We start from the raw sequence: 144,179 nt of genomic DNA, 5'->3' as shown, positions 1-144,179 counted from the left end.
CCCGAGCATTACCCCCCCAGCGACGCTCCCTTTCACCCTTAGAACTAATACACACTCAAATATGGCTTGGGTTTCCGCCACTAACAAGGCCACTTAAGTGCCCTTTCACCCACCTGGCAACTTAAGGCCCTTGTTCCCCCACTGCGGCCTAAACTTGCAACTGCAACCTCAGACCTTCTTCCAAGGCATTATTGTACAAGTCCATGCCGATGTCAGACAGGTGAACCCCATCACCCAAGAAATACCCGTCCAAAATATCCCAGGACCACTCATGGCGGATCCAAAACCCGCCTTCCCGCACCAACCACTTACCAATCTGGCGATTTAATTTCTTAACACCATGGCGCCACATGGGCTCCGCCCGGTGCCGAAGACGAATGATAATGTTGGACCACCCCAATTTGGTAGACGGCAAGCGATTCAAAAGGAAAGCCAGATCTTTCCGTATGATTTTTATGAATTCGCGACACGTGAGTTTGCCAACATCATTCCCACCCAAATGAAGGACAAGAAACCGGGGGAGGCCAAAAGACTCAACTTGTCCTTGCAAGAAGTCGCAGAGGTCGCCCCATTTCATACCCCCCCGGCCCATCCAACGCACGGCGCCCTCCTGTGCAGCAACGGTCAGGTGCTCCCCATACGGCCGCTTCCGAGCGCGTCGTTGCGCCCGATGAACAAAAGAGTGGCCCACGATCCAAGCACAGTCTCTAGGCGGCCGGACCCCCAGGAAATCTGAAAGACAAAACACAGGCATTACCCACCAAACGCACCCCCTTACCACGAGGCCCCGCCTACCGCCGCACGTAACCCCTGTAGACGTTCGACTTCCACCTGCCCAAGGCACGAATTCTATCCCCCGCCCACCCCAATTCAGCCGCCGCAGTGGCGGCACCAATCCGAAAGGAATGGGAAGTGTAGCACCCCCCGTCCCAGCCTAAGGCAGCCACGATGCGGCGCAGCACAGCTGCAAACTGAAACCGGGTTAACGGGGTCCCGTCCTCATGCACGAGGAAATGCCGTCCGGCAGGCGGCCGCACCGCTGCGTAGCACAAGGCCGTTTGAACCGGACACGCTAAAACATGGGGCGCACGCCGGAGCGTGACCCACGCTCCCACACCGGACTGATCCGTCTTGGAATGGCGAAGACAAATCGTAACGCAATGGGGATATAAACAGACGTCGCTAGCCAGGAGGCCGTCCGCCCCCACGTCCCCTTTGGAGCGGGCCACGAGTTCCCCCACCCGCAGCGTGCCAAAGAACGCCCAGACGAAAGCCACGCGGAACAGCGCCGACTCGTAGGCTGACAGACAAATGCGCGGCAAACCGTCGGAAAGCCGAAGGAGGTCGGGGAAACGGATAGGCCGGCGGCGATCGGGCCGACGACCCACACTCCTGCCCCATCCCCTAATAGCTTCCGTACCAAGAAGCTGCGCAGCGGGCTATCGAATCCGTCCAATTTTTGGAAGAAAGCGAAACCTGCCAACTGACCACGAACGGAGGCCATGGAAGAACCCCCCCGTCGAGCCCACAGTATAAAACTAGCAACGTCACCATCCCGCACGGCCCCCCCTTTCCAACCCAGAGAGAATAAAAAACGAGCCACGTAACGTCTGCCGGAGAGGTATGACTTCCAGGTGGCCGGAGCGACCGAGCGCCGGATCAGGTCCCACTTCGTGCCATGCCAAGCTTCCAGAGGCAGACAGGCACCTGGTCCCCTTGCAGGTTCGCGCCCGGAGCCGCGGCACGGAAGGCCTCCCACTTAAAACGAGAGAGAGCGTCAGCAATTAAGTTCAAAGACCCAGGAACATGGCGCGCACGTACGGTCACATTCCATTTAAGGCATAACATCACCAATTCCCGAACTAACGCCGATACCCTCGGGCACTTCGCCGCCAACTTGTTGACCACCTGAACGACCCCCAAATTGTCACACCACCACACCACGCGCTTGTTCGCTAAATCCGCGCCCCACAGCGTAAGGGCGACCAGGATGGGGAAAAGTTCCAAGAAGGTAATGTTCCGTACCATGCCTGCCTCTACCCAACTGGCCGGCCAACGCTCGGCGCACCATCGGCCCCTAAAATACAGTCCCAGACCCGTCGCCCCCGCCGCATCCGAATACAAGTCGAGGTCCAAGTTGGACACCTCAGCCTCTTGCATAAGGCACACTCCATTAAAGGAGACCAGGAAGGCATCCCACACCGCCAACTCGGCCCGCACCGCCGCCGTATTTCGGATAAAATGATGAGCCGCCCGTACTCCAGCCATTCTGGCGGACAGCCGACGGATAAACGCCCGGCCAATGGGAATGACCCTGCACGCGAAATTAAGGGAACCAATCAAGGCTTGCATCTGCCGCAACGTAACCTTAACCGACCCCCGAATCACCGCAACTAACCCTTGAAGCCGCACTATCTTTTCTGCCGGCAACTGGCAGGACATGGTCCCGGAATCCAACTCGATGCCGAGGAAGGTCAAGATGGTCGTCGGGCCCTCCGTTTTGTCGTGCGCTATCGGAACACCAAGGCGCTCGGCCGTCCGCAAAAACCCATCTAACTGACGGCGACACGTGTCCGCAAAGCGAGGCCCCACAAACAGAAAATCATCTAAATAATGTACCGACGCCGCGCAGGCCGTGTGCTCCATGGTCGCCCAATGGACGAACGTGCTAAACGTCTCGAACAAGGCACAGGATACCGCGCAACCCATCGGTAGACAACGATCGATGAAATAATGTCCGTCAAAATAAAAGCCGAGCAACGGAAAGGAGTCCGGGTGAATGGGCAGCAAGCGAAAAGCAGATTCGATGTCCGCCTTAGCCATGAGGGCCCCTGGTCCCGCCGCACGCACAAGGGCCACCGCGTCATCAAAAGAGGCGTAAGAGACGGCACAGGCCTCCGGAGGGATGAAATCGTTCACGGAAGAACCATCCGGAGAAGAGAGATTAAGGATAAGGCGGAATTTGCCCGGCACCTTTTTAGGAATGACGGCTAATGGTGACAGATGCATCGCCACAAAGGGGGGGCCGCGAAGGGGCCGGCTATTCTCCCCAACGCGAGCTCATCAGCCAACTTGTCCCGGACAACAGGGGCCAACCGGGAGACCGATCGAGAATTTCGTGCGCGCCCCCCGTAACCGGGGCCAACATAAGGAATACGAAAACCAAAACGAAAACCGTCGGACAACAACCGGGCAGCCCGACGATCCGGATAACGCCTTAAACTCCCCTCCAGCTCCGCCAGGATCACCGGCGAGTCAGCCTTCCCGAGAACCGACTCATCATTTGGCTCCCTTACCGGCTCCCACCCCAGCTCCCTGGGTGCATCGGAGGGCCGAATGGGATCCCCCGCAGGTAGAGCACGCATGCCGAAATTTGCATTCGGGAAAAAGGCAGGTGAGTTTATTAAAACGCCAGCAAATATCGGTCCCGGCCCCCAAACTTTTGACCCCCGGGTCGCTCTTGCGCCCCGCGCCGGTCCGAAAGGACTGCACCGCAGGGGCGCCTACGGAATCCTGATGCGAGGGGGCCCCCACTCCCCCTGCGCGCAAACCAGCTCGATGAGCCGCCGACCCTTTGTTGGTCATTTGCGTAAGCCACAGGTGAATATCCTGGGATCCCCAGGACATGAACCTGTTCCCGGCCATCTTATCCCGGAACTTCTCATCGTAGTTGAGCCAAGCCCAACCCTCGTAGTCCCAGAACGCCCCAAGAATACTATCGGCATAGGATAACAAGGAGCCATACTGTGTCGGGTCGAAATGACTAACAACGCTGGCTAGCCTCAGGAAACCGCGCACCCAGTTCACCACATTCTTGGCAATTCGGGGCCCCGTACTACTGCGTTTGCTGCGTTTTTTGGCTTTTTTGGACCCTCTCCTGCCCCCTCGACGCCCCTCCAGTAATTTAAAAATGTTGACGAATTTGGGTTTTCGTATGCGCTTGCCTACACGCCGCGGCACCTCCTCCCACAATTCGGTCAAGGGCGCCAAGGCGGGATGGCCGGCATCGCATTTGGGACCCTCGGCGAGGACCGCACGCGGACGCGCCGAACCGTCGCCGGAGTCAGAAGACGAAGAGGAAGACGTCGAGCTGGAGTCGGTCCCAGACCGCTTGCCCCCCGCCTTACGCGCGGAACCCTCAGCAACCTTGCTGTCCTTACCTGCCACCGGCTCCTCACGGACGACTCGACCCTCAAGCGAACCAGGAACCGCACCACACACACCAGCGCCACTGGCCTGCAGCCGCCCACTCCCCGTGGGCACCAGGAGGTTCGCCGAGTCAAAGGCCCGCCACGCCTCTCTGCTGGACGGACCAGGGAGGTCATCATCAGGTAGCGGGAGAAGAGAGGCATCCGGATCCAGGGAACCGAGCCTGCCAGGCGGGCGACTGCCGGCAACTGGGCCTATTATCTCGCAGAAGGACGATCGGTCACGCGCTGAGGGTGGACCGGATACATGCGCTCCGAATGGAAAAACCTGACCGCCCGAGGGGGGTGGGGCCGGCCCGGACTGCCATGCTCTTAAACCCAGGTTGTTTAATGCCTGGGCCTCAGCAGCCACAGGGAGAAATGCGTAACCCGCCTGCGCCATGCGCTCTAGGAAGGCAGAGACCACAGCCTCCTCATGTGGCGCGCGCAGGGTGACAGGGGGGGGAGGGGGGCACGGGGAGCCGGGCGCTAAGGTGCCCGGGGGCCGGGTGGTAGTCTGGCCATCGCGGGGCCTGCGGGATTTTGAAACACGTGGCTGTGTGCCGCGTGGCTGTGTGCTGCCCTGCTTCCGGCGGGCTGAGCCCTTAGAGGGTGCCAGACTGCGCCATGGTGGGGTTACAGGAGGACTATGCGGGCGCCTACCCCTAGCAGCGTGAGGGCCGGAGGTGCAGCGGCCACGCAAGCCGGCAGGTCTCGGGGGCCCCGGCGGCTGTAGGGGGCTGAATGGACGGAAGTTCCGGCCAGCGCGGAGGGGGAGGTCGTCCCCAGGCGAGGCCATGGCCTGTGGCGCCGACGTGGACTCCACGCGCGCAGCACGAGGGCTGGGAACATCTGTCAACGGACGTCCCATAAAGGTAAAAACGGGGACGGTCCCAGCAGGCTCGACGGAGGCAGGGGGGGTCCAGGCAGGCCCAGCGAGGGCGGTCACAGAAGACCCGAGGGGGGGAGGGGGAAGGGCGCACGCTGTAGGCCTGGAGGGCGGGAGAGGAGGGGAACACGCCGCTGCCTCGGGGCCGCTCTCCCCCGAATCCGAGAGGTAAGGAATCAAAGAGGCAATCGGGAGAGCGGAGGTCAGGGGGGGGGGGGGTAAGGGCTACCCCGCTGGCGGCCGAACTTACCGGAATTGGGGCCGGCTCCTCCCTCGCGATCGGCAATCGGCCCGCCCTGGATCTCGCCGATGGGCGAGGACGCGATCCCGCCATCGACCTGGCCTCAGTTTTTGCTTTAGAGCGCCGCATGACAATAATGTGGTCTGCTGCGCCTAGTCTGGGGTCACCGCGAGGGATTCAGCACGGAGCAAGCAAACACCTCTGCCTGCTTCGCTGCCGGATCCCTTACTGGCTACTCCCAGCTAGCACTGCGCTCCTCCTTTCCGCGCCCCAATGACAGTGCAGCCTTTCGAAAAATGCTGCCCTGCCATTGGCCCCCTTCGCTCCTCTCTCTCTCTCTCTCCCCCCCTTTACCCGGCTCCCCCTCCCCCAGCTTCCGCCCGCCCTGCCTCCGCCCGATCCCGTGTTACCTTCAGCGAACACGGGACGGGCCCGGTTCGCCTTCATATATCAGACAGCATTGACCTGCAGGAGGATCCGGGGGGGGGGGTCCCTCTGGCTTGGAGGGGAAGTTGGGAGGGATGGTAAGCAGACATAACATTAGCTCATACAGCATAGCTGAGCAGTGAACATGCTTTTGCCTGCTGCGTGACTATGATTATATGTGTACTGGGTCGCGTGTTTGTGCAGATAGCATCGACCAGAGGGGCTACAGGTCCAGATCCAAGTCTGGTTGGAGAGGAAGCTATCCTCTTGGGGCCCCTGACATGGTCACTCATTACTGAAGATAAGGGCTCTCACTCCAGCTGGATAATCCCCACTGCGTGCATGAGTGTCCAATATATAAGAGCAAGGAAGCCAAAATCAGAAAAAACTGGATAGAAAGGAAAAATGAAACCAATGTCCATCCATTCAACCAGTGTACTGGGCAAAGGAGGAAAAAACAAACAAGAGTCCAGAGTGGTATTCAAAATAACCAGTTTACTTTAACTTAAATAGAATCCAGGCCAAAATCACAAAGATAAAATGTAACATAAAAAATATTAACACAATAAAATCAATGGTTTCCTGGTCCATTTTTGATGTTTTCAACTCTCTCCCTTCTCTTGCACCACCATCCATTCCAAAAATATCCTCTCCTTGTAGGGTAGGATAACTAGAGTGAATATCCAGCATGAGCAGGGGAGAAAGATGGACAATATCTTAAAAAATCTTAAACAGGCTACCAACAAGTGCAATAAAAATCCAAACTGTGATCCAGCTGTCAGAAGTCACCTCAAGTCTCTTGAGTTATCTTCTCAATCAATGATCAATCCTTCTTACTCTCACTGTGGCAGGTTTCTTGGGCAAAACCACTCTTTGATGCAGCCTTTTGGGACAGCGGGGGATGCCCTTCCCTTAGGACTGATCAAGCTCTTTCCAAAATTCTTCTCAAATGCAATATCACTCCATCTGCTACCTAGTCCTCCAGGGATGAGGCCGGGCCATCTCCCACTCAAGACTGAACATGCTCATGGGGATTTTGTATTTCCCGGAAGTCTTTCCTCCAAAATGGTGGGGTTACAGCAAGGGGAGGAAACCTGAATATCAAACCCCCTCCCACTGACTATTGCTGGAAAAAGTACGTGGGAGCAGTTAATTATTAGCCCCACCACACATATGTGTGATGATTTGCAGGTAGGAATTCACATGCCTGTTTCTGAGAAAGGCTCATGTATCAGCAGAGTTGCCGTGTCTGATTTGTGCATGTTAGTCTAGCTGAATGCTCATACACAATGTTGGCACATTATGGTGCATTGATTTGCTGCCTGTGCTGTATGCAGCATACGGGCCGATACAGTACAGTGCACTCCAGTGCAGCGCACTGTTAGCCCGCGTTTGGAAGCGCTAGCTTTACGCGCGCCCAACCCCCCAAAACTAATAGCGCCTGCAACATGCAAATGCATGTTGATGGCCCTATTAGTTATTCCCGCGCAATCCAGAAAGCAAAATGTGCAGCGAAGCCGCACATTTTACTTTGAAAAATTAACACCTGCCCAAAGGCTGGCATTAATTTCTGCCGGCGCCAGGGAAGTGTACAGAAAAGCAGAAAAAACTGCTTTTCTGTACACCCTTCGACTTAATATCATAGCGATATTAAGTTGGAGGCCCCAAAAATAAAAAATTTAAAAAAAAAATTTAAAATCGGCCTGCGGCCTGCAGGTCGGAAGACGGACGCTCAATTATGCCGGCGTCCATTTTCTGAACCCAGGGCTGTCAGCGGGTTTGAGAACCAACGCCGGCAAAATTGAGCGTCGGCTGTCAAACTTGCTGGCAGCCGCCGCTCCTGTCAAAAAAGAGGCGCTAGGGACGCGCTAGTGTCCCTAGTGCCTCTTTTTACCACAGACCCTCATTTGCATACTAAATCGCGCACACAGGAGAGCGGGTGCTCGCCTCTGAGCGCCGGCTCTCCTGTGGGTTTTACTGTATTGGCCTAATAGTGAAGGTGATTTTCAAAGCTGTAAAACAGTGCTTCACCTGTGAAAATAGCATGTTATAAAATCACCCACCCGAGATATGAGTAAACTTATCTGTGTAGGATATAGCACTGTGGATTTATGTGCATATGTCCACTCTGAAATTTGGTGTATCTTACCCACATATTTGCTGCCTAATTTAGATGAGGTGTTATAAAATTACTTCTACAATGGCCATCTGTGGTTGTTAATTGCTTTCTATCAGGCCGGTGCAATATCAGGTGCGCATAAAACGGGCGCTCATTATTGAGCGCCCACTCTCCTAAAGCACATCAATCCACCTCTCTCAGGCACCCGATTTAGTATTTAAATTAGCTGCTGCAGTAAAAAGGAGGGGAAATTGTGTGTCTCTAGTGCCTCCTCAGCATCGGGCGCCCAGGAAAGGTGGCTGTCAGTGCGGGTTAGAAAATAGATGCTCAATACGAACATTAGTTTTCTCCCGCTACCAGCACAAAATACATGGCCTGGACCATGTATATTGTGGATGTATACTGGGCGTCCAGAAATTTTATTTTTTTGCAAATACTTTTTTAAACTGATTCCATTTTCTGTGGTCCCTCCTACTTAGTATCGTGATGATACTAGTAGCAGGGATCACAGAAAACAGGAATTTGGGGTTTATACAACGAGCCCTTGAGTGGCTGCTGAACATAACCGGATATTCAGTGGCCCGCTGAATGCGCTTTGAATATTGGGCCCGGAGAATAAGACTAAATGGTCAGTTTTCTTAATATAGAAGGCTGAACAGTAGAGTACCTCATGGATCTGTATTGGGACTGGTGCTATTTAATATATTTGTAAATGTTCTGGAAAGGGGAACAGTGAGTGAGGTTATCAATTCTGCAGATGACACAAAAATTATTCCAAGTTGTTAAATCACAAGCAGATTGTGAGAAATTGCAGGGGGTCCTTGTAAGACTGGGCATTTAAATGGTGGATGAAATTTAATGTGAAGAGTGATGCACATGGGGAAAAGTAACCTGCACTGTAGTTACTTGATGTTAGGTTCCATATTAGGAGCTACCAACCAGGAAAATGACCTGCATGTCATAGGGGAGAATACTTTGAAATCTTAATTCAGTGTGTGATGGCAATCAAAAAATCAAACACAATGTTAGGAATTATTAGGAAAGTAATGGAGACTAAAATGGAGAATGTCATAATGCCTGCTCTTTGCTGAGGCCACACCTGAAATACTGTGCAATTCTGGTCGCCGCATCTCCAAAAAGATATAGTTGCATTGGGAAAGGTACAGAGAAGGGCAACTAAAATGATAAAGGGGATGGAGCCGCTCCCCTATGAAGAAAGGCTAAAGAGGTTATGGCTGTTTAGTTTGTAGAAGAGACGGCTGAGGAGGGATATGATAGAGGTCTACAAAATCATGAGTGGAATAGAATGGGTAAATGTAAATTGGTTATTTACTCTTTCATACAAAGACTAGGGGGCTTTTTTATCACCAAAATATCTAAAAATGCTATCTGGGATGTATCGTATGTAATGAAAAATTTCAAATTTGGATTTATCTGGTTAAGCCATTGTGCGCGGTAGTCGTGTGGGGGTATGTTTTATATTATATCATAGAATACTACACACACAATCTGGTAAAGCAAAACTTAGTTTACTGAATGTTGTAAATATATGGATAATAAATCCATTGAACATTGAATGCAGTATCACAGTAAACTGTACAAAAATCAATACAGGTAAATAGGAGACAAAAATCAATACAGGTAAATAGGAGACAAACAAATAAAGATAGAATATTAACAAAGAACACCTCCCTTATACATCCTCCTCATATAAGCCAGTGTTCATAGAAATCTGGAAGACTCGCGGGTCTGGGGATTCAGTTGTTCACTGTCTGTTCCTTTCAGCTCATCCAACTAAAATAAGCAAATGCTATGCTTTACATATCACTCTGCATTTCAATTTGAACTTTACCCAGGAAGGCATTTCAGTGCTCGTCTTTTGATCTCCCATTTGGTAAAAGTCACCAACTGTTTAACTTATTATCAGCTCATTGGTATGGGTACTAGTCTTTAGCATTTGATCTACCCAGGTGAGAAGAAATACCAAATGTCTAGTCTTTGATGTCCCCAGAGATACCAGATGTTCCTTGGAGCCATCCCAGCTCTTTATCAACTCATTGTTGCCAGAATGTCTTAGGAATGCAGGGAACAAATGGTGATAGTGTCACGCTTTTATACAATCTTTGTACTTAAATTATATGCAATATATTGATTCATACTTATCAACCATTGGCATCTGTTCTGATCCATAGCTGTCTATTCACGGTACAAAGTCTTCCGGAGATCTAGCTAGCTTGCCTAAAATTATCTTCCCACAGCCATTATTGAAATTGTAGTAATTCTTCTTCTGTGTGATCCCAAATCACACAAGGAATCACATTAGATAGTTAAAGACCTATGATTACAAATTCAAATGGACATTCTGAACACAGATACTTGTGTCAGTCCCACACCCGTATGAAGGTCATATTTTAAGATCTTATGTGTTCCATTCTCTCTAACAATCGTATGAAGTGAGATTATATTTTCATTGATAATATTCTATAGCTCAGATGTATAACACAGCAAGGCTAATAATGATTTGTGGACTCTTCTTCCAGGAATTTGTCCTAACCCCTTTTAAACCTAGCTGTGTTAGATGGCTTGACCATGTTCTTTAGCAAAAAATTTCACAGCTTGATAGTATGTTGAGTTAAAAAACAATTTCTCCAATTTTTTTTTAGATCTGCTACATGTTAGTTTCATATTGTGTCCCTTAGTCTTAGTGCTATTTGAAAGAATATATGATTGACCCCTATTTATCTATTCCATTCCACTCATGATTTTATGAATCTCTATCATATCCCCTCCCAGTCACCTTTTCTTCAAGCTGCAGAACTCTAACCTGTTTAACCTTTCTTCATAAAGATGCTCTTCCACCCATTTTATTATTTATATTGCCCAACTCTGTAGCTTTTCTAGTTCTGCTTTATCTTTTTTAAGATGGGACGATCAGAACTGCACACAACACCCAAGCTGCAGTTGCACCAGAGATCTATTCAGAAGCATTATGATATTCTCAGTTTTATTTTCCATTCCTTTCCAAATCATCCCATTAGGTATATGTATTCAGATGATAAAAATATTAAATTTGATCTGAATGAGTTGATTTTCAGTTTCGCCCAGGCAATCTGAACTGATTGGGAAAAGTGCCCCTGAAAAATCCAAATTTCTTTTTTCTCATTTAGATCTAGATTCATCATTTTTTAAAATAATTTTTGCATGAATAGCACCTGAAATTTAAAAAAAGGAGGGGGGGGGGCATGGTTAGGGTAATTTTTCAGTTAATGCAATGCACACTATTTTAGTGCTTTGCATAGGTATTTTACTGCACCTGTGATATTTTCTTGTTTTGGGCTACACTGATAGAGAGAAAGCGAGAGAGAGAGAGAGAGAGAGGCATTCACTACCTAGGTGCTATCAAGCTAGGGCGAGAGTACATTGTAGAAATCTAATCTTTGTGTATCTTTCCTCATTCCAAATTACATCAAATCTTCACAGATGTATACTGTGCTGTTCGTACCTCTGACTGTGCATGTAAAACACTGCCCCCCCCAAACCCTAGAGCACCACCAACTTGAATTACTGGTTCACCCTCCTATAGTGGTATAAATGATGACTAATATGAGTGCCTCCTCAGAGGTGCCCTCTCCCTCTCTCTCTGCCCTCCTCCCCCAAAACAGGATTCATGATAAATATCACGAATCCTGGTTTGGACTAATGCCAGGAAAAAAGGTGTAGTTATTTCTGACATAACATACATTATACTATCACATTGTTGGAATCGTGGACCCTTGAGCTGGCTAGGACAGATGGTGGCTCACTATGGAAGATATCCAGTGGGTGTCGAAGCCAGGATGTGGCATGGACAGGAGACCAAGAAGATCTTCACCACTGGAGACCCGAGATCCCCCGAGGAGGAGCCTGTGAGAACCCAGGCCGTTTGGACTTACGAGTGGTCTTCTGTGAGGCGGTATCCAGAGGATGGAGATAAAGAGCTGGAGCCAGGAGGCCAACTGGAACTTCACCACTGGAAGCCCGCGGTCCCCCCGAGAGGAGCTCCTGAGGACCCGGACCTCCTGGATGAAAGCCAGAGTCGGAAGCCAGTGGACGAGCCGGTCAGAAGTCTGCCTTGATGCAAGCCAGAGTCAGAAGCCAGTGAACGAGCCGAAGTCAGAAGTCTGCCTTGATGCAAGCCAGAGTCAGAAGCCAGTTGTCGGAAGCCAGTAGTCCGATGCAACAACTAGTAACTCTCAACGTTGCAAGGCAAGGTAAGTGCCTAGCTGCAGGGTTTAAATAGCTCTGCAGTGTCTGACGTCATCTGGAGGCTGTCCTGCATCTTCCCACACTGGCCCCTTTAAATCTCAAGCCCCTGCTGCGCCGCCTAGGGGGCGGGGCCAGACGCGGCGGATCGCCGGCATCTCCCTCGACGAGGGAGTGCCGCAGCAGAGGCCAGGACGGGCCTAGCAGGACAGAGAGGAGTTTCAGCAGCCCGGGCCAGCCCTGAGGTAGGTGGAGGGACCGGGGCACGCCCTGGGACTGTAACAGTACCCCCCCTCCTACACCCCCTTCCCAGGGGCTTGGGCTTTGCTGGATGATACAAGTGGAACTGGCAGAGAAGACTCTTGTCCAGGATGTTAGCGGCCGGTTCCCACATATTCTCTTCAGGACCGTAGCTCTCCCATGAGAGGAGGTACTCCCATCTATGATGGTGGAACTGTACATCCAAGACCTCCTTTACTTGGTAGACCATGTCCTCCTGGGCCGTGGGAGTGGAAGACTCAGGGATCTTGGTATGGAAGACGGACAAGACCAACGGCTTGAGCAACAAGACATGAAAAACATTATGAACTCTGAGCATAGAGGGAAGGCGGAGCTGGTAGGAGACAGCCCCCACCCGTTCCGTGATTGGGAATGGGCCAATGTACCTCGGAGCCAAGCGCATCGAAGGAATCCGCAGGCTTAGGTGTTTGGTACTCAGCCATACCTTGTCCCTGGGAAGGAATGCTGGAGAGGAACGTCGCAGACGGTCCATGTACCTCTTCACTGTGACTGCTGTGCATTGAAGCTTCTCCCAAGTAGAGCCCCAGAGATTGTGTAGCTGTTGGGCTGTGAGTTGCACGGCTGGTGATGGGACTGAGGCAAAGGAGGTCAGAGACGTCTACCGTAGACTACCTGGAAAGGAGGTCTACTGGCAGCCGAATGCCTATGGTGGTTGTAGGAGAATTCTGCCCATGGGAGTAAAGCCATCCAATCATCTTGTAGGTCTCCCACAAAAGCTCGGAGGAAGGCTTTCAAGGTCCGGTTTGTGCGCTCCATTTGGCCATTGCCTTGGGGATGAAAGAATGTTGTGAAGTCCAACTGGACCCCAAATTTCTTGCAGAGTGCTCTCCAATACTTAGCCATGAACTATGAGCCCCGGTCAGAGGCAATATGGAGAGGAAGTCCGTGTAGGCGAAAGATGTGCTGTGCAAAAAGACTAGCGAGCTCAGATGCCGTTGGTAACTTAGCGAGGGGGACGAAGTGGGCCATCTTCAAAAATCTGTCGACTGTGACCCATATCACTGTTTTCCCTTCTGAAGGTGGCAAGTCCACGATGAAGACAGTGGACAAATGGGTCCATGGCTCGGTGGAGATAGGCAATGGTTGAAGGAGCCCCCACAGGCCAGTTGGCGTCTTTTGTCGAGCACAGGTCGGGCAGGAGCTGACGTAAAGACGAACATCTCTCCTTACCTGAGGCCACCAGTAATATTCGGTCAGCAGATCCAAAGTCCGAGCGACCCCTGAATGCCCTGCGGTCAAGGAGTCATGAGCCCATGACAACACCTTCTTGCACAGGCGAATGGGTACGACCGTCTTACCCATAGGAACCACCTCTGAAGCTGCAAGAAGGACTTTGGCTGGATCGAGGGTATAACGGGGCAGATCCGGGTTATCCTCTGTTGCAGCCATGTGTGAGAGGGTGTCCGCTCTAATGTTCTTGGAGGCTGGCCTGTACTGGAGGAGGAAATTGAACCAGCTAAAGAAGAGCAACCATCGGGCTTGTCGGGAATTAAGATGTTGGGCTCGGCAAAAGGAGTCCAGGTTCTTGTGATCCGTATAGACGATCACGGGGTATTGGGCCCTCTCCAGCCATTGCCGCCATTCCTCCAGCGCGAGCTTGATGGCCAGGAGCTCCTTATCACCGATACTATAATTTCTCTCCACCGGAGAGTATTTTCAGGAATAATAGGAACATGGTAGGGGGTTTGCCTTTTGTGGATAACTGGCTCAAGACAGCCCCTACCGCAAAGTCAGATGCGTCTACCTCCACGATGAACTGACACAGCGGATTATTTATTTATTTATTATTTTTATATACCGACATTTGATCTCAATCGAGATATCACATCGGTTTACATTCAGGTACTGTAGGTATTTCTCTATCCCCAGAGGGCTTACAATCTAAGTTTTTGTACCTGAGGCAATGGAGGGTAAAGTGACTTGCCCAAGGTCACAAGGAGCGACAGCAGGACTCAAACCCTGGTCTCCTGGTTCATAGTCCACTGCTCTAACCACTAGGCTATTTCTCCTCCAAATTAGGATTAGGATGGTGGAGACAGACATCAAGGAGAAAGGCTTCCTTCAGGCTTGGCAAAGAGACGATTGTCCCGGAGTTTCTGTAGTACCTGCCACACTTGTACACGGTGCGTGGATAAATCTTTAGAATAGATCAAGACATCATCGAGGTACACTATGACAGAGGTATGCAACATATCCCTCAAGACCTCATTCATAAGGTTCTGAAAGACCGCAGGGGCGTTGCATTAGCCAAAGGGCATGACCAAATATTCGTAGTTCCGTCTCTAGTATTGAATGCGGTCTTCCATTCGTCGCCGGGTCATATCCAGTTTGGTAAAGACCTTAGCTCCTTGAAGCCGGTCTAGTAACTCAGGAATCAGAGGCAAAGGATACCTGTCCCACCGTGTGATGGCGTTGAGGCTGCGGTAATCGATGCAGGGTCAGAGAGACCCATCCTTTTTGGCCACAAAGAAGAACCCGGCCCGGCGGGGGAGTTAGAGGGCCGGATGAAGCCTCTGTCCAAATTCTCCTGAATGTATGAAGAAATGGCTTCAGTCTCCTGAAGCGACAAAGGGTAGACCCGCCCCCTAGGAGGCATAGTACCAGGGATCAGATTTATGGCACAGTCAAAGGGCCGGTGTTCCAGGAGAAGTTCAGCTTTCTCCTTAGAGAAGACATCCTCATAATCTTGGTACTGTGGTGGGAGTGCCATGGGCGCGGTCAAGAGAGGCACACTGGGATGAGGAATATTAGTCAGGCAGGAGTCAAAACAAGACGGGCCCCAAGATGCAATCTGAAGAGGGTCCCAGTGTATAACTGGGGAATGCTTCTGTAGCCAGGGCAAGCCCAAGATGATGGGGTGAATGGACCTCTCCAGTATACCTTTGCCCTCACTATGTCATACGGGCGACAGTCATACGGGTGACGGTCGCCCGTATGACATAGTGAGGGCAAAGGTAGCGCAGGCGCCATTTTGAAGATTGGCAATACGGCCCACGTGCAGGAGGTCGCTCCCGGACCCCCGCTGGACTTTTGGCAAGTCTTGTGGGGGTCAGGAGGCCCCCCCCAAGCTGGCCAAAAGTCCCTGGGGGTCCAGCGGGGGTCCGGGGGCAATCTCCAGCAGGCGTGACGTCGGGAGCCAGGAAACAAAATGGCGCCGGCGCTACCTTTGCCCTGTCACATGATAAGGGCAAAGGGCCACTGGCGCCATTTCTCAACGCAGCTGTGGCCAGAGAGAGAGAGGGAGATCGCGTCGGGAACCCCCAATGGACCCCAGGTAATTTAAAACATTTTGGGGGGGTTTGGGAGGGTGGGGGATTTCTTTTAAAGGTTCGGGGTGGGTTTTAGGGTTTTTTTGGTGTGCCGGTTTTCCCGCCCTCCCCCGATTTACGATTTTTAATGATTTTTTAAAACAAAAAAACCCGACGATAAGATTTCCCTCCCCCCCAGCCAAAATCGATCGTTAAGACGATCGATCACACGATTCACACCTCTATTCACTATACCACTTTGAACTTTTTTCCTTTCTCTGATGTATCTGAAAAATGTTTTGTCATCTCTCTTTACCTCTTTGGCAATCCTTTCTTCCACTTGACATTTTACCATCTTGATTACTTTCTTCGTCTCCCTCAGTTCCACCAGATATTTTTCATTGTGCTCCTCCCTTTGGGATCCTTTATATTTCTTGAACGTTGTTCTTTTAGCTTTTATTTTGTCAGCCACTTCCTTTGGTACCAGATAGGTTTCATTTTTCTCTTGCTTTTCTAACATATAGATTAGTTGCCTTGGTTATTGCTCCTTTTAGTTTGGCTCACTGTTGTTCCACATCTCTCATGTTTTCCCAGCCTTCTAGTTCTTCCTCCAGGTACTTCCCCATTTCATCAAAGTCTGTGTTTTTGAACTGCAAAACTCTGGTCTTCATGCTTTTCCGTATCCTGTTTGTGATATTAAACCATACCGTTTGATGATCACTGGTGCTGAGGTGGGCACCCACCTGGACATTAGAGTCATTAGCTCCATTAGTGAGCACTAAATCTAGTATAGCTCCCTCCCTCATGGATTCTATTACCAATTGTTTGAACAGAGACCCTTGTAGGGCATCCACTATCTCTCTACTACTGTTACATTTTGCAGAAGGGATTCTCCAGTCTACATCCGGCAGATTAAAATCTCCAACAATCACCACTTCTCCCTTCTTTCCCAACTTTTGGATGTCTTCAACCAGATCTCTGTCAAGCTCTTCCATTTGATTTGGAGGCCTGTAAACCACTCCAATAAAAATGGATGCCCCATCATCTTTTTTTAGGTCGGCCCATAGTGCTTCTTCTTTGCCCTATCTTCCTTGCAGCTCAGATGCTTGGATATTGTTTCTGACATAATGAGCCACTCCTCCCCCTTTCCTGTCCTCTCTGTCCTTCCTTAACAAGTTATAGCCCAGTATTGCTGTATCCCAATCATGAGTTCTGTGAACCACGTCTCCGTGACAGCAACAACGTCCAAGTCCGCCTCCACCATTAGGGCTTGCAGATTTGGGATTTTATTGCCCAAACTATGAGCATTTGTGCTCATAGCTTTCCAGCTTTTCTCATTCAGGTTACTGCTTTTCTTGGACTCCTTTTGTGCCTTATTTAGTTGAGTTTTGTTATCCACTTCACCCTTTTCCATTGCATTTGTATTTGGGGGGTGACATTCTAATTTCTTTCTGCCACCCCCGGCATCTAGTTTAAATGCCTTATGACATAGGATTTGAATTTATCTCTTAGGATCCTTTTTCCTGCCACAGACAGATGTAAGCCATCTTTGACAAAGAGCTTTTTACTGTTCCATACACTGCTCCAGTCCCCAATAAATCCAAAACCTTGTTACTTACACCAGGATTTGAGCCATGCATTGAAGTTATTAATATGGCTTAGCCTCTCCTTTCTAATAAAATTAAACAAAAACTAAAACAGGAGGGGATGGTCTAAGGAAGTTGCAGGACCAATCATATTTCAGCACCATTTCAATGAACATATCTCAGCAGGCTTGATTGACTTCATCATTTTATTTTAGGTGAAATTAAAACTTAGAGAACTTCAAGCAGCCAGTGACCATTTTATATTTAGTTACTCCTCTATTGAATATGAGAGAGAGATAAGGCACAAATTTTGAAGTTCCTTGCTTTAAAGTTCCAGAGTTAAAGATTACACAAAAAGCTTTAGATTTAGAGGAGAAGCAAGGTGTCCTTTTACAGTCACTAACACTGTGTCCTAGCTGTGCTGTAAGTAGCAGGATAAAGTGTAATCTCTCTGTCAGAGGATTGCAGTGTAACTGAACTTCTCTTTTAAAGCCAGCAGGCAGCATGTGTTAGTGTCTGTAAGAAACATACAGAGAGTGAGAGAGACTGATTTTATCTTGCATCTTGGGGTGTGCAGTCAGTTTCAGTTTGTTTTTTGTTTTTGGATTTTTTTTTGGAGTGATTTGTTTTGTTTAATGTTTATTTAAGTTTAGTTTGTTTACCATATTGAAATAAACATTATAAATATTCCTCAAAAAAACAAACCCCACCCCCTGAAACAGAGCCTTCTCAAGGCCATATGGTGCCATTGATAAAGGGATGCCAGATTGGCAGGAGGTGAATGGGCATCCCTCCTTCCCCTTTCACAATCCAGGGCCTCCGCGAAAGGCATAAGTGGGGGCAGGAGGTTCCTGGCCCCAACAACTTTTTCAGGGAGCTGGAAAGGAGGTTGGAGGGGCCAGGAAGATCCCCTGGAACCTCCTAGAGTCCCCGGAGGCCTTGGGAAGCCTCAGAAAGTTCCAGACCAGCCTTTTTTCTTTCTTTTCCTTTTGAAAATAAAATGAAACAAAAAAGGAAATGTCAACATTTCCTATTTTGTTTCAAATGAATGCACATGCCTAACTGCAGCATGTGCAGCGTGGCCAGTGACTGCACCGGGAAAGGTGGTCACTGTCTCTAATGAACAGCAGGCCGGGAGGCAGATGTTCAGGCAGGAGGTAGATGCTCTTCACCCTGGAAGCTGGTACTCCCCTGGGAGGAGCCCGTAGGAGCCCAACCACTGGGACTTAGGTGGCTTCACCCTTGGAAGCTGAAGCCCCCCCGGGAGGAGCCCGTAGGGGCCCGGCCGCTGGGACTTAGGCGGGTTGTGGATCAGGACAGGTAACTGGAACCAGACTAGGACAGTAGCAATACTGTAAGTGGGCTCGGGTTCTGGAACCAGGCAGGAACTGTAGCAAGACTTGGATACTGGAACCAGGCAAGAACTGTAGCAGGATCCGGGTACTGGAACCAGGCAAGAACTGTAGCAGGATCCGGGTACTAGAACCAGGCAGGAACTGTAGCAGGCAGGCTGGAACCAAGCAGGTACTGTAGCAGGCAGGCAGGAACCAGGCAGGTATTGTAGCAGGAACGGAGCGACGAAGCAAAGCGAGTCACTCCGGGGCACAGCGCAACAGGAAACCGGGAGGCTAACCCGTTGCAAGGCCAAGACTGGATGGCCACGGTCGGCTTATCAAGGCAGCGGCATCTGACGTCAGGAGTTGGGCGGAGTCACCACTGGCGGGAAACAGCCTAGAAAAGCACCCAAATGGCGCGCGCGTGCGCCTAGGAGCCAGGCGTCCATGAGAGACCTCGCAGCGGCGCAGCCCCAGCGGGGATGCCGCCAAACAGGCCGCAAACCAGGCCTCTGGAAGCGGGAGCAGGTCCGGGAGTCCGGAGGTAAGGGCCTGGCCACGGTGCCCGTGGCCAGAACCGCAACAGCATTGTTCTGGATCATTTGCAATGGGCGTAAGGCTGTTGCTGGAAGTCCAAGGTAAAGTGAATAACAATAGTCTGGCTGATTTAAGATTAGGAACTGAAGTTCTAAACGGAAATCCTGTTGTTCAAGAATAGGTTTCAACTTCTTTAATAAGTGCAGTTTGTAAAAGGAGGAGGAAACTACTTTTGAGATGTGTTGATGCACTGAGAGATTATAGTTGAGCAAGATTCCTTGCTGTGTGTGCAACTGGAATAGAAATGCCTTGAAAGGCTATGGTTATTATAAGACCCGAAAATACAAATCAGTCAAACAACAACTGGCCCAACTTTGAGACAGCATCTTCACTCGAAATCCAAAAATCATCAAAAAAATGAACCCAGCTAAACACCCTATCGATTGCATACCCATACCGATGATCAAAGTCATCGAACCATCAATAACCAAAACGTTAGGGGTGTGCATTTGTTTACAACATATTGGCAATCCGCAATGTATATGCCATATTCGGTGAATTTGTGGGGGTCACGAAATATATGGGGAACCCCCACGAATACAACGTATCACTAACGAATAAACCCCCACCCTCCTGACCCCCCCAAGACTTGAGAAAAGTCCCTGGTGGTCCAGCGGGGGTCCTGGAGCGATCTCCTGCACTCGGGCCGTCGGCTGCCGGTATTAAAAATGGCGCCGATAGCCTTTGCCCTTACTATGTCACAAGGGCTACCAGTGCCATTGGCCGGCCCCTGTCACATGGTAGGAGCACAAGATGGCGCCGGCCGTCCATTGCTCCTACCATGTGACAGAGGCCAACCAATGGCACCGGTAGCCCCTGTGACATAGTAAGGGCAAAGGCTATCAGCGCCATTTTGAATACTGGCAGCCGACAGCCTGAGTGCAGGAGATCACTCCAGGACCCCCGCTGGACCACCAGGGACTTTTGGCAAGTCTTGGGGGGTCAGGAGGGTGGGAGTTGTAGTTAATTAAATTTAAAGGGTTGGGATGGGGTTTTTTTTGGGAAACGAATACATATGTAACTAATGAATGGATCGGGGTCCCCTGAGAATGGATGCAATGGATTTGGGTCCCGATGAATATGAATACCGAATGGGATGAATCCGTCCCTGATGCACATCCCTACAAAATGTTAATCGACATTGCAAACCTATCCCTCACAGAAGGAAACTACCCCAACTGCCTAAATCAGCAATTATCAAACCCATCCTGAAAAAACCCAACCTTGATTCAGAAAACCCACTAAACTACCGACCTATATCAAACCTACCATTCTCCAGGGCTCATACTCATACCTGCTTCCCAAACACTAACCCAGACTCGCCAGCATGCAATTAACCTCGACAGCAATCAACCAGCCTCACCTGCACTCATCCAGCCTCACCAGCAAGCATCCAGCCTCACCAGCAAGCATCCAGCCTTGACAGCAAGCAAGCATCCAGCCTCACCAGCAAGTATCCAGCCTTGACAGCAGTCATACAGCCTCACCAGCAAGCATCCAGCCTCACCAGCAAGCAAGCATCCAGCCTCACCAGCAAGCATCCAGCCTTGACAGCAAGCAAGCATCCAGCCTTGACAGCAAGCAAGCATCCAGCCTCACCAGCAAGTATCCAGCCTTGACAGCAGTCATACAGCCTCACCAGCAAGCATCCAGACTCACCAGCAAGCAAGCATCCAGCCTCACCAGCAAGTATCCAGCCTTGACAGCAGTCATACAGCCTCACCAGCAAGCATCCAGCCTCACCAGCAAGCAAGCATCCAGCCTCACCAGCAAGCAAGCATCCAGCCTCACCAGCAAGCATCCAGCCTCACCAGCAAGCATCCAGCCTTGACAGCAGTCATACAGCCAATCCAGCAAGCATCCAGCCTCACCAGCAATCATCTAGATTGTCCAATACTTAATACACCATTTTCAATATTACACCACGGTTCCCAACCAATTGAGCCACAATTATGCACCTCTATACCATACCTATAATCTGGCACAATATCAGAAAACACACAAAACCTGCAATTCATCACATCGCACGACAACAAAGACTATTACCAATAATGATCTCGCCGATAACACAACTCCTAGGACTTTCTCTATTTACATTAACACTATTCAACGCTCAGTCTCTCTCCAAAAAAATGGACATCCTCAGTGACTACCTCATAGAAGTCAACCCAGATATCTGTGCAATTACAGAGACATGGCTAAAACACACAGATTCTGTACTCATAAATCAACTGCCCATACAATCGTACGATTTATTCTCAGTCCCAAGACCCAAAAAAAGAGGAGGAGGTCTCCTTCTTGCAGCAAAAAAAGGTCTTAATATTACCTTACAACTTACCAACTCCTCCAACAAACTAGAATTCTCCCTCTTCAAATCTGATCAAATCCAAATAGCTTTAGTCTACGCACCACCAGGAACCTTAGAACTGGATCCCTCTCTTCTGATAGAACTTATAGCCAAACACATAAACGCCGACAAACCTGCTATAATCCTCGGAGACTTTAATTTACACGTAGATGCTTCTCCACAATCCATCAACTGCCAAACAGTACTTTCTTCTCTCAACCATTTGGGCTTTACCCAAATTATCAACAGTTCTACCCACAAGGCAGGCCACACTCTGGACCTCATCTTTATTAACGAACCCTTTAACATCCATACCAACCCCACTTGCTCACCAGTTCCATGGTCAGACCACAGAGTTATCCACACAACTCTCAGGATCAACAACCCACCACCTCAAACCACTAACAAATCCACCATCCACTTCAGGAAACCATGCTCTCCAGACATACTCAGTGAAAAGATATCGGAAGCATTAAAGAAACTAGACCTCACAGACGCAACAACTGCAACTACCTCTTGGATCAATATTAACAATAAAATAGCAGATCAAATCTGCCCAACTACAACCAAAACCATACAACCAACATTAGACAATAGGAAACCTTGGTTTACTACCGAACTTAAATCCCTTAAACAATCTCTTAGAAAAAAAGCTGGAGAAAAAAGCTGGAGAAAAAGCTGGAGAAAAAGCTGGAGAAAAAAGCTGGAGAAAAAACCCAACCACTTCAACACATGCCATCTATAAATCCCTCCTCAACACTTACAGGAATACTATCCTTAGAACAAAGAAAGAATTCTACGGAAAAAAAATACACCACTTTATATTCGACTCAAAGGCTCTCTTTTCTTACGTCTCCTCTTTAACCAAACCATCTCCTCCTACTATCCCAGACCACCAAGCTCTCAACAAAGCAAACAAACTAGCCAACTACTTCAAAACAAAAATCACCAACCTTACCCAATCAATCACATCCAACAACCTTACCCTAACACACCATCTCACACCCTTGCCCCAACAAAACTCAAGCCTGGATTCATTCGAGCTCACTTCTTCATTGGAGATTGAAAACACACTCAAAAAATTCAAACCTTCCTCCCACCCATCAGACCCAATACCAACAAATCTCCTCATCGCCATACCAAACACCATCTCAAAATCAATTGCAGAAATTATCAATACATCCCTTTCTCAAGGCTTAGTTCCTAACCAGTTAAAATTGGCAATATTGAAACCATTGCTAAAGAAACCAAACGCATGCCCATCAGACCCAGCTAACTTTAGACCTATCGCAAACTTACCACTCATCGCCAAACTGATGGAAAAAATTGTCAACAAGCAACTGTCAGATTATTTGGAAGAACACAACATTCTATCCCCAGCTCAATATGGATTCCGAAAACGCCTAAACACCGAATCTCTCTTACTATCTCTCACTGACACAATCCTCGTTATTCTGGAGAAAAAACAATCTTACCTGCTCATTCTTCTGGATCTTTCCGCTGCATTCGATACAGTAAAACACTCTACTCTTATAGACCAACTAGCCAACATAGGGATCAAAGGTACAGCCCTCAGATGGTTCCATTCCTTCTTAAGCAACAGATTCTACAAAGTAAGGATAAATAACAAAGAATCACATCCAATCCTTACAGAGCAAGGAGTCCCGCAAGGATCCTCACTTTCACCCACCCTCTTCAATATCTACCTCCTCCCTCTCTGCCATCTACTCTCAAACCTTAAGCTTACCCATTACCTATATGCAGACGACATACAAATCCTCCTTCCGATTACAGAATCCCTTCAAAAAACCATCACGTACTGGAACGAATGCCTACAGCCTATCAAAAACCTACTTTCAAGCCTCAACTTAGTATTGAATGCTAATAAAACCGAAATGCTCATTGTCTCCCAGGATCCACTCACAATCTCTTCCAGCCTCTCTCTACCAAACGCAAACAACACGTTCTCATCTGACGTCAGAGACCTTGGAGCATGGCTTGATAATCATCTAAACCTAAAAAAGTTCGTAAACAACACCACAAAGGACTGCTTTTACAAACTGCAAGTCCTCAAAAAACTTAAACCCCTCCTTTACTTCTCCGACTTCAGGCTAGTACTACAATCTATCATTCTTTCTAAGCTCGACTATTGCAACTCCCTGCTACTAGGTATACCCGCCAACACTATCAAACCACTACAGATGGTTCAGAATTCAGCGGCTAGAATTCTAACTAGCACGAACAAAAAAGATCACATCACCCCAATCCTTCGGAACTTACATTGGCTTCCGATTAAACAAAGGATACTCTATAAGGTACTCACTATCATCCACAAAGTGACAAACAAACTAGCTCCCATCACATTAAGCACTCAACTCCAAACACACACTTCTTCCAGACCAATCAGAAGCGCATACAGAGGAACACTACATGCTCCGCAAATAAAATCATCATTGAGCAAACGAGCGCTATCTTCAGCAGGCCCACACCAGTGGAACATACTTCCCCCAGATCTTAGACTAGAACCCAGTCACCAAGAATTCAAAAAAAGACTGAAGACTTTTCTCTTCCAACAAGCTTTCCCAGACGCTTAATTTACAGAGACGGATAGACTTCCTAATTACTAGGTATCCTTTATTTATGGACACTGTACTAAGTAACTGGACACTGTACTAAGTAACTGGACAACTATCTTTGAGTTCAAAAATTCACTTTATTTCTTATATATATTTAGCATTGTTAATATTTATTTCTACTTTAAACAGTTATACTGCTTATAGTAAATAATATAATTCTTTATTTATTACCAGTTAAACTATTATTTTTATTTATTTTTCACTATGTTTAATTGTCATCCATTTATACTGTTCCATATGTTCTACGGTTCCATGTAAAGCTCCACTCTCTGTTGAGCAGTTCTTTGTTTTATGTAAACCGGAGTGATTTGTAGTCCCTACAAGAACTTCGGTATATAAAAATTAAAAATAAATAAATAAATAAATAATAAATTCATTGCCAAAATTATTGAAAAGATCATCCACTCCCAACTTAGCGACCACCTGGAAGAAAACAACATCCTACTCCCCACGCAATTTGGCTTCAGGAAACACCTGAACACTGAGTCACTACTCCTATCTTTAAATGACACCATGCTCAAAGACTTTGAAAAAGGACACAGCTACCTTTTAGTCCTACTTGACCTATCAGCAGCCTTTGACACAGTAAACCACTCAATCATGATTGACCGTCTCTCCGAAACTGATGCAAAAGAAAAAACCCTACAATGGTTCTCATCCTATCTATCACAAAAAACCTACCAAGTGTCAATCAATGACACCCTTTCAAAGAAAATAAACCTTGACACCGGAGTTCCCCAAGGCTCCACCCTATCTGCGACACTCTTCAACATTTATCTGCTACCGATATGCCACTTCCTTAAACTGACCCACTTCATATATGCAGATGATATCCAAATATTGATCCCAATACACAACACTCTGGAAGACACCTACAAAAAAACAGCCACTTACCTCACTAAAATAAAACAGCTACTAACCAACATGAAACTCATCCTAAACTTCCATAAGACAGAAATAATCATACTGGACAGAAAGAACAATGCTCCTCAACTACCACCTCTCAACTTAATGAACCAAAAAGCTACAATCTCACCTGTCACTCATGTCCGCAACCTAGGAGTCATAATTGACAGTGAACTATCCTTCAAGAACCACATCACTTCTAAAATCAAAGATGGATATCACAAACTCCTAACACTACGCTGTCTAAAACCTTTCCTATCCCCCAACGACTTCAGATCAGTCCTTCAACTACTCATCTTCTCCAACCTAGACTACTGCAACTCCCTGCTATTCAACTTACCTCTCACCACCATCCGACCACTCCAAATCCTCCAAAATACAGCCACCATAATACTCACTGGAACTAAAAAACAAGATCACATTACTCCTACACTTATTTCACTACACTGGCTCCCAATAAAATTTAGGATAGAATACAAAATACTATCCATATTACACAAAATAATATACGAAAAACAAACAAACTGGCTAAGTACATCTATAAAAGTACACTCCCCAAACAGAAACCTCCGCTCAGCTAACAAAGGTCTATTAAAGATTCCACCTACTCATTCCAAACAACTTACCTCAACTCGGAAGAGAGCCATTTCCCTAGGAAGTCCCAAACTCTGGAACACCCTCTCAACCAAACTTAGAACACAGCAAAATTTAAAAACCTTCAAAAAAGAACTAAAAACCTGGATGCTTACCAAAGCCTACCAAAACACCCAATGACTCTCAGATACTATCTAACTCCTGCTAGCCCTATGCAAACTATGTGGAACCAATACAAGCACGTAATACAAACATAACTGAAACTGCATAGTTTGAAATATGATCTACGTTTATAAAGCCTACAATATTTATGTTGACAATCACATGAATCTTTGGAAACTATGTTAGACATCAAAACTTTGTAAACCGTTGTGATGGCGAAACCGAACGACGGTATATAAAACTCGATAAATAAATAAATAAATACATAGAGGGAGATTTCGTTCCAGACAATAACAACAAAATTTCAATTTTATTAATGTTAAGTTTGAGGCAATTGTGTGCAAGTCAATGATTAACTGAATTTATACATAGTGAAATGAGACCGATAGTATCTGGTATTATGAGGAATGAAAAATTGTGTATTGTCTGTGTATAGTTTGTAATTTATCCCAGACATACTAAAAATTTGCAAAGTATATATTAAAGAGAACTGATGAAAGAGCGAACCCCTGTGGCACACCAGATGAGATTTCTGCCCATTCAGAATTATTGGAACCAATCCTGATTTGTTGAGTTTGTTCTGATAAATAGGAAGAGAACCATTGTAATACTACACCTTGTATGCCTAGATAATATAATTGAATGATCCAAGGTGTCAAATACTGCCAAACATCAAGTAATATCATAATATAATTGATATTGGCATCAAAACCACAAATTATGGTTATCGAATGAAGAAATGAGAAGAGTCTCAGTGCTAAATCTGTTTTTTTGAAACCATGTTGATGGTGGTCAATGATTGAGTTATCATCCAAAAATTCATATAGCTGTGCAAGACTATTGATCCTATTATTTTAGTTAGCGTTGGAAGTGATATCGGTCTAAGGTTTGAAAAATCAGAAGTATCAGAATTAGTTTTTTTATGTATTAGCCAAATTGATGCCTGTTTGAGTGTAATAGGCAGAGCTCCAGTTGAAAGAAAGATTGGTAATTTTAGCAATATGTGGTGACAGTTCTTGTTTTAAAACTTTTAATAATACAGTTGGGCATGGATTGAGAGGAGAGGATGAGTTATTTATTTTAGTTATGTTTTGTTCAATGGTTCCTGCTGAGACTTGAGTGAAGTTGGGATTTTGTATTTTAATGGAGTTGGTAAGTGTGAGAGAATTATTGATTTTTGCAATCTTGTCTGAAAAATAAGTAGCTACTTGATTACAGTACTCAGTTGAGACTGTAGAAGTGTTACATATTTTATTAGTAGTTAAGGATTTGACAATGTGGAACATCCTAGCAGGATTGTTTCCAGCAGCTGAAATTTGTGAGGAGTAGTACTGCTTTTTTGTCATATCTACCTGCTTTCTAAACTTGTGAAGGGAGGACAGAAAAGCATTTTTCTTTCAATGGTAGATTTTTTCGCCAATGACGTTCTAAGCGCTGCAAATTTTGTTTCATTTCTCGCAATTGTGAGTTATGCTAACGAGCATTATGTATAAAGAAGACCTGTAAGTAAGCTTACATGTACATCCCTTCCAGAAAAGGCAGGTGGAAATGTTTAATATCTATGTGTAATAATTGATCTTTTACTACTGTCAAAAGCTGTTAAAAGACTTGTCAACTTGCTGTTTAAGCACCATATGCCTCATGCAAGTTACTCACCATGTGTCTTTCTTGTGCTTTAAGGGGATTCATATCTAGAATAACTAAATAGAAAAATCATTTAAAGCAACTGTCTCATGAGTCATATATTTAAAGGAACAGGCAGAGGAGGCTCATTATGCACCCAGATAAGAACATAAGAACATAAGAAATTGCCATGCTGGGTCAGACCAAGGGTCCATCAAGCCCAGCATCCTGTTTCCAACAGAGGCCAAACCAGGCCACAAGAACCTGGCAATTACCCAAACACTAAGAAGATCCCATGCTACTGATGCGATTTATAGCAGTGGCTATTCCCTAAGTAAACTTGATTAATAGCCATTAATGGACTTCTGCTCCAAGAACTTATCCAAACCTTTTATGAACCCAGCTACATTAACTGCACTAACCACATCCTCTGGCAACAAATTCCAGAGCTTTATTGTGCATTGAGTGAAAAAGAATTTTCTCCAATTACTTTTAAATGTGCTACTTGATAACTTCATGGAATGCCCCCTAGTCCTTCTATTATTCGAAAGTGTAAATAACCGAGTCACATCTACTTGTTCAAGACCTCGCATGATCTTAAAGACCTCTATCATATCCCCCCTCAGCCGTCTCTTCTCCGTCTCTTCTCCAAGCTGAACAGCCCTAACCTCTTAAGTCTTTCCTCATAGGGGAGCTGTTCCATTCCCCTTATCATTTTGGTAGCCCTTCTCTGTACCTTCTCCATCGCAATTATATCTTTTTTGAGATGCGGTGACCAGAATTGTACACAGTATTCAAGGTACGGTCTCACCATGGAGCGATATAGAGGCATTATGACATTTTCCGTTCTATTAACCATTCCCTTCCTAATAATTCCTAACATTCTATTATAAGCAAATATGTTTAAAAATGTTTCGAGTGACTGTATCAGACAATATTGAGCTTTTGATGGGAATATTCATGCTTCATCTACATCCCTATTGTTATCTCTAAATATGATTCAATTATACTTGTAAGTTGACCTGATTATTATTGTCATTTTACTATACTACATTTGTAAGTTTGATTTAAATTTAATTGTAATTCACCTTGAGTCCATTCTTAGAAAAGAGGCAGTATATCAAATATTCATAAATAAATAAATAGGAGGCAGTGAATTGCTGGAAAGCTGGTAAGGAACAGATTAAAGTGCAGGGCCTGAGTTCTAAAGAGTGAAGAATTAGACTAGCCTTGAATTGCCTTTGCCTGCCTTTAAATGCCCTTCTGTGTTAAGCTGTGAATGGGATCTGTAGCTGGCAAGCAAAGACTCTAACTAGAAGCAAGTTGTGAAATATGTGCTATTGACAGGAAATAAAGCATATAACATGGTACTAAAGGATCCTGCCTTATTTTTGGGAAAGGTAGCAAGTCCCAGTTTTGAATCTTATCCTGGGAGACTGCTCTATGATAGATAACACCAGAGAAGTATGGGAGGAACAGCTTGATCCAAGTAGGAATTTGATAGACCACTTAAGTAAAGTAGAATAGGCTGTCAATTCACCACAGTAGCCCCAGTCTTTCAGGAGGGAAATGAAATTGTAATCTAACTTCCTTTCTCAGATAGCGAACTGTTGGCTAAATGGGAAGATTTACAAGATAATATAAAAATGATCCTGTTGAACTATACAATATTAGGGGGTCATTTTTCAAAATGCGATAAGGCATTTTCGCATGCGAAAACATGTTTACCGCATGCGATCACACCATATTGTATAGTGCGATGCAAATTCAGAAAATAGGAGGAGTGTGGGCTAGCCTGTCTGTGAAGAGCTATTGCACAGCTGTAATGCTGATTTTAACTACACCTCTTTGGATTGTGTGATAACTGCTGTGACGTAAGGTTTCATTGCCATTTGTGATGTCTCCCGTAAGTCCTATTTCAGCTGAATTGAGAGAGAGAGTCCTATTTCAGCTGAATTGAGAGAGAGAGAGAGAGAGAGAGAGAGAGAGAGAGAGAGAGAGAGAGAGAGAGACTGTCCATAATGTCATGGCCCATAGGTAGGTATTTGTATCCCTATGGTTGGCCCACCTAGTAACTCAAGGTGGGGATTAGGTAAGAGTGTAGGGGGTTAGGGGCCACTTTGACATTCTACGTGACACCTACGAACAGAACAGTTCTCTGGAGAACATTGCCCAAATCTCATCTTGGAGTGAGTTTCCTCACTCCGAAGGCCAGCAAATCTTCACAAGAAGGATTTCTGAATCCATGTAAGAGACCATTTCACAAGTAGAAAAAATGCTGCAGATACTGATGATAGAAGACTTTGAAAGCAACTGGTGATCCCACATTGTTCTAGTCTTGAAACAGGATGATTTTAAGAAAGTAAGAAAGTAAGAAAGTAAACAAGATGTTCAAATATGATACCCATCCCATGCTGTGACTTGATGAATTGATTGAGAAGCTAGGAAAGGCCCAATTCATGTCCAGCCTAGCTCTTATTAATGGATACTAGCAGTTACTGCTCACCACGAATACAGAAGAAAATTACCTATGCCAATTCTGATGGCCTATTCCAATTAAAGTATTACCCTTTGGCCTACTTGGAGCCCCAGCCAACTTTCACTGGCTTTTGGATTATCTATTATAGGTGTATAAGGAATCTATGGCTGCTTTTCTCAATGATATCTACTAGATAAAGGAGCTCTGATCGATGTGCCGCAAATGCGCAGTAAAGGCAGCTCTACCGCGCATGCGCGGGTGAGCATGTCGGTCAGAGCTTGCCTGTTAACAAAAATGGTGCTGGGAGGAGCAGTAGCGGCGGCAAGGACCAGTAGCGGCGGCAGCGGCAAGGACCAGTAGCAGCGGCGACGGCATGTGCGAGGGAGGGAGGGACCTCCCCACCCAGAGATCTTCCGTCTGCGCCAATCAAAGGGGTTGTGAATGAGCTGGGAGGGGAGGGGATTGAGAGAGGGTGAGTGACTGAGGGAGGGGGTAGCGAGGAGAGAGTGAGGTGAGAGGGAGGAAGGAGAGAATGAGGTGAGAGGGAGTGGGAGGGAGAATAGGGTGGGAGGGAGAATAGAGGTGGGAGGGAGAATGGGGAGGGGAGGTGGAAGGGAGAATGAGGGGGGAGGTGGAAGGGAGAATGAGGGGAGGAGAGAGAAGGAGAAATTATGGGGTGAGGGTAGGGGGGAGGGAGAATGAGGGGGAAGGAAATGGACCGAAAAGAAAATTTTAATGTAGCCCATTGTTACGGGCTTAACGGCTAGTAACTGTATATAGTAATGAATAAACCATGCACCAACTTTTATTAACATGATAAACGTCTGGAAAAGGTATATCGACAATGTGCTGATGTTTTAGTCAGGAACAATTCAAGAACTTGAAAGTTTTCACAATTGGATTAATACATGTGAAGCCAATCTACAATTTAATACGGTTTTTGATAAACATTGTATTTCTTTTTTAGATTTAGAAATATATAAAGGTGAAGAAGGAATGTTGAAAACAACATTATATGTTAAACCAACTGATAAAAATCAAAGTCTACATTATAGTAGTTTTCATCTTATCTGATCCCATTGAAGAATAATTTACCAATTTCAGAAACTATTTAGATGCAGAAGAAACTGCTCTGATGTAAGCATGTACAGACAAGAAGCCAACATCTGCATCAGAAAGACTTATAAAAGAGTGAGATTTGCAATAGAGATCTGTTATTGGAGGAAAAACATTAACAAAAACATTCTGATGGAAATGTGCTCACTTGTATTACAAGATATTCATCATTATCATCAGGGATACATAGGATTATCCATAAACATTGGTCCATTGTGAAACTATTCCCTGCTTTAAAAATAGCAAGATAAGGATGGCTTACACAAGAAATTGTAATTTAAAAGAATACTTGTCACCATCAGCTTTACCAGAAATTGATAAGTCAATTATCTATACATTGCATGGATCGAAAGTAAAAGGTCATTTTAAGTGCAGACATTGTTCAGAATGTGAAGTAAATATTCAGGTTAAGTCATTTGTGAATCCAAATACAAATAGGAAGTATGAGCTAAAGGATTTTTCCAACTGCTTGATATAATCAGTGATTTGTATGATTAAATGTCCATGTCAACTAATGTATGTAGGAAAAACAAGTAGAGTGCTACGAACTAGATTGATAGAACACAGAAGCTGTTTGAGGTTAAATTAACTAACTGTGCCAATGGTGAATCATTATAATAAACAAAATCATACTTTTTAACAATTGTAATGTCATGTGATTGAAGTGATTAAGAAACATCCTCGAGGTGGTAACATAGAAGAGCAATTATCAAGAAAAGAACAACAATGGATATATTGGTTAGAAACTATGGAACCAAAGGGATTTAATACACTTGAAGAATGGAATTGTTTATAATGAAAGTATATCTACTGTGAATGAAGTGGTATATAACCTTGAGGTAGTAATATGGGAGAAACAACAATGGATGTATTGGATAGAGACTGTAGAATTAAATGGACATAATATACTTGCAGAATAAAATTATTTGTGATGGGAATGCATCCAATAAGAGTGAATTGATGTACGATACGTAAATGTGGATTGGAAAGTTTGTCATAAAATGATTGGTTGAGAGAACCATTGACTGTGTATGTGTAAAGATATTGAAATTGTGAAAAAATGTGAAGCCGCCATGAGTCATAGTTGTTCTTGATACAAGTAAGTGCCGACTACTGACTTGATATGGTTTTAAATTGCATATTCCTGCTTTGATATCTATATTGTATATCCATAGAAATTACCCTGAAGCAGCTGTAAAAGTGAAACTCTGCCAGCATCAGGACCATTAGAACGGGTGGCACAACAGCTGCTGATGGAATCATTAGAAGGAAGAATCATTCAGAAAAGCTAAGTACAATATTTAAAAGCTGTTGTTAGTGGTGAACAATTGAACTATGAGATATACAATAAGAGTTGTTATCCAGTGGATAAATGGACTGAGTTTTTTTGAGTTGTTATTGATTCCTAATTAAAAGGATAGACACTGATTAGGAAGTGCATGGATATAAAAAAGAATTATTTTAAAAAAAGTATAAAATACATGAAAAAGCATAAATTGGATTGGATTGAAGATTAAAATTTAGATAAAATTAGGAGAAAGATTGTATGGACCGATGATAAGAATTACAGGACTCCACGAGACATAAGTTACTAAGGAGTTTAAAAATATTTTCTGAGGTCCCTTCTCCTTACACAATAATGGTGCCTGTTTTCTTGGGAACTATTAGTTCTCGTTCTCCATTTTTTTGAATTGCTATTCAGACTATTGTCAGTGATCCAAACCAAATTTTGCTACAGGCAGAACCATTAACAAAGTTACTCCAAAAGCAGAATCTGTGTGGCTAAAGATCATGTGGGCCAAAGATGCAAACAAGGCTTTCTAAGACTTATTGGATTCAGAGCTTGTAGTAAAACACTGATTGTATAGCTGGAAGCCTCTACTGTTGGGTTAGGGGCTGTCCTGACACAAAGATAAAAGGATGAAGAACATCTAGTAATGTATATTTGCCACATATAGCTCCCTAGAGCAGTGGTTCTCAATCAGGGACACAACTAGTCAGGATTCCCTTAATGAATATGCATGAGATAGATTTGCGTACATTGGAGGTAGTGCATGCAGATCTATCTCATGCACATTAATTGTGGATCTCCTGGGATCCTGACTGATTAGATGTGCCCCAAGGATTAAGTTGAGAACCACTGGTCTAGAGAGACCAAATATGCAGTGATTCAAATAAATTGGGCACTAGAATCTCTAAAATACTATCTTCTGCAGACATTTCCAATTCCAGTCCTTAAGGGCTGCAAACCAGTCAGGTTTTCAGCCTATCCTTAATGAATCTGCACAAGAAAGATTTACAGACAACTGAGGTAGTTTGCATGCAGATCTATCTTTTGCAGATTCATTAAGGTTATCCTGAAGACCTGATTGGTCTGCAGCCTTTGAGGACTGGAGTTGGAACAATAATTTATCCTGGAAAACAACTATATACCACTCAGATGGATTCATAAAAATAAGAAGTCTGATACTAGGGTGATGACATGGTTTGTTTTTTTTTTACCCTGCAGCTATTTGCATTCCAAATAGAGAATCAACCAGACAAAGAAAATACAAACACCAATTTTATTTCATAGGAAATGGAAATAGTTTGGGCAAGCAATCTGATGAGAAGTGTATGTGAAGAAATATATGTGAAGAATAGGCATTTTACCCTTAGAGGCTGGCTGCCTGCCAACCACTAGCAGTCTACATTTCATAATCATCTACAAAGCATATTGATTTACAAGCTCAATTGGAATAGAAATTTAGCTAACTCACAGGCCAATACAATAAATATGCGCGGAAAACGGGCACTTCGTGTTGAGCGCCCGCTTTCCCAATGTGCGCCCAGCCACCTCTCCTGGGCATGTGATACCATATTTAAATGAGGGGTCACGCTAAAAAGGAGGTGCTAGGGACAATAGCGCACCCCTAGTGCCTCCTTAGCAGCAGAAGCCCAGTAAAGGTTGCTGTCAGCGGGTGTGGAAACGGACGCTCAATTATATGAGCATCCTTTATCCTAACCTGTGCACAGCCACTGGTTAGGAAAATGGACACTCGTAAAACTGAGCGTCCATTTTCCTAACCTGATCCGCCGGCACACTTTAAAAAAAAATTTTGTTTTAAACTTTTGGTTCCTCCAACCTACTATCACCACACTGTTAAGTCAGAGGATGTACAGAAAAGCAGTATTTTCTGCTTTTCTGTACACTTTTTCGGGCTGCTCAGAAATTAGCGCCTGCCCTTGGGATCAGGTGCATATTTTTGTTTCTTTATCCGGGGCAAATGACTAATAGCCTCATCAACGTGCAGTTGCATGTGATGAGCGCTATTAGTTTCTGAGAGGGGGGAGGGTTGGACGCGTGTTTTGTAAGTGCTAAACCACTTATTGCATAAGGGGTAGTGAACGAGCATCCAATATGGGCATCCAACTGCGGGTAAAACAGTGCGCTCAGGTGAGCGCCCTTTACTGTATCAGCCTGTCAGTGGGCAGTCTCATCCTTATCTTTAATGATAATAGTTTCTAAAGAAACAGGAAATGCCAAAAGAGGGGACTGGAAGGTGGTCTGAAACACAGTTGGAGCAAAATCTGAAACAACAGACCCCAACACCTAAAACCCTCCTTGAGCTACCTGGTGAAACCTTTCTTGTCCATTTCCAGGCCTCAAACCCTGCCAGAAAGTAAGGTATCTCACAGTGCAGCTGAGGACAACATCACTGGTAACAGAGGGCTAATGCTTTGCCAAAACTTTGATAAGAGAAGGATTAAAAAAAAAGTCTCAGTGATCACTCAGTGAGAGCTATTTTTACTATTTTTTTTCTATCTCGCCCTTTTAGGTTGTGTTTGCTATTTGGTAAACAGCCAACTCTTACAATTCTATAATACATAGCTTGGAGACACCTACCCAAGGAATCAAGAACAGTGAAGTGTACCAGCCTGTGATGTCATACAGGCATGGCGCCACTGGCATTTTGCTTATAAACTGCTAGAGTGTTTTTGATCCATATAGTAGTTACCTTGTGGTATTCTATATATGGAAAATAATGTTTACAATATTGACAGCCCATTGATTTATAATGAAAACATTTTGAATTACTCTTTTTGAATGCTTATTGGGTTTCTTACTGCCTTTGCTTTAAAAGCAAAATACATCCATTCCTCATATAAGAGATGGTTTAATAGTCTCCAGCAATCTACATTTAGCAGACAAATTTCAAAAACTATTTACCTGTGCAAAAGGCTATTTACCAGATAAAAGGGCTATTTGAAAATTGCCCACTATATATGTGGGTTAAACTAACTTCCTGGGAACATCATCCCTACTTTTACTTGTATGTTTGTGGAGGTGTTCCTGGAGCAAGGTTATCCAACAGTTCATGTAATTTTGGCTGGAAAAAGTTACTGCAGAAAAAGCAAGTACAAATCTCTGAAGGTACTTTTTCCTTGGGTAGTTTTCAAAAGGAAAGTATAATCATGCTTTTCTTCTGAGACCAGCTGCAAAACTCACAGGTAAAAATACCTGCACAATATGCCTCAGCCCACACAGTTATGAGAATGTCCTCCTTCAGTATAAGATTTACTTTACCAGATCGGATTGAATATTTACCCAGAATGCTGTCTCTGTGACGAGTTGTGGGTGCTTAGAGAAAATATGCAAGCTGTGGTCCACTCTCTGCTATACCGTTCTAGTTTCTAGCAGTAATGGTTTAGGAATGCACCGAACCCAGGTTGACATCCCTGACTGTTATGCTCAGAAGATCATGATAAGGGCTTCCAATTTTAGGTTTTAATTGACATTGAGTTCCACAGGTTAAGTAAGCATTGTGAATATATCCTATTCTTTGTTTTAATTAGTTTTGCAGTTTTGATCTTGTGTTTATGTGGCAAGCCAATTAGTAGGGATGGAATTTTTTGACAGCATGTGTAGAAGTTACCGGTAGACTTTGGCCAGAATTTTCAAAGCAGACGAGCAGGTTATACTGGTGTGCATACATTTCTTGGGTACTTTTTATCAATACATTTAGGGGACAATTATGAGTGCTGCTATGGCCCTGGACATAGTCAATTTTATGTGCCATAGCAGCACCCATAGCTGACCTCTAAATCTGTTGATAAAAATGTCCTTGTAATTTGAAAAAATATTTTGTCAAACTGATCTCTGCAAAAACACAGATGAAGTTTATAATACACTTGTGGCGTTCTCTACTATTGTCGATGAAGATTTTGATGTTAATGAGCTAACTGGTTTTATAAGGGGTTCTTCTCCCTTATAGCTGTACTATTACATTTGTCTTTGTTGTTTACCGTTTTTGCTTGTTTTGTGAAAAGAATTTTAGGAATATATACCCCTAATGCAGGCTTTTTTCTATTGATAAGCAGGCTGAATTAGCCATGATATGTGCGTGATGTCATCCAGCGGCACCAAACGGACTCATCTCTCCAATCTAGTAGAGCTTTGAGCTCTATTGAGTATAGGCAGGAATTCCCAAGTGGGTGTTGCCTTGAGAGCCTCCTCAGTCTTTTTTTGTTCGAGCAGTAGTCCAGGTGTGGACTCTAACGCTCCGCATTCATTTTCAATTTTCTCAATCTTTTCTCAGTTTTTTGTTGCATTGCTTCCTCAGCAGCATTCCCAACAGCACTTTTCAGTGCTACTAACAAATAGAGAAAGAAGAAAAAGAAGAACATTGTGGAGACTGTTTCCTCAGAGACAGAAACTTCAGGAACATCTCCTTCAGCCATGTCTGAAAATAAACCTATGGTTAGTAGTTTCAAAAATTATGCCTGTAATGTCCAATTCAGAGGGATATGAGCCTTGCTAACGCTGTTTAGGTCTGGATCATGATCAGGCTAAGTGCCAGGACTGTGGATGGATGTTCCTGTGGTCCCTATGATCCAGGGTGGCAAAAATAGAGGCTCTATATCGAGCCCAGAAAAACTTGAGTAAATCATCTCCTGGAATATCCACTCTGATGCCTTGCGAGGAGTCAATCCATAGCTCCTCCAAAACTCCCCTATTGGCTCAAGCCATGAGCTTGAGCACCAAGTGCCAACATGTATTGAAGACCAAGTAGCGTAATTCCAAGGACCTTCTCCCTGCACCAAAAATGCAAAAGCATCGAGGTGTGTGAGCTCCACTGATGCAGGCAGCATTGGTGTCTACAGCTCATTAAACACATGATGTGTTGAAGAAAACCTAGGCACACAATGCTTTGACATGTGGTGCACTGAAGCACAATGCATTAGGGATGTGAATCGTTTTTCAACGATTAAAATTATCGTCCGATAATGTTTATATCGTCTTAAATCGTTATAGAACACGATACAATAGAAATTCTAACGATTTATCGTTAAAAATCGTTAAATCGTGTTAGTGCGCACTAACTCGAGTTAGTGGGCACTAACTCCCCGTTAGTGACCACTAACTCGATTTAGTGCGCACTAACTGAAAATGATACAAATAAACACTTTCCAGGTCACTGAAGGTCAGTTAGGAATGAATATGTGTTCCTATTGGCTGGCTGCCCTCTTATCTATTGATATTACCAAGGTTACCACTGAGGTGATGGTTGGGGGGATGGGAAATGGAACTGGAAACTAACGAACACCAACAGAAAATGAAACAAAGTGTTCACACTTCCCAGGTCAGTAAACGTCACTTAGGAATGAATATGTATGTATGTATTCCTATTGGCTGGCTGTGCTCTTATCTATTGATGTTACCAATATGGTTGGGGGGATGTGAAATGGAAACAGTTGGAAGCTTGACAAAAAAAGTAATGTAATGATCAGCACTCACGTGACTAGAACTTGTTTGTTTATTATTTTTGTTAGCAGGCACCTGAAATGCTAGTGCATGTTGAATTTGCCAATCACTGTGCATTTTAGAAAGGTGGTCCTGGCTGGAACTGTACACAGTTCAAATATATGTAATTGATTGTTGGTAAGTGTATTTTTTAAGTAGCCACACTGGCACCAGTATGTTTACTTTTCCTCCTACTTAACTCACTAGCTCAGCTTTGTAAGAAGGGCTTCTCTGCTTGTGTGTTGTTTTTGTTTGGTGTGAGGAGAGCAGAAACATCAGATCTTTATTCAATCTACTACAGTCATCTCTTACAGTGCCCTATCCCTATTAATACCAGGAGTGTTGTGATCTTCCTGCACACAGTGCCCTAACCCTGATACCAGTCTGAGACAGCTCCCTCCCTGCATTACTAGTGAGAGGCTGGCTTCACAGACAGGGGGGAGCTGCCTGACCCTCACTCCTGACTTCCCCCATGTCCCAGCTAGTGAATGGTGTGTGGGTGAGGGGGGGGGGAGGATGGTGAAGTCTGAGACAGCTCCCTCCCTGCATTACTAGTGAGAGGCTGGCTTCGCAGACAGGGGGGAGCTGCCTGACCCTCACTCCTGACTTCCCCCATGTCCCAGCTAGTGAATGGTGTGTGGGTGAGGGGGGGGGGGGGAGGATGGTGAAGTCTGAGACAGCTCCCTCCCTGCATTACTAGTGAGAGGCTGGCTTCACAGACAGGGGGGAGCTGCCTGACCCTCACTCCTGACTTCCCCCATGTCCCAGCTAGTGAATGGTGTGTGGGTGAGGGGGGGGGGGGAGGATGGTGAAGTCTGAGACAGCTCCCTCCCTGCATTACTAGTGAGAGGCTGGCTTCACAGACAGGGGGGAGCTGCCTGACCCTCACTCCTGACTTCCCCCATGTCCCAGCTAGTGAATGGTGTGTGGGTGAGGGGGGGGGGAGGATGGTGAAGTCTGAGACAGCTCCCTCCCTGCATTACTAGTGAGAGGCTGGCTTCACAGACAGGGGGGAGCTGCCTGACCCTCACTCCTGACTTCCCCCATGTCCCAGCTAGTGAATGGTGTGTGGGTGAGGGGGGGGGGGGAGGATGGTGAAGTCTGAGACAGCTCCCTCCCTGCATTACTAGTGAGAGGCTGGCTTCACAGACAGGGGGGAGCTGCCTGACCCTCACTCCTGACTTCCCCCATGTCCCAGCTAGTGAATGGTGTGTGGGTGAGGGGGGGGGGGGAGGATGGTGAAGTCTGAGACAGCTCCCTCCCTGCATTACTAGTGAGAGGCTGGCTTCACAGACAGGGGGGAGCTGCCTGACCCTCACTCCTGACTTCCCCCATGTCCCAGCTAGTGAATGGTGTGTGGGTGAGGGGGGGGGGAGGATGGTGAAGTCTGAGACAGCTCCCTCCCTGCATTACTAGTGAGAGGCTGGCTTCGCAGACAGGGGGGAGCTGCCTGACCCTCACTCCTGACTTCCCCCATGTCCCAGCTAGTGAATGGTGTGTGGGTGAGGGGGGGGGGGGGAGGATGGTGAAGTCTGAGACAGCTCCCTCCCTGCATTACTAGTGAGAGGCTGGCTTCACAGACAGGGGGGAGCTGCCTGTCCCTCACTCCTGACTTCCCCCATGTCCCAGCTAGTGAATGGTGTGTGGGTGAGGGGGGGGGGGGTGGATGGTGAAGTCTGAGACAGCTCCCTCCCTGCATTACTAGTGAGAGGCTGGCTTCACAGACAGGGGGGAGCTGCCTGACCCTCACTCCTGACTTCCCCCATGTCCCAGCTAGTGAATGGTGTGTGGGTGAGGGGGGGGGGGGGGGAGGATGGTGAAGTCTGAGACAGCTCCCTCCCTGCATTACTAGTGAGAGGCTGGCTTCACAGACAGGGGGGAGCTGCCTGACCCTCACTCCTGACTTCCCCCATGTCCCAGCTAGTGAATGGTGTGTGGGTGAGGGGGGGGGGGAGGATGGTGAAGTCTGAGACAGCTCCCTCCCTGCATTACTAGTGAGAGGCTGGCTTCGCAGACAGGGGGGAGCTGCCTGACCCTCACTCCTGACTTCCCCCATGTCCCAGCTAGTGAATGGTGTGTGGGTGAGGGGGGGGGGGGGGGAGGATGGTGAAGTCTGAGACAGCTCCCTCCCTGCATTACTAGTGAGAGGCTGGCTTCACAGACAGGGGGGAGCTGCCTGACCCTCACTCCTGACTTCCCCCATGTCCCAGCTAGTGAATGGTGTTGTGGGTGAGGGGGGGGGGGGGAGGATGGTGAAGTCTGAGACAGCTCCCTCCCTGCATTACTAGTGAGAGGCTGGCTTCACAGACAGGGGGGAGCTGCCTGACCCTCACTCCTGACTTCCCCCATGTCCCAGCTAGTGAATGGTGTGTGGGTGAGGGGGGGGGGGGGGAGGATGGTGAAGTCTGAGACAGCTCCCTCCCTGCATTACTAGTGAGAGGCTGGCTTCACAGACAGGGGGGAGCTGCCTGTCCCTCACTCCTGACTTCCCCCATGTCCCAGCTAGTGAATGGTGTGTGGGTGAGGGGGGGGGGTGGATGGTGAAGTCTGAGACAGCTCCCTCCCTGCATTACTAGTGAGAGGCTGGTTTCACAGACAGGGGGGAGCTGCCTGACCCTCACTCCTGACTTCCCCCACGTCCCAGCTAGTGAATGGTGTGTGGGTGAGGGGGGGGGGGAGGATGGTGAAGTCTGAGACAGCTCCCTCCCTGCATTACTAGTGAGAGGCTGGCTTCACAGACAGGGGGGAGCTGCCTGACCCTCACTCCTGACTTCCCCCATGTCCCAGCTAGTGAATGGTGTGTGGGTGAGGGGGGGGGGGGGGGAGGATGGTGAAGTCTGAGACAGCTCCCTCCCTGCATTACTAGTGAGAGGCTGGCTTCACAGACAGGGGGGAGCTGCCTGACCCTCACTCCTGACTTCCCCCATGTCCCAGCTAGTGAATGGTGTGTGGGTGAGGGGGGGGGGAGGATGGTGAAGTCTGAGACAGCTCCCTCCCTGCATTACTAGTGAGAGGCTGGCTTCACAGACAGGGGGGAGCTGCCTGACCCTCACTCCTGACTTCCCCCATGTCCCAGCTAGTGAATGGTGTGTGGGTGAGGGGGGGGGGGGGAGGATGGTGAAGTCTGAGACAGCTCCCTCCCTGCATTACTAGTGAGAGGCTGGCTTCACAGACAGGGGGGAGCTGCCTGACCCTCACTCCTGACTTCCCCCATGTCCCAGCTAGTGAATGGTGTGTGGGTGAGGGGGTGGGAGGATGGTGAAGTCTGAGACAGCTCCCTCCCTGCATTACTAGTGAGAGGCTGGCTTCGCAGACAGGGGGGAGCTGCCTGACCCTCACTCCTGACTTCCCCCATGTCCCAGCTAGTGAATGGTGTGTGGGTGAGGGGGGGGGGGAGGATGGTGAAGTCTGAGACAGCTCCCTCCCTGCATTACTAGTGAGAGGCTGGCTTCGCAGACAGGGGGGAGCTGCCTGACCCTCACTCCTGACTTCCCCCATGTCCCAGCTAGTGAATGGTGTGTGGGTGAGGGGGGGGGGGGGGGGATGGTGAAGTCTGAGACAGCTCCCTCCCTGCATTACTAGTGAGAGGCTGGCTTCACAGACAGGGGGGAGCTGCCTGACCCTCACTCCTCCGGGGTATTGTGATCTTCCTGCACACAGTGCCCTATCCCTGATACCAGGGGTGTTGTGATCTTCCTGCATGCAGTGCCCTATCCCTATTAATACCAGGAGTGTTGTGATCTTCCTGCATGCAGTGCCCTATCCCTATTAATACCAGGAGTGTTGTGATCTTCCTGCACGCAGTGCCCTATCCCTGATATCGGGTTGTGTGCAAGAAGATCACAACACCCCCGGTATCAGGAATAGGGCACTGCGTGCAGGAAGATCACAACACCCCCAGTATCAGGAATAGGGCACTGTGTGCAGGAAGATCACAACACCCCTGGTATTAGGGATAGGGCACTGTGTGCAGGAAGATCACAACACTCCTGGTATTAATAGGGATAGGGCACTGTGTGCAGGAAGATCACAATACCCCTGGTATCAGGGTTAGGGCACAAGTTCTAGTCACATTGACTGATCACATTACTTGTTTTGTCAAGCTACCAACTGTTTCCATTTCCCATCCCCCATAAACTGTCAGTAGGAAACTTGGTAACATGAATAAATAAGAGGGCAGCCAATAGGAATACATATTCATTCCTAAACTGACCTTAACTGACCTGAAAAGTGTCAAATTGTATCATTTTCAGTTAGTGCGCACTAACTCCCAGTTAGTGCGCACTAACTCGAGTTAGTGCGCACTAATCGGAAAAAACGATTTTTAACGATTTTTTAACTAAAAAATCGTGCCTAAGACGATTTTCTTGCCCTGCCACACGATTTCTATCGTTAAGACGATATGGAAAACGATTCACATCCCTACAATGCATCCAGATGTGCCCCTTCAATGCACAATACACCGAAGCATGCACATTGATACACCCAATGCATGACACTGTTATGACTGTCGGTCGCAGATGACTGCGACCGCTATTACTTCATGTGCTGCTACTCTCTCTCTTTTGGAGAACTCGCGCCTGTGGCTAGCCGCTTCCAATGCACATGGCTCTGTTCCAGGACTCCCCAGGGCGGCGGGGTCACCACCGACCGCCATGTCTCTCCTGGGCCTTCCTAGGCGTGTATGTGTGCTACTTGGCCCTCCCTTAAGGATGCCAGGACGGGAACCTCAGGGGCGTCTCCTCTTGATGACATCACTAGCCCTGGACTCTTAAGCACCATCGGGGCCTGGCTCTAATCAACTTGGCAACGAGTTCCTTCCTTGCTGTATCCTGCTGATCTCTCTACGGATGCTGGTTTCTGGTTCCTGCTCCTCCTGGCATGAGACACTCTCGCAGGAAAGAAGAGTGAAAGAAAATTATTTTTCACTCAATGCATTGTTAAGCTCTGGAATTCATTGCCAGAGGATGTGGTTCAGCAGTTAGTGTAACTGGGTTTAAAAAAGGTTTGGATAAGTTCTTAGAGTAAAAATTCATAAATTGTTATTAATTAATAAGCAATAGTAGCTTGAGATTTATTTAATGTTTGGTACTTGCCAGGTACTTGTGACTTGGATTGGCCACTGTTGGAAACAGGATACTGGGCTTGATGGACCCTTGGTCTGACCCAGTATGCAATTCTTATGTTCTTATGTTCTTATGGGTACCTGCTCCTCGGGGGCCCTGCTCCTGTCTCTGGCCATCCACTTGGAGGGCCCTGCTCCTCGGACACTGTCTACCAGCTCCCCCGCTCCTCGGGGTTGCTCCTGGAACTACTCTACCTTGTGGAGACTCAGCGTGGTGTACCCTGCTCTGCGGACCATTGCTTTACAACTCTGTTTCGTGGAGACCCAACATAGGTGTACCCTGACCTGTGGGCCATTGCCTCACTACTCTGCTTTGTGGAGACCTAGCGCTGGCATACCCCGCTCCGTGGGCCATTGCCTTTCGCTTGTGACTGAGATGCGCCCCCCCACTCCTCGGGGTAGCGCATAGTGTACCTTGTGACTGTGCCGTGCTTCCCCGCTCCTCGGGGCAGCGCCTTGTGTATTCCTGTGACTACGCCTCGCTCCCACGCTCCTCAGAGTAGCATCCTGCTTATCTCTGAGACTGGACCGCAATCCCTCGCTCCTCAGGGTAGTGCCCTCTTGTACTGCCAGAGACCCCTGGGCTTCCCCGTTTCTCGGGTAAGCCTACATCATTCCTCCCGTGTTGACTCTCTCTGTGGCTTCGCCCCCTGGGGTCACTCTCTCAGCACTCCTCCATACCCTGCCTGCATTCCCCGCTCCTTGGGGCCTGCTCAGAACTTCACCACTAGGAGGACCTATTCTGGCAACTGTATCCACACCCCAGTATCCTGCTCTCTCTGTAATAGGGATGTGAATCGTTTTTTGATGATTTAAAATATCGTCCGATATATTTTAAATCGTCAAAAATCGTTAGGGCCACGATACAATACCAATTCCCCCGATTTATCGTCAAAAAATCGTAAATCGGGGGAAGGGGGAGGGCAGGAAAACCGGCACACTAAAACCCCCTAAAACCCACCCTCGACCATTTAAATTAAATCCCCCACCCTCCCGAACCCCCCCAAATGCCTTAAATTACCTGGGGGTCCAGCGGCGGTCCGGAACGGCCTCCTGCAATTGAATCGTGTTGTCTTCAGCCGGCGCCATTTTTCAAAATGGCGGCGCAAAATGGCGGCGGCCATAGACCAACACGATTCGACTGCAGGAGGTCGTTCCGGACCCCCGCTGGACTTTTGGCAAGTCTTGTGGGGATCAGGAGGCCCCCCCAAGCTGGCCAAAAGTCCATGGGGGTCCAGCAGGGGTCCGGAAAACGATCTCCTGCCGCGAATCGTTTTCCGTACGGAAAATGGCGCCGGCAGGAGATCGACTGCAGGAGGTCGTTCAGCGGCGTTCCGGAACCCCCGCTGAACGACCTCCTGCAGTCGATCTCCTGCCGGCGCCATTTTCCGTACGGAAAACAATTCGCGGCAGGAGATCGTTTTCCGGACCCTGCTGGACCCCCATGGACTTTTGGCCAGCTTGGGGGGGCCTCCTGACCCCCACAAGACTTGCCAAAAGTCCAGCGGAGGTCCGGAACGACCTCCTGCAGTCGAATCGTGTTGGTCTATGGCCGCCGCCATTTTGAAAAATGGCGCCGGCTGAAGACAGCACGATTCAATTGCAGGAGGCCGTTCCGGACCGCTGCCGTTCCGGACCGCCGCTGGACCCCCAGGTAATTTAAGGCATTGGGGGGGGGGGGGTTCGGGAGGGTGGGGGATTTAATTTAAAGGGTCGGGGTGGGTTTTAGGGGGTTTTAGTGTGCCGGCTCACGATTTTCACGATTTTCACGATACTTTAAACACCCAAACGGCAACAATACGATTCCCTCCCCCTCCCAGCCGAAATCGATCGTTAAGACGATCGAGGACACGATTCACATCTCTACTCTGTACTCTCTAGGCTGAGCACCTATTGCTGCAGACCTCGCCTCCCAACAGTGAGGCTCAGTGGGGCTCCTCCCCGTGCGCGGTACCATCTCTCACCTCGGGCCAAGGGCCCACTAACCCATGAATCCTAACAGATACACCAAACGCAGTGCAGCGATGCACCCAACGCACAATACACTGAGGCTTTACCCATTCGGCTTTTCCTTGAAAAACTATGCATGAACATTAGTAGGTATAAATGTGTACAGAGTGTTCTGATGTATTTTCCCTTCCAAAAATATTGTAAATCCTATTGTAAAGGACCCTAAATCTATGCAAACTGTTACAATATTACCCCCCAGGAAGGGTACTTTTCCAAGGGAAATTGACCACTGTTATGCTTGTAAAATTAAGCATCTACATCTTGTATGCTCATATGTTTAAGTGTATTGGGGAGAGGCATTATGGGGCATGTGGAGTGGAATATGAATGGAGTTTGCATTTACATGCATACTTTTCAATTTTGATATGTATATATGTAAATCTTCCCGTAATCTTTGCTGACACAAATCAGCAGGTATGTCTTTGTACTATGTAGGTAGATTTTGTGGGATAATTTTCAAAACAAACTTACATTTGCTTTGAAAGTTGGTGTAACTTAGGGTATAACAGCCTGCAAATTTATGAGGGCTGTTATAAAATTTCTCCTTCAATGTGCATGCTAAAATGCCAGTTAACAAATGATGCAATACATTTTATTGTGTGTGCAGTAAAACGTTTCCCCGATAGCATGTCCATACTATTTGATTGCACATAATCGAAAAATGCAATTGCTAAATATTGTCAGACTGTTGCATAGCATTGGGAAAGCTAAATAGCATGCTCAAACTATTTGAATAAGTTCAGTTCTTTTTCTAGTTTCTAGTTTATTACATTTTACAAGCCTTCGTATCGGAAAAACCATCACGACGGTTTACAATAACAGGAAATAAAATACATAAAATAGTCAATAAAACACAATAATAAACGATACATAGTTCTAGAAGTAAAATAGTTAAAATAATTAACAAAAGTAATATAAAATTGAAATAAAATAAGTGCAAGATAAGATTAAGTACATTAAATTAATTAAAAAGCAGTAGAAAAATAGTCAGTTTCTTAAAAACAATAAAAAAAGACCTTAATTAGAAACTGCGTAAGCACAGCTAAAAAGCCATGTTTTAAGATCGGCTTTGAATTTTTTTATATCTGCCTGTAATCCTATTTCTGCTGGTAGCATGTTCCAGAGTTTGGGGCCTGCTATCGATACTGCCCACTCTCATACCTGACTCAGGTGCGCTGACTTCGCTGTGGGAATTGTCAGTAGGCCCTTGATCTGAGTGAATTCCTTTGGGGACCATGTAATCGGATGGCAGTGTTTAACCATTCGGTTTGTTCACCGTAAATTATTTTATGTATAATGCAGGCTGTTTTATATTGGGAACGATGAATAATTGGCCCTGATTGTAGGTAGAACAATAAAACAGCACAATCTGATTCTCTTTGATGAGAGCTGTGTAGTCAAGACAAAAACGAAACCTCAAACAAAATCTCATACAGAAAGAAAACAAATGGCGTAAGTCCCCATCCACCAGCACGCTATCTGCTTACAAATCTGCCCTCCACCTCTACAGGAATTTAACCTTGCTATCAAAAAGAGATTTCTACGCACAAAGGATCCACAACCTCGCCTTCAATGCTAAAGCATTATTCTCCTACGTATCCAATCTAACACAAACCAGCATCCCATCTATCCCCAATGACCAAGCACAATCCAAAGTGGACGAACTGGTACTCTTCTTCCAAAGCAAAATCTCAAACCTCTTAACTCTTCTACCTCCATGTCCACCCTCCTCTCCTATCTCATATCATCTCCCAAATAACGAGATTTCGCTTGAATCGTTTGAACCCACTACCGCTCTGGAGATTCAAACTCTGCTGAAGAAAATGAAACCCTCCACGCACCCCGACGACCAAATTCCAAGTATAATACTCTTGCTGATAACTGACACCATCTCCAAACCTTTGGCAGATATCATAAACTGCTCCTTATCACAAGGAATCTTCCCAGACGCCCTTAAACTCGCCTCTCTTAAACCTCTTCTAAAAAAACCTAACTTAGATCCCAATGAACCTAATAACTTCTGCCCTATTTCTAACCTACCTTTTATAGCCAAGATAATGGAGAAATTAGTCAACTCACAGCTATCGGATTATCTCGAAGACCACAAAATACTCCAATCTACCCAATACGGGTTCTGTAAGGCACGAAGCACCGAAACCCTACTCATCTCTTTGACTGACCACCTCATAATGGGATTGGACAAAGGACAATCCTTCTTACTAATCCTTCTTGACCTCTCCGTGGCTTTCGATACTGTAAACCACTCCATCCTCCTCGGCCGACTAGCAGACATCGGAATAGCAGGAACTGCCTTTAGTTGGTTCAAATCTTTTCTCAGTAACAGAGGCTTCAAAGTCCGAATACACAACAAAGAGTCCCCTCGCATCAACTCCTCCCAAGGAGTTCCACAGGGCTCCTCCTTGTCCCCCACTCTTTTCAATATATACCTACTACCTCTGTGCCAACTGCTAACAAACCTAAAACTAAATCACTTCTTATACGCTGATGACATTCAAATCCTGATCCCAATAACAGAATCCATTACAAAAACAATGAAATACTAGGAAAATTGCCTCCAAGAGATCAACCTCCTCCTCTCTAGCCTAAACCTTATACTCAATCCAGCCAAGACTAAAATCCTTCTCATCTCACCTGATGACAGCAATACACCTCAAAAGTCACTCAAAAATAACTTTGTCACTCAAGCTAGAGACTTGGGAGTATTAATCGATAACCATCTGAATCTAAAAACATTCATTAACAACACAACCAAGAACGGCTTCCATAAACTGCAAGTACTAAAAAGAATTAAACCTCTTCTTCACTTTCAAGACTTCAGAACGGTCCTCCAAGCTGTCCTATTCTCCAAGATAGACTACTGTAATTCCATTTTGCTAGGTCTACCCACCTCATCAACTAAACCGCTTCAGATGCTTCAAAACGCTGCAGCCAGAATACTGACAAACTCGGGCAGAAGAGACCACATCTCCCCAATCCTAAAAAATCTTCACTGGCTACCTATACGTTTCAGAATTCTACACAAGTCCCTCACAATTATCCACAAAACCATCCACAATCAAGCACCTCTTAACCTTCAACTTCCAGACTACACACCTCATCCAGACCGATCAGAGAGGCCTACAGAGGATCCCTACACGCCCCTCCAACCAAAGCAACTCACCACATAACCACAAGAGAACGGGCCTTCTCTACAGTGGGTCCAACCATTTGGAATACCATTCCTCCTGAACTTAGACAAAAACCCTGCCTAATGACTTTTAGAAAAAGGCTTAAGACTTGGTTATTTCAACAAGCCTTTACATAAATTCACTGATTACCAGAGCTAAGGCCCCTGATTCACCACAATGAATATTTCTAGAACTCGTAGAACTCTCCAAATAACTGGCTTTATTTTCAAGTTACCTATGCTCTGTCTTCTTCTTCCCCCAGTTTTGTTCATCCCCGTTTTATTGTAACTTTTTTACTTCTTTACTATGTTAATGTATTTGTTATCGTTCCCCAGTTTTCTGTAAACCCACATGATATGACTCTGTCATGAATGGCGGTATAAAAAAGCATCAAATAAATAAATAAAATAAATAAATAAAATGAATTATTGACCTCAAAGATGCTCTCAATGCTGAGAGTGACATTTTGGGTTAAGACACAGAATGTTTGCAATGATCTTCGTCTAGACTACCCACATCCATATCAGCAATTAACTTTCAGGCTTTAGCATGAATTTCGCGAGAGAACTCGCAGGCATAGGCCCGTTTGGAAAACATGCAGGTTGGGCTGTTCCACGCAGGGATTTGCATGTGGAAAGCTGCACCCTGCCTGGAGCAGATGCAACTTCCTGCATGAAAAATGTACACGTGCATTTTTGAAAATTGAAAATCTGGACAGAATTCCGCCTCCCTGATCCCCCGCCCTGCCTCAGAATTCCTGCTTGCAGTGCGAGTGAAAGTACACATGAAATCGGGTTTCACAGGTACTGCACTTTTGCACGCACAACCCGCCCAGGTTGATTTTCAAAGCACCACATACGTGCATAAAAACAGGGTTCGATGTGTGGAAGGCACTTTGAAAGTTAGGCTCTAGGCGATGCATAGAGAGGAAAAAGAATAGAGAGAGAGAGATAAATTACATCTGTCATTCAAAATGTTTCATTTTTATCTTACCTCTTAGCTGCATGTCTAAGAGTGATGTAATCAATAAGCTCGCTCTGCATCACATGAAAAATAATACCTGAGAGGAAGATTCATATACTGGATCTCTCAGCACCTCCCCTCCTAGTAAGGACATTTCTACCGAATGCACAGAGTTTTTCTAGCCATTGTGCATGTAAATTGAAATTTTTGGTTTAGTTGCAAGGAGTGTGACAGGTACTAAAATGTTTTGTAAGAAGTGCAGTAGATATAATTACAGGGTCAAACACAATTTAGATCGTGAAATGTTAATGCTGACAGTGTAATTAGATGGTTCGCTCGTGTAGCAGATGACGTTATTGTGTAAGGATGTTAAAATTGAAACGCTTGTAATCGGGGTGTTCAGTTCACACAGTATAATTGGTGTCCTGTTGTAAAAAGCTACCACTTTTGTAGCTTGCTGTGCGGAAATACAGAAACACAGGCTTACTGCCTTTAATACCACTGATCATTTCTTGGGGCTGGAGAGAGTGAGTAGCTCTGCAGAACTGGATTTATTCATTCCTAGAGGGGAACTCAGAAGCTCCTGAAAGTATTCCTATATCCATAGCAAAATAGTACAGATATAATTTGAAAGTATTAATACTCTACAAATTATTATTCTGCTTGCCATCTTGTTCAGCATATAGGGCCAGATATGTTCAGCATTTCCCCATGGGCACAAAGAGGGTGATTTTCCAAGGCATTTCTGCTGGTAAAACTGCCTGCCCAAAACACAGGTAGGCTTATGTGCATACTGCCTCTTCATGTGTAAGTTTACCGGGATTGACCAGAGGCATTTCCGGCAGCAGAGCAGGGGAGGGGTTTGGATTTATAGCATCCCTTTGGATTTTCAAAAGGATGCACGTAAATATTCCTGTGGCCATAACTACAGGTGTAATTGTGCATGGGTAAATTTGGTGGGATTATTTTCGAAGCGGATGTATGCGTGTTAAGTCTGTTTTGAAAACTGATGTAACTTATGTGTGTATTTATTGTCTAATTTTACCAGGTTGTCATAAAATTGCCCCCAAAATGGGAAAAACTCCCTTAGTACATCGGACCCATAGTTTGGAATGGATGCAGTTATGTTTATGCTAACAAAAGAATATGCAGGCATAGGCATGAAGACCTGTAACTTGGCTAGTTCAGCTTATTTGTGAGTGCCATGATGACACAGGAAATTAAAGATGTCCACATTAAATTTCATTTGCCATTTGGATGCCCAATCTTCCAGTCTCACAAGGTCCTCCTGCAATTTATCACAATCAGCTTGTGATTTAACTACTCTGAATAATTTTGTATAATCTGTAAATCTGATTGCCTCACTCAGTGTACCTCTTTCCAGATCATTTATAAATAAATTAAAAAGCACCTGTCCAAGTACAGATCCCTGAGGCACTCCACTGTTTACCTTTTTCCACTGTGAAAACAGACAATTTAATTCTGCTCTCTGTTTCCTGTCTTTTAACCAGTTTGCAATGCACGAAAGAACATCGCCTCCTATCCCATGACTTTTTAGTTTTCTTAGAAGCCTCTCAAGAGGGACTTTCTCAAACACATTCTGAAAATCCAAATACACTACATCTAAGGGTTCACCTTTATCCACATGTTTATTCAGCCCTTGAAAAAAATATAGCATATTTGTGAGGCAAGACTTCCCTTGGGTAAATCCATGCTGGCTGTGTCCCATTAAATCAATGTTCTGTGATTTTATTCTTTGTAACAGTTTCCATGATTTTTCCCGGCATGGAAGTCAGGCTTACCGGTCTATACTTCCCGGATCACCTCTGGACCTCGACTCGTGACTGTACAAGTAAATACTCACGTGCACATTCCATGTTAAAGTCCCGGCATGTCCATGCCCAACCCTTGTCCCATCCATCCTACACCCATGCCCTGCCCCTCTCTTGAGCTTTCTCACTTGGGTGTGTACCGGGAGATACACGCATTCACGGGTGACTTTTGAAATTTGCTTGGTGCGTGCCGGCCGGACATAATCGCCTATCTCCCAGTTTTGGCAAGTGCTGGACTTTTAAAGTTCACCTCTAAGTATCTAGGTTTAGGTAAAAAGTAGTGCTAGCCAGCTAAGTTACTCCTCTTGACTTCAGAAATGTCACAAATTGAGCAACCAAAATCTAGTTGCTTAGTGAAAGCAGTGGCATAATCCATATGTACTAAAATGCATTAATGGCCTTGGAGTATCTTCTCAAAGCACCTATGTCCATTACAGTCTTCCTGGAGGGATTCTTGGGATGACTGAATGTCTCTGGGGAGACAGACTGGCATGTGGGACAGGATCAGCAGAAGTGTTCACCTTGTTAATAGATTCCTGCGCAGTTTAAATGTGTGGGTATTTTTTTTTCCTGTGTTTTCTTTGCCCTCCCCCAGGTGGCCTCAAAGAAGTTCACCATGGGCTAACTTCAAAACATGTTTTTAGTTTGGCCTGGGAGCTAGCAGCTTCTCCCACTGCTCCTTGAGGGAGTCCAGTTATCCATTCCTTAGGATGAAAGAGGGCCACATTTCCAGGGATTTCCCATTTTTTTTCCAGGAGAGTCATTAAATTGCTGGTATAGTTCCAAGACAGCCTGAATAGTTTGGTAAAATATATTGAGGCCAATGTTAAAATAAAATGGTAAACAGATAACTTTACCCAGATGAATTATCGGGGATATTCATTGAGATAAACATCCCACTGAATATCCTCAAATAAAGTTATCTGGCTATGTTTTAATATCACTGGTTAGGTTTCAGAATTATCCAGGTAGGTGCTCCCAGATAACTTTAACCTTAACCAGATATTTTCAGTCAGTTCAATGGTGATAATGTTTTAAAAAAAGAACAAAGCAAAAAAATAGCAACCTAGCATGCTTGTTGGCCCAATCCCATCCCAGTGAAACTGATGTGGAGCCTGCTGGCCTGATTTCCCAATCTCCCCCAAACCCCCTCTATAGACTGTGCAAAAGGTAATGCCAATCTCTGTCCCTCCCATGCCCCCCTGTAATTTCTTCAAATTGCTTACCTCTGGCCCTCTTCATCCTCCGAGTCCCGGCTCACCCGGCATTCCCAAAAGCCTCAAGGCAGATGGGATCACATACACCTGCATGGATCCTGGCGGCATTCAGTGTTGCTTTGACAGTAGTACCGGAAGTGTAAGCCATCAGTGTTGCTGTCACTTGTACCACTCCTGATGGCGTTTGGCACTGCTGAAAGCAATTTCAGCAGCCCGGGGGGCTTTGGGGGACTGCTATGTGGGGGAGGGAGGGTTAGGAGTGAGGTTGCAGGAAAGAGGGATGAGGGATGAGGAGGGAGCTGTAGATAAGTTTATTTGGACAAATCATGGGGGAGAGGATGGGACTGGGCGGAGATCAGCTCTGTAGAACATTAATTTTTGGACTTACGGTGAGGGGAGGATTGGGTAACCAGACCCACTAGGTTGTTTTTCGGGGGTTTTTTTTTTTGGTTTTTTTTTAAATAAATACGATTGCCACTTAACTGGTTATAGTCTTTAAATATTGCTGGTTAAGGTTAAAGTTATCCAGGAACATGTTCTTGGATGAGTTTAACCCTGCTCTTGGCCATATCTAGAGTTAGCGTAATAATAAATTCAGCTAACTCCAAACATCGGTGTTAGCTGGATACATTTTTTTTGGCAAACTCAACACCACACTGGAATGCCCTTAAAACGCCTTCCACTAATCCAGATATATTTTATCCGGATAATGGAATTCAAAGCTTGGCATTCAGGGCCAGTGCAAGGGTATTAGGCACCCTAGGCAAACCTTCTGCCTTGCACCTCTCCCCCCCCCGCCCCCCAGGAAAGTCCAAGCCCCGGCCCCAACCCCCCAGGCCCAAACACACAGGTAAAAATTATGCAACAATAAAATGAAGAAATATAAAACATCAATAATAGTAAAATCATACTAGTAAAAGGAATCTTTCAAATAAGCAGACAAATAGTGCTATCTAATAATTAAAACTCAAAAAAATCAACAAAAATAAAATGTTCCAGCTCCAAAACAAAAATTGAAAAATTAGCACAAAAATCAAATATTAACATCCAATGATTACAAACTTAATAATAATAATAATACATTGCAAACTTTGTTTATAATTTTATTGCAAAACTTCCCATGTTAATTTTCCCCCCTCTCGTTAATGCCTTGTTATCATGTTTTTACTGTTCAATGTAAAGCGCCATGCCGTGCGTTTGTTTTGCGTTACAATGTGAACCGATATGATATCCTGGATGAATGTCGGTATATAAAAATTTTAAATAAATAAATAAATGATTAAAATTAACAAAACTACCTGGGAACCTTTGATTTCCAGATGACCTGAGATTGTCGTTGATTTGCTGATGGGGTGGGGAGCAGGAGTTGTTATGCACAGACTTTCTCCTTTCTCTCATTTACACACGCACATAATTATACATATGTATTCTTTCTCACACACAAATGCACACAGGCTCTCCCACATATGCAGACTGTACTAGACACACACACACACACACACATATATGCTCTCTTGCTCTCACACCCTTTCTCCTTCACATACACATACCTTTATTCACTCAGACAGGCTCCTTCTCTCACACACACAGACATACACTTAGGTTCCTTGATTCATTCACACACGTACCCTTACGCAGGCTCCCTCCCTCCCTCTCACTAACACCATCGCTCTCTCGTACCCACACAATCCCTCACACTCACACACACACCCTCATACAAGCTCCCTCACACACATACACATAAAGGCTCCCTCTCTGTCTCTCTCTCACACACCTTCCCTCTGTCTCTCTCTCTCATATACTCTCTCATACAGAAACTCTGTCTCTTGTGCGCGTGTGTGCGCACACACACATATACCGTACACACAGATTCCCTCACTCTAGCACCCACATGCACTCTCAGTCCCTCATACAGGCTCCCTCTCTCTATCTCATACAATCAAACAGAGGTGCCACTTGTGGCCCACCAAGTCTACTTCTCTCGTCCATGAGCAGGATGGGCACCACTCGTAGTTCCGGAATCTTAAGAACAAGAACATAAGAACATGCCATATTGGGTCAGACCAAGGTTTCATCAAGCCCAGCATCCTGTTTCCAACAGTGGCCAATCCAGGCCATAAGAACCTGGCAAGTACCCAAAAATTATTCCATGTTACTGTTGCTAGTAATAGCAGTGGTTGTCAAATTAATTAATAGCAGGTAATGGACTTCTCCTCCAAGAACTTATCCAATCCTTTTTTAAACACAGCTATACTAACTGCACTAACCACAACCTCTGGCAACAAATTCCAGAGTTTAATTGTGCTTTGAGTGAAAAAAAACTTTCTCCGATTAGTTTTAAATGTGCCATGTGCTAACTTCATGGAGTGCCCCCTAGTCTTTTTATTATCCGAAAGAGTAAATAACCGATTCACAACTACCCATTCTAGACCTCTCATGATTTTAAACACCTCTATTATCCCCCTTCAGCCATCTCTTCTCCAAGCTGAAAAGTCCTAACCTCTTTAGTCTTTTCTCATAGGGGAGCTGTTCCATTCCCCTTATCATTTTGGTCGCCCTTCTCTGTACCTTCTCCATCGCAATTATATCTTTTTTGGGATGCGGCAATCAGAATTGTACACAGTATTCAAGGTGCGGTCTCACCAATGGAGTGATAGAGGCATTATGACATTTTCCATTTTATTCACCATTCCCTTTCTAATAATTCCTAACATTCTGTTTGCTTTTTTGACTGCTGCAGCACATTGAACCGACGATTTCAATGTGTTATCCACTATGACGCCTAGATCTCTTTCTTGGGTGGTAGCACCTAATATGGAACCTAACATTGTGTAACTATAGCATGGGTTATTTTTCCCTATATGCATCACCTTGCACTTATCCACATTAAATTTCATCTGCCATTTCGATGTCTAATTTTCCAGTCTCACAAGGTCTTCCTGCAATTTATCACTATCTGCTTGTGATTTAACTACTCTGAACAATTTTGTATCATCTGCACATTTGATTACCTCACTCGTCGTATTTCTTTCCAGATCATTTATAAATATATTGAAAAGTAAGGGTCCCAAAACAGATCCCTGAGGCACTCCACTGCCCAGTCCCTTCCACTGAGAAAATTGTCCATTTAATCCTACTCTCTGTCTTTTAGCTAGTTTGTAATTCACGAAAGGACATCGGCACCTATCCCATGACTTTTCACTTTTCCTTTTCAGGCACAATGCTTACCAATGTGGAGGTGACTCCTGGTGATAAATAAGCAAGGCTGGAGAATTCAGTCAACCAAGGGACTTCCTTTCAGTCCTCAGTCAGCAGAATGGACTTAGCACCTTCCAGGCAGTCATTTTGCAGAGGCTGGGTGGGAGAGAGAAAATGGGAGACAAAAAAAAGTCAACAAAAACCATAGTGTAGCTCCTAAATCCTTTGACTTAGTCTGCAAAATTCAGAAATGTGCATAAATTTATGCACAAAAATGAATCCCAATTGGACGGAGGCAAATGCCCCTTGAGCTGGCACAAATTCATATTTTTCACCATGAGAAAAAAAATAATGCAGGCCGAATACCTCCGGCTATTCAGCCATTTATATAGTTCAGAAATTTCAGTAGTAGAGGCCCTTGCTCTTCCCAAACATTTAATGATTCTTTCAGTGGAAATAATGAAACTACCACCTGATCCAGTTATTTTTATTCAGAAATCAAAGGTATTGAACCAAAAACACCTGTGGCTCTGATGAGCGCTGTAACATTACTCAGTGTTCTAAAAAATATTGTTAACGTTTTAAAATAGTCTGTAGGTCACACAATTAGATTTCTAAGCAAAGGAATAGTCTGTCTCTCTCTCTCTCTCTCTCTTTCTCTCTCTCTCTCCCTTTGATCTTTCTTAAGCATATAAAAGGTTGAATTAGCACAGGTTGGAAGCTTGCAAGCAGTGGCGCCAGTCGTGAAGGCTTCAGCCCTTGCTACTGGCCAATGGCCATTCGTGCATCTTCCATGAGCATTCATAATTCAGTAAATCTTTCATTCCCTCACCTAATGCTTGAGTTGGTGAAAGAGGCTGAGAGATGCTAGCTCTGGGTTTTTAAGGACCCCACTAGGAAATTTAAGCATCATTAAGGAAGGAGAGTTTGCAGATGAAGTTAATAGTCCATGGAGGGGGTTGAAAGATGTACAAATAGTCCAGAACGCAGGCTGAAACTTTGTCAGTTGGCTTACAAGGTTAAAACCTGTGCTATTACAGGGCCTTTTTTTTTAATGCTGTGTTACTATGCAACCAATATTTGTGTGTGTATTTTTCTAATTTTTCCTAACAAAAACCACTGTGCCTAATAGATGGAAAAGTTACCATTTGCACTCTATAGCATCATTGGGGAGGGGACAGTCAATTTAAAAAACATACAAACCACTGAGTGGCAGTGATGACTGCTTAATTTTAACCTGGTTGGGCAAATTTTCAATCAAACCTAACTGGCTTAAATTTTCAGCTGAAAGCTCTCCTAGATGTAGCTGGTCAAAATTTGTCTGGTTAGAGTCAACTCTGCTCTTTGTGCAGACAGGGTGGAGCAGCTAAACTTAGCTGGTTAGTGCAGCGAGCCAGCGAGGAATAGCTAAGCTGTAAGCCTCTGGAACCTCTTCGCTTTTGTCCAGCTACATTTTAATGCCATATGAATTTAGGGAAGTTAAATTTAGCTGGTTAACTGGAGGACATTTTTAAAAGCAAATATTAACTCCCAAAATTAGATGGCTAAACCCTTTTTCCATAAGCTATAACAGTGATACATTCAGAAGCTGACAGTGAAGAAAACGTAACTGACATTTTCTTAAGGCTCTTTCCATTAGTCCAGTGAGTTCCCCTTCTTCCTTAATGGTGCCCATAAAAAAATAACCTTCTAGAAACCCCACCTTCTATGTCCTCTATGAAGGGTGACACTGGCTTCGCTTCTAGGCCCTTGAGGTAGAATGATCTGGAAAATGGAAAAGAAAAGTCTCCACACTAGAGATGAGCAGAAGAAAAGGTTTTTTGTTTTGATTTTTTGTTTGTTTTTTAATTCAGGCTTCGATTTGTTTAATATTTATTTCAGTTTGTTTTGCTGAACTGAAATAAACATTGATTAAAAAAAAAAAACCAATATACACACACACACACAAAAAAAGAAGAATCAAAATGGGATCTCTCCTGCTACTGCCTCAGTACCGGGGGCCTTCTTGGCCCTTCTGTTGCCCCAACTTTCCCGCCAATAAGCTAAGGCTGGGGCATTTGATTGTATTTTGTTAATGCATATTTTTTGTCAGAATTGTAATCTGCTTTGGGGCTGCTTGGATTAAGTGGTATATCAAGATAAATAAAATAAATCCCTGGGTTGGGCTGTGCCGAGCTCAGCTGGGGCCTTCCTGGGCCCCTACACCCACTTGCTTCATGCAAATAAGCCAGAGCCATGGTATTCCTGGCCTCCACACACTCCTTCCCTGGGGTCTTCAGCGTAAAAGGTGGCAGAACAATTTCCAGTCTCTCCTGCCCTGCTGGCTCTGGCACCACAAAGGTGCTGGCTGTTCTTGAGAACGGTACCAATATTTTATAATCAACCAAAATGGTGCCTGTCTCAGCAGGACCGGTGCTAGCTTTTTTGCTGCCCTGTGTAAACAATTATTATGCTGCTCCCCCCCCCCCCCCCCAATCCACTTCATTCATTCTCTGTCTTGGGCCGGCCAAAAAAAGCACAATTCCTTCCAGCAACCTAAACTTTAAAAACTGTCACCCTCTACCCTCCGGGTCTTCACCCCCTGCCCCGGAGCCCATTGCTGGGGCGAGAGTATTAAGTGCTCTTAGCAAATCTTATACCCTTGCATCCCCACCTCCTGCTCTCTCCATGTACATGGTTAAAAATTATGCATTTATAGTAGATTTTGCAAGAAAAAAAATATTCAGAGGATAGTCTTCTGAGGTAAAAAAAAATATCACAACAAGTATTTGCATGAACGTTTTTGGTGCCATCCAGAAAATTCTACAAAAACCCACTTGGGCTACTGTAATGGGTAGTAGGTGTGGGTTTGACTCTCTGAAAGACATGAGTAAATTACAATATAATAAACCTCCCACACCAAAACAGCACTAACTGCCAGCCCTTAAAAAAGTAACAACCCTACACCAGGCTCTAAGAACATAAGAACATAAGAAAATGCCATACTGGGTCAGACCAAGGGTCCATCAAGCCCAGCATCCTGTTTCCAACAGTGGTCAATCCAGGCCATAAGAACCTGGCAAGTACCCAAAAACTAAGTCTATTCCATGTTACCATTGCTAATGGCAGTGGCTATTCTCTAAGTGATCTTAATAGCAGGTAATGGACTTCTCCTCCAAGAACTTATCCAATCCTTTTTTAAACACAGCTATACTAACTGCACTGACCACATCCTCTGGTAACAAATTCCAGAGTTTAATTGTGCGTTGAGTAAAAAAGAACTTTCTCTGATTAGTTTTAAATGTGCCCCATGCTAACTTCATGGAGTGCCCCCTAGTCTTCCTATTATCCGAAAGAGTAAATAACCGATTCACATCTACCCGTTCTAGACCTCTCATGATTTTAAACATCTCTATCATATCCCCCCTCAGCCGTCTCTTCTCCAAGCTGAAAAGTCCTAACCTCTTTAGTCTAAAACACCAATACACCTCCTATTAGGAAAATAGAAGAAATCAAGCTCAATAGTTCCTTCACGCTAGCAGAATACTCCTCCACATCACACATGCAGAACATAAGCAGACTCTTAGCAAATACAGGAAAAAGAAACCATAAAATAGAAATAGAAACATGCAGGCAAAAAACTGAATGAATAGGAAAACAACAACAAGTCAGACTCTATGCAGTGCTGTTGTGTGCGGCCTTGAAAGGCCTTGCATTCTGTCATGTGACGGGTGTTTTAGTGTGCCCTTGGGCCTCAGCCCGACCCCAGATAGGTCCAGGACCGAACCGAGGGTTGACGGCGTGTTCCACCATGGCTGACTGTCTTACCCTCTGCCAGGCCGGCAAGCTCCCATGGCCAACAACTGATGATGTTGGAATGTGAATGGTCCTCCAACCATTCCGAGCCCTTTCAGACCTGCTGCGTGGAACAGCATGGAGCAGCAGGCCTGGCCTGAGGTTGAGAGCAGATGGGCCTTGATATGAAGACATGACAGCAGGATCGATGCAACGGCATCGCGGATGAAGACATGACAGTAGGATCGATGCAATGGCATCACGGACGAAGACATGACGCAGGATCGATGCAACGGCATCGCAGACGAGGACTTGACACCAAAGCTGATGTGAAGACATCACGGATCAGTGGTCGATGCAACGGCATCCCGAACCAGGGTCGATGCGATGACATCAGGAACAAGACATGATACCAAGAGTGATTCAATGGTATCCAGGACGGGACGAGGAACTCACGGTCCAGACGAGATGAGAAGCTGGGCGGAAGGGCATTGGCACTGTCTCTCAGGGCACCCTACTCAGCCCACCCGCGGGACTGAGTCACGGGCCACCCTGTCCCACTGCGCGCTCTACACAGCCCGAGGAGGCTGGTCACGGACCACGCTGGGAGCGGGACAAGCGCAGGGAAGGATCCAGTCGAAGCAGAACTCCAACGACGGAGCTGGTGTCATCCGAAGCTCCACCAACGGCTGGCAGGACATGACGGCTCAGGAGCACAGGACACCAGTCCACCTGTAGGCTAGTCCACGCTCGGGCACAACATCATCCAAGGGACCCCCGGCCTAACAGGTACCAGAAGGCTCAAGAGCGCTGAAGACGAAGACACAGGAGCAGGACATCAAGGAACCTGGAACATCAGGAAGTAGAAGACCAAGATGAGACACCAGGACACCTGGACGGGGACCTCAGGCACGAACATTACTTGGCATGATGAGACGAAGCAACAAGAATTCCATGGAGAAGACAAAGAAGACCTGATGGAGCTCTGGCAGGCAGGAGTCTCCAGAGTGAAGCAACTCCGATGCAAGGCGAAGACGTACTGACGGAGCAGCCCTTTTATAGGGCTAAAGCAGGAAGTCCACTCCCTAGGTGGGGCCAGCACACTTCCTGTGCCTGGCCCTTTAAATCTTGCAGAGAGGCGCGCGCCGTCGCCTAAGGAGAGCAGGAAGAGCTATGCAGGACCGTGGACAGCGGTGCTCTCCTGCACGCTATGACAGCAGAGCAGGGGAGGCAGGCCGGTCACAGGCAGGCCCCGGGACTGCTTCCAGGCTGCCAAGCGAGGACCCCAAGATGGCATTGCGGCTCCCGGCCGTGGGGGCAGGCTAACGATGGCTGCCTGCCACGGGGGCAGGCTTCGGGGCGGCCTCCGGGCCGCAGCAGGAAAACACAGTCCGTGGCTCCGGCCGTGGTGAAGAGGGCGGAGCAGGGCGGCCTCCGGGCCGCAGGAAGAACTACAGTCCGTGGCTCCAGCCGCACAGGAAGGCCGACGGCGTCGTCCTGCCGCGTCGGATGAAGAAAGCAGCGTGGGTAAGTGAGCCTGCTCGCGGTGGGACCCTCGGGCAGTAGGACTCATAACAAGTGCAACAATAGAAAACCAGAAATCACCAATCCTCAGCCATTAAACATTAAAATCAAGAAATATAATAAATATATTTATCATAATAGTAAAAACATACTAATAAAAAGAATATTTCAAAACAGCTGGTGAATGGAAGATCCAACAATTAAAAACTCAAACAATGTTTTAATTTTCTCAAACACCAATAAAATATTTCAAAACAGCAGATACATCAAACAGCTTCCAAAAATTAAAACTAATAAGAATAAAATAATTCATGCTCTCCATACCTGGAAACTTTTGATTTCTAGTCACTCAGATTGTTGTGATTTAGTGGGGGAAAGATGCATAAACTTTCTCCTCTCTCTCTCTCATAGATATATATCTATACATACACATATATACATATGTTCTCTCCCTCATACACGCACATGTTCCCTCTTACATACACATGCTCACATGCACATGCTCCCTCTCTCTCATACACATTCTCACACACATGCTCACAGATACTCCCTCCTACATATTCATGCTCACACACGTTCCCTCTTACAAACACATACACACACAAGATCCCTCTCTTTTTCACATATACTTGCTCAGACATACTCGCTCATAAATGCACACATGCTCAGACACACATGAAGAGAATACCCTATGTTTCAATACCTCAACCTTTCCTGATATAAATTGAAGAATTTACTGCTGAAAAAGAACTTGCTACTATTTAGACCTCTTATTCTATCATCCCTAGAGCTTGAATCTGTCTCAGTGCTCTCACTCTCTCTCTCTCTCTCTCTCTCTCTCTCACACACACACACACACACACACATGTTCCCTCTTTCACACACATGCCTCCTCTCTCATGCACATGCTCAGACACCCACACACACTCCACTTATGCTCAAATACCCCCCCACACACACATACATGCTCAGATACACACACACACTCCACTTATGCTCAGACACACACATACACACACACATACATGCTCAGACACCCACACACACTCCACCTATGCTCACCCATACACACTCCACTCATGCTCAGATACACACATGCTCAGTCACCCACACATACTCCAGATATGCTCAGACGCGTGCGTGCACACACACACACACACACACACACAAGCTCAGACACACACACACACACACCCACATTCATGCTCAGACACCCACACACACACCACTTATGCTCAGATACACACATGCTCAGTCACCCACACACACTCCAGATATGCTCAGACGCGCACGTGCGCACACACACACACACACACACACACATTCCACTTATGCTCAGACACACACACACACCCACACACATATACATGCTCAGACACACACAGGTTTCCTCCTGCTCATACATACACTGTAGAACCGAGACCTCTCCCAGCAGCCCTGGACCTCCACTTCTTCAGAAGGGCAGGTTGGGAGCTGCCGGGTGGCTTGCTTTTTCCTTCTGGCTATCTAGCACGTGGCCCTGCAGCTCATCCTGACCTTGCAGCTCTGCAACTCTTCGCCATGTGGCAGGTTGGGAACTACAGCGCGGTCCTATGGCTCCCACTCCACCACGTAACCCTGGGGCTTCTCCTTTTCTTTGCTGCACGGCAGGTTGGGAATCGCCGTGCGGCCCTAGGGCTCCTCCTTTTTCACCGTGCGGTGCTACGGCTCCTTCTCTGGTTCATTGCCCGGCCCTGCAAATTGTGGCCCTAGGGTTCTTCTTCTCTGTGTGGCAAAGAAGAGGAGGAGCCCGTAGTGCCGCACGGTCCTCCATCACCACCTCGTCTTCACCGCATGGTGAGTCGGGAACTACCACAGGGACCTGCAAGTTCTTCCTCTTTGGCTGCTACAGCCTGCGGCTCCTTCTTTTCTTTGTGGGGCGGCAGCGCCAGCAGCTGACTCAATATGGTCGCAGCCCTGAGGCCGCCGCCCCGTCCAGGCCACCAACTTGTGCAAGTGCATGGCTTGCACAGTGGGTTACGCCGGCCCAGTGTCTCAGAGCTGGCTGGCATCATTTCGTTGTATGGCTGCATGTTTCTATGACCGTACAGCAAAATGGTGCCATTCTCAAGCCCAGCTGGTGCCATTGGGGCAGGACTGACTGGGGAGGTCCTGGGGATCTGATGGGCATGGAGAGGCCTGGGAAGGGCCTGGGCACTAAAGCAGTGATGAGAGAGCCCAGGGAGGTCCTTTTACAATTTTTTTGTTTTTCAAAACAAAAAGAAAATATAAAAAAGAAATTTCAGATATATTTGAGTAGTCTATTTTTGGATTGTTTCATTTGGAATGAACTGAAAATTGACTTTTTTGTTACAAAAATGCATTCATTTTAAATGAATGCCCATCCCTACTCCACACGCCAAATGGTGTTCCAACAAAATCTTTAGTGTAATAAATTTCTTCCAGAGAAATGACTTGACTGTACATTTCCTGGGTGAAGAAGCAGTAGTCTTCATTTGCACGTTCAACAATTCTCCTACTGGCTTGGCTTTGGAGTTCCTACATCTTTTAGCATAAGTCTGGTACCTGAAATCCTGTGCAGCTGCTCTGTTGCAGAAATAGACTCCTCCCTTCTCCTTTCTTTGAATTATTGGGATAACACTGATTCCTCTTCTTCTCAATGTGCTGGCACCTTATTACACTGACTGGACAAGTTAGTATAATTCTCATAAGAGCATAAAAAGTTGCTATAATGGGTCAGACTGAGAATCCATCAAGCCGAGCATCCTGTTTCCAACAGTGGCCAATCCAAGTCACAAGTATCTGGCAAGTACCCAAACATCAAACAGATCCTATGCTACTAATGCTGGTAATAAGCAGTGCCTATTCCCTAAGTCAATTTGACCAGTAGCAGCATTAACAGTAATTCTCCTCCCTGAAGAATCACAGTATACCGCTGTTTGGGTCCCATATCCTGTCTGGACAACACAAACTGGAAGTCTTCACTGAAAATTCCTAGAGTAAGAGCTACCTTGGCCTTGGAAAATGCTCATTCCTCCTTGTGCTTGACTTGAGGACACTAGGAAATCCAGTGCAATGGAAAGTTTTTTCTTTGCTTTACGATCTCTTGCTATTTGAAAAATGCAGAGAGCTCACAGACCCCTGCCTTTCAGTTTGTAACTGTTCCCTGCACACAACAGTGCCCTTGCTATTTGTGTAGCTCCCTCAAATATACCGAACCTAGGGGTCTCTATATACCCTTGCTGTTGCAATTCTGCTTGTGGGATAGGCCCACAAGCAGCCTCTTACCTCAGCGGGGCCTGGAGGCCACTGCTGTCGATGTCAGTTCCACCGCTGCTGCTGCCACCACTTCCCCTGTGACCAGGAGGCCATCGAAGTCTCTCTCCTGCACGGCGGGCTGTGCCAACGTGCTTCCATGTGGCCCAGAGGCCGCCGACATCTTCCCTGCTCTGGCAGGGCCACTGCAGTCCTTCTTCCATGGCCTAGAGGCCGCTGCTGACCAAGTCCTCTTCCACAGCCTGGAGGCTATCCCCGAGCTCCTCTTCCTGCGGTAGGGAGCCGCCATCTTCTTCTGCTTCATAGCATGGAGCCGCCAACGTCTGGGCCTTCCCTCGTGGCACGGACGCCGTCTTCGCTGTCCGAGGTCATGCCCCTTCCTAGGTGCACAGCCGCGCCTCTCTTCTGGGCAGAGCTCTGAGACTCTTCCTGATGACGTTCCTAGGCATCTCCTTCTTCAGCCCTATATAGAGGGCCTCCCTTCAGTCTCTCGTCGCCTTTGCAAGGAGTTGGTTAACTCCTGGAGTTCCTTTGGTTCCAGCTCTTCATTCCAGGAGTCTTCTCTGCTACACCTCACTTCTTCAAGGCACTCCGTTCTATGTGGGAATTCCCTTTCTTCATCTGTGGTTCCTGATCCTTCATCTTCACCTTTGTTCCATGCCCTGGTCTCTTGTCATATCCCATGTCTTCGTCCGTCTCGTCGTCAAGATGTTCCTGTCTGCAGATGCTCCTCCCTCCAGACACTTCTAATTCTGATGCTTCTGCTCCAGAGGTACTTGAGGATCCTTGCTCCTTGTCACAGAAGTCCCAGATGTCCTTGTCTCCAGAGTTCCCTGTCGTCTAGTGGTTCCGATGTTCTGATGTTCCGGTGTACCAGATGTCCTTCGTTCCTGTCCTGACCCTGATGTGTCCTTCGTCAGCTCTTCACCCAGCTTCCAGGTTCCTTTCGTCCACTCTTCACCTTGCAACACAAGTCTCCGATGGACCCTTGTTTTTAATGTTCCTGAATCCAAGTTCCAAGTTCAGAGTCTTGAATCCTGAGTCTTGTATTCTGTCCCCGGTCGTCGGAGTCCTTGCCTGCTTCCGTCCATGCCTAAGACTCTGCCAGAACCTGCTCCAGTTCAGCGTGGTCTGCGACCAGCCACGGGCAGCTGTATAGGGCGCACCCTGGTGCAGGCCTCTCCTGAATCTTCATGTCCTGGCTTCATCTTCCACTTCTTCACCTGGGGTCTGCTTCACGTTCAACGTGGTCCACAACCAGCCGTGGCAGCTGTGTAGGGCACACTGCGATGCAGCTCCCATCCAGTACTTTTGCTCGAGTCCTGAATCCTTGCATGAGACCTTCATGTAACCTGAACACTTGTCCAAGTCTTCTGAGTATCCTGAGTCTTCGTCCGCGTCTTCTGATTAACCTGAATCCTTCTCCGAATCTTCTGAGTAACCTGAGTCTTTGTCTGAGTCTTTTATGTAACCTGTTTGCCTATCTGAATCCTCTGAGCATCCTGCATCTCCATCTTCGTCTGAGCATCCAGCATCCTTGTCCACGTCTGAGCATCCTGTATCTTTATCCATGTTTGAGCATCCTGAACCTTTGTCCACATCTGAATCCTTGCCTGAGTTCCAAGTTTCCTCACCTCATCCAAGTCTTCACTTCTCCTCATCTCTTCCAAGTCTCCAAGCTCCTCGTCTTGTTCCTATTCCAGTACATCTCTTGTCCTCGACCTCTGTCCATCCCATCGCAGCTGGCGTTCCCAAGAGGCAGGTCCGAAAGGGCTAACGAGTGGCCAGGGGGCTACCCCAGAGACCAGCATTGCGCTGTTGGGTCTTTTCTGGTGCGATGGGTTTGGCAGGGGTCAGGCTCCCTGGTCTTCTACTTGTCCGCCTGTGCTTGAACATGTCTTGCCATGGTGCTTCCTTGGATTCCTCTGGGGTCGTGCGATGGTCTGGGCACCCTAAATCTTCATGGAATTGGGATCGCTTCTTAGCACTCCCTCAGCACTTGCAAACACATACCACGATGGTATATGCTGAAAGAGGTTCTCTTAAAAACAGAACATATCACATTTCCTTACCCCAAAATATGTCATTGTAAATGGGACACATTTATTTAGTGGGGAATCTAAGGGACTCCAACACTTACATTCTGATTTCTTCATTGTAATTATATGTAGTTGTAGACCCAGTGTCAGTGCAAGAGTATTTGGTGACATAGGTGAACCTTTGATCATTCACGCCCCTTCCCCCAGTTTACTTCAGCATAGCACTTCCTTCTACCAGTGGCAGTGGCTCCAGCAGAGAATTCCCTTCAATGGTGGCATTGGCTCTGGGATTTTGCTGCCCCAAAATTTTGCCACTCTAGGCGACTGCCTACTTTGCCTAATGGAAACACTGGCCCTGTGTAGGCCCACAGTTTATTTGGGAGTTGGTGGGTGTGCAATTACTGTTAATGGTGGATAATGGGACTATTAATCTTCAGGTTTGTTCATTTCAACTGAGTGGCTGTGAACTTACAAATGAAACACAGGTAGGAGTCATATTTCAACACATTTGGAAAATGTAAACAAGTCTCTGCCATCTGCTCTCAATTATATAATCATGTCAGAAAAAAGAATGTTGTATTAACTTCAGAAAAAGCTGTTTCGCTGTGTATGTCATGAAGATATATCACTGTGTTTCTCCATGCAAAGTGGAAAGTAGGTGTCAAGGATTATTATCTCTTTTGGCATGAATATACTTACTCATACACTGAAGAAAGATATCTCTATCAATTTATCTCAAATCTAGATCTCCAAGTCTCTTTCTTCCTGACTCTAATCTTTCTTCAGCCATCCCCTCCCCCATTAACTCGATTATACTCCTTTATTTTCTCTCCTTATCTCCTACATCTGTATCTCAATCTTTTTGTAAATTCACTTAGTTGTACTTCCCTGTATCTAGTCCCTCCATTTCTATTTGCTTCCCCCAATCAATTCCTTTATCTCCAAATTCTCTCTTGATTAAGGCAGCAGCTTAAGTTTTAGAAGCTTTTTTATTTCCAGAGACTTCATTTGTCAGACTAATACACACTTATTAACATTTTTCCCATTTGTCCATTCTGATTTCTTATATCATTCTTGAAGAGTGCAATGTTGTAGTAACCATGTGGGTCCTGGAGAACAGTGGATTCTATGCAGGTTGGAAAACCCTTTATTTGGCCAGCTTAAGATGTTCTGTACATGATCTGTTGATTCCACCTGGCAGAAGAAAGGACATGTGGCATCTCAAAAGCTCATGTACAAAATCATCTTTGGATAATGCTTAGATTGGTGCCTTAGAACTGAGGTTCTCAAGCCAGTCCTCAGGACACACCAAGCAAGTCTGAGTTTCATGATGACTATGCATGAGCTAGATTTGCATACAATGGAGGCGGTGCTTGCAAGTCTAGCTGATGCATATTCATTGTGGATAACCTGAAAATCCGACAGGCTGGGTGTGTCCTGAGGACTGGGTTGACAACCCCTGCATTAGAAGGTCTCCCAGTCTGCAAAGCATCCAGTTCATGCTTTAGCTTAGAAGAAATTTGCTTCTTCTGCTTAGCTCCTCTCAGACTCTATATAAATCGAGATGCTGTTGTTTTCATCCTTACTGGACTTTTATTGCAATCATCCCACCGAAACATGTACAGCAGGACTGTAGCCAAGGCTCCCGGCTTCCTGCAGGAGCTCTCAGGTAGATTCTGTGGCAAGAGCTAGAAAATTTAGTGGCAAAGTAAAGTTTGTGAAATTCCACTGTGGTACATTTAAATACATTTACATACAATTTGCATTATTTAATGTGAAAATGTATTTTATATTATAAAAATAGTTTCCCAGCTTTCCTTGTGTTGGGATAATTTATTTTGTTCCTTTTTTTATCCTTTCATTTCTATCTCTGTTTCAATACCACTTGTTTATTTTAATTTTTAATCTTTTTTTTTTCTCTCATTTTCTCCTGTCTTCTCCTACCACACCTTATCTCACTATAGTCGGTCTTTCTCCACCCCAAAGGTCTCCTTTTCTCGCCTACCTCAACAATACTATCCTGCCTCTCAAACTCTTCTTTCCTCTGTCCTGTTTGATTCCTCCTGCAGTTTTTCCTCCCTTTCTTCTGTCATCCCTCCATCCCTTAGCTCCACTCCCAGCTTTTCCCTTCATGCCTCTCCGTCAGCCTCCCCATCCAAACAGGAAAGCTGCAGGGAGAGGGTGAGGGGGCCTCGCGGCACCTCTGAGCACGCGCTTGCTCCCCATTCCTTTAAATTGGATCCACTACTGCCAGCGCAGGGAGGGGCTGGGTTCTGGCGACCCATTGCAGGATGGGCTGACTAGAGAATCTGCTGCTGTGCCGGTAAAGGTGAGGGATGTTTACACCCGCCAGCACAGAGATGGATCTGCGGCGTTCTGGCAGGAGAAAGAGAGGAGAGGCCTCGACAAGGTCACTGATTGCACAGCCACAAGAAAATGGCACGATTTTGGTGCCAGAGGTACGGGATCGGGGTTACGTGCATGCTATCAGTATAGCGAGTAGAGATGTGAATCGTGTGATCGATCGTCTTAACGATCGATTTCGGCTGGGGGGGGAGGGAATCGGATCGTCGTGGTTTTGTTTTTTAAAATATCGTGTAAATCGAAAACCGGCACACTAAAACATCCCTAACACCCACCCGACCCTTTAAAATAAATCCCCCACCCTCCCGAACCCCCCCAAAATGCCTTAAATTACCTGGAGTCCAGAGGGAGGGTCCCGGTGTGATCTTTTACTCTCGGACCTCCGGTGCGTTGTAGAAATGGCGCCAGCGCTACCTTTGCCCTGTCATATGACAGCAGGGCAAAGGTAGCGCCGGCGCCATTTTGTTTTTTTGTCCCCCGACGTCAGGAGCGTAGGAGATCGCTCCCGGACCCCCGCTGGACCCCCAGGGACTTTTGGCCAGCTTGGGGGGGGCCTCCTGACCCCCACAAGACTTGCCAAAAGTCCAGCGGGGGTCCGGGAATGACCTCCTAAACTCGAATCGTTTTGCCGTACAGCAAAATGGCGCCAACCGTACGGCATGGTCGGCGCCATTTTGCTGTACGGCAAAATGATTCGAGTTTAGGAGGTCGTTCCCGGACCCCTGCTGGAGGCCCCCCCAAGCTGGCCAAAAGTCCCTGGGGGTCCAGCGGGGGTCCGGGGGCGATCTCCTGGACGCGTGACGTCGGGAGCTAGGAATCAAAATGGCGTCGGCGCTACCTTTTCCCTGTCACATGATAAGGGCAAAGGGCCACCGGCACCATTTCTCTTCACAGCAGCCGTGGGCAGAGAGCGGGACATCGCGCCGGGACCCCAGGTCATTTAAAACATTTTGGGGGGGTTCGGGAGGGTGGGGGTTTGTTTTAAAGGTTCGGGGTGGGTGTTAGGGTTTTTTTGGTGTGCCGGTTTTCCCACCCCCTATTTAACGATACAATACAAATGCCCCTGACGATAAATCGGGGGCATTTGTATTGTATCGTGCACTCTAACGATTTTGCACGATTTTAAAATGATCTGACGATAATTTTAATCGTTCAAAAATGATTCACATCCCTAATAGCGAGGGTGGACATGTGGAGGGAACATTTTAGATGCAGATGCCGTGGCCCTAATAAAAGTTGCACGCCATTTCGGCAGAAACAGCATGTACTGGAATGAAAAATAAAGTGAAATGTATAGGTGAGAGAAGAGATGTATGGAAGTCTTCTGAATAGGTTCATCAAACAATCTGATGAACGCATGAAAGTTCTGAAGTTTTATTGAATTGTTCATTGAACATTTTTTTTGAAGGGAAGTCCGACAAATTGGAAGTGGGTCTGAAAATCTGCTGTGGATTTTCAAAAACTCCTAATTGCATTGCATTGGATTCACCTTCCCATTTTCAGAAAATTCAATGCAGTTGTTCTTGCAGATTTTCTTTAAATTGCACCCCAGATCTACCAGGGTAAAACTGACGGATTTCCCCAGCGGATCTGGATGAAATGTGAATGTAAGGCCTTACTGATAACGTAAAGAAGCATTTCTGAATGTCTGTAGTACCTGCTAAGGAAGTTCAATACTTGGTTTCTAGCAGTAGAGAGAAAGCAGAGACGCCTGTAAAGAAACTTCACTTCTGAGCTGGAGGGAGAGAGAGAGGAAGTAGAGCTCTGAACTTCCCCCGACAGAAGAGGCGGAGGTAGAGAGCCGGGAGAAGAGTCGCTCCCAGGTGTCACCGCTGTGCCAGAGAAAACCGGGAGCGAGTTTGGGAGGCCTTCAACTTTTCCTGCTGCTGCAAATGCAGAACCCCCTCATCACGCAGAGAAGGAGTTTCTGGGAGCCGTGTAAATGGAGAGATATTTGCACCTTCACCTGAAGAAGCTACCGAAATGGTGTTTTGGACTGGGAAAACAGCCCTAGGGAAACGCTGCCAGACAGCAGCTTGCACCTGCAACCCATGCCAGGGTAATTCCCTTGTAAGCTGAAAGGCTTTTAAAAACAAGAATTATGAAGACATTTGAACCTTAACAAGAGGGATAAAAGAAAAAAAGGGGAAGAGACAAGGAGTGTAAATAACTGAATGCCCAAGCTACCGGAACGGCTCTGCTCCCCCACCAAACTGCAGTTATTCATCCACTTGATTGGATGAAATGTAAATACTTTATTCAAGTTGAGACTTTTCTTTGAGAAGCACAAATCCAGCGTGCATTGTCTTATTTGTGAGAGCACCTAGAGGCAACCCTTGCACATGTAACCTTGCACTCCTATCTTCCATAGAGCTTGCAGTCTCTAAGGGGGTTCTCCCGCTCACTGGTGCACTTCAAGTGACACATGGGACCCTTCAGTTAAGGTCAACCAATCTGTTTATTTGACACACAGTGCACACAACGTGGCATCACAGTTTCTCCCAAGCAAGGGGGTAAATATTCTTCCTACAACAGTTAAATTCCATATATCCAGTGCACCAGAAGGTGGTAAATTTGTTTTGGTGCATTTCATCATAGTTCGTTAGTTTATTTGATTGATCGCCATTCTTTTTCAAATCAAAGCAATGCACAATTAAAAACAAATGCCATACATAGGATATAAATAAAAGATACTTAAAATAACAAAATTATCCTAAAACTAGCATATACAAATAAATTATGCTAAAAACCAAAATTATCATTAAACTTGATACAAACTAATAGAGAATTAACATTAGTAAAAGTACACTAATGATGGTAACAGTGAAGACAATAGGAATCGGATGATGAAAACAAGCCCTTTATTAAAATGCCCGACTCTGGCCGAGTTTCGCTCTTTTTGCACAGAGCTGCCTCAGGGGCAATTGTTTGAACCAGGACTTAAATTGATTAGCATTGATGATGTCGCAATAATGTTCAGTATAGTTGAATTCGTATCAAATCAGAAGAACTTTTTCTTAACCACATAGCAATGCCATGTGATAGCAACAGTGAAGGCAAAAATGTTCGGTAAATTGCAAATCCAAACGAACAACCAGTGTTATAGCTAATAGCTGAATAGATAATTAAAAGTACATATGTGTAAGGAAGGCTTTGTTCCTTCCTTGATATTTTCACCTTTTTTTTTCCCATCTGCTGGGAGGTTTCTGCATTTTTGGATCCTCCCAGTTGGCTGGCCCTTCCCCTTGTTTAAGGGATCGGTCACTGCTCCCCTATAAAAACTGTGCTGAGCACGAGGAAGATGCGGTTGGATGTGGTTTTTGGTTGGTGGTGGAAGGATCCCTGAAGGCCCCCTGCCTGCTCCAGTGGAATAATCAAGGAGAGCTTGGAGGTTTTTGACTTCTGTAGAGAGCTGGTTGTTTGTTCTCGACCTGCTCCCAGTTCAGGAGGGAGCTGAGGGGCCCTGCTTCCAGTCCAGTTGGGGGTCTGCAGTGGCCCGGGGTGCTCCTTGGCTCTGCATCTAGCAAAAGTGGGGACTGAACTGACCTAGAAGGAAAAGAAGAAAGAACTCGTTTTTTTGGAAAAGTTCTTATGCCATCTTTTGAAGGAGGGAGCTTGTTTTTCTACCATCATCTCCCTGCCTATAATTGTGAAAAGAGAGTTGTTTTACTTTTCCCATCACTGGGAAGAAGCTTTGGAGGCTTGGACACTGATTTCGAGGTTAAGTATGATTTCATCTTCTTACCTGGAATGCATTTTATAAGTTGCAGTAAATATCTTTATTTTGTGATGAATGTCTTGCAAATATCTCCTTGCAAATGACAGAAAAAAAATGGACTTTAACTAGGAGAAAAGAGCAGGGGTGGGCAATTCTGTTTCTCGAGGGCCACAAACCAGTTGGCTATCCAGGATATTCCTAATAAATATGCATGAAATAGGTGTGCATGCAATTCTCTCCCATGCATATTCATTAGGGATATCCTGAAAATCTGACTAGTTTGCGGCCCTCGAGGTCCTGAATTGCCCACCCCGGGAAAAAAGTGATGATCTGTAGGATGTATAAGAGGTTAGAACAGTTAGGGACCTCAGAAGTATTTTTTAAAAAATAGGGCAATTGTGTGAATTTGTGTGTTGTGTAGATTTTTGGATAGAGTTGAAGATGAGGGTTTAAAAGAGCAAGATCTCTTATTTTTTGAAATTCAGGGTAATGTTTGGAAAGGTGTGAAAACAGCACCCTTGAACTGAACTAGTATTTGCAAGTCAGTAGTGGGATTCAGAAGCCAGCATATATGGGACTCTGATCTAAGATGGCTGCCAGATAGAAGGCTGGGTGAGGAGTGAGCTCTTGAGATTGAATTGAATTACCTCAAAATTATGCCTCACACTAAGAGAAAGGGCAAAATAAGGACTGAGACCCCGACCATTCTGATTCCTACCCTATCCCAAGCTGTAATCGAGGGTTTCTTCTACCACGGAATGTTGGTAACCCAGGAGAAATGTCCACTATCATCGTTGGGGAGGAGCAAATACTGACGGCATTGGACCCACATACATCTCTAAGCCCCGGGGCGCCCGTGACGCCTGTGCCATCTCATCTTGCTCTGCCCCAGAATTCGGGTGAGGTTCTTCGACGCGAGAAGTCTGAAGTCCCAGTGCCCCTCAGGGGGATAACTGGGGAAGGAGGAGCGAGAGTGAAAGTCATCGGGGGAAAAAGGCTCTATTGTAACCCCGCTGGAACGAGGAAGGAGTAGCAGCGGAGAAAAGAACTTGAGCTTAATTCCGCTGACTTCAACACCTGAGGGACACAAAGGAGTGACTGCGGCTTCAATTTTGAAGTAGGAATGCCATCTACAAGATGGGGTAAGCACCATTGCTAACTCGAGTGGAGATGAAACACCAAAAATAACCTTGGAAAATGTCTGGTTAGTACTATTGGAATTGAAATCTTCAACAGTGAGTTTCAGTGCATCTTTATTTGAAACACAGTATCGTTTAGTCCAAATAGACCCACTATTACTTGATCATTCACAGAAGCTGGAAGGCCTAGAAAATCTGGTCACTCAGTTGCAAACAGTTCAAACTGGATTAATCCAGGGTGAAATGTTAAACATGAGAAAGACAGAGAACATAGAAAATGAAACAAGATATAGGAATTTAAGAGTCTTGAACTTTCTATCTGTCAAGCTTATATCTCCTATGGAACAGTTCAAAAAGTATTTGTTGGAAAACTTACAACTATCACCAGAAGCTATTCCAGCTATTGCCAAGATTTTCTATGTGCTATCTGGAAAGATAAAAGGCAGTGATTTGCAAAATAGAGCTTCTCAAATACAAAGTGTGAGTAATCTTACAGAGGTTTTGGAACAAATAATGGAAGACCAAGTGGAATATCGTGGGACATTGTGTATAAGATTTGTCTATGCCTCTGACAGAGATAAAATATTAAGGTTATTTCTCCGGAATAGAGATAAACCTTATCTTGGACAAAAAATCTGGATATTTCCAGACATTACCAGAATTACACAGTTATGTAGAAAAAAATTTCTTGAGATGAGCCAAGAGGTAAAAGACCTTGACGCTCAGATGGTAATATATTACCCCAGCAAATGTGTAGTTAAACATAACGATGAAAGATATGTGTTTTTTGATCCACCCGAGTTACATAAATTTCTTGCTGCATATTCCCTTAAATAATGCTACCCCAATTTGGTCATGGGATAAGTAAAAAGTGAATGTACCGATCCTACTTATACTTCATAAACAGTTTTTCTTTTTTCCAGCTCCATTATATATCTGGATCCCCTTATTACCTTATAACGGGTGTATTTCTTGAGATGGAATGTATTGGCTTGTTGGGGGTTTTTTCTTCTTAAATTTTTACTTCAGCATATAATGTTTAAAATCCACTTGTTTCATGTATCTGACGGTAAATTTATGACCCGTTCATTGATAAGCTGAAATTGCTGTCTATTTTTGGTTTTGTCCTTGCCTGCTCCCGTTTTCCCCACTCCCTATTCAATGTAATTTTCCTTTCCGTCCTTTAATTGTAAACCGGTATGATGTGTTATACGAATGTCGGTATATTAAAAGTAAATAAATAAATAAAATAAAAAAAAAAAATTGAAAAAAAAAAAAAGAAGCCAGCATATATTCTTGTCTGAGGCACTGGGCGCAGGGGCAGCTCAAGGCAATCTGCTGCCTGAGGCAAAGGACGAGATGGTGCTCCCTTGCCCCACCCCTCTCGCTCCACCCCTCCGCTCACCCCACCCCGTCCCTCCTCCCTTCAGCCACCACCGGCATGCCCCCTCCTCTCTCCTCCATGCCTCTGGCCTGGCCTCTGGCGTCATCGTCCCTCCTCCCTCCTCCACGCCGCCAGCCTGGCCTCCAGCAGTGATAGCAGCCCATGGCAGCGACCTCTTTTCTGCTGCTGCCAGCCTGGGTCAGCAGCCGCTGCAGATAGGGTGAGGTGAATGCCATGGTGGCGTTCTGAGAGGGGCATTTTTTTGCCACCTCAAAATTCTGCTGCCTGAAGCAGCCGCCTTACCCTGCCTCATTATAGAACCGCCCGGCTGGGAGGTAAATAAAAGTTGACTTTATATTTAGGAGAAACAGGCTGTGGACAGAGTTAGAGGTGTGTCCCTTAATGCACTGTCTGAGGCCATAGGAACATTTTATGTTCTACTGAATGGCTGGTGAATATCTCTTTTTATATTAGTTCATATTTCTGGGGAGCTGAGACCTACATGATTCATGCTAAAAAGAAAGAAAATATTGCTCCTTTCACACAAGAGATTCAATAACACACCAAGCACTATAATTAAATTATTTGAAGTAGGTTATAATAATAATCCATTTTATCAAAGCACCTACAATAAAATTAATTATGAACCAATTAAAAATCCTTCCATTTCCATTCAGCGTACCTTCTTTGTATTGGTTACAATGAGTTTAGCAGCTCACTGAAAACCATAAATCCATACTGTGCTTAGGGAAAAATTGATTGCCATTCTAATACATACTGAACATCTAAAGCAGATGTTTAAACCACCACCCGCTTGAGATAATTAAAATAATAAATCTATAGTTATTTGATGTGAATGTTAGCGGGGGAATGGAAGGTATAAATGATTTATCGTTGATCTCAGATTTAAGCCTCTATTCGGAGCAGTCCTAAGCATATTTTATGCACTCCCTCATGCTCTTGATAGGGCAAATTAACATTTATTGTGAAAAATACGCTGGAAATAAGGTGGGTTTTTTTTTCCTTTTTAAGAAAAGCCCTTCTGAACATTGACATTCTATTGATTTCTGGGGAACTCTCTTTACTACAATGGTGGGAAGGGGAGGGGGTGAAATATTGAATAAGGAGGTGGAAAGAGCACAGGTTAGTGGTGATGGTGGTGGTGGTGGTGGTGGGGTGTGTGTGTGTGCATCGAAGCACCGCAGGGGATGGAGAGTTTCAGGCAGGCAGAGGAGGGGCCTCTTCAGGGATTAAAAGGGGCCAAGGTCACGGCCCCTTCTTTCTCCGTATTCCTGAGCACAGTAAAACTTGAACTCTGGGCAGGATGTGTTCAGCACTGGTGGGAGGGAGGAGACAGAGGGAAGCCAAAGTGGGCAGTGGCACTGGAGAGGCAGCATTGGATCCTGCACGCCAGCAGGCAGGAAGGGGACACGGCAGAGGGAATCAGAAGCAGGCTGTGTGTGGGGAAATAGCACTAGCCGTGACCTTAACTACGGGGGTGAGGGAAGAGGGGGTGCTGGTACAAGGGAAAAGCCTGGTAAATGCAACAAGGGAATCATGTAGCCCACGCCTAAAAAGGAAGCAGTCAGAAGGGAAGTGAATTGAAAAAAAACCATATCAGCAGGCAGCCAGGTGGGTGATAGCAAAGAACATTGTAAACCTCGAGCGGCTGAAGTGATCCTAGAGGAAAGGTGGCATAGGGAAGCTTTGATATAGACATTTAAATGCCTCCAAGGTTGCTGTGCGCAGGAAGGGAAAGGATAAGGGTGAAAGGAGTAATCTAAGGAAAGGAGTAATCTAAGGAAAAATGTCTTTACAGAGAGGGTGGCAGATGCTTGAAACGGCCTGCCAGTGGAGGTGGTGGAGACAAGGACGGGATCTGAATTCAAGAAAGCATGGGATCTCTGAGGGAGCAGAAGTGTTTGTAGAGCTGAATAGTTGGAGTGGATGAGCAGACCAGATAGGCCATATGGTTTTCGTCTGCCATTATGTTTCTAAGGGTTTTCTACTGCCATTATCAGCCTGATATTAAAAAAGACTGTTGTGCCCTGTCGTCTCCGTGAGAGAGTCCTCCGGTGGGCACATGACTCCAAGTTCGCCGGTTACCCTGGATGGGCGTGAACACTTGCACTACTCCAGCGATTCTTCTGGTGGCCTACCATGTGTAATAAATCTGCTGTTAGTTAGACTGCGAGTAGCAATCTGTTCTTATAGGCTCCTAAAGAAGGAGGAGTCAGCGATCTTGTAGTCTCAGATATCATCTTGCTAAGGAGTAGCAATCTGTAATGAATCTGATATATTTGTGGGTGGATCCCTGGGCCGGTGGCAGATGACCACGTCCCCCGGGAGGATATCCCGAGAGGGACCACCGGCTAGGCTTGAGTATGGAGACAGACACACATTAGTTCTTTTATTAAACAGGTTTTTGAAACCATCAGAGGTGGCAGTAGTGAGCTGATATGCCCGGCAGGGCTGTAGTCCCTCAGGTACTCGAACAGCGATCCAGGATGGCTGAGCTGTTGAGAAACTGTAGAAAGTGAGTAGGCAGAGTAGGCAGAGTTCATGAACAGAACTAGATGACAAAACTCACATAAGGTCTCAAGGAAGCTTAGGAGCTGGAAAGGTTTAGGCCCTCGAGGAGTGAGTACCTGGTTCCAGGGAAAGCTCTGAAAGAGAGATGGTAACTCACAATTGTTTGTAGCAGCGATAGCTTCCAAGCAGTAGAGCAGGGGTGGGCAATTAATTTTCCCATGGGGCCACATGAGAAATTGGGATGGTTTTAGAGGGCCGGACTAATATAATTAACTCAGTTCTCAATAGCCCTACTTATGAAAAGACAGCAGTTTACCACCAATGCATGTCCTCTGAGAAAACACAACAAATAAGACCGATACAAACGCTTACATGCTAGCAAAATATCTCATCTCGGTAACAGACACGGAACCGACCTAACATACTCCCAGGATCTGTAGTAATGCACATAAACTAATCCGCACACAGTTACACCTGTATTATGGAATACACTCAAACAGGAGCAACCCTATCTATGAAAAGGCAACACTACAAATATTAAATCAGGTCCTAAAAACCAATACACCTCTTATTAGGAAAACAGAACTAGCAAGCACTATAGATCCCCACACAGAAATAATTGTAAAACTATACTAATAAGCAGAATAAATGTTTCAAAACAGCTATGAACAGAATAACATCCAACAATTAAAAACTCATAAAAACTATTAAACATTCTCCAAACACCAATAAAATATTTCAAAAAAGCAGACATCACACAATTAAAATGGCAGTCAAGAAAAATAAACTTAAAGCCACCTTTACTTACCCCCTCCAGCAGCTCTCCTACTCCCCTTCCCTGCAGGCCGTGGCACACACCAGAAGCAGCAGTAGAAGCTAAGCTCTATACTTATGGTCCTCTTCCTTAGTGCCCATGTCTCTCTCACACACACACACCATACCAGTCATGCCCCCATGACCAGTTTCTGTCTCTCACACACCAATCATCTCCCAAACAGTCTTTGGCACACACACACCAGTCACCTTCCTGAACAGTTTCTCTCATGCCATACACACACACACACACACACAGGCTTCCCACTCCCGTGTTCTACTTACATATATGGTCTTCTCACTCTCATAATCACTTTCTCTGTCTCTCTCTCTCACACACACACTCACCAGTCTCTCACTCCCATGCTTGTTCTCTCCACATGCACAGGCTTCTCATTCCCAAAATCACTTTCTTTCTCTCTCACACACACACACACACACACCAGTCTCTCACTCCCATGTTCTCTTTCAGATATACAGGCTTCTCCCTCCCATGATGTGTCTCACACACACCCGGGTTTCTCACTCCCATGCTCACTCTTCACATGCACAGGCTTCTCATTCCCATAATCACTTTCTCTCTCTCTCTCTCTCACACACACACACACACACACACACACACACCAGTCACCTGATCTCACTCATGCATACACACACACACAGGCTTCCCACTCCCAAGTTCTCTTTCAGATATACATGCTTCTCCCTCCCATGCTGTGTCTCACACACACCCAGGTTTCTCACTCTCATGCTCACTCTCTTCACATGCACAGGCTTCTCATTCCCATAATCACTTTCTCTCTGTTACACACACACCAGTCTCTCTAATTTCCATGCTCACTCTCCACGTGCACAGGCTTCTCATTCCCTGAATCACATTCTCTCACATTCACACACACCAGTCTTTTTCTCTCACACACACAGTCTCCTTACCAAGCAGTCTCTCTCTCTCATGCATGCACACTCACCCAGGTTTCTCACTCCCACAACTCCAGGCTTCTTACGCTCATGCTTTCCCACATACCCAGACTTCTCACTTCCATGCTTTTTCTCTCACACACACACACACACATCAGTCACCTCCCTGACTAATGTCTCACACTCTCACACACACATCAGTCACCTCCCTGACTAATGTCTCACACTCTCACATACACATCAGTCATCTCCCTGAGCAATCACTTTCATTGTCTCTCACATACACACACCCACACATCAGCTCTCTGACCAGTTTCTCTCACTCACACACATGCTCTCAATCACACACAGGCTGGCTGGCTGCTTCTCACTCTCTCTTACTCACTTCCTCTTCCCCCCCCCCCCCCCCCCGAGCACAAATGGGAGCTGCAGCAGCCCCCGCAGGCCAAGAAAGAAGAATCCCATCGGCCGCGGGAGGCTCCTGCTGCTGACTCCTTTCTCGATTACCGGCTGCTTTAATTGCTCGGGGACCGACGCTGCAGCCGATGCGGCACGGCTCTTTCTCCTTCCCGCACACCGCTCCGGGTATCACTTCCTGTTCCGGGTCACGGGAGGGGGGTGCAGGCGCGGGAAGGCCAGCCGCGGGTGCCACACTTCTAACACCGCTGCCGTTACCACTGGGCTTGAACGTGCTGACAGCTCAGCGGCAACGGCAGCGGAAGAGACCGGGAGACCGCGGACCGGCAAAAAACTCCCGCGGACCGGTGGTTGGGCACCCCTGAAAAAAGACCACGAAAGGCGGAACTGTGACATACCGGTATGTAGGAAAGAAACTCGAGCGAAGGCACGCTGCCCGATTGGCCGGTGCTGGGCAAGGCTTGCCCAGCACCGGCCAATCGGACAGCGTGCCTTCGCTCGAGTCACTCCCTCCCCCCACCGGATGCTGTAAAAAAAAAACAGTTCATTCTCCGCTCCCTTGCTCCCCGATTGGCCGGCAGCTCCCTCGCTCCCCGATTGGCCGGCAGCAGTTCATTCTCCGCTCCCCGATTGGCCGGCAGCTCCCTCGCTCCCCGATTGGCCGGCAGCAGTTCATTCTCCGCTCCCTCGCTCCCCGATTGGCCGGCAGCTCCCTCGCTCCCCGATTGGCCGGCAGCAGTTCATTCTCCGCTCCCTCGCTCCCCGATTGGCCGGCCAATCGGGGAGCGAGGGAACGGAGAATGAACTGCTGCCTTCCCTCTGCAAGGAAAGGCAGCGTGCCTCATTCCCCGTCTGCTCTCAGCAGTGGGCGGGCCGGATTCAGCCCGCGGGCCGCCCCTTGCCCAGGTCTGCAGTAGAGAATCTTCAGAGTGTCCAGGAACATGGGCCCTCAAGGAGCGAGTACCGGTTCCTATCTGTAATTTGAAAGTAAAGAAAAAGAGCGAGGCTCCCGAGGAGCGGGTACCTCTGGTAAGTCCAAGGAGGCAGAGTAGCTTGGGGAGAGTAGTCCGTAGGTAGAGAGACACATTCCCATACCCAACCCCTTGCTAACTCAGTTAGATAGTGAAATAGAGACCTTTAAATATTGGAAGCGGATGATGTCATCTCAGGGGGACACCCCTGAGGTTCGCGCTCTTGCTGGTACTTCAATCAGAGTGCGCGAGCGTGCCCTAGGTCTTCAGGCAACATGGCGGATCTGCAACGTCGAGCCGGCCCGGGGACGCCGGAGGGAGACGGCATGGAGACGCCGCGGCAGCCAGCCGTCCATCAGACCCAGAGGGAGTCACCACAGAGGTAAAGAGGGCGGAGTGAGGACGTTGAGCAGCGACAGTCACAACACCATGGCCATGGATGCCAGAGCATACGTTGACTCCTGTAATATCTGTGATCAGCAAAAACCTCTGGTTGGTCAGCCCTGGGGCATCCTCCAGCCACTTCTTGCTCCAGAGGAGCTGTGGACACACCTTTCCATGGATTTTATTGTGGATTTACCGCCATCTAAAGAAAACACTGTTATATGGGTCATCATTGACAGGTTTTCTAAAATGGCCCATTTTGTTCCACTGCCTGGTCTACCTTCTGCTCCAGAGCTGGCACGCCTGTTCTTTCTCCATGTATTCTGCCTGCACGGCTTACCCAAGGACATTGTCTTAAATAGAGAACCCCAGTTTGTAGCCCGCTATTGGCGCACCTTGTGTTTCAAGTTCAGCATTAATATCAGCCTCACCACAGCTTACCACCCACAGGCCAACGGTCAAGTCGAATGTATGAACCGTTCCCTGAAAGCCTTTCTACGTGCCTATATAAATGATCGGCAGGACAACTGGGCAAAGCGTCTTCCTTGGGCGGAGTTTTCCCATAACTCCCATATCGCCACTGCCAAAGGAGTGTCACCATTCACCACTACCTATTCCGCTGACAGTATCTTCACCAGCAGCACAAACTACAGCTGTGGTTCTCAAAGCCCTCTGGAACTAAACTAATCTCCAGCTGCATCAAGCAGCGGCTCAGGCGAAGAAATCCACAGATACATGTCGACGTTCTGCTCCTGAGATCCTTCCTGGTTACGTACATGATACATCTGCCTTAAGATACCTTCTCAGAGATTTGCACCAAGGTATATTGGACCTTTCCCAGTCACATACCAGCTCCGGTTACCACCGACTCTGGGTATCCACAACACATTCCATGTGTCACTTCTGAAGCCAGTGATCCTTTCCTGGCCATCTCGTAAAGAGCCTGAACCATTGCACCTGGTCACCGAAACTGATACGACATACAAGGTTCGCGAAATCTTGGATGTCCGCCGTAGGGGCCGCCGGTGGGAATACCTTCTCGCCTGGGAAGGTTACGGCCCAGAAGAAATTCTTGGGAGCCAGCTCGCAACATTCTGGATAAAGTCCTCCTCTCATAGTTCCATCGTGTCCATCCAGACAAACCCAGGCCTCCAAGAGGGGGGTGTAAGGGGGGGGGGACGGGTACTGTTGCGTGTGCTGGCTGCGGCAGGCCCTCGGCCAGGCCCTCTTACCCTCTGCTGCCTGCTCCACCATCTGGCTCCGTCTCTCCTGTGGCCATGGGCCACTGCCTGTGACCTCGGGCCTGTCCCATTGCTCCCGCCTCTGCTGTGAGTGCCCATGCTTCTGCCTCTGCTAAGGATGTCCATGCTCCTGCCTCAGCTACAGGTGGCCATGTTCCGTGGTGAGCCTCCCCGAGCAGTCCGCGGGAAGAAGCCGCCATCAAGCACTGCACCCCTCCTTAGGCGTGCACGTGTGAACCTCCTGTTCCTTTAAAGGGGCCATGGCGGGAAACCAACCCTTGGCCCCAGATGATGACATCACTGGGTCCCGGTATATAAGACTTAGCCCAGCCACAGTTAGTTGCCTTTGCAACAGGTCTCCACGCTGGTCGTGTACTTCATTGCTTCCTTGGTGACTCCTTCGTGTTCCTGGTTCCTGTCTTGCTCATGTTCCTGTCCTGTGTTCCTGTGTGATTCTACTTGTTCTATGGACTGATTCCCGGACCTGACCTCTGCTTTGCCCGACCACACTACCGATCTTCTCCTGGACCTGTCCTCTGATTTGCCTGACTACGCTACTGATAATCTCCTGGACCTGACCATTGCCTTGCCTCTCTGTTCTACCTTGCCAGCCACCTGCCTTGACTCCTGCTAGTTCTATGATGCCTCTTCTATATTCAGTCTGGACTTGGTTTCTCAGGCTTCAGCCTGTTTTAACTTGAGCGCTCCTTGTCTGCCTCTCATTCCATTTGGCGCTCGGGTCTCTGGGACTCCGCCTCGTCTAGATCAGACCTACGACTCCTACCACTGCTGGCCTCTGGCTGACTTCATCCTCGTCCTCCTGAATACCTCGGTCGGAGGCCCACCTAACTCCAGCCGGCCCTGGCATCCAAGGGCTCAACCTGTGGGGAACAAGGGGTGGTATTGGCGAAGCTCCAGCCAGCCTCCGTCAGTCAGCCAGCTCCGCCTACCAATGGTGGGGACCTGTAGGGCTTGCCTATGGGTAGCGCCAACTCCACCTCGGCCCAAGGGTCCACCTCTGGTGCAACACAGGCCTCCCAACTGCCAGCAAGTGAATTAGGGATTTGACTGAATTGACTTTAGATCCAGAGCTTGCAAGTTACCCAGTTCCAGGAGGGAGATTTTAGGAAGTTCCTGGATTTCTGACTACCCTATCCTGATGCAGCATTGGACCAGCAGCACTGATTTTAATGAGCAGGGCCAGGAACTACCATTGTTGCACTGCTTTGGGATGCAAGTTCAAAAGCAGGACTGGCCAAAAGCTCTCCCTCCTGAAACTGTTGAACTTGGCAGCTTTGGAGATCATTATATTAGATGAATCTGGGATAAAAATATTGTTAATGTGATTGCTATTCTGTATGCTTTGAATAAAGAGTTAATAAAAGCTGTGGCCAATTGTTTTCCACTGTTCCTGCCTCCAGCCTCCTGAGTTTCTGCTGCTGGGTTCTTAGGGTGGAGGGTTTTAAGATGAGTGAGGTTTGAGGTGGAAGGATGATCAAGTCTGGAGCTGGCCTTCAGCCCCTCCACAACAGGTGTTTCTGTCCGTGCCAATGTGGTATTTCTTTGTACAGGACTTGTCTTACACAGTTGTGTGCTCTGAACGTCGCACAGATGTAGTACCGAACATCTCTGGTTCACCTGCATTTTATATGATGTAACGGCAGCTGTAAATTCACTGCATTACAAACCTGGGCCAATATTTATTTATTTATCTCATGAAATTTATAAACTGCTTTTCTGATTTAAAACAAATCGCTCGCAGCAGTGTACAATCATAAATACATTAATATGCAACATATTAAAATCATAAAACAAAGTAAACCAGTTGATCATCAGCCATGTCTTTAAAACGTTAAAAGAAGCACCCTCAGACCCCTTCACTTCTCTAGAATATTACGGCTTTATTCATAAGGCACTGAACTGACCAAACTCAGCACAGTTATGAATGAAATTAGGTAGAGAGGCCTAAGCAGTTTTCCCATAGACACAACATGGGAAGAACCCTTTAATATGTTGGACCCACAGATAAGTACAAGGACCTGATCTGCTTCTTAATTCTTTCTTCTGCTATGCTCCCCTGGTTCATTTTCTGTGCTTTTCTTAGTTCCTTCTGCTGACAAGTTTTCATCCTCTGCTTCGCGGATCTTCCTTGTTCCGTTTCCAGGATCCTTTCTTCCTTCATTTGCCCTTGCTGAGTTTCATTCCTGCCTGAAGCTTCGCTTTCATGTTCTCACTGCTCTGTTTCTTCTTTTCCAGCCCCTAAGTTCAGGCAGCCTCTGGGGTGCTAAACTACTGAGGTCTTCTGATCGGTGATTACTAATTATTACAGACACTGATTGTGCTGATTAGCTCATTCATAATCTAAAGCTAATTAGTGCAGCAAATTCTAGCATCTAAAGGTAGAGCGTACAGCCGGAAATTCTGAATAGCCCATGGAGTTTCAAAAAGCACTCGGTAGCCACTTTTCAAAGGGAAACTATGCAGATCATTTCCTCTTGAGAATTAGCCAGCACAAAGTACGCACACTAAAAGCTTCCCACTGCACTTTACACCTGTTATTTGTGTGGATGGTGGAGGGAGGGGATGTGTGTGTAAAATATTGGGGATACTTTTGAAAATGCCAAGCACATGCGCTGTTCTACTCTCCAATGTAAACACGCCCAAAGGAAAAAGCCTTTTTAGTGTTGCTAAAAGTATTGCGTGTTGTGAGCCTGGTGTGTAACTTTTAGCCTCTGGGAGGAGAGCCAGTTGACTCAGACAAGTCTTTATTTACTGAGCTAAATGGCTTTGAAATTTGTCCTTATCATCGTCAGGTTTCTCTTCATGAAAATGTCACACGGACCTGAAAAGGTGGGGGAAGAGGGCAACTCAGAAGCAAGGCGAATTGCTTACTGAAGTTTTCGCCTTCAGTGTTCATTTCTTGTTCAGGTAGATGCTTCTCTGTCTGCTTCGCAGCTGCCCAGTCGAGCGCACTGTATAACCCGCAGTTGGACGCGGGTTGTGTAGGCGCTAACTAATCCCCTTATGCGCATAATTATTGCATCAGCCCCCAAATCTGTTAACTTTTCAGGGGTGTGTGCACAGGCAGCCATAGGGATTGCAATGGAAACAGACTTCAGCTGAAACAAGCGTGGAAGAAGTGCAGCTAATTGCCAAGGAAAGGTTTTGTACCAGCAGCATAACTTTGGGGTGCAAATGTAAGGTGGAGAGAAGGATTGAAGTGGCAGGCAGGAGCGGGTTCTTACCTAAGGAAGAAGCGAATTCTGTGTGAGTCCCGGCTCTGCAGGGAAGTGGTGCAGCAGCCTATGCAGGAAGTGCTCAGTCTGTAGGTCACCGATGTATACTTGCGCTGTGCTCCCATGTTGATTGATCAGCGAAGTCCTGTGCAGTTTCTCTCATTGCTCTCTTAGCATATGTGACTGTTTTCTGATCTGCCACTCTTAAGAACGACCCTCTTTAACCTTGCTGGAATTGTGCCAGTCGTTATGAAGCAAATTTTGTATCTACCATTCTTCCTTATTTCTCGGCATGGGTTGTATCCTGGCCTTAGATCCCCATACTCAAATAGTTGGTTATGTTAAAAGAAGAAGATCAGAGGTCCGATCAAGTTTACCTTTTTTCTGGTGCCTAACAGCTCTTGCTGTATGGTCATTCTTGACTTTCCGTCTGCAAGCGAAGTGATTCAGCTATTCTGACTGATGCAGCCGTGGAAGATGTAAAATGTCCTGCTTAAGTACTGCATTTCCTTTCTTCTCCAACATCACCTTAAGTTATTTGAGTGTTCTTTGAAATGAACAGAAAGAAGAACTTCCACTGTGACCGTGACGGCAATAATACCATATCGGTGGCAAAGTGCAAGAGTCATTAACTCTAACTAAAACACATTCCGAGCTCTAAATCATGAGTAATGAAATGGTGTTCATATTTTAAAATAAAATAATTGAATTTTCGTGGTCTCTGGGGATAACATGGATAAATCGCACTTAACCTGAAAAATGAATGCCAAGCCCTTTAACAATTGTATCCATTTAATAGTTAGCAAATCTAAATCAAATGTAATTCTTACTTAAGAACAGAACATAGTCTTATTCTATAGGAATCTATGCCTGCTGTGTTTGTTTATTTAGCACTGTTCTTCAGCTCTGTCAAGTAACATTTAGGCATTAGCAGAGAAGGCCAAACATTGCAAAGGCTGCACAGCACACTCAAGAGTGAAAACCACCTTCTCCTTCAGTATTACTCCCTATCGGGAAAGGGAAGGTTCCCTGTGAACCTGCAGGTCCAAAGGTATTATACCTGCCATCTGCCGTTAATCCAGTCCTGTTAATGAGTGCCATCTTGCTGGAGTTTCCTATGAAAAAGTAAATAACACAATCATTAACTATAAGGCAAGGAGCTGACTGAAATGGGCTACCAAAATTATCCTAGTCAAACCCCTGTTCTTGTCAGGGGACTACATGTGGATAATTATTACTTTTTTGTTCAAGGAAAGTTGAACAACGATGTTTCTTAGGAAGATAATGCAACAGAAATGTTTTCTGTCTCAGGCAAATGCTATATTATACAGATGTTCTCAGGATAAAATGTATAACACAACATAAATGTTTCAAATTAGGATGATTTTCTCCCATGAGGAGAATGCAGGGGACATTTTTCGATATCAAGAGACTTTCCTCATGATGTTCTATTCAGATGTTTGTAGGCCCTCGAGTACAGAATGCAGTTTACTGTGAATTTCATTGTTTACTCCTGACGTTAAGCACCGTGCTGGGATTTTCTGTCACTGCGGTCACACTGAATTATTAGGGCCTATTGAATGTAGTGCTGCTCATTCGAAATAATAGCTACCCAGTGAGAAAAGAAAACTTGAAAGAATTCATATACGGAGCACTTAAAAGACTTTTGTTTGTTGGGGTCACTACTGAAGGAGATAATGATACACATAAGAAGAAAATCCTTTAGCTCAGAGCTTCCCAAACCTGTCCTGGGGGACCCCACAGCCAGGCGGGTTTTCAGGATGTCTGTAATGAATATGCATGAGATAAATTTGCATATACTGAGTCTCTATGATATGCAGATCTCTCTCATGCATATTCCTTGTGGTTCTCCTGCAAATCCGCCTGGCTGTGGGGGACCCCGGGACAGGGTTGGGAGGCCCTGCTATAGGGGACAGGAACCTTTTCATTAAGAACATAAGAACATAAGAACTTGCCATGCTGGGTCAGACCAAGGGTCCATCAAGCCCAGCATCCTGTTTCCAACAGAGGCCAAACCAGGCCACAAGAACCTGGCAATTACCCAAACACTAAGAAGATCCCATGCTACTGATGCAATTAATAGCAGTGGCTATTCCCTAAGTAGATTTGATTAATAGCCCTATACTTCCTAATCTGCTGATGTTGCAAGATGAAACAAAAACAGTGGGTAAAGCTGAAGGAGAGACCCAAGGCCTCAGTCCAGAGATCAAAACTATGGGGGGCTAAAGGGGTTATGAAAAGACACCGATGTGGTTAAGGGAAAGCTCATACAGTCAAGAGACTGACGTTACTTCCTGAGGATTCTGGATGGTGAAGAGAAGATGAAAACATTTCTGTGTTGGGGCACTGCCTCCTACTGACTGTATTCACATAGGGGCCCATGTAATAAGGTGCGCTGAAGCTGCCGTGGGTTTGTGCGCGCGTATTCCCGCGCAATGCCCTATATGGGGATGTAATAAGGGTTTTGTGCGCGGGGAAAAAAGCAAGTATGAATGTGCTCACAGACCCGCGGTTTTCCCTGTGTGACTGCTTGCTAACAGCATGCAAAGGAGGCGATTAGCTAATCATAGGCAATGCAGAGGGAGCCGCACTAGTGCTACTGCGGGTTTTTTAATGCGGGTTTTTTACCGCCGTGGTCAGGGCACGAGTTAAGTGCCAGCGCCGACTCCTGGTGCCTATGTCTGCATCTGAGAGTCCTGAAAACCATCTAGCTGAGTGCCTATCTCAGCGTCCGAGTGGCCAGCTTAGCTAGGCGTTTTCTGAGTGTCAGAACATATAGGTTTGCGATCAAATAAGCGCCTAGCTCAGCAGCCCAACGGAAACATTAGCTCGGTGCCCATAAAGGCTAGGCACTTTACTGTGTTGCGAATGTATGCCATCGGGCACCCAGAAAGGCACTTAGCTACCATTGCCACTCGGGTTCTGAGTTAGGTGCTTACTTGGTCGCGCCCGAGTGGCAATGGTATCTAGATGTCTTTCTGGGTGCCCGATCATGCAGATATGTGAGCAACTAAGCGCCTAGCGGAGCACCCAAACGGCAAAGTATGCTAGGCACCTTTCTGGGCACCTGGTAGTGCAGATTTATCTGTCATGAACAGAGCACAAGCGGCCTGATAAGCGCCTGGCAAAGCGCGTATCTTGGCTTCCGAGTGGCCAGCTTTTCATGGCATCTGAGTTAGGCGCTTCCCTGGGCAGACAGATACACGGCCAGAAGAGGGGCAAGATTGTTCTGAATTATCACCCATGAAAATATTTGCCCTGTTTTCTGCAACACAGGTAATAGAAATATTAAAAATACTTTCCAGGATCATAGTTTCATTTAATAGGGAGACCCGTTTGCTCGCTCACTCGCTTTTATACACGGATTATCGGCGCAGGTTTTAAGTGTGGATGCGGCCGCTTATTAACTAGGCCCTGTACCACGCTTAAGTAAGCACATTTTTCCATATGTGCACGGATTTCTGCGCGAAAGTCATTTGAATAATTTTTTTTTTTTACATCCCGCGGAAGTGGTAGCTTCAGTCGCGCGCGGTGATCAAAACCCGCACACATAACGAGCGCCTGTTTTGCCGCGGGTCTTAGTACATCGGCCCCATAGAGCATGGGGACTGTAAACACGCAAACCAGGTCGCATGGAGCTGATTCTTTTGACAAGGTCTAAAGGTGAATTGGGCCATGGATATTAAAAGGGTTATCAGTATTCTCTTATTCACTATAATAGAACTATCAAATAAATCACTTGCGAGATAAGTTGAGGCTTGGTCCAAAAAAGTATAGTTCCGCTCTATTAATATAAAATTCTTAAATCATTTACGGTCCCAAACCAACATCTACAGGCTATACTAGTAAATCTTCATATCAAATTACAGCTAGTGATCCCTCAATTGACTGATAATACTTTAGCCAAACATATTCCAAGCTGAGGACAGATTATGGGTTATTGTTGATAGTTAATTTCTAGAAATGAGAACGCAATGAGCAACCTTTTTCCCCCACTACAGCCATGATATCTCCAAGGTGCGGCTAATAAAATAAATCCTACTAAGCCGAATGCATTGCGTAATGCGTATTCCTTGCAAGGGAACCATCAGTCCTACAGCGGCCTTTTCAGTCTTTCTGGTGAGCCAGTGATGGGATCTGGAAAGTTAGTTGGCCATGTGGATATGTCTAGTAATAACTAAGCTGATGGGTTCTGAAAAAATCTTTTGTAATCCTTCCCAGGATGATACTGGTAGGGGAATGGGAGTGATTTAGCATGTCTGCTAGGCCACTCACTCTGGATTACAGGGAAAGAGCTAGCCAGATCAGCCAGCATTAGCTGCTGCTACATTATGTTAGTATACCCCGTGTATTGTACTTATCTTCTCTCCAGAGAAATCCCACCTCAGCAGGATGATATATCAGGATCAGAGAGCTTTGTAGTCTTGAAAATGCTTTTCCTAAAAACAATAAAATTAAATGCGATTTACATTTTCAGCTCCTGGTCTCTGTTTCATAGTTTGTTGTAATCCATCTTCTGTTTTGGTAACTTTCTGAGAGAGTTGCAGTGCATGATTTTATCAGGCTGTCCATTATAAACATTGTTGGAGTTCTAATAATATTCTCTTCTGAAACTGAAAACAATTTTCTTAATTAGACAAGTACATTTACTGTAAGAATGGTTGGAAATCTTCCAATAGCTGAAAGTCTCCAGATATACTTCTGAAAGTTTTAGATGCAAGCCATGCGTAAAAAGGCACCCTGGAGCATGTGATTGTGTTGCTGTGATCAACAGTGGGGCTCTCTACGTGCTTTAGATAGGAGGTTTTTCTCCACACTCATTAAGAGGGTCATTTTGAAATAGCCTGCAGTTACTTCCTACCCGTAGACTTGGGCCTGAATTTTCAAAGTGGAGTTACTTATATAAATGAGCTTTGAAAATTTGTGGTTGTCCCCAGTACCTGTGCCAACATCTGTGCACAAAGTCACACCTGCTCCCGAGCGTGGAGATTTAGATGCGTACTTCTGAAAACCGAAAAATCAAAAGTATGCATATAAATCCTTTGCCCCGCCCCAACTCCAGCCTCCAGATCGCTTTGTCCTGCTATGGGCCACAATACATGTGAAATCAGGTGTTGTACATTCTTTTACCCGTAGCATCCACAGGCTGCTTGTTTGTAAAGTGCTGTGGAAATCAAACCCTAAGGGAGAATTTGAATAATGCAATACTAAATCTGGATCAAACTGAATAACACCATTGCAGCTGATATTACCTATTCTTGTTTTCTTCTGTTAAGAAGATGTATATTTATGCTCCATGATTTTTCACTAATGAGGCTTGGAAAATGGAAAATGATGACTAGAAATGCTGGATAACTAATTATAAATTGGCTTTTCCCCCTGAAGTGGATTTCTGCCAGATAAGCTGGCACATCCTGTAGATTGTAAACATAAGGGGTAATTAACTATCCAGATATCTGCTATAATAAATGCTAAAGTTCTGCTACTAATGACGTGGGTTATTGGTTCATGGAATGGTAGCGAGCATGGAGGTTGGACTGTCATAGCCTAGGGGTTGGTTTTCTTTTTTCTTTTAAATACTTTGCTTAATAAAGGACAGGTAAAATAAATCGCAGAGCATTACAAACTCTCAATACTAACTCTCCCTGCTTTGCCCAGTTTTTGCCACATCCTTTCTGCATAATGCACACTGGTTATCTTGTCCTGTCAGGTTCCAGTCTTGCCGGATTAACCAAATCTCCAACAGCAACTGCCAATTTTTAAAGTTTATGAACCATGTTAGAGTCCCAGAGATCATCCATCCGTCTTTTAATTGTGTGTTCTAGGGGACTGTACAATAGGCAGCAACCTAAAATTTATATGGAAGGTCCAGAATCCAACACATTTATAAACTGGTTAATTGTTTTAAAGCCTGTTAGGGCTTTTTTCTCCCCTTAGGAAGCAGCACTCAGAATTATGAACCTTAACATTACATTATTTTGTATTATATCTTAGAAACTGCATTAGAGCCCTGTCTTCTTTATAAACAGATGTGTAAAATAGATTTGTGGTACATTTAAAGCCCCTGAAACACATTAGTAAAGAAGGCTGAATTAAAAAAAATAAAAATCCTGAGTGATTATTTTAACAGAAGAGAATGATCGTTAGTAGTCCTCAATGAATATTTTGGAATAGACGAGCTGTTAATCACAATCTCTGTGGCTGATCTAACACATCTCTGTAGTAACTTCAGTGTGGCAGCTGGAGGACCAAAGAATTCTTATCATGCCCAGCTCTATCAGGGAAGCAGGAAGGGCATTCATCTTACTGCCAGGTAACAGCACTACAGTAGATGTTCTCTTTCTATTCCATACTCATATATCGCCTTTCTTTCCAAAAAAGGGGATCCATTTCATAAAAAACGATAAAATATGTAAATCCAGCATAATATAACAAGCCCGGTAGTAATGAAAAAAAATCCCTTAAACAGGCTTACCTCGTCCTCTACTCTCACTAAGGAAAGTGACAGCCATATCACACAGTTTAAAAAAATGAATACTCCTTCCCAATCAATACAATAAAATTCCCCACCACCTCAATAATACAACGCTCTCCACCGAACATCCAAACCCAACACTGACTGCCCCAAACCCTGCACAAAATAAAATCCTATAACCCCCAATCTACTTACATACCCCTAAGACTGGGCGTAAATTATTCCAAAGGAACGCCTCCCAAGGGCTCTTCGAGAGGCACTCAAAGAGTTGGACTCCCTTTGGGTTGTCTCTTTGGCGGCGATCCGCTGAAGGCGACCTGCCCTGGCAGGTCAATGTCTTTTCAAGCCCCCAGGCTGCTCCCCAGTGAAAGCTGAAGGGTCTCAAGCCTTTTGTTAGAGGAGAGGAAGCGCCTGGAAAGATACCTGCTCTTTGCTAGGATCAGCAAGACGAAGCTGTTCCCCATGATAAGTGCACCTGCCATGAAAAAAAAATTAGTTTGGAAAAAGTGGTTGCAAAATATCTTTTCCGAAATTTCCACTTCTCCCTCCCTCCCTCCCTGCCTTCCCAGACAACAAAGCCTGATATTCTTCAGCAGCAAGCATACATGCATGGTTACTTGAAATGCAAAGGGTCTGGCTGGAATTTTGTGCACAGTATCGTAGGCGCTGGTGTGTCTTTAGTACATTCCAATGTCTACTTTTACCAGCTTATTCTAAAGCCAGGCAAGTGATGAAACCTGGGCTTGCTGCCGCTGTCTCCCAGCAACTCCAATGGCATTGTGGGAACACGGGGTGAAATGCAAACCTCATCAATCTTTGGCTGTCCTCCTGTTGCCGTAAGCTGTCTAAAGTGTTTTGAAGGTAGCAAAGCTAAAGCTTATTTATATCAGGAAACAAATACAAAATAAATCTGCGGGGATTTTTCTCACAAGCAGCACATACCGCAGGAACAGAGAAGGGATGCAGAAAGGCATATTAATGCCTGAACCACCTGTATATTTGATTTTAACACAAGGTGGCATTTCACTAGAGTTGTACATTGGTAGCTAAGCCTTTCTGGATGTTGTCATGCAGCTTATGTGTTCATGTGGTAAATTGTATTTGGACTTAATTTACCAGGTAGCCAGGCAAGCATAACCTTATTTTTGAGTATTGTTACACAAAAGTGTTGTGTAGTGAGCTCTAACTAATTCCTCCATTTCTGCTTCAGATTGTGGCATTTCAGTTTGTTCTTTCACTGCACACAGTTTGGCCTATTAGCAGCCATCGCTGGCCCTGTTTACTTCAGCTATATATTTTAGCTGACTGGTGGGTCTACAGCTGTGTTCTTTGCAAGCTTGCTGGTACAGTGAGCAATCTGCTTCTAGAGGATTAAATCAAGTGAAAGCAATATCCAAATAGGATTGCCAATGGGCTTCGTAAGAACATAAAAAATTGCCATGCTGGGTCAGACCAAGGGTCCATCATGTTTCCAAAGCAGATTGATCCAGGCCTGGTTTTACTGCATGTCGTGAAGGAGCTGCTAGTTCTGATTTCCCTATTACGTTCCCCTCAGAAAAGCAGGAACTACAAGGCCTTGCATGGAATGGGTTAAAGGCAGGACTGGATGAATCCGTCCTGAAACCCCCCCCCCCCCCCCCAAATAAACTGAGTCGGCTGGCAGTCTCCTGTAAAAATGGACTTTGATGTGTTCTCTGATTCCATGTCAGGGATCATGTTTTCATCATCCTCTTGGATTATTACATTGCACATAAAGCAGCAGAGTGTATCTGAGTGCTTGCAGCAAAACAAAAAACTTAAATTAGAAAGTTTGTGCCTTCTTTTGAGGCACCATTTCTCTGAATTCGGGACTTAGACAAACTAAAAATTATTTAGCAAACTGAATTGCATTTCTTACTAAAGTGACAATGGAGGAGTTCCTTGTGGTCTATGAAACCATTGTCTGTATATTTCTCTTTGCCGTGTCTCATGGTGGGGTGAAGTATTCGTCGTACAGATGGGTACATGTGCTTAAGAATGTTAGAAAATCATGCACATCTGCTTCAGGTATATGTGTTTTACAGATGTCAGAGAAACACTTGAATATACTTATTTAGGAAAACTTGGAACATTTTTGCCTTGGTTTTTTTTTTCTCAGCTTTTGTATACAAAGAGTGGAGTATGAGTTTCCTAGCTACTGTCCTCTCACGTTCTGTTTTGATAATCTTGGGCATCACGCATATACACTATCAATACCTTATGCCAGTGATGGCAAACTCCAGTCCCCGAGTGCCACAAACAGGCCAGGTTTTCAGCATATTTACAATGAATATGCATGAGAAAGATTTGCATGCACTACCTCCATTGTATGCAGATCTATCTCATGCATATTCATTGTGGATATCCTGAAAACCTGGCCTATTTGTGGCACTCGAGGGCTGGAGTTTGCCATCACTGCCCTATGCCCTAACTGCGTATGCCGAACTGCTTGAATTTCCTGCCAGTAGAATATTTTCAAGTTTGTCACCTCTTCACCTTCCCCCCGATATCCTATGAATGTAGAATACTCAACTAGTGCATAACAAGGATTTTCGGCACATACGGGAGACTTGACCTTTCCTCCCGAAAAGTCCCTGATGACTTTTCACATGCTCTGGGTCACTGTTACGTTTTCCACATGCTATCAGCAGGAACACAACTCCTGGTACCTTTGAAAAGAATTGTTGCTTTGGCGTTCAAGAAGCCCCTTTTTTTTGCATTCACACTTATGATCCTCTTTCTCAACTCTCATCAGTAATGCTGCCCTTTGGCGTAAAAGACCTTTTCTATGTTGCTTACTTGTCACTGCACTATAGGAGTAAAATAGTGTTTGTTACATTGCCTTTAGGAGAAACCCAAAGAAAGCTCCGAAGCTATGTGCACTTGTCAGGCATCACCGTGATGAACAGCCGACTCATGTAAACTAGAGAACAGCTGAGCAACCTTTGATCACATTTGTTTGGCTACATGATACAAATAAAGTAAGCTTTTATTTTTTGGTGGAACTTTTAAAAGGACTTTAATGTTTGGATTAAAAACTAATTTACTGGCAATTGTGTAAAGCAGTGTTAGTAAGTGCCCAATGGCAATGTTAGGTGTGACAGGTTCCTGGGTAAAATGGGACTTTATTCCTTCTCAGTGGACTTAGACACCTTGATATTCTGTCTCCCCAGTTCTAAAATATACTTGCTTAGAAACATCCTGAATGGAGTCTTAACCACCTAAAATGATATAAAATATTGTACTCATTTTTCTGTTTCTCATATGCAACCTTGGGATGGTTTATCCCTGATAATGGATCCAGAGACCATATCCCAAATACGGTCACTGATGGTAAACTTCCCTTGACAGTAAATTACTTAAATCTCCAGGATTTCCTAAACGGGGGGAGGAGACAACTTTCAAGGCCTTTTGCATGGCAAACTCTTTTAAGTCCCAGTTCTAGCTATTGTATACAGCAGTAATGATAACAGCACTAAGAAATATTAAATTCACTCTGAAGCAAAACGCACACTGGAAGCTAACCTGGTTCCCAACATTACTTTTACTGAGATGTGAAATAATGAAAATATTTTTTACAGCAGTTTAGTTAACTTTTCAGTGTTACAAATGCTTTCAAATAAATTTGTGACTTCTCAACGCCTTATTTAAAGTTTAAGATGATAAAGTTAATTAATTCATTTGTTAATCTGAGGTTTCTCCCATCCCAGTGGCATAGGGCAATTTTAGTGCTTCCTTCACAATGTAGGTGAAATATTAAAGATGAAATCCATTCAAATACCCAGATATTTATCTCCTATCTCTCCATGCTGTCTTCTCACTATTTTTAGTCTCCTCACAGTACCAGAATGGCATCAGTTATTCTCCTCTCCTCCCTTTTAGTAACAGAGTGATACTGCTTTTACTCCTCATCTTCCAAAATGTCCCATAGATGTGCATGGGCCCTATCAGGGTCCATCCCAACTCCTTTCTCCCTCTTCTCCTCCGGATGCCTAAATGTTATCCTTCCTCTGGATAGAGATGATCCTCAGGTTCCTTCTTAGTGAAGCTACCTCTCCATCAGATGGTGGAGCAGCAAAGAAAATAACCGAGTCCCTAGATAATGGGTACTCAGGACTCAAATAAATCAGCAGAAACATAGAAAAGGGATAGGGAATGTGGACAGAAAACTCCCATCCAAAATAAAAGGTTCCATGAAGACATTAAAGCTTAAGCAACAGCAAAATCAGGAGATAGGCATGGCACGCTGCCCGTGGGAGCGAAACAGAAAATGTCCACAACATAAGATGGTAGTTTGAGTATTTATATCAAAGGAACACACCATGTACAATTTCGAACAGGGGAACTATCTAACCATAGGTTTAATGTGTTTCTTCCCCACACAAATTGAATATTCTGAATGGTTCTTAGTAGGGATCTAACAGGATCTCCACACCGATATTTATTTTATCCTGATCCTATATATTTGGATTCTTTGGAAACATTGCTGTTAGGATCACAACAGTCCACTGTCATTTGCATAGCATGCTGTTAGCAAAATACTTATTATTGCTTCTGTTAGAAGACCTTGAAAGACAATAAAAGCAATTCATAGTGACAATAAAAGAACAAAGATGTCCTTTTCAGTGGTAATAAACTAAAATAAAAGTAGCGTGTAGGAGAGACTTTAAGCATTAAGTACATTGTCTTCAAAACAGAAGGCAACTTGTTTTATTTTAGTTCTGAAGAAAGAGAGGTGATGAGAGAAATGCCTCACGGATTGGTTCTGGGTCTTGTACTGTTCAATATCTTAGTGAGAGACATTGTGGAGGGGTGAGGAGGAACGTTTTTTGTCCTATTGTGGAGATGCAGCAGAGTGGACATGGCTGGAGATAGACAGCGTGAGAAGTGAGCTAAGAAAGCTCATGGATGGTCGCCTGCTTGGCAGCAAAGCTTTAGTAGTAATTAGTACTACAAAATGGAGAGTTATGCATTTGGGACGCAGAAATCAATAAATCCAAGGGAGAGGTGCAGGATGGGGGTTGGGATGCTGACATCGACAAAGAAGGAAAAAGGTCTTGGGGTGATTATATCAGATGATTTCAAGTTAGCAAAATGGAGTGACAAAGGAGTGGTAAAAATCAGAGGGGCGTTGGGATGCATATGGAGAGGTGGAAAAAAAGAAATGATTAAGCCTTTGTACAGGTTGTTGATGAGACCTTATCTTGAGTATTGTGTCCAATTCTGGAGACTGAAAGCATAAAAGGGAAGGAATATCTTTCCTATGATGAGAGGCTCTGCAGACCAGGGCTCTTCAGCTTAGAAAAGAAATGGCTGAGAGGACCAGATAGAAGTTTATAAAATCATGAGTGGGATCAAACAGGTAAATAAAGAACTGTCATTTACCCTTTCAAATTGTAGACTGTACTTATTCGCTCATTATACATGTGGCCTACCCTTGGTCTTGATTATGAATTACCCCTATGCTTGGAGGAGGGAGTACCACATGAGAAATTATATTGACAAATAAATGATTTATCTTCAGGTTTGTAGCCTGAGTGGGGGATGAGATAGGGTCCCAGTCACCCCGATACCATAATCCTGTGCCCTTCCCAAACAAGCTCTCACTTGTGACACCAGACACCAGATAAAATCATCACACTAGTATATATCAGTAATTAGCCCTTTTACTAGTATTGTGTAAGTAGACAGTAAATCCAACCAGAACATTACATGACGTGAGATAGGTCGGCCCACAGCCAACCCATCTCACGTCATGTATTGCCCTGTTCTCCTCTCCGGGTGAACCCGCTACTGCCACCTACCTCCTGGTTCTCGAGACTCCTCATGGCAGCTGGGATGCCACCGACCTCCATGCCGACTCCAGGCCTTCCTAGGCGTGCGCGCTACCGGGTCTCTCTTTAAAGGCACTATGGTGGGAACCTCAGGGGTGTCCCCTACTGATGACATCACAAGTTTGGGATTTATAAGCGCCTCCCTTGGCCTATGCTAATCGACTTGGCAACGAGTTCCTTGGCTTCAGCTGGTGCTTGTTCCTGTCTCTTCAGACCCGTAGTTCCTGCCTTGGATCTCCACCTGCTGATTTGGACTCTGGCTCGGGTACCCACTCCTCAGGGGCCTGCTTGTGCTTCCTTTGGGAGACTTGGTCTCCAGGCTTCCCGCTTCTCGGGGTAGTCCCTGCGCTCCTCACCAGAGGTCCTGCCTGCTGGATTCCCTGCTCCTCTGGGATGCCTCAAGAACTGTCTATCTGAGATCCCTTCTCTACGCTTTCCCGCTCCTCGGGGCAGTGCCTACCTTACCACACCAGAGCAGCCTCTATGTAACCTTTCTGGACTTGACTCTACACTTTCCTGCTCCTTGGGGCAGTGCCTACGTCTCTACACCAGTGACTTTACTCTACACTTCCCCACTCCTCGGGGCAGTGCCACTGCCTACATGCCTACACTAGTGACTTTATTCTACGCATCCCTGCTCTTTGGGGCAGCCCCTATGTCATCACACCAGAGACTCTGTCACTACGCTGTCCCACCCCTTGGGACAGTCCCTGCATCACTCCTCCAGAGGATCCTGTCTTCACGCTCCCCGCTCCTCGGGACCTGCCAAGCCCTCCTCTGTCTCGGAGGTTCCTGCTCTGGTACATTGTATCTTCAGTACTGCCTGAGTACTGTGACTCCTCTGAACTGTGCCTCTGCGTCCTGCTCCTGGTCCAGGCGCAGGTACCTGTGATCACGTGGCAGTGGCGCAGGACGTTCTCTCTCTACTGAACTACAGTCGTGTCCCCTGCTGCAGCTGACCTCACCTCCCGACAGTGAGGACCTGTGGGGCTCCACCCCCCAGGTAGTATCAACCTCCACCTCGGGCCAAGGGTCCAAGAAACCCACGAATCCTAACAATAAACTTGCAGTTTTCTTATTTTAAATCAAGGAATGCAAAAATAACTCTGGGTATGGCCTGTTAGCCAGGGCAGCCAACATACTCATATGGAAAGTAAAAAAATAAAAAACAAGGAATGCTAATAGAGAAAGGTTGGAGGGAAAAGCAGTGAAGTACACAGATTTCAAAAATTTTTACCGCTGAGTACTCAAGAAGATAGGGGTGGGAGGAACAAATCCACCCCAATGTCACCAGTTTGTAAAGGGCACCCTCTGTCCCAAACACAAAACTGTGTGGAAAATAAAAACAAGCAAGAAAATGAAGTCCCTCTTGATGGTGGAGCTGGCTGGATGACAAACCAAATAGGCGAGCACTGCAGTGCCTGGAAGGTCTCTCTCTCCTCGGGAGCTTCCCCAAATGGTTTACTTGGTACTAAACAGAAAGCGGGTCGGGTTTCAGTCTCTTACAGAAAGACCACAGTCCACCAGTTTTTCTTTCCCAGTACCTGACAGCAAGGATTTATGCTTCACTTCGGCTGAAAGGCTGAGGTGATTAAGATGAGATACTGAATTTGGGGACAAAAGGCAAGGAAATAAACCTTCTCCTTCCTCTGCTAAGATATTCTTTATGCAAAATTAACTCAGTCTCTTAGGAGGGTGATCCAGCCAAGTGTTCCTGAGCCTGGATATCTCTGGAAAGGAAGTCTCTCAGCTCCTAGCTCCTCTGTCCCTTGTTGGGATTTACATGTAGCTCAGCTATGAAGCAAGAACTGCTGTCTGTCTTTTTATTTCCTCATAGCACAGACTTCTGTCTCTCCTTCTTGAAAATTAGCTCTTCAGGAAAGGAATTGATTGCAGGGCTGCCAGATACACTTCTCTCCTCCTGGCTCGAACTCTTGGCTGCCTCTGCCCCAAACACACAGACACAGCCAGCCAAATTGTGCCTTTTCTACCTTAAATGGTCTCCCATTATTTCTTTGGCTTCCTCCTCTGTTGGCTGTGTGGTGCTGTCTCTGGGCAAGCTAAAAAGTACAGCCCTTTTCCCAACTTGTTAACACTTTGAGTGCTGGATGCTGGTTCTTGCAGAACATTTGTCATTCACAGGAGAGCACTCAGGGGTTTATGATGTATTTTTATATTCCTTCACCTTGGCTGCAGTGGCGGCGGCTTGCAGTCTCTGCAGAGTTGAAAACCCTTTTCTGACAGGTTCAAAACACATCACTCAGATCCACGCACAGCTCAGTCCACATTCTAAGGCTCCAGCACATGATAAGCTCATGGGGGAAGGGAGCCTGATTTATAGTAGCTTTCTACATACAATCAAGTTGTGGAACCTGTTGCCAGAGAATGTGGTAAAGGCAACTACCGTAGCAGGTTTGAAAGAGCTTTCGACACTGGAGGAAAAGTCCATAAAACATTATTAGCCATGCAGACTAAAGAGATCTATTACTATCCCTGGCAGTCAGTAACAGGAAATAGGATCTACTTTATGGGATCCACCACTGTTGGAGACAGGATGCTGGGCTCGTTGGAGTTTGGTCTGACCCAGCATGACATTTCTTATGTTTTTATGTTCTTAACATAATAGACAGAGTGGAGGTCATCCATAGAAGGGCTACCAGATTTGCACCAAAAGCTCTATGAGATGAGACTTAAGAATCTAGAGATATGCCTAGAAGACAGGAGAGATATGATAGAGACTTAAAATACCTGAACGATACCAGCAATGTTCACATACTAAACCTTTTTAAAGGGAAAGAAAGTTCTAGAACTAGTGATCATGATACAAGGCTGCAGTGGGATAGATTCAGGAGCAGCGTCATGGAAAGGGATGGTGGATGTGTGAAATGCCCTCCTGGAGCAGGTGGCATAGGTTAAAATAGTAAGAGATTTTCAGGGAGCAACTTTTAATTGTGCTAATTTGCAGGTTGGTGGATGCTTTGCACTTCGCACCCTGCAAGCCTACCAGCTAATATTCAAAGGGAAGCTGCCCGTGCAGATTTCCTTTTAAAAATTCTGGCTAGTAAAGAACCTGGGTGGAAAAGTGGACGTTGCTTCTGTTTTACTGCAGGCCATAACATTTGCAGGGGGATTTAAAAATTAAATCCTCGAAGATATGGTCTGGGTCATGCCCTTTTTTTTTCCTGTGGCTAAAAGTATTTTTGGATGTGAAACCATATGCATACTTTTAGCTGCTGGGGGCAGGAAGGGGAAGACAATTTTCAGCCCAGAGAATTTACTTGGGGAACTGCTTAATCACCCGGGAAAATTCCTTTGAATTCTCTGCTCCCTGTGGGCATGGGGTAAGCACAGAGGATCCTTAGATCCAAGCAGGAGCAAGACCCAGCAGCACATGGTGAAGTGGCCTTCTGGAGCGATTCAACAGCAAGAATTGGGGCTGCCGGAATGAACAGCAAAGTGGGCAGGACCAGTGCAAGCTTTTTTGCTGCTCTGTGCGAACAATTACTGTGCCCCCCTCCCCCCGGGTATTAGGTACCCTACATGAACCTTATAGCCTTGCACAATTTCCCACTCCCACCCCCAACCTCCCCCCTAGGCCTGCTCCACACATTCAGTTATGCATTTATAATAACATTTTGCATGAAAAATATCAAAGTACCATATTCTGAGGTAAAAATATCACTTACATTATATTTACTTGCACTGCTGTGATGCCAACCAGAAATCCCTGCAAAAACACACTTGGAATCCATATGGTATTAGGTCTATCGTGACGTGTATTGTGTGTGAGCTTGACCCTCCAAAAGCTCTAAAACACTAATACACATCCTGTTAGGAGAATACCTCCCTCAGTCACACATGCAGAGCCTAAACAGATCCTTACCAAATACAGAATAAGAGCAACCATAAGGTAGAAATACAAACATGCAGACAACACCTGAACTGGAAACCACAATAAGCCAGACAACAATAAAAAAAACCAGAAACATCACCGTGCATACATAATCACAACAGTAAAGAATGCTAATAATAATATTCCAAAAACAGATAACTAATAAAAGATCGAATAATTAAAAACTCACATACAATTTTTTTAAATGTCCCAAACATCAATAAAATATTTCAAAAGAGCCGACACATTAAATAACAACCGAAAAATAAAACTAAAAAGGTTTTTAAAAATTCACACTCTCCATATCTGGGAACATTTGATTTCCAGTCACCCTGAGATTGTTGTGGATTAGTGGGAGTGGGGTGTGCACACACACACACACACACACACACGGAAGCTCATACACACCTATGCTTCCTCTCAGACAAACCCACAGGCATCTCCAGCTCTTCTTCGATTGGGACCTGCCAGCAGCCCCAGACTCTCCTCTTCATTTCCACTGCTGGCAGGCTGGGATCCACCTGCAACCCCATTCTCTTTTTCTCTCTCACACACAACCCAGATAAGCTCCCATTCACATAGGCAAGCTCCCATTCATATCCACCCAAATGCCAGGCAGGTTCCCATTCTCTCTCACACACACACCCTGCATATCCCAGGAAGGCTCCCATGCTTGCATGTGCACACATACACATATATGCACACCCATCCCAGGCAGGCTCCCATTCACACACATGTATGCATCCCAGGCAGACACACACCCACTCATCCCAGGTAGCCTTCCATTCATACACACACTCCCTCCTCCCAAGCAGTCTCCCATTCGCTCACACACACACAACCCAGACAGACAAGCTCCCATTCACACTCACACACACCACAGGCAAGCTCCCATTCACATAGACACCCATCTCAGACAACCTCCCATTCACTCACACACACATGCAGACCAGGCAGGCAGGCAGGGTCCATGGGTCCTTCCTCCTCCACTACTGCTGCCAGCCTGAATCTTCTTCGCCAGGGAGAGCAACCATTCTGCACCTCCTCCTGCATGCTGGCCCCGTGGTAATTCAACACCCGCAGTGCTAGCATTCTTGTGCATCGAGATGAGAATACAGAAAATGCTAGGAGTGTTGAATTACCGCGGGGCCAGCACTTGAGGAGGAGCTGCCAGTGGAATGGAGCTTCTTCCGCTGCCGTTGGAATGGAGCCCACTGACAGCCGCACTGGCCTCCTGCTTCTTGCACTGGTGGTAGCACGGCCCCTCCTTGCTCCCGATACTGTCTCATCGTGTGTGCCACCCTGTGCAATTGCACGGTTTGCACACTCAGTTGCGCTGGGCCTGAAATTGGGTAATATGGAATATTAGAAGCCTTAGCAGCAAGATGCCAGGTCTGTCTGGCAAGCTGCAATGACAGAATTAACATGCACTCAAAAAAAAATAACCTTATGTTGGTGATAATAAAATAACAATTATTAGAAAAAACAAACAAATCAAAAACCCACCAACCAACAAGACTAATACAAAATGAAAAGAGACCTTCATATAGTGGAGTTTAACCCAGAGCATTGCAACAAAGCCAGTATGGACTTATCTGTCACTGCCTCCTTAAAAGAGCTCTATTTGTTTAATCATCAATCTCAATATAATGATCTTTTTCCTTTTTGCATTTAAAACTATAAAACTATACTTGTCTTCCAACGTGAAACCCAATTATATGTGGTGAAAAACCCCAGCTCTACCATATTGTTAAGTAAATGCAAAATCTTCTGAAAACGCCTGCAGCTGAGTCTGACCAGCAGGCTACGCGGGGGCCCCAGGGACCTGGCAGTTCAGGCAGAGGCCATGCTGGTGCTGGTATCTTATCGGTAGTCATGCTGTATGCCTGGGAGCGGGCATAAATCTTTATCAGTGTGGGTAGGAATGGTTGGGCAAATTGCATGGTCTGATTGTTCTTTTTCTGCCATCATCTGCTAAGTTACCAGGAATATCTCAAATACCTCACATAGCACCTTGCAGACTTCATGTAACTGAAATCTTACTTCTTTCTTGCTTTCAGCACAATATTTACCAGCTCTTTCTAAAAGAGGGCTAAGTGTGATATGAACTTTTATCTACACGTTTTGACCGGTTAACAGAAGGTGCCATCAGTTCTGCAAGAGGCATCTGCATCATTGTGCAATATGTTTCAATTACGGCATCCACGTGTGGTAAATCCCCTCACTCCAAAATGCTTAGATTTCTTCATAGGACTCTTGTTTGCACACTATTTCATTCACCATTCTTGTTAACCTTGTCTTTAGAGTCATGGCTGCAACAGAAACCTAAGTCACAAGTTTCTACTTGGAAGAATATTTGTATGGACCAATCCAATCACTTTCTGAGCAGCCAGAGGACCAGTGAAATGCTTTTGCACATTTCCATTGGACTGACAAAATGGAATATGAGAGACATTTGTTCGATGTGATTAATGCTCTGTGTGGACAGTCAAGAATGAGGGAATAATGTTTGGAGTTCCCTCACATGCTAGATAATTCCTTTCAGTTCATTAAGGCCCAGGATCTCATTCTGGATAACCCAACTCTAGATAATGATCCTTCATATCTGGATTTTTATTATGAGGTATGTGTTCCTGTATCATTCCATCAGGTTAATAATTTCACCAGTCCAAGAAAATCGCCAAATCTGATGACTCCAACCAGTCATCTAGCCCTGAAAATCCTGATTGTACATGGCCAAATGATGTGTTGTGGCCAGTATCCTCTGCGTAACGCTGCGGCAGTACTGCTTATCTTATTAGACAATGTTTCTGAGAAAGTCTATTGAGTGTCTGCCCACTTTTTAAATCTCTTTTCTGCTTCCAGTTATTTCATTGTCCATTCCTTATGAATATTTACTGCTTTCGTATTGGTAATGAAGTCAAAATTCTTCCTTTCAGAGATGCCCTGGGCAACGATATTTATCCTCGTGGATACAAAGTTTAGAAGCAAAGCAAAATTACACCGGTCCTTTACCTGAGAATTTGCATGTCAACATCAGGCCACCAGTTCAAATCCAGCTCAGGCTGGTAAGGACTTAAAAAGGTGACCTGTGTGAAATGAGCTGGTGGTCTCAGTCCAGTTTCATCACCCACACCAGCAGCCCCCCCATCAGGTTTCTACAAATCTGTGGATTCTGCTGCACACTTTGTCGCTGATTTGTGACAAGAATACAAAGAGAGGTGTCATGTTTTTTTGTCATTGAGCAGCATTCTTTTCAGGAAAATCTGATTTGCTAATGCTTTTATAAAGATGAAGTCATCAAGATCAGGCCCAGTGCTAGCAAGTGTGCAAACCGTGCAACTGCACGGGTGGCAGCAGCAGCAACAGTGAAAGTGCAGAAAGGGCCCAAGAGAGGGAGAAGAAAGAAGAGGCCCACATGGCCTCCAGTGGACCCATCCCACCAGCGGCAAAGAAAACAGGCCCCTGCAGCTGTCAGTGGACCCCATCCCACTGGCGGTGATAAGGAAAGAAGCAGAAAAGGAGGGAGCCCTTTCTGCTGCTTCTCCTCCTGTACCGGCCCCACAATATTAAAACATTAAGGGGCTAACACTTTATGCTGATTTCACACAAGATCAGCATAGAGGAAGTGCTAGGCCCAAGAGTTTTGAATCCCGTGGACAGGGTCGGTGCAAGCTATTAGGCGCCCGAGGCAAACCTTCTGCCTTGCACCCGCCCCCCTTCCCCCTCCCCAGTGCAGGCCCAGGCCCCGGCCCCGACCTCATTCACTCAGACAGGCCCCCTCTCTTAAACACACTTAGGTTCCTTGTCTCGTTCACACACGCACCCTTATGCAACCTCCCTCCCTCTCTCTCTCACACTAACACATTGCTCTCTTGTACACACACAATCCCTCTCACTCACACACAGAGGCGCCGCTTGCGGCCCACCAAATATCTGCTTCTCTCAGCCATGAGCAGGATGGGCTCCGCTTTCAGCCCCACATGGCTGCTCTTTGCTGCCCCCTAATGGCTGGTGCCCTAGGAGAATGCCTAGTTCACCTATTGGGATGCGCCAGCCCTGACCATGGAGCAAGTCCAGGAGGAGAAGCAGTTGAATAGTTCCTGTACTTTCATAAGGAGGTTTGAGGAACAGCAGCAATGGCAGAGAAGTAAGACAGGCACAGGTTGTGTGTGAGTATGAGAGAAAATGGGAGTCTGCCTGGATTGTGTATGCATGTGTGAAAACATGGGAGCCTGCCTGGGTTGTATATGTTTGTGTGTGTGTGTGTGAGAGTGGGAGCCTGCTTGGGTTGTGTGGGTGCATGTGTGTGAGCATTGGAGCTTGTTTGGATTATGTGTTTGAGAGCATGGCATCCTGCCTGGGTTTTGTGTGTGTGTGTGTCTGTGTGTGTATGAGAGAGAGACTTTATAGCTTTCCTGGTGTGTGTGTGTGTGTGTGTGAGCATGGGAGCTTGCTTGGGTTGTATGTGTGAGAAAGCATCAGAGCCTGCTTCGGTTGTGTGTGTGTGTTTTTGGGTTTATATGTGTGTATGGGTGTGAATGTGTGTGAGAGAGAGAGAGAGAGCATTAGAGCTTGCCTGGTGTGTGTGTGTGTGTGTGTGTGAGAAGAGAGAGCACTGGGGCCTGCTTGGGGTGTATTTGTATGTGAGAGTATGGGAGCCTGTCCAGGAGTATATGTGTGAATGAGAGCATAGGAGCCTGCTGGTATGTGTGAAAAAGCATAGGAGCCTGCCTGGGGGAAAGGGTGTTTGAGAGCATGACAGCTTGCCGGAGGGGGCTCTATGCGTGAGGATATGGGAGACTGCCTGGATGGAGAGGCTTTGTGTGAGAACTGGGCTGCTGGCGGATCCCAACCTGCTAGCAGCCAAAGAAAAGAGGGCCCAGGATTACTAGTAGATCCCAACCATAGAAGAGCTGGAGAAGCCCAAGTGTGTGTGATAGAGGGAACATGTGTATGATCACGTATGTGTGTAGAATTATACATATGAAGGTGAGGAGAAAGTTTGTGCACCCTACTCCCACTAATCCATACCATTCTCAGGGTGACTGGAAATCAAAATTTCCCAGGTGTGGAGAGTGTGAATTTTTTGCTATCCTTATTAGTTTTATTTTTCTGATGTTATTAATCTGCTGTTTTGAAATATTTTAATGGCATTTGGAAAATTAAAAAAAATATATGAGTTTTTAATTATTCAATCTTCTATTTATCTACAGTTTTTTAAATATTTTTATTAGTATGCTTTTCTAATTCTGGTTATGTATTTATTATAGTGTTTGATGTTTGAGGAATCATGATTGTTCTGTTTTTCCATTGTTATACTGCATAGAGTCAAGGCTTGTATGATTTCCAGTTCAGTTCTTGCCTGTATGTTTCTATTTATACTTTATGGTTACTTTATTCTGTATGTGGTGAGGATCTGTTTGCGTTCTGCATGTTCGACTGAGGTTAGGTATTCTCCTAACAGAAAATGTATTGGTGCTCTAGGGCCTGGTATAGTATTTGCAGTGCTGCCTTTTCATAGTGCTAGCAGTTAGTGCTGTTTTGGTATGGGAGGTTTATTGTATTGTATTGTAATTCAGTTTACTCATGGCTTTCTGAGGATCAAGCACACACCCAACATGTGTTGCAATAGGCCTAATAACATATGGGTTGCTTTATGTAGGGATTTCTGGTTGGCACCACAGCACTGCATGTAAATATAATGTAAGTGATATTTTTACCTCAGAATATTGTACATTGGTCTTTATAATGTAAAATATATTATAAATGCATGTCTTAACTGTGTGTGTAGAGAGGGCATGTCTGTGTGTGTGTGTGTGTGTGCAAGGCACCTAATACCCTTGCACTGGCCAGGAGTTCTGAGGGATGGAGTGAAGACCCAGGTGTTGGGGGAAGTGTCAGTTTTTAATTGCTGCAGGGAGCTGGGATCTTTTGGTGGGCTCGGGACAGAGACTGAATGAATGAGGGGTGGGGAAGGGGGCAGCAAAAAGAGCTAGCGCCGACCCTGCTCGGGACTCTGTGAAATTCTGAGTTGTGGGGGGAAAAAGTAAACAGCAGACAGAGGTCACACCAGCCACGGGACAGAGATGGATGCCCTTCCCAGCCAGTCTGAGCCTTTATTTATTTATTTATTTATGTACAATATTTATTTGCGGCATTCAAAATAAAATGCTTTTTTTTTTTTTTTACCAGCCTCAGAAGTGGTACTAACCAGAAGCCTGTGCAGTGCTGGGGACCCATCGCAGTAGCTCAGGTCTTAGGTACCTTGCGGGTTGGGGTCAGATAGAGAAGCACGTGTTTTGGAAAGGGTGACATGGAACTTTTCCAAGTTTCACAGTTCTACAGACAGATTGGTAAAAGGTATTTGGTTTAACAAAGCTCAGACCTTTTCAACAATTCCCCGACCATGTTGGAGTATCTATCCTCAGACTGAGAACCTCCATCTGATCAATCATGGAAAACTTTTTATAGCTCTAAATTACTTTTCCTGTATTTGTTAAATCCAGCACCCACCAGTGGTCGTAGCCTTTTGTGTGATGGAAAATAATCTTTTTTGTGAACAGAACTTTTTTTTTTCTTATTAATATCCCTTCACATTCTAATTAAGCATCTGGCTTATTCAAAAATATAATTGCATTTGCTGGAACATTCTTGAGTTTTTGTACTCATTATAATTTGAACATTTGGAAGACTTTGCTCATTAGAATTTTGTTTAGTGGTTATATTTGATTTTAAGTACTTTATCTAAAATTTCATTACTTTTTTGCTAAATAGGTAAAAAATATTAATTGTTTATAACCCACCCAAAAGTGGTTTAATCTCAAGTTTCTCATACAATTGGATTTTTTTTTTTTTTTTTTGCTAAGACTGAATTTTAAACAATCATAAATCTGTCTACAACAAATGCACTGTTAGTAAACTATGTTCCCGTAATGAAGGAACAACACTCACTGTTTGAAGAACACCACTGGTGTGCACAGCACCAGGGATGCTGCAAGGGGTGAGAGAGAAGGGGGACTGACTGCCCTGGTCACCAAGCTAGGGAGCAGGCACCACGTCACTGTTTTCAGACAGCGTGCAAGTTTGTGAGCTCGTGAATCTGAAAGGAAAGCACGGGGCCATGGAAAGCAATTCATGCCCAGGTTTTGCTATTTTGTACAGCTACTGCACTGTGTACACAATTCATCGTGCTGCAAAAGGGTAACAGTCCAAGGGTTGGCTGTATTAAAGAGTTTTTCCCATTTTATGTTTGTGGGGGAAAAAAAAGCAAGCTTGGTACATCTGGCCTTAAGTCTGAGCATTAGAAGGGCTTCATGACACAACAAAGACCATACACACCAGAATTCTGCAATACATTTCTAGTTTATGTCTATTTCCTGCCATAAGGAAATCAGGTATTCCCAACAGTATCGCATCAGTGGCAGTGAAATGAGCAATGAGACTGAGACATGGAAAAGAGCTCAAAGTTTAAAAAGTTCAGTTTACAATGATCTTTAATGAATAATTTCTACCTTCTTACTCTGTAGCCTAACAAAGGCCTGGATTCACCATTCTATCACAGAATGGTGAATCCAGTGAAAACGGGGGGCGGGCCTGCGAAAGCCGGCAGCCATCGCACCACCCTGGTGTTATCGCTGTCGGCTTTCGCACCCAATAGCGCCACGGTGAAAGGTGGTGCTATTGGGCGCGCTACTGGTGACGATAACATGGCTTACCTTATCACCGCCAGCGAAGACATCGCGGAGTCCTCCCCGATGCCGCCCCGACTCCACCCCCTAGCAAGCTATCGCACGCGAAAAGGGACTTTTCACACGCGATAAGCTTTACAAAATGACCTCCAAAGTGCCTCTGATTTATTACTAGAGTTAAAATATATTTGATGATGCCAATTTATCCATGCAACCCATTGCAAAATTAACTTTTCAAATCTGGAGCATCATTAGATATTTTATCTCGAGGTGCATTTTAGCCTCGTGCTTCCAAGTACCTGGTTCACCCAAAATGACCTTAATAAGCTATCTGGCCAAAAAAACCCCAAAACAAAACCACAAAGAAGCCCAGTAAGAATTCTCTCCCGCAGCAACAAGAAAGGAAGATCTAACAGCTACATGTGGACTATTTTAATTTACTGGAGCCTTAAAGATCAACTTTTTATGGATTTGGCCACATTCCCCACCGAAGAGTCTTTTCGGCCTTGTACGCAGGAACGTTTTCCGTAGTGGAGAGGGCGATTTGCTAAAAAAAAAAAAAAAAAATTGATGTGGTACCACGTGCAAAGATTTCCAAAACCAGCAACTTTCAGGTACAAAATTAACTTTAAAAAAAGGATGCATGAAACAAATAAAGCAGAAGCAAATTCATGGCTGTGGACCCTTTCATTTCAATAAGAGAAATGCGCATTGTAATGTAAGCAAGTGCAGCCACAGAGCAATGAAATCACAGCTTGTAGCCTTCTGAAAATGTCAGATCTCACTACAACAAGGAATATGGTGACATTGGAATTTGCTTTTTTTTTTGCTGCTGTAGCTTTCCTTATGTACATTTGTGGGACGGTGTGTGCTACATAAACCTACTGTCATGTTGTGTTATTGGAGAGTGGATAATACTCACTTATTGATGTCCATTTAGTTTAGCATCATCTCTTATTGACATGATAAGTAAATATTGGCTCAGGAAAAGTCATGGTCAACATTTGTTTTTATAAGGTCCAACAACAACAGTAACAATGACATTAAAATCCGGATCTGCATAGTGCATTTTATGCTGACAGGATCCCTATGTATCTTACAAGGTAGACTTCCAGTCACTTTTGGTTGGGGAGGTCTGGCAGCAGATTTCTTGGATCTGGACTGCATGAAACTTGTGGAGAAATCTCATAATTACAGTTACCCAGTTTCAGCTCAATAAAGTTAGGCATGGAGGTGAGAAAGTAACGTGTGGAATGTCAAAAAGGTGAACTGTAACTGGGCTGATTATATAGCTCCATGTCCAAGGAGACAAGCTGGAACCAGCCATGGTTTTATTCCATTGCATACTGGGAGATGCAATCCTGCTTTTATTTTTTTTTTTTAGGGAAGTCAATTGGGAAATCAGGATCAACCTCTCTTTAAGGCGCATCTCCCCCACTGATCCCCTTCTCACCCTCTGTCCTTTTCTGCTCTAATTGGGCTGGTGGTAGGAAGAGAGATAAGCAGCTGTGCCACTACCTAAGGCTTACCTACTTCCACTGTAACCCAAGGCCCAAATAGTTTTTTGAATCACATAGAACATCTGTGCAAATAGCCACGGTGCTGGGAGCCTCTGACCCTGCCCCGCCCTGTCTCGGACTTCCCCACCCCTTTTTCGAAGCTCCGGGACTTAGACGTGTCCTGGGGCTTTACGTGCGTCACCGGGCCTTTATAAAATAGGTCCTGAGTGCGTAACCCTCTCTACACATGTAGAGCTTTGAAAATCCAGCCCTTAGATTTTAAGCCCTCTGGGGTCAGGGGATTTTAAATATGATTGACCCCCATTCAATACAATATCATCAAAATGGTTTTTACAATAAAGCAAATTAAACCGTAAAGTATCACTTGACAATCTGAGGATGTTTGGTTGTATTACATGCACAGTATTAAATGTATGAAAAAATAACCCTCTCCCCCCCCCCCCCCCGTGAAAATCTTCATCCGAGGCGCTTTGATTGTGCAGCGGTTTCTATGATTTTGTCACACTGCTTAACGTGGTCCCAGGCAGTCGCCTCTGCCTCAGAAGCTCTGCAGCTAGGGCTGTCCCGATGGCTCGGCGGCAGTGCTGCACACGACCATGCAGAGGGATCTGGCTTCATTCCCTGCTCATGTTTTTCTGCTCAAGGACCTGAACCCAGGTCAGGCAGAAGCGGCGTTCACAGCCCCTCATGGGAAGGGAGCCATCGTCGTGCGGTGGCAACACTCAGGCCCTCGGGTGCTGCTGCACACAGGTCCGGTTTGCAGGATATTTGCATAGTATAGTATAGTATAGAGGAGATATTCTGTATTTGCATAAGACAGAGGCAGTGCATGCAGATATATCTCATGCATATTCACTGTGGATATCCTGCAAACCAGACCCAGTTGCGGGATTCAAGGGGCGGCTGGATTTAGGGCCTACAATGGCAGGGTTCCAGAAGGAGCCCAAGCACATGGCTTTCAACCGAGGACTGTCACTGCAATGATTGGCTAAAGAAAGATGGGAAGGGATAGAAAATAGGGGGGAAAAAAATCCTCTGGGTATAGAAACAGAGAAGCACTGCATTGCTGCGGTGCCTGGGGAGAGTTAGCAGCTAAGATGCCGCTGAGTTGAGGTCACCCAGGGAGATTGCTTCTGGCCTTGGGAGGGGCAGCCCTGTGGGATCCTTATCCAGCTCTGTTGGCCCTTTAAATTCCAGTGTGCTATGGTGCGCTCCTTATAGCTGTTTTGCTATATAATGGGAAGGAACATTTCTACACCTCAAAGAGGACCCATGGATTTCCATGTGATCCGTCCCAATTTGCCAATGCAGGTGACTGAGTACTGAATTGGTAGAAACGTTTTGAAGGGTGCACTCCGCCACCCATGCCTTCATTTCTGACTGGGGATCAGGTTAGAGTTTGTTTCAGGCTCCGATGTGGTGTCATCTGAGGTTTTACCAACTCATCTTAATGAGGCTCATGCCTTTATGAGCAACTTGGCTCCTGGTATACCCCCTCTACAAGGGAATATGGATGATAAATCTTCGGATGTACAAACACCAGGAATTATTAATGTAGCTATTCCAGATTCTGTGTATCCCCTACGGTTATTAGAAGAGGTGGCTCTACTGCTGAATCCACAGATATATCCCTTCAGGATATATATGGAGGGTGATAAGTAGAACAGAAAATGTTTTGTTGAATCTTGTTACTCAGTTGTGGACTTTTTCCAATGGTGATTCCTCTAAAGATGGAAACACCATTGGAAAAAGATTTCTAAAAAGAAATGGGGCACAGGGTGGGACTGTTAGAATCCCAGGCATCTACTTATTCTGGTACAATTACTACTTTACAATTTTCTGTGGCTACAGGCATTAACGAGAGTTTGAATATTCACCATTGACATCAGTCATTTGAAAATTTACTGAGAGCTAAGAACCTCCGTTTGTTAAATTTTCCTAAAACCCATTTATTGTCAGAATTTGAGTTCTTTAAAAAAACAAGCCACAAAAAAGTGCATAGAAGGTCTCCTCTTTATGGGAGCCCTGAAGGGTTTTAAACAGTGTGCAAACATGCGCAAGATGTGCCTGGGGCAAGAGGTCAATCTGGAGGCAGTGTAGGAATATTCTAGGGCTGTGGGTCAGCTGTGTGTCAGAAGGAGTTACCTGCCCTTCTGAGCAGACAAGGGGGTACATACCCTAGGGGCTCGGTCATTGAACACAAATGATAAAAGCCTTGATTCTACAGAGTTTTAGGGCTGCTCCAGACTGCATGGGGAGGAGACTGACTGGAGCTGTGATCCTCACCTAGGATTTCAGAAAGAAATAGCAGGAGGGGGCCAGGGATTTTTCTCTAAAAATCCCTAGAGGCCAGAGGACAAGGAGCAGAGAGTGCAATGCAGCCTGGAAGTTTAAAAGCTGAAGCCTGTGCTTAACTGAGGCAGGAACGTTTCTGGACCAGGAAGCCAAACTGTGCCAGAGGAAACTTGCGTTGGGGCTCGGAGGATCCTGATGCTGCTCCTGAAGGATTTTTTTCCTTGAGCTGCGCAGAATATTCTTGTGAGTAACTTTTTGATAACTGAGGAAAGTAAAGAGAGGACCAGGCTGGGGTTGTGCAAAAGATTGAGGAGAGAGAAGAAACCAAGTAACCCGAGACCCTGCGGTGCTGTAAGAAGAAACTGTTATTTAAGGAGAGGAGCTATAAGGAGAAGAGTTAACAATTTTCTAGAACTGAGATTCTGTTTCCTCTCTGCGTCTACCTGAACTGTCACTGTCCTTACGTTTGATTCTGAAGATCCTGCAGTAAACTATTTATTATTTGGAGCACAAGTTGAGTCTGGAGAGTGGTTTGTTGTGTGTAGTGCTCTCAGCCTGGTACTGGCCCTGCACGTTCTCCTGCCCCCCAGCACTCAGCCCTGGAGATCTATTTCCAGGGCCGGCGCATTCATTAGGCGAACTTCAGTGGTCGCCTAGGAGGCCGAGCACGTAGGGGGTGCCGAAGAGCAGCCATATGGTGCTGCAAGCGGGGCCTATCCCGCTCGTGGCAAAGAGAAATAGAGACTGTGTGCTTCTCAGCGCCACGAGCAGCAGTCGGTGCCGAAACAGGTTGGGGGGGGGGGGGGCGACCGGGGAAGGGGCATGACCGAGGGGGGGGGGGGGGGGACGGCAGCGCAAGGGTCGCCTAGGGCGCCCAGTACCCTTGCACCACCTCGGGACAGTAACCACAATGCTCCCCGAGGCTGGGAAGGTGACCCCAAGTGTACAGGGGGTTACAGGAGATATTACAATTTACTAATGACAAAGATTTTGTTATTATCAAAAATTTTCTATCTGCCTGATAAGAAAAAGTTACGTAATGTTAAGGAAGGAGCATCTGATCTTTTGGCCCCTATTTCTAGCCCATATTTCTCATTGTTTCTTCAATCTTGAAATGATAATATTCCTACTAGGACAACATTGTTAATTACATTTGTTTTAGAATCAGACAGAGATGTATTTCTTCAGCAATATTTAAAGTTTAAAACTAATCTTTTTGTGCAGGTCTTTCCCCAATGTATCTCAAGAAAACCAGCTTAGGAGAAAGGCTTTTCTTCACGAAACATAGACAGGCCAAATGCATCTTTCTGAGCACATGTCAATGTGCATTTTCTATGGCAAAACTTACTGCAGACTGTGCCTGGGTGTCCCGCAGTGAGGGAATCATGTGCCCAAGCAAGTACTTTAGGTCGCTGGTGAAGGGGAACTACCGTCTTCCCTTGTGGTATCATGTCGGTAACCGCTAGTTGGATTTTGGCAGGATCCAAGATGTAGTGGGTTACCTACGGTGCATCTTCAGCCTCGTGCAGCCTGGAAATTGCATCTGCTTGTGTGTTCTTATCTGCAGGACGGTAACGTAACACGAAGTCGAACCGACTGAAGAAGAGCAACCACCTAGCCTGGCGCGGGTTTAAAAGTTGAGCTGTGCTGAGGAACTCAAGGTTCTTATGGTCGGTGTAAACTGTCACAGGGTGTTTTGCCCCCTCTAGCCATTGTCTCCATTCTTCGAAAGCCATCTTAATGGCTAACAGCTCCTTGTCTCCAATTCCATAATTCTTCTCCATATGGGAAAACTTGCGGGAGAAGAGAGAGCAGGGCAGAAGAGGCCCTTGAGGAGAGCACTGGCTAAGTATCGCTCCTACAGCGAAGTCCAAGGTGTCAACCTCCATGATGAATGGACGAGCTGGATCGGGGTGGTGAAGACACAACTCTTGTAAAAAGGCCCTCTTCAAATCATTGAAGGTATGGATGGCTTCATCTGACCACTGTTTAATGTTAGCTCCCTTCTTAGTTGACGCCATTAGAGGTGCTACTATACTTGAGTAGTGGGGGATGAAATTCTTATAGAAATTGGCAAAGCCAAGAAACCTCTGCAATAAACAAAATCCCACCAGTTGCGGCCACTCCCGGATACTGGTTAACTTGTCCGGGTCCATACGGAAGCCGGTGGTAGATACAATGAAGCCCAGGAACGGTAGGGATTCCTGTTCAAAGAGGCATTTCTCTAATTTGGCGAATAGGCGCTGCTCCCTTAGGCATTGGAGAATCTGTCGAATATCTAGGTGATGTGTATTCAAGTCCTTAGAATAAATTAGGACGTCGTCCAGGTAAACAATTACCCCCTTATGTAGGATATCCCATAATATCTCGTTCATGAGATTTTGGAACACTGCGGGGGCGTTGTATAGTCCAAATGGCATTACAAGATATTTGTAATGGTCATCACGCGTATTAAACGCCGTCTTCCACTTGTCTCCAGGCCTTATTTGGACCAGACTGTAGGCCCCTCGAAGGTCTAATTTAGAGAATACCTTGGCTCCCTGGAGGCGGTCCAGTAGTTCGGGAATCAAAAGAAGCAGGTAACGATCCCATTGAGTGATCGCATTGAGTCCCCTGTAATCAATACAAGGTCTCAGAGAACTGTCCTTCTTGGCTACAAAGAAGAAGCCTGCCCCTGCTGGAGAGGAGGATGGGCGAATGAAACCCCGATCGAGGTTTTCTTTTATGTTCTTAGACATTGCCTGCGTCTCGGGTAGGGAAAGTGGATACACCCGTCCACGGGGCGGAACTGTACCAGGAAGGAGGTTAATGGCGCAGTCGAAAGACCGATGCTACGGAAGGGTCTCTGCCTCCTCCTTGGAGAATACATCAGTGAAGCTACTGTACTGAGGCAGTATCTGGGTGGTGCTAGCCAGCACCAACTGTGGTCGAGGTCTGGGTTGAAAACAGGTAGAGAAGCAGTCTTCCCCCCAGGCTGTAATTTGTAGGGTCTTCCAATCAATGGTGGGTGAATGCTTTTGAAGCCAAGGAAGCCCTAGGATCACAGGATGAATTGGCTTCTCGAGGATAAAGAAGGACATCTCCTCCTTGTGGAGAATCCCGGTTCGAAGTGTGACAGGAGCAGTGCAAAGAGTGGCCCGTCCTGGGAGGGGGTCTCCTTGGATGGATGAGATCAACAATGGTGGTGTATGGGATACCACGGGTAGTTGTAATTGGTGAACAAGTTCGGATAGGATGATGTTCCCGCCGGAACTGGAGTCGACAAGAGCAAGAGTTGTAAAGGACCCTCCGTAGAATTGCAATGTTACGGGAACCGTACACGGAGGAGTGGGATTGATACAGCCTAGGGTCAGCCTCCCCATGGCACCTAGGGTCGAGCGTTTCCCTGACATTCAGGACATTGGGCCAATAGGTGTCCCTTGCCATCGCCGTAGAGACATAAACCGAGTCTCCTTCGATGCTGTTTCTCTTCAGTTGTCAGATGGCTACGGCCTAGCAGCATGGGCTCCTCTCTGCATTCCGGCAAAGCCCCTGAAGTAGTTGGGATGACCACTGGGCGAGAAAAGGTCGGAGCCAAGGATACAGAGCGATGGGCTGGCTTAAATTCCTTAGCACGTTGCTGTAAACGTCGATCGATCCGACCTGCTAATTCAATGAGTGACTCGAGGTCATTTGGGAGCTCCCGCGCAGCTAACTCGTCTTTTATGCAGGGGAACAATCCCTCTAGGAAGATACCACGCAGGCTGTCTTCACGCCATCCCAGTTCGGACGCCAAGGTTTGGAACTCTACCACAAATTCGGCCAGGGAGCGTGAGCCTTGGCGGAGATTCTGCAGTTCAGAGGTGGCAGTAGACTGGCGACCTGGTTCATTGAATACTTGATGGAACGTCCGGATGAACCGAGGCAGGTCTCCCAGAATGGAATCTCCTCGCTCCCAAAGCGGAAATGTCCAGGCCAGGGCCTTACCATCCAGTAAGGAGCGGATGAAGGACGTCTTAACTCGGTCTGTCAGGAATTGCTGTTCCTGCAGGGAGAACCTTATGAAGCAGTGGTTTAGGAACCCTCGGCACTGCTTGGATTCTCCGGCAAATCGAGGTGGAGCAGGCATATGGGTCACGGAGGTCAAAACTACTGGAACAACCAGGGGAGGGGCGGCATCCCCGTGTCCAGAGGTGGAGTCCAGGTGAGTTATTAGACGTTCTACCGTGGTGGACATGGTTTCCAGGGATTGCTGCTGCTGCAATAGTCATTGGGCCAGGCCCGGAATAGCCTAGAGGATAGACAAGTCCACCGAGTCCATGGCCTTCGCAAACTGTTGAGGATGTGGACCCTTAAGCTGGAGTGAGAGGTGATGACCGTCGAGGGGCAACCCTTAATGGAGCTCGTCTCCGGGAGGTGGCGTAGATGAAGAGGAGGACTCACGGGGACTGGTTCCAGGAATCAGGCAGGACGGCCCTCCGAGGAGCAGATAGCCCATGAACACGGGAGAGCCCCCGAGGAGCGGGTACTCAAAGTGTCCACCCAGCGAGATAGGAACCGACCTTCAAAAAGAGGCGAAACGAAGTCCAGTCAGAAGATCCAAGGCAGGCAGCAGACAAGCAAAGACGAGGACACGAGCCGAGGTCAAATCAGAAGATCAAGCCGAGGAATGGGTGCAGGGATGGAGGTAGGAACACGGAGGCACAGGAACACGGAGGCACAGGAACACGGAGGCACCGAGGCAAGGAATGCAACACAAGGTACAGAGGCAACACAGCCCAAGAGCAATAGAGGGAATCTGTTGCGAAGGCCCTGGGGAAGTGCAGCTGCAGGGTTAAAATACCCCTCTGTGCCTTTGTCATCTTCCGGGGCCGGGCAGGCTTTACCGCCGCAGCCCCTTTAAGAGGCGGGACCTCCCACACGTGCACGTCAGGGGAGGCCCTGATGCAGGCTGGAAGGACGCTGCACGGACCGGCTTTCACGGCCTGCCATGAAGGCAGGGCCATCGTGCCAGGGAGCCCGTGAAGGGAGGGGGGACTGGCTGGTCGCGGCCAGGCGCCATAACAGATCACTTCCCTTTTTCTGCTGACCATTCGTCTCCCGATGCAACCAAGCATCTTTCTGGCTTTTACTGTCACTTTATCCACCTATTTGGCCATCTTAAGATCATTAGATGCAATTATCCCCAGAATCCACTCTTCCTTTGTGCTTAGATGAATTTCACCTCTAATAATTGTACCTTTCCCTTGGGTTTTTGCCTGACCTTAGACCATTCCTCAAGCTTTGCTAGATCCCTCCTTATTTTTTCACACCTTCCTGGCTGTTTACCCTGTTACAGATTTTGGTATCATTGGGAAAAAAAACAAACCTTTCTTGATAATCCTTCCTTTATGTCATTCACAAAAATGTTGAAAAGAACCGGTCTAAGGATTGATCCCTGAGACACACCGCTAGTAACTCCATTTACCACTACCCTTTGTCACCTCCCAATCAACCAGTTTCTAACTCAGTCAGTCACTCTAGGATCCATACCAAGGGTGCTCAGTTCATTTATAAGTCTTCTCTGCGGAAATGTGTCAAAGGCCTTGCTGAAATCCAAGTACACTATATCTAGTGCTCTCTCTTGATCCAACTCTCTGGTCAACCAATCGTAGAACTTTATTAGTTTTTATATTTGTGAATGAAGACAAATTGTACCAGATTCCAGTACTGGTTCTGATTGAGTTGTACAACCAAAGGAGGAAGAAGAAACTACCAGTTCAAAAAATAAAACTGTTGGAGGAGTGGACTCTCGGACCAAGGAGGAGTTGGCGCTGCCTGTGGGAGAAACCCCCACAGGTCCCCTCTGTCGGCAGGCAAGGCCGAGCTGGGAGCAGAGGCCAGCAGGAGCTTCGTCAATACCAGCCCTCGTTCCCCGCAGGTTAAGCCCTTGGGTACCGGAGCCTGCTGGACTTAGGTGGGCCTCTGCATAGAAGATCCCGAAAGAGGAGACCAGGCAATAGCACACGAGGTCGGGTCCAGGCCAGAGGTCGGAGGCAGGCGGCAATAGTCAGTCAGGTCCAGGCAGAAGGTCAGAAGCCGTAGGTCCGTCCAAAGTCAGGAGCGAAGATAGGCGGGAACACAGGAAGGCGGGAATGCAGGAACATGGGAATGCGGGAAGACTGAAGTAACAGAGCACTGAAGCACAGTTCAGGAGAGCAAAGGGACTTGTTGCCAAGGCAAGCTCTGACTTGTGATGTCATCAGTAAGGGCCACAGGTGATTCCCGCTGTGGATCCTTTAAATCTAGGGGAGAGGCGCGCACATGTAGGGACGCTCCCGGCCCAAGAGGAAGGTGGCAGAGCAGCATCGGCGAGGCAGCTCAGCCGGGGATGGCAGCAGCATCGGAAACAGCGTTGGGGAGGAGAAGGAGTGGTGCGGCATCGATGCCAGCTCCTGGCCGTGGCCAGGGAGCCCGGGGCTGCCTTGGTGGGCCAGAAGGAGGTGAGTGCAGCCGACCACGGGGCCCTGTGGTCGGTGCATGTAACAAAAACAGTTACACTAAACCAACCATCTCAATTTTAAATAAATACATTTTATTATAATCAGGTCTTCAGTTAAACACAATTTGGAAATTTTTCTCCAAAAATGAGAGGCTGGAACTAATATGACTTCCAGAGACTTTTTTTTGTTTCAGTTTTATTGAATTATGAACTCTAAAACCATTAAACATAACTTCCACTGTTTGATACATGGAATTTTTCTGACTTACAAAAACTGAAATTTGACTACCTCTGATTATAGTCCTTCTTAGGTGTTGATGCTAGCCAATGTTTAATAGTTTCCTTTGTTTGTTATTTTTATTTTTCCATGAATGTGTAATAAACACCATTGAGTTATTCATGTAAGGGTCAGCACATAGCACAGTGAGCACTAAAGCAGGTTTGCGCTGGAGGACTTTAGTGAATCCTAGCACCTGACCTGTAAGGCAATCATGCACATGAACAGCATGGCTTGGCCTTGCCTGTAATGCATTCTTAGCTTCATGAGCAAGGTACAGTATATTTGCTTTCCAACCTTGAGTGTCACCCAACAAGTTTCATTTTTTAGGCTAAGACAAAATGAATATGTGTGAGATAAATTTGCATTAAACTGGAGATGGTGTATGTGTAAGGGGTGCTCTGTTGCCTTACTACTTACATTTCCCTTGTTTAATGCTAAGGGGCCCTTGTAGACCAGCCCTAAGATTTCTCTCTTGCCTAGGGTGCTGGGATTGGGCAGGCTCTTGCTATAAAATTTGGCTGAACCAGTGAAGTGGGGTGGTTGTAGTTTTGGTTTTGAAGGTTATGGAGGACATTTTTGGGGATCCCCAACTTCAGGACCCACAGCTTGTTCCAGAAGGGATGAGACCTTGTCCCGGTTGCCAGTGCTCTCACAACCTGGGAGAGGGATGGCCCTGGAAGAGAAGACAGTGTATTTTGGTAAAGCATTTTGGAGAGAGCTTTGCTTTGTCCTGACCTGCTCCAGCTCAGGAGGGAAGTCACCCCTGCCTGAGAGGATTAGGATAGGGAGCTGCTTTGCCCTGCTACCTATCTAATGGGAATTGCTGTTGCCCAGAAGAGAGAAGTGAGTGAAAAGTTTAGTTTTTCCATTTTTGTTGGTAGGAAGTCTTTTACCACCAAATTCCTACCCACTGAAGGTAGGAGAGGATTTTTTACTTTTCCTATTACCAGGAAGAGACACTGACTCTGAGTGGAGACTTTGAGTAGAGACTTTGGATTTTTATTTTTTTCTGTATTAAGACATTTTTGCACTTATTTTGTGAGTTGAGCTCTGATTAAGTTTTCTTGAGTTGCAGTAAATATTATTTGACACCCCCCCCCCCCCCACTCTAATTGTCCAGCCTGCTTTTCTTCAAGTCTACTGAAGTACCTGTGCAAGACATCAAAGAGTGAGCCCATTTGTGAAGAGCGATTGAGGAGAATGGGAGAGACTATGCAAGGGTGCCAGCAGGCAGGAGGCTTGTCCTCCTGCCTGCTTGTCCTCCTGCCTGCTGGGAAGAACCTCAGCACCTTGGTGATCTGAAGACTTGGTCTATGGAAGGAAGAATTAGAGGTCTGAGAAGATAAGATTGGCCCCAGGAAATGTTGTGTATCCCTGAAATCTGGGAATTACCTGAAGAGGTAAATGACTTCATGCATATTCATACCAGATAGCCTGATAGCCAAGCTTGTTATGTGAGATTTGGGATCGGTATGGAAAACACTGACCTGGTAGAGCACGGGGCTGGAGGGTAGGATTCAGTTTCGGTCAAATTATTATTTTTTCCTGGTGACTCAGTTAAACTGGATACAAATGAATGACAGCTGTTGGTCACATCTCCCTTCTGCTGATGTGAACATGCAGAAATCAGGCATAAGCCAATCCACCATGTTCAGCCACTCTAAAACTATTGTTCCTGGCAGGTAACAACAGAAATTACACATTACGTATCTAATAATATCATACAAATACAATTAATATATAACCAAAACATATTTTTATAATGTAATTGTGAGGGTGACTGAGCAAATCACCTAGGCTGGAGCAGAAAACCAAAAGAGACTCCGGCCTTTCTCTAATTCAATTTCAGCTTTATTAGCATTCATGGCACTTCCACATCACAGTAGTCTGGCTTAAGTCTGGACAGCGCACACAACACAATAGTGGACTGCCTACCTTTGCAGTGCATTTCCCAGTCCTTCTGGTTTGGGTCAGAATAGATTTACAGGAGCTGCCTCTCCTGGAGATGCAGGAGCCTCCTGATTCCAGCTGGGCAGACAACCTTATCCTGCCCCAGCTGGTCCTGCCCTCAGGACTCTCCCTGCCCAGCAGGTTCCCATCCACAGAGCTCTTTCCCTCTGTGGGATTTAAGGTGGACCAGGCATACAGCCTGGTTCTGCACAGGTTTAAAGGGGAAAAATAGGGGTACTCTGTCACAGTAATATTTAACAATAAAGTTAAATTAATATAATAAAAAAAAGAAGTCTATATAAATAACAAATCAATATTATACATTTACATAATTCATCACGTACAACAAGGTCAACATATAAAATTCAGCTGGATGTTCCTTCATTACCACAAGCCAAATTATCCTCCACAAGAAATAGAGCCATCTCCATCGTCGGCCCAAAATTATGGAACTCATTACCTCATCACCTCAATTCGCAAGTAAACGTTAAATCTTTTAAAAAAGAACTTAAAGCCTGGCTACTCTCACAGTCCTACAATGGTTGCTCACCTAATGACAACAGAACATAAATCTTTGATTTCATCCTCTGTACGTTCCATCCTACGTGAGCAATCCCCCTCCTACGACGACCGCCCTGACTCACAGAAACCTTCTCGCTTTTGTTACGGTATCAACCGTCCCCCTACAAGATTTTTTATACAATCATATTTTCTAATATTTAATGTATTTATTGACCATTACTAAGTTATTGTTCTGATTCAATTTTTTACTGTTATACTGTTATGGATTTAAATGTAACTGGTTTGTTATTATGTAAACCGGAGTGAAGGCAATGTCTGCTATACCTCGGTATATAAACGAATGCTAAATAAATAAATAAATGCAATGTCTAAGATAAAAACTATAAAAGCAATCCTACAACATCAGCCTCAAGGTCCTTACATTACCTCACTAGTTAGATCAACTTAAAAGGCAGAAAGCTTATTAATGGGGGAGGAGCCAAGATGGCAGCAGCGTGTGAATAGTGTTCGAGGCACTGCTCATTTCTTCATTGTGATTTCTTCAACCTGAATGAAATTAGATGCCTCCTAAATAGAAGGGGAGAGTGCAGGTATTTCCCTTGGTGCCCTCCCTCCCTCCGGGACAGCGAACGATCCCAAAACTGGCAGCTACCCGAAAATGGAAGCGGCGTTTCCCACCGAGGAGACCAGTAGAGGAGCATCAGCCTTCTCAGGGGAAACCACTCTCAGCCCTCTGAGCCTCAGAACACCTTCAGCACCATTTGCCCAGCTGTCCTTGAGCCTGGTGAATGCAGTTACAGAGCCAGTGGGCTCTGGAATGACAGGCGATGGAATCGCCACGGGGACCGGGAATATTACAGCGGTGCTGAAAGAGGGAGATGTGGTGGAAGTGACCCCAGCCTTGGAACCCCAGATGGAGTCTTCTGGTGGAGGTGAGCCTGTTAGACCTTTGGTATTAAGTTCTTTAAATGTTTTAAATGCTGAGGCTCCACTGGAACATGAAGCCACGAATATCACATTTTCTAAACCACCTGTAGTGACATTGGACTCACTGTGGGAACTGGTTGCCAATCTAGGATCAGCTCTTCATGGATGTTCCCAGCAGATTTCCACAATTTCATTGAAGTTGACACAATAACTCAGGATTTTAATTCTCAGCTCACAGATCATGCTAATAGAATCCAGAACTTGGAAGTTCAAGGGAAAAAAAGCTCAGGATATTCAGACAACTATAATCCAGGAACGAATGCTATTGAATAGGAAAATTGAACTAATTGAAAATCATTTAAGACACCTGAATTTAAGGCTTCTAAACTTTCCTAGAGTTTTCGGTGAACAGCCATGTGTCACTCTCTGCAAGTATTTGATTGAGATCCTTCATATTTCCCCTGAAAACGTTCCTTCTTTCAATAAAGTATATTTCTTGCCATTTGCCATTTTGGAAACGGACTTTTTAGAAACCTCAACAGTAGAGATATGTGAAAGAGCAACACTACTGGCATCATTCATATATGAACAAGACCTAGGTCTTGTAATGCGAAATTATTTCCAACATATGGGGTTAACTTCCTGGGTCAGGGTGTCCAAATTTTCCCAGATTTGGTTAAAGATACCCAAGAGAAGAGAAAGGGGGTTCCTGTCTATGCGTCAGTTGAGATATCCCTGCAAGTGCATTATCAAGTTAGATAATGAGACGTACATTTTCTTTGTACCAGAACGGCTTAAAATGTTACTTGAATCTTGTAAACGGCTGGTGCCTATTCCCTCTCTACAGGAAAGTCTTATACTTAGGCAAAGCAATGGGTAGTAAATAACACGCTAGGTTGTTTCTTTATAATAATTTTCTTTATTTGCTCCTTTAAATGGTATACTCCTCCTCCAGTATGGCTTGAGGTCTTAATATTATGTGATTGTTTTCTTATTTAAAAAGATACTGTTAAAGATATTTCTAAATGTTTCTGAACAAAGAGTTATGCTTTGTAATTATGTTAAAAACCAATAAAGATAAAATAAAAAAAGGCGGAAAGCTTGGCAGAATGGCCAAATTTTAGACAATTTACGAAGTTGCAAGTAGTCCTCCTCCAACCTGATTTTCGCAGGAAAATTATTCTAAAGCATTGGTTTTTGCTAAAGCAAGTGCTCTGTTTCTAGTCTCTGCAGGATAGAACACAAACACTGGCTTCACATTGGATCTTAAGGCTTGTGATGGACCTTAAAATGTTACGCAACCCTCCAAATAAGCTGAACTAAATTTCAGAATTTGGAAAGTCAATATAACATTTTTAAATTTGGTTGGTCAAGAGACTGGTAGCCAGTGAAGCTCCTATAAATCTCATGCTTGTTCATGAGTGTGAAATATGAGGAGATAATAACAATACAAATTACTGAAATGACATGACAAGAGCACCTGGTCACCAGGAGTGTGCTAATGGCCAGGTATCTGTCTTCGGTGCCTTTGATTTTACACAATGCATCATCTGTTTTCAAAATCACAGGTATATGACTTTGAATGAATGTCAAACCCCATTTTCTATATATAATGAATGCATTAATCAAGCCGTGGGTGGTTAAACAATTATTCCTAAACAATCATGCAATAAACTCACTGTAGAGTGCAGTCATTTGGCATCACAATAATTCTATGGGCTTGGGTATATCTGTATCGAATTAAAAAAAAAAAAATATGTTTACTGCTTATGGAAAGAATCCATCGAACTACAACACTGCCACGTCTTACAGAGGCTTCCAGCTCCGGTCCTGGAGGGCCTCAGACTCGGTCTGGTTTTCAGCCTTTCCACAATGAATATTCATCATTGGGTTTATTTGCATACCTTTGATCTGAGAACAAGGGTAATTTGTATGGCATCCTTATCCTGAAAACCAGACCTGTTTTGCAGCCCTCCCATATCAGAGTTGGGAATGCCTGCTTTTATATGGAGGGTCACCTCAGATTGCAGCAAAATTATAACTGAGACAAAAATACACCATGAAAAAAAATAGTATTTATTTTCAAAGTAAAATAATTAAGTTGTTCTTGTTTTTCTTTATTAATATGAATTCAATGCAATCACGACGTAATTTACTGTTTGATCACTGGCCCGTGCCACGTAGCAAAATCTATATTTTAAAATATTTTAAGAGTTCAATAACTAGTTGTAGACTTATGCTTATTCATAGATCAGGCATCCCCTGTAAACATTTTGGAATTACTTAGCTTGGCAGGGCACAGTAGAATCATTCAGTGGTCAATGAGTCCATTCAGTATACTGACTATTAAGTAATAATTAATTACTATTTATAAAAATTTTCCAATTTTGTGTCTATGGGAAATTGGCTTAGTTAATTAGCCATATCTGACCCTTGTGTTCAGGCTGAAAAAGTCCCTTCCATAAATAAAGGCTTGATGAAAATTTGGGGGTTGGCTTGAAAGGAACGATCTTTGTTTAAACCCTATCAAAATGGAGATTTTGTGAGCACCCCCACCAGCTCTCAGATGAGTCTCTGAAAGACTCTTTACTGTTGGGAGGGGTGACCCTGCCTCTTACTGAGTCTGGGTGCAGCCTTAGTATCATGATAAATGCAAACTTAAATTTGCAGAAGCATATTACAAGGCATCCAGAAGTATCTTTTTCTTATTGAAATCCATCAGACATATATACATGCCTCTCTAAATCCTGTTGACCTGGTCTCTGTGATCCACTTGCCTTGGACCTTCGCTATGGACACTGACCATTATCTTGCCTGCTGCCTGCCATTGACCATTGCTTTGGACCTGGACTACGCTCTACTCATTACCTGCCCCGACCCTTGGCCTGTACCCTGTGATTCTCTGATTGCTGCCTGCCCTGACTTCAGCCCGGTCCCAGACTCTCTCCTTGTCTCAGCCCTGAGGGACTATCTCCAAAATCCTGCTGGCCCCAGGAACCCAAAGGCTCAACCTGTGGGGAACGGGGCTGGTAGAGGAGAAACTCCAGTCCAGTCCCAGCCCAGGGCATGTCTGCCAGCTGGCGATGTGGGCTAGGAGGTTTGCCCTCTAGGCTGCACCAACCACGCCCCCAGCACATCCATTTTCTGATGCATCCAGTATAAAAGTTTCCTTCTGGCATTTAATGCTCTCCATGGGGATGTCCATCTGTACCTTGAAGAGCTGACTGGACCACGCGCTCCTCACATCTGCTTAGACCATTACAGGCTGTGCTTACAGTGATTCTGTCCAACAAGAATGCTCCGATTTGTCGTGCACATGGTTTGGTAATTTTTCCTGTCATCTGTTTTTTTCCTTTGGAATAGCTTACCCATAGGAATGAGCATTCATTTCAAACATAACGGGAAACTTTAATGAAATTTCCTCTTTTGTTTCAATTCATTTTAAAAATGAAATGAAAGAAAAACAAATGAAATTTTGTTCGTTTTCCTTTGATTTCTTTTTAAGAAAGCATGCTACCGAAATCCAGAAACGCCCTCGCCCGGGCCCTCTTCCAAGTTTCCCTCCTCCCACCCTTTTTACCATGTGGTGTTCTTCATGTGCAGAAGTGATCCTTGGTTGCTCCTCTGCTGCTGGTATTGTGATAAAAAATGGCACCAGGGGAACGAGGCTGCCACCATTTTAAATGTCTCCATTTTATATGGCAAAATTAACAATGGTATTGGCAGTCCAAGGCCGGCACCAGGACTTAATTTGTAGACGAAAAAAGATGTGGAAGTGGAATGGGTTAGTGATGGGGAGGTGTGGAAGTGTGGAATGGGTTAGTGATGGGGAGGGGAGGGCAGGCAAAGTGGGAGAGAGTGGGGGCTGGGGGTCAGTGTGACCTGTGTGAGGGGGAGGGAATGGGTGTGAACTCTCTCATATACACACAAACACACACCAATTCATGCAGAAGCAGTGGTGCTGATAGGCATTCACATCCTCCCTCATGCCCCGCCTTTTGATTGTGCCAGGAAACTGCACAAAAATCAAGGCCACGTGGCTTTTGTCTCACAGTAAGAAGCTTCAACACTCTCTGATCTGCTTTCTCGGGGGGCCTAGATGCTGAGAAATGAGCCTGCCATTACTGCATCTGCTCTGTTTGTGCAGGCAGCTGGAAGTGATGTACATCCCTCAGCTCTCCTTTTGACTGCTAACTGAATTCCCATGGCCAAGTGAATTTTAGCTATCATCAGCAGGAGAGGAGTTTTCCCATAGGAGTCTCTCATTCAGAGCTCCAGTGCCCCTTAAAAGGTCAAGCCAGAGGAAGGGATCTTCATTCGTTCCTGTGAGGAGAACAGAAAGTAAGGAGAACTGAGGCAACCATCTTGTTATAATCATCAACATATCATCAGGATATTCTGAGAAGAGGTTTCATAACATGTAAGAGGTCTGTTCAAGACATCTGGATGAAGTTTTGACAAATGGAACTTTGTTATGTCATCAACATCAATTCAAGTATTATATCCACCATTTCTGGAAGGGAGCTTCAAAGCTATCCCTGAAATTGGGATGAAATTCATTCCTTATTATGAAAGATCATATTAAACCATCTTTACAGAGTCAGAGATTTATTGCAAGAAGATTATGTAATGGACTGTGTTGAATAAAGACATACATTGTCACATACTTCAATTTAAAATCGTCTTATAGTAAAGTCATGCTGGAACTGCATCCTGAACATAAGAGCATAAAAAATTGCCATACTGGGTCAGACCAAGGGTCCATCAAGCCCAGCATCCTGTTTCCAACAGTGGCCAATCCAAGCCATAAGAACCTGCCAAGTACCCAAAACATTAAATAAATCTCAAGCTACTATTTCTTATTTATTATAGATTTCTCCTCCAGGAACTTATCCAAACCTTTTTTGAATCCATTTACACTAACTGCTGTAACTTCATCCTCTGGTAATGAATTCCAGAGCTTAATTGTGCATTGAGTAACAAAGAATTTTCTCCACTTTGTTTTAAATGTCTACTGGCTAACTTCATGGAGTGCCCCATAGTCCTTCTATTATCTGAGAGAGTAAATAACCGATTCACATTTACCCGTTCAATTCTGTCATGATTTTATAGACCTCTATCATATCCCCCCTCAGCCGTCTCTTCTCCAAGCTGAACAGCCCTAACCTCTTTAGCCTTTCCTCATAGGGGAGCTGTTCCACCCCTTTATCATTTTGGTTGCCCTTCTCTGTACCTTCTCCATTGTATTATGTCTTTTTTGAGATGCAGGGACCAGAATTGTGCACAGTATTCAAGGAGCGGTTTCACCATGGAGCGATACAGAGGCAATATGAAATCCACAGTTTTCTTCGACATTCCCTTCCTAATAATTCCTAACATTCTGTTTGCTTTTTTAACCAGCACAGCACACTGAGCTGACGATTTCAATGTATTTTCCACTATGACACCTAGATCTCTTTCCTGGGTGGTAACTCCTAATATGGAATTGGAACTTAATATCATTGAACTACAGCAAGGGTTATTTTTCCCTATGTGCATCACCTTGCACTTGTCCACATTAAATTTCATCTGCTATTTGGATGCCCAATCTTCCAGTCTCACAAGGTCCTCCTGCAATTTATCATAATCCACTTGTGATTTAACTACATAATTTTGTGTCACCTGCAAATTTGATCACCTTGCTTGTCATACCTCTTTCCAGATCATTTATAAATATATTAAACAGTACTGGTCCAAATACAGACTCCTGGGGCATTCTACTGTTGACCTTTTTTCACTGTGAAAACAGACCATTTAATCCAACTCTCTGTTTCCTCTCTTTTAACCAGTTTGCAATCCACAAAAGCACATAAGATAAGATAAGAAATTACCATACTGGGACAGACCAAGAGTCCATCAAGCCCATTATCCTGTTTCCAACAGAGGCCAAACCAGGCCACAAGAACCTGGCAAGTACCCAAACACCAAGAAGATCCCATGTTACTGATGCCAGTAATAGCAGAGGCCATTCCCTAAGTAAACTTGATTAATAGCAGTTAATGGACTTTTTGATTAATAGCAGTTAATTGACTTTTCCTCCAAGAACTTATCCAAACCTTTTTTAAACCCAGCTACACTAACTGCACATCACCTCCTATCTCATGACTTTTTTGTTTCTTAGAAGCCTCTCATGAGGGACTTTGTCAAACACCTTCTAAAAATCCAAATACACTACTTCTACCAGTTCACCTTTATCCACATTTATTCACCCTTCAAAAAAAGTAGCAGATTTGTGAGGCAAGACTTCCCTTGAGTAAATCCATGTTGGCTGTGACCCATTAAACCATGTCTGTCTAAATGTTTTGTGATTTTAATCTTTATAACAGTTTCCATGATTTTTCCCAGCACTGAAGTTAGGCTCACTGGTCTGTAATTTTTGGGATCACCCCGGAGCCCTTTTTATATATCGGGGATTACATTGGTCATCCTCCAGTCTTCAGGTAAAATGGACGATTTTAATGATAGGTTACAAATTTTAATAGGTCTGAAATTTCATTTTTTAGTTCCTTCAGAACCCTGGGGTATATACCATCCAGTCCAGGTGATTTACTACTCTTCCAGGTTCACAGTGGTTTGGTTCAGTTAATCTGAATAGTCACCCTTCGAAACAGCCTCTGGAATGGGTATCTCCCCAACATCGTCATCCGTAAACACTGAAACAAAGAATGAATTTAGTCTTTCATGATGACCTTATATTCCCTAAGTGACCCTTTAACCCCTCGATCATCTAACGGTCCAATCGACTCCATTGCAGACTTCCTGCTTTGGATATATTTTAAAGTTTTTGTTATGAGTTTTTGCCTCTACAGTCAAATTGTTTTCAGATTCTCTCTTAGCCTGTCTTATCAATGACTTATATTTAACTTGCCAGTGCTTATGCTTAATCCTATTTTCTTCAGATGGATCCTTCTTCCAATTTTTGAAGGAAGATCTTTTGGCTAAAATAGCCTTTTTCACCTCAACTTTTAACCATGCCGGCAATCATTTGGCCTTTCTTAATGCGTGGAATACATCTGGGCTGCATCCTAAGTCCGGCGTCCATTTTACTGTTAATATTAAAGCTGGAAGAATGCTCTGACCCTTGGAGAGAAGTCTCTGCTTGACAGTGAATCCTGGAAAGTAGAGGCTTTGTGGAAGGTATAAGATGTGTGGACATCTGCCCAGGGGGTTACATAAGTTTCAAACTTGTGCTGATTCAACCCCTTTTTGTGTCTTTTTGCTCTACAGCATCTGCTTTGGAAGCACCCCCATCTCTTGTCCCCTGTAGAAGAGGAGGGGAAAGGGAAGAGAAGGAAAAGGGTTCAGATATTCAGAGGGGTAGCCGTGTTAGTCTGGTGTAGCAAAAATGACAGGAGTCGGGTGGCACCTTATAGAGTTAGACTAAGCAATTTATTGAGGCCTGTGCTCGCCAGGACATAGTCCACTTCATCAGATGCCTGAAGTGAAGTACAGAGGTGGGTAAAATATATGGGGATAGAGGAGTGGGGGTGCGTGGTGGTGGTGGTGGTACTGAGCGGTCAGAAGGTAGCCAGAGAACAGACTTCAGGCTGGACTCTGGCAAGATCTTTTAGAAATTTGTTTGTTTGTAGAACTTTGCTACCCAATGCAGCTTCACAAAACAAATGTAGCAATTTAGCTTACAATTCAGTGGGTTTCTCTCTCTCTCTCTGGAGGCTTCCTGCTTTCTCCTGGAGTCATCCTAATCCCTCTGGGTCTGGTCCCTTATCCCAGTCTGCAGGGATCCACCCTAGCCCAGAATCCCTTGCTGGGTTGACTCTTAAGGAGGACAGGTACAGATAGGTTTAAGGCGCTCTGAGGGAGTTTCTTATATACTCCCCGACAGGGGGAAATACAGAACAAAGAGAAGGCAGGGTGTGGAAACCAAGTGATATTAAACATTACAGTCCAGACTACTGACAACTGAGGCAAGGGTGAAAAGAGAGAATGATCTGAGAATGGTTAAATTCATAGATAGTTGTAGTTGGCCAGAAAGCCAGTGTCCCTGTTCAGACCTTGGGTGATGGTGTTAAGTTTTTTGATGAGTTCCAGTTCAGCAGTTTCACGCCCTAGTGTTCCTTTGAAGTTCTTTTTTAGACGTATGGCAACTTTGAGATCAGATAGATAGTGTCCTGGAAGGCTGAAATATTCTCCTACTGGTTTCTGAATGTTGCCATCTCTAATGTCAGACTCATGTCCATCTATTCTCTTCCTTAGGGACTGACCTGTTTGTCCTATGTAGACAGCAGAGGGACATTACTGGCAGGTGATGGAATGCATTACATTGGAAGAAGAGCAGGTGAATGAGTCCCGCAAGTTGTAGTTGATGTTGTTGGGTCCTGTGATGGCGTTGTCTGGGTTAATAGGTGGACAGAGTTGGCATCCGGGTTTCTGGCAGGGTCTGGTTCCTCATGAGTGTTTGGGGGAGAGTAGGGTTACCAACTTTTTCATAGACCATGACTGGGCACCTGAGGATTGGGAGGAGAGGGTGCCCCATTCCTTTCTGATATTAGCATAAATTTGCATATATTTGTCCCCTGCTCCTGTCTCCTCTTTCCCCTCCCACTGCCCCTTATCTCTCCCCCTCCTGTGTCCTCCCTTGTCTCTTTTCCTGTCTTCTCCAGGCCCTGTGCCCCGTCTCTCTCTCCTCATCAATTGTGCCCTCCTGTCTTTTCATCCTTAGCCCCTGTGCCCCACTCTCTCTTTCTCCAACCTCTCCTGTGCTCTGTTGACTCTCTCCCTTCTCCAGCCCCTGTGCCCTCCTCTGTCTCTCTCCCTCCTTCATTCCCTGTGCCCACTCTCTCCCCTTCCTTCCATGTGGAACCACTGGCTCTCTAATCCAGCCTGTGCATCTCCCTCGCTATCCCCCCCCCAGTCTACCAGTCTATCCCTCCCCCCTTCATCCCTCCCCCCTTCATCTCTATTCCCTGCATTCTTATTTTTCTCTCCCATCCCATCTTTTTGCCTCTCTGTGCCTCTCTCTCCTCTGAGGCATTCCTGAGCTATGCAGATGCGTTCCCATTCCCTCTCCCCACAGCTTCCAATCACAGTAGAGAGAGGAGGTGGGGGAAGAGGTGCCGAGCAGGGGCTAAGGAGAGTGTGCTCAGGTGAGGTCCCACCCCCTACTCCCTACAGCGACCAATCAAGGCACGGGGAGAGGAGACAGAGCAGGGCTGCACCTCCAGTCTCATGCTGCTCCTTCTGCCTTAGTCCCCTCCCCTGCCTGTAAACAGGAAAGGGAGCAGAGCTGTAGGGAAAAGGAGCTGCCTGCCACAGGAGACAGATTTTTAGTGTCTGGTCAATACTTCCGACCGGACACTACAGGGAAACAGGAAACTGGACTGTCTGGATCAAAACCAGGAAGTTGGCAACACTAAGGGGGAAGGGGGAGATTGGGGAGTGGTGCTTTTTGGGGGATGGAGCCAATATTTTAATATTATTTCCTTTTTTTTTCTTTTAAAGGAAAAGAAACAAGAAAATTAACAAACAGAAAACAAAAAAAGCCCCCCAAAAGAAAATGAAGCAAAGAATTGTTTTTGCACACATCTCTGTTTACCTGCTGGAATTAGATTAATATATGATTTGGCTCTGTTTAAAAAAGCAGACAAAACGTGACTCCTTTGGCTGGCTTTTGACATTCACTGGGGTGTTTCTTAGAGAGATCGCTGGCCTTTCTTCACTGGTAATGAATTATTGCCTGGATGGGTTTTTATTTGTTAGGTTAGGTTGGATGATGTGTTATGGGTTGTTATTGTTATGTGTGCTGCCCCCTGCAGCCCCGCGGCGCAGTCCTCTCACCTTTTCAGACGGGCTCCAGCTTCTGGCTCCTCTTCACTGGCGGCGGTGGGCCGCCAGCTCCGACCTCTGGTCCTCTCCAGTGCCTCCCACCCTGCCACGCTATCCAGTGTTGCCAGGCAAGATGTCCTTGTTCGGGCCTCTCTGCGTGGCCCACGGAGAGACGCCACCATCAGTGCCGCACCCCTTCCTAGGCGCACGTGCATCATTGATTCTTTTAAAGGGCCCGCGGTGGGAACCTGGCCACGGACCCGGATGCTGACGTCAGACTCTTCAGCGTATAAAAGCTCAGGCCTTGCTCCATAGCGTTGCCTTTGCAACAGGTCTCCGAGTACTCGTTGCTAGAGATGTGAATCGTGTCCTCGATCGTCTTAACGATCGATTTTGGCTGGGAGGGGGAGGGAATCGTATTGTTGCCGTTTGGGGGGGTAAAATATCGTGAAAAATCGTGAAAAATCATGAAAAATCGAAAAAAACGTAAATCGCAAAAACCGGCACATTAAAACCCCCTAAAACCCACCCCCGACCCTTTAAATTAAATCCCCCACCCTCCCGAACCCCCCCCCAAATGACTTAAATAACCTGCGGGTCCAGTGGCGGTCCGGAATGGCAGCGGTCCGGAACGGGCTCCTGCTACTGAATCTTGTTGTCTTCAGCCGGCGCCATTTTCCAAAATGGCGCCGAAAAATGGCGGCGGCCGTAGACGAACACGATTGGACGGCAGGAGGTCCTTCCGGACCCCTGCTGGACTTTTGGCAAGTCTTGTGGGGGTCAGGAGGCCCCCCCCAAGCTGGCCAAAAGTTCCTGGAGGTCCAGCGGGGGTCAGGGAGCGATTTCCCACCGCGAATCGTTTTCGTACGGAAAATGGCGCCAGCAGGAGATCGACTGCAGGAGGTCGTTCAGCGAGGGTTCCGGCGCCTCGCTGAACGACCTCCTGCAGTCGATCTCCTGCCGGCGCCATTTTCCGTACGAAAACGATTCGCGGCGGGAAATCGCTCCCTGACCCCCGCTGGACCTCCAGGAACTTTTGGCCAGCTTGGGGGGGGCCTCCTGACCCCCACAAGACTTGCCAAAAGTCCAGCGGGGGTCCGGAAGGACCTCCTGCCGTCCAATCGTGTTCGTCTACGGCCGCCGCCATTTTTCGGCGCCATTTTGGAAAATGGCGCCGGCTGAAGACAACAAGATTCAGTAGCAGGAGCCCGTTCCGGACCGCTGCCGTTCCGGACCGCCACTGGACCCGCAGGTTATTTAAGTCATTTGGGGGGGGGTTTGGGAGGGTGGGGGATTTAATTTAAAGGGTCGGGGGTGGGTTTTAGGGGGTTTTAGTGTGCCGGCTCACGATTCTAACGATTTATAACGATAAATCGTTAGAATCTCTATTGTATTGTGTTCCATAACGGTTTAAGACGATATTAAAATTATCGGACGATAATTTTAATCGTCCTAAAACGATTCACATCCCTACTCGTTGCTGTTCTTTGAATCATCTCTTCATTGTGTTCCTGTATCCCTGTGGTTCCCGGTTCCTGTTCTCCTAGTTCCTGTTCATCTATGTCTTGGATTGACTCTCTGGATTTGACCACCGCTATGCCTGACTACTCTTCAGCTTCTCTCCAGCCCCGGACTCTTCAGCTTCTCTCCAGCCCCGGACTCTTCAGCTTCTCTCCAGCCCCGGACCTCCACTACACCTCACTACTCTTCAGCTTCTCTCCAGCCCTGGACCTCCGCTACGCCTGACTACTCTTCAGCTTCTCTCCAGCCCCGGACCTCCGCTACGCCTGACTACTCTTCAGCTTCTCTCCAGCCCCGGACCTCCGCTACGCCTGACTACTCTTCAGCTTCTCTCCAGCCCCGGACCTCCGCTACGCCTGACTACTCTTCAACTTCTCTCCAGCCCCGGACCTCCGCTATGCCTGACTACTCTTCAGCTTCTCTCCAGCCCCGGACCTCCGCTACGCCTGACTACTCTTCAACTTCTCTCCAGCCCCGGACCTCCGCTATGCCTGACTACTCTTCAGCTTCTCTCCAGCCCCGGAACCCCGCTACACCTGATCATGCCTGCCTTCTCCGTGCCCTGACCACCACTTTGATTGACTACGCCTGCCTTCTCCGTGCCCTGACCCTTGCTTTGAATGACTACGCTACAGACTTTCCTGTATCCAGAGTTCCACGTTGCTTGCTACAACCTCCACTCGCTGCCGGCTCTGATCCTAGCCTATCAATGGTGCCTCCTCTCGCCTATCCTTTGGACATGGACCTACAAGGCTTAGGTCTTCCTTTGCTTAAACGCCTTCAGTTCCTCATCGTTCCTTTGGTGCCTGAGTTCCAATACCAAATCCAATCCAGGATAGGACTACGTCATCTACCGGCTGCTGTTTCTGGGCTGAATCACCTTTCATCTCTAGCTAATCTCGAGGCCCACCTAAGTCCTGCCAGCCCCGGCACCCAAAGGCTCAAGCCGAGGGGAACAAGGGCTGGTATAGGTGAAGCTCCAGCAGCCTCTAGCTTCAGCCCACTCCACCTGCTGATGGTGGGGACCCATAGGCCCTTGCCTGTGGGTAGCGTCAACCCCACCTCAGCCCAAGGGTCCACCTCCGATGCAACAGTTATTGTTTGAGTTGTCTTTATATATATAATTGTTTTGCTAAGTAATGCATTTGAGTTGCTGCTGGCTGCACTTCTTTGTGGACATATAACAAATAAACCTGTAAACCTGTATTCAGACAGCAAGGGCAGCTCTTTATTATATGAATCAGTTCTTCTACCAAGTGTTCACCATTCATTCAGAATGAGATCAGTATCTTGCATTCCCAGTATTCCAAGAAATACACTTATGAAAACAGATTGCAGCATTATAGATTGCCTGGAATAAAAAAAAGGTATATCATCTGCTGGAGGCCACCCATATCAATTATGGACCACAAAACGTTCCTTCATAAGTCATTTTTTGTCTTGAACCGTATGCTCCTAAGATTTTCCCAACAGACATAGATTGGAACAGTCTCAAGTTTTTTCTTTTAGACACATAGGGACAAAATTAATTGATGCTTTGGCCAAAAACAGGCGCAGGAACTTGCAAACACCTGAGAGTGGGATTCCTTGTAGCTTTGAATCCATGCAGCTGGAGTTTGCATCCCACCTCAGAAAGCACTCAGTTTCTTTCTGAGAGAGCTCTGCCATTATATAAGCAAGTTATGATAGCTGCATTCTCTGAGCAGTCCCTTTAATAAGTGTTGCGACCGGCAGCTGCCGGTCCCCACAGCCGGCCGCACTTACCGGCAGCAGCAGTCGTGGCAAGGAGCCAGCAACTTGGGCCTCACTTTCGGTTGCCTCGGGTCCTCTCAGGCTGCTGCCATCAGCGGCAGACGCGGGGTCTCCTCGGCACTTCCCGGGCCGCCGTCGTCAGTAGCAGACACGGCAGGGAGCCAGCAATGCTGCTCCTACTGGGACTGCCTCGTTGCCAATCAGGCGCAAGACTTCTCCCCCTAGTTAAAGGAGCTGCAGCAGGAAGTTCTTTAGAAGCTCCCAGGGGCTACTTCCTAGTTGGGACTATTTTTTATTATAGAAATGGTTAGGTAAGGGGTGCTTTGGGAGGTTTGGAACGCATTATTGGGTTTCCCATTATTTTCTATGGAAAAAATAGTCTTGACTTACAACCAACTTGGGTTACAACCAGCCCTCTGGAAACAATTGAGTTCGTAAGTCAAGGGACCACTGTATTCCCTAAAGCAGTGCTTCGCAACCCAGTCTCGGGGCACACCTTACCAGTTAGGTTTTCAGGATATCCATAATAAATATGCACGGGATAGATTTGCATGCACTGCCTCAAACCTGACTGGGTAGGTGTACCCGGAGGACTGGGTTGAGAAGCATTGCTTTAAAGTCTTCTAAATAAATTGTAACCGAACCTTTTTGCGGCACCTGTTAGAATGTACTATAGTACGCACCCAATCACCTTAATTTATGTGCCAACATGTAAACCGTTGAGATGGTATTTAATTTAGCGACGGTATAGAAAAGATTTTAAATAACATAAATAAATAAAATAATTAACTAATTAAAAGTGAGAAATGAATATGAAAGCCTTCTGCAGAAAAAAAATGTTCAGCAACGATCATTTCCTTTCTTTGAAAGTAATTCTGCTTAATCTATTCATTAACTAGGCACTGATTCAAGTCAAGGCGTTAGATTAAAGTCTGCAGAGCATCTGATGAAGGGGGAAACTAACTTCAGCGCAGCATCTTTACCTCAATGAATTTGTGCTTCTTCCCCAGCTCCTCAGTGTCAGATCGCTCATTTTACCATCCTTCGGTAAAATGGATGTACCTAGTGCGCTTCTAATCCTAGTCCTTTGGCAACAGTGATAATGCTGCTGCAGAGACCTGCAGCTCCCCACCCCGATCGTGTTTGTTCAGAAATCTCTGAGAGAACACTAAACTGACTGAGCAGTGTTTGTATTTAGCCTGCCATAATACTCTTCCGTAGGCGTCTGTAAATACTTTTCTGAGAGAGCCTCGCGCTGTCCTGCGCAGGCTGCCAGCCTGGCCGCTAGAGGGCGCCGCAGTGTCACGTTTTCAGGCGGAAAGGTAAGGCAGGAAAATGCCATTTTTTATTTGCTTTCTTGCATGGGAAAAAAGCGCTTTGTAGAGAGGATCTATGGGTTGAACGCCTTCGGATCGCTTTCCTTCACCTGAACTTCAGAATCAAAGGGTGTAGCCTGCGTGAGGTGCCGTGATGTTTTTTTATTTTTCCCATCCTCATACAGCCAATCTTGGCAGAGCAAACTGGGAGGTGAGGGGGTTAGTCTTCCAGGGCTTTGCAGCGAACTGCTGAAAATATTGTAAATAAAGAAACCCTGGCATTGGCTTCTCCCTCTCCCATCCCACCCCCCCCCCCACCCCCTTCTGATTTTCAAAGCCGGTGAAGGCATTTTTGCAGTTAGAGCTTTTTTTTCGTAATGAATCCGATGAGAGATGCGATGGCAAATGCCCTGGGAAAAGTTAACTAAAGGCAGGGGAAAAGTGACTAAACTGCAGCGATCCCTGATGGTGTGGGGGAGGAAGGCGAACTCCGGCTTCCAAAGGGGCAACCGAGGTCAGCTGCCCCGGATCTACAGTTCTCAGCGCGGTAGAAGGAGGCTCTGTCTGCCCGGATGAATTACACCAACGGGAGGGCAATCCGCGCAGACCACTGGAGCCCAGGCTTGGCGAGCCCGTGGGCAGGAGGATCCCTGGGTTGAAGCCAGGGCTGTCCCTTTTCGGAAGTGCATTGGTGGCGGTGGATTGGCTGCGCCCCCCCCCCCCCCCCCTCGACTTTAAACCGGACGGGAGAGAGAAACAAGAAGGAGACCTGCCAGAGCCCCCTCCCCCCCCCCCCTGCGCCCACCCTGGTAATTGCCCGAGGGGGGGGCCGAACTCACGGGATGGATTGATCGCTGGCACCGCACATGGGCATGGGGCTGACATGCCAGTGACTCTGCCCCTCCGGATGCCATCGGAAGAGCGAGGTAAGCTCCCGTGCATGCCAGACAGGCGGAAAGGAAAGTTTGCCGATGCCGGATCTCGCATGGGTCCCGAGGTGCGCCCCCCCCCCCCCCCCCCCCCGAGCTCGGCTCTTCCTGCCCCGGAGGCTGCAAGAGAAGTTTCATTAGCGGACGCGTCGGGGGCCACCTAAGTAACCCCGGGCTCTCCCTCAGGGAGAGGCGATCGGGCCCCAGATAGTAAATCTTCTGAAGTGAGAACTTCAACAAAGGGGGGGTCAAAGCATGGTGAATTGGCCTCCTGTAAAGCAGACAGAGAGCTCCCCCGCGGCTTTCAGGTTTTCCTTCCCGAGGAAAGCTCTAATTATGAAGTTAGGAAGCGGAGGGGTGGCCATTTAACCCCGGCAGCCCAGCCCTCTGCTTCCGGAGTTGGAGACTGCTCTGGCATCCACAGATTTATGCAACGAAGCCTCTGCATTGATGGGGGCCACAGCTTGGGTGTGTAAGTGGATCTGTGCGCATTGCAAACCCTCACAGGGTGGCTTCTCCTTCTCCTGCTGGGAGCCCTTTCTCCCCCCTCTCCTCTGCTTTTAGATTGCGATAAGTAGACGTTGTCTGGGCTCCGTGCAGCCCTTCTGAAACCTCGTCGGACTGATCTGGTCTCTCTCTCTCTCTCTCTCTCCCCCCCCCCCTCCCCCCTTCCCCTTCCTCCCCCGTCAGCAGAAAAGCTTTCTCTAAACGAAAGGGAAAGTCCATCCCGGCCGCGGTCCAGCTTCGGTGGCGACTCAGGAAGTTGAGGTGGGCTGCAGCCAGAGGCAGATGTGTCCAGCTGTGGCCGTCACAGCCCGGGCGGCTGCTAATGGCAACCCCCCCCCCCCCCCCGCCCCGTGCCTTCCCTTCCCTGCACGACGGAGGAGGGGGTGGGCTGGCGTGCAATGTTAGGTGGATTTTGTAATTAGTTGAAGACATTTTCACATTTCATCCTGTAACCAGCAGATCTGTTAAATATGCAGGTACTTGGTTACCTAGTCCAGGCTGTGCCCAGGCAGGGACAGAGAGAATTGTGTGAACCGCAATTAGGGGAAGGGTGGAGTTAGGAGTTCTCCCAAATTATTTCTAGTTTTCAGAACGTTTAAGGCCACTTTTTGTCCCCCAGGGTATGGGGAGGGAGGGGGGGGGGGGGAGCTCACTCTTGCCGCTTCTGACTTCCTTGCCCTTCATCCAGATCTCAGCTGCAAAGAGCTATTTAGCCAGGAAAAGAGCAATGCATTCCCGTGCGTGGGCGCAGCCCCCTTCCCAAGGGTCTCCAGCCATTACCGCGTGGGACAGATAAGAACCACCACAACAAAAAAAACCCCCTCTCCTGTCCTTTCTGTGATCTCTGCGTGCAAATGACATTGATATTGCTTTATCACTAACAGGAAGCATTAAACATATAAAGTTCATGTGGCAGTTAAGCCCAATCCATTGGCCCCTTACTCTTCTGCTGCTGGCTTTTTTTTTTCACTTTATTCCCACGGAGACTGTGGTGTCTAAAGTCTCGAGTCTCTCCCAGGATAAGGAGCAGCTCGGGAGTTAAACTGTGCCGGGCCTCTCCTCATCCCAGGGTTAGGGCAAAGTAGGAATCCAGGCCAGGAGAGCCAGCTTATCTTACAGGAGAGGGTTTATAATGAGACACGAAAAAAGTTTTATGAAAGTGTGTGTGTGTGGACAGCAGGCCTAGGAAAGAAAAAAGACCCCCGGGGAAAGTGCCAGAGCCAAGGGGCAGGCAGCACTGCATCAGCGACCTGGCTCTGTAGCCCATGTGTGGCCACGTTGACTTTCAGAGGCACTTGTGGCCGAGCCCTGCTGAGAACGGAGCTGGCGTAGCGAAGAAGCCCGAGCAGCTGCAATCCGATCTCACTTGCTGCTCTCCATGGTGCTGGAACGTGCTGTCCCTCCATGTCTTTCCCTGGGTTCGCACGACCTTCTTTTGGGGGGGAGGGGAGAAACGGGTGGGATGGTGGTGGTGAGGGTTTCTTCTCCTCCTCCGATCTTTGCTTTCGTGTATCATTCCCATATGTAAGGTGACTGGATAACTCAATGTGTGTGTGTGTGTGTGTGTTTGGGTGTCTGGGGGACAGGGGGACAGGGGGACAGGGGTGGGGGTTAGGGGGACAGGTTGACTTAGTCTTGGTTTTACCCCATTCGATCTATGGGATTATAGTTTTGACTGCTCTAAGAAAAGCAGAAATAAAGTTCATGGTGACAGTGGGATAAAAGAATAGTAATGAATCCTCGTAGATGGAGCTATGGGCTCACTTTACACCAGGATGCCGTTCACATAGAGGCAGTTCATGTAGGGCTCCTGATTTAAGACTGAATACAGAGGTTGGGTGGCAAGAGTAAATTGATTAGGAGTCTCTAGGCTGATAGCTTTGTGTTTTGTGCCTGTACCACACTGCCAGCTCATAGGATGATGCTATGCTGGCTTTAAATAGAACAATTCTACCTACAGTCAGCAAGGTTTATGCAACCTCAGTTCACCTGCAAAACTTGTATTCCAGCATTGATCACAGTTGATTTTCATCTTAAATAATTCTTTTTGTAATATATTTATTGACTTTAAAGGAGTCCTAGCTACTCTAAACCCTTGGCACAAGAGTCCGTAATAAGTAATAATATGACAAAGAGTTGAAAAAAGTAGGCTTTATTTTATTTTGATGTTTCTGTGCAGGATTTTTCCTAAATTCATACTGTATCTGTAAAGGTGATGAACACCCAGCACAAACTTCTAGCAGGCGTGACAGTGGCGTGACAGTGGCAGGCGTGACAGTGGCAGGCGTGACAGTGGCAGAATTCAAGCATGCATGGGGCAGGCACAAAGGGACCTTCCTAACAGAGGAGAGAAGACCAGAGGTTCAGTAAGAACCCTGACAGCACAAGTAGGCAGGCACAAATGATCAGACTGAGTGGATGAAGTGGTCCCTCTATGCATGCCTCTTTCATGTTTGTGTTGCCAGGTACTCAGAGATGTAGCTGTACGCATGTCTTTGCATGTGCCCTTGTGTGCAGATTAGGGATGTGAATCGTGTCCTCGATCGTCTTAACGATCGATTTCGGCTGGGAGGGGGAGGGAATCATATTGTTGCCGTTTGGGGGGGTAAAATATCGTGAAAAATCGTTAAAAATCGTGAAAAATCGAAAAATCGAAAAATCGAAAAACCGGCACATTAAAACCCCCTAAAACCCACCCCCGACCCTTTAAATTAAATCCCCCACCCTCCCGAACCCCCCCCCAAATAACTTAAATAACCTGCGGGTCCAGCGGCGGTCCGGAATGGCAGCGGTCCGGAACGGGCTCCTGCTCTGAATCTTGTCGTCTTCAGCCGGCGCCATTTTCCAAAATGGCGCCGAAAAATGGCGGCGGCCATAGACGAAAAAGATTGGACGGCAGGAGGTCCTTCCGGACCCCCGCTGGACTTTTGGCAAGTCTCGTGGGGGTCAGGAGGCCCCCCACAAGCTGGCCAAAAGTTCCTGGAGGTCCAGCGGGGGTCAGGGAGCGATTTCCCGCCGCGAATCGTTTTCGTACGGAAAATGGCGCCGGCAGGAGATCGACTGCAGGAGGTCGTTCAGCGAGGCGCCGGAACCCTCGCTGAACGACCTCCTGCAGTCGATCTCCTGCCGGCGCCATTTTCCGTACGAAAACGATTCGCGGCGGGAAATCGCTCCCTGACCCCCGCTGGACCTCCAGGAACTTTTGGCCAGCTTGTGGGGGGCCTCCTGACCCCCACGAGACTTGCCAAAAGTCCAGCGGGGGTCCGGAAGGACCTCCTGCCGTCCAATCTTTTTCGTCTATGGCCGCCGCCATTTTTCGGCGCCATTTTGGAAAATGGCGCCGACTGAAGACGACAAGATTCAGAGCAGGAGCCCGTTCCGGACCGCTGCCGTTCCGGACCGCCGCTGGACCCGCAGGTTATTTAAGTTATTTGGGGGGGGGGTTCGGGAGGGTGGGGGATTTAATTTAAAGGGTCGGGGGTGGGTTTTAGGGGGTTTTAGTGTGCCGGCTCACGATTCTAACGATTTATAACGATAAATCGTTAGAATCTGTATTGTATTGTGTTCCATAACGGTTTAAGACGATATTAAAATTATCGGACGATAATTTTAATCGTCCTAAAACGATTCACATCCCTAGTGCAGATGATGAATAGAACATGCAGGGTGAAGTCAGACAGAAACCCTATCCAGCCTGCATTGCATAGGTGCAGACTGTCATCCACTTCCTTGTTTTTTTCCCAGTGTCCATGTGCAGGTCCTCTTGGTGTCTGAGGCAAACATGATCAGCTAATACTGTTCAGATTTGAAAGTGCATGTACTCTCACTGTGTTCCCCTTTAGGGAGTTTCAGCTGAGAAGTTTTTATTGAGTAAAATAAAATAATTTGAAGAAGCTAGAACAGTGTATTGGTTTGTGGCCAAGGCTAAATTACAATCTAGAAGATTCTCCCTGATCAAATCAATGTAGTGTATTACCTTTGAATTCAGGATGTGGGTAAAAAGAACCATTTCCTTTGGCAGAATTATTAACTATCTTCTAATACACCTGAATTATGAAAATAATTATTCTCTGGCTTTTATTATTCCACATGGATGATCTAGAATTGATTACATATCTATGAGCTTGTAAAGGGGAAGAAAAACTAGAATGAGATGCTCTATATTCAATCAGGGCAACAATATTGCCTGGTAGTTTGGGTAGAAAACTGCAGAAGCTCTGAGGACTGTGCTGTAATGACATGACTGCCTTTTGTTTTGAAAATCTTGGTATGATTTGACATTAGTGAACATAACCACGCCTTAGGTTATGTTCCGCCTCGTAAGAATATTTGGTTCTGGCCCTAGCCTTTGAACGGGATAGTGGTGGCATGACTCCATCACCGTGCATCTGCCGAATGAAAATCCAAAGCCTTTGCCAAACACTAAACTACTGCTACGACTATCAATTATTTCTATAGTATTTCAAGATGCATGCAGTGCCTTACAGACAGTCCCTGCTCCTTGGAGCTTACCGTTTAGTCAAGAAACAAAAGAGAAAACCTACAGTGACATTATATCCTGTGCAATTTTGCAGAATCCATTAAACTAGTGGTAGCCAACTCTGGTCCTCAAGAGCCACAAACAGGCCAGGTTTTCAGGATTTCCATACTGAATATGCATGAGATATAATTTGCATTCAGTGGAGGCAGGGCATGCACATTTATTTCATGCTTATTCATTTTGGATAGCTTGAAAACCAAATCTGCTTGTGGCTCTTGAGGACCAGCATTGGCATTACACCTTTAGTATTATCCATTTAGATTATTTGCTTAAGGTTGCCCACTGGCTCTGGTTTCCCAGCACAGGCCACCTGGTCATGGTTTTATCCCATTGCACACATGGAGATGACATCCTGCTTTTTTGAGGGGAAGCACTACAAGTCTCAGCATGTAATGGGGTAAAACTGGGATTGGATCAACTTGTCCTGAAACAAATAGTAAATTGGCAACCCTACTTTAGGACAAACAAAATTATCCAGAGTGGATGAGCTTTGGCAACCACATACAGTGGGGCCGATGCAATAAGGGGATTAGCGCCTCTACAACGCGCATCCAATATGGAGTGAATGTAATAGCGCTCATCACATGCAAATGCATGTGAATGAAGCTATTAGGCATTCACTCCCGATGCCAAAACAAAAATGTGCATCTAGGACGCACATTTAGTGATCAGAATTAATGCCTGCCTGGAGCAGGCGTTAATTGCTGAGCGCTCCTTAAACCAGTAGAGAAAAGCAGAAAAAAATGCTTTTCTTTACTGCCTCCTACTTAATATCGTTGTGATATTAAGTAGGAGGAAAAAGTAAACTAATTTAATAAAAAAAAAAAA

The sequence above is a fragment of the Rhinatrema bivittatum genome, chromosome 6 (assembly GCF_901001135.1).
Source record: "Rhinatrema bivittatum chromosome 6, aRhiBiv1.1, whole genome shotgun sequence".
NCBI classification, from domain to species: domain Eukaryota; kingdom Metazoa; phylum Chordata; class Amphibia; order Gymnophiona; family Rhinatrematidae; genus Rhinatrema; species Rhinatrema bivittatum.
Note: the sequence above shows the minus strand (reverse complement) of the source record.